Raw genomic sequence first — 128,152 nt, forward strand, 5'->3', positions numbered from 1 at the left:
GATGAACTCACACTTGTTGGGAGCGTCGTCCGTCGGAGTGGTCACGTCCACACCGTCACTGGGGGAGGAGATGACGTCAATATGACGTCAGATGACGACTTCTGATTGATCAGCCATCTTTACACTCATCCAGTGTCAGATCCTTCCATCAGTCAGGCCCCAAAACCACCGCTAAGATGTACCGCTTCATTTAGTGTGACCCCTTCTGGGTGCCTCTCATTGCCTCTCATTCGCACTAGTGCGTTGACCCCTGCTATCTGTACATGTGTATATGCATTGCAGTATGTATGTTGAAGTGTTGGGGCTGGTGCACTGGTGCAGTTGGGGCTGGACAGGGGAAGAGCTGCTGAGTCGCGGGCCGGAGATGCGACACCGCTGGGTCGGATGGCCGCCGTCCGGCGCCGGCGGGGAGAGCCATTGAGCCACCATTTCTCATACATTGCTAGCAGGGATGCGGAGCCGGAGCCGGAGTCGGAGCCGGAGCCGCCGGAGCCGGCATATTTTGCCCGGAGCCGGAGCCGGAGCCGGAGCCGTGAAACAATATAGCCCGGAGCCGGAGCCGGAGCCGGAGCCGCCAAAAAAGGGGGCGACTCCGGCTCCTTTTTATTTTTTGAAGAGGAAGAAAATAATTGACCTAGTTCGGTTTGACAGTACAAGGCAGTAAAACATATCGTACTATTGGTCTCAATATAAGTGCCCAGGCGACCTGTAGATTTGATGCGGTGAATGCCCTCACACCCTCGCCACAATGCGAGTGGGGGTGGCGCTGGCTGGGAGGAGGGGTGCACTCGGCCCGAGTTGTGGCGAGGGTAAGGGTATTTACCGCATCAAAACTACAGGTCGCCTGGGCCCTTATCTTGAGAGTGAGACCAATAGTACGTCATGGGTCATCAAGTGAATGAAAAAGTCGAATATCCCCAGTATCCCACAGTACGCAATCAACTTTCTGTCTGCTCCTCTCCCCCCCCCCCCCCCCCCACGTCTACTGCATCCCCAGAACATGAGGACCGGTCATCAGGTGACGGCCATTGTTTTGAAGCCAGTGCAGTGGACTGCGACTCCCAGCACCGTCTCTTCCCCCCCACCCCTCCACCCCCCAATGCAGCCGAGATGGGTGTCAGCTTACGATGGTTCAGTGAACTCCGATTCGCGGCGACTGCGTTTACAATGCCATCGCTTCCTAGTCCTTTGTTCTGCCAGTTCTCTCCGAGGTGCGTTTGCGCGGCCGGACGCGGTGAGCCGGTCATGGCAAGAGTAGGTAGCGCGTATAACCAATCCAATTTTTCTTCCACTCGTATTTAATTGATTGCATAGGGGATGTAGGTACTGAGTCGGAGCCGGAGCCGCCGGAGCCGGACCATTTTACTCGGAGCCGGAGCCGGAGCCGCCATAACATTTCACCCGGAGCCGGAGCCGGAGCCGGAGCCGATTTTTTCTCCGGAGCCGGAGCCGGAGCCGGAGCCGGAGCCGTTTGAAATTTCCACGGCTCCGCATCCCTGATTGCTAGTTCTCATCCCTTGCTTTTTCTCACCCCTTGCTACTCGTATTTCTAACAACTTGCTAGTTATTAGCCCTTGCATTTCTCACCTATTGCTATTTGTCACCCCTTGCTATTTCTCATCCCTTGTTATTTCTAACAACTATCTATTTCTCACCCCTGCTTTTTCATATCCCTGCATGATCTCACCCTTGTTGACGGTCGCATAGCTCTGCTTGCTGAAGGCTGCAAGTAGAGTTTAGCAGACGGTCGCATTTCTCCTCGAGCCGAGAGAAGCTCTGCTGCAGTCCACCGAAGGCCTCCCAAATGTCTTTATCTGTGGTTTGCCGGGCAGAGCGCTCTTCAATCAGCGCCTGCTCAACTCTGTCCATCTTCTCCTGAATTTGTTGTATCTCCATCTGAAATATTATGACAATGATAGGATGATTTCCTACTCATGATCAGATAGCACCTGACCAAGTTAGCCATGGCTACCAATATATCCATATCTATCTCCATCTGAAACAGGTGGACAATGATCTGACGATCCCCTACTCGTGATCAGATGGGATCTGATTAATACAGTTAGCCATAGGATTACAGTGACCAATGACCATCCCACCTTATCATAAGATTTGAGTTGAGATAGCAGCCAAATTGGGGTCCGTGGCTCACAATTTCGGTTTCATCGGTTTCGACACTCGCAACCTCGAGAAATGCCTTAAATCGAAAATATTTAATTTCAAAGTTCTCAGAGTGGGACTAACTTAGTCCCTATATTTTAACCATTAACGGACTCCGGTGATGTCATCAGCCTTATGCTTTAGAGCCAAAATAAAAGTCTTATATCTCAAAAACGGGTTAATATTTTTCCGTGAAATTTGGTAAATGTTCATCTTCGCTCTTTCTGACTCACGGTAGGTACATTACTTTTATGCCAATTCATTAACTTTTTGGAGGGTGGGAGGTCCCTTTAACCCTCCCAATTATAGGGGAGAAGGGTCGATCGGACCACTATGTGTTTTATTTTTGTGACTAACTCCCGCAAAAAGCGGCCGATCGCTACACGCGCAGTGGAAGGGGGGCGGATTTCGCCAACCCCTCAGCTGTTTTTGCCAATAACTCACGCCGTAATCATTCTATTCACGTTAAATTTTTAGTACCTGACTAAAACTGAATTGCGGATCATTCCGTGCAAGCAATAAGTAAGTCAATCCACAACTTTTATAGTAATAGGAGTATAAAGTCCAACATCCTGCCGGAGCGGCGGCTCAGCGGCGCCAACCTTGATCTCAACGACTTTGAGGCTTGACCTACCTTGACACCAACCATAAGTCATGAAACAAACATTATCTCATATGTTCAAAAAGTTCCTAGTCGCAAAAAGTCTGGAAACGCAAGGATTATGTGCTCTAGCAAGTGCGACAAAACCACGCCGACTCTCAATTTCGGCCTTACGTGGTCGCCAGATACAGGTCATAGGTCAAACTCTGACAACGGTAAGAATGTGTAAAAACTTTCCGTGTACTTTTGTGTAAAAATGTCGGTCAGTGGACATTTTGACTACTTTCGCAATGGCCCTGAGCCAGGGGTCGGCAAATGATGGGAGATGTTCCCTTTTGGGGTAATGGAGCATTCAGCGGGGTAAAGAGGGCTTTCGAGAGAGTCTCAACTTTTTATCGTTAATGGCTCTCCTGATATGACAGCCACTTCACGACTGTTTCGCCCCAGGGCTCAAAGACTAGTCCGGGCCAAACACCCACAGTTAGCATGACTTCTAAGGAGCTGGCGGATGAGTCAATTATCATGCAGCCTCTCACCATTCCGTGCAGTCGTTCAAAAGCAACTGCGGCATGTTGTAACCGTTGTTCGTATTGGTGGTGTTTTCACAGTTGCTACCATAACGGTAGGGGAACGGGAAGGGGAGGGGGGGGAGTCGATTGGACCCTCCGACGCCCGGCCGCTGAGCTAGAGCTTTAAAAAACGTGCATGTTGAGCGCCTCTGAGCGAGCAGCGAGCGCCTCTGAGCTAAAACTCTGCGTGTTTGCCGTGACGTTATGCGTGTTTGCCGTGACGTTATGTGTGTTTGCCGTGACGAAACCGCTGCTACCCAATTTTATGGTCCTCGGTTGTTTGGTGACATTCCAGGTCACATCAATGACCCCAATGTTTTGAAAATCGGGACCCTCAATAGCTTCTTGAAGTGAGATTTTATAGTCTGACATGATCTCAACTCTCAAGAAAGAGCTTAGGTGCTTACATACAACTCAACGGTCATTTGGGTCAAGGTCATGAAATTCTCATGACAAGTAAAAATACAAATTATCCACTCGAAGACAGTTCGTCGCGGTCCACCGCTTTTTACGTGAGTCGCATACCAAAAAAAAAAAAACATCCCTTCCCTATATGTTGGAGGGTTAAATGTCAAACATGTGAAATGTTTTGCGGAGGAGCTGCCATGCATTAGATTTGATGCATTTGAAATGCAGATATACCCACATAGTAACGGAAATCTATAGAATTTCATAATGTAACCTAGGTTGTGTCAACGGAGTCTGGTAGGTATAGGTGGGGGTGGGGGGGGGGGGGGTAATGACCCTGCCTGCGCCCCAAAAAGGGTGGACACGACCCGGGAAGACCTGTTGACCACTTCCCTAGCCTCCCCCCATACCATTACCGACCCCCTTACCGTGTCGTGTGTTTGTTGGCAGAGTCTGTACTCCACACCTCAATCCTCTGGCCGACACTGAAACACTGAGCCCACGGTATTGACGTTTGACTGGGCGCTGCTTGAAGTTCACAGGCATGTGGCATGGGCGCACAGTGGGACCCGTACACTGTGCAGCTGGTAATAATTCAACGACTTATCTGCATATTGAAAAGTAACAGCGATTATAAGGCGAGGCTGATATATAAATTAATGCGCCTATTATTATCGCTCTTAATCCATCACAAGTAAGTAATTGTACAGGGCGTTTCTGAAACAATGCCACTATTTTAATTAACCTTCGCCGGGGGGGGGGGCTTTTGGCCTTACCTGCCAGTCGTTTTGCGCGTGTAAGGAAAACCTTGTCGCCCAGCACCGCGAAATTCGGTGTAGCTTATGATACAGATACATCAAATTGACATTGTGTGAGAAAGTTTTGACCCCATGTCACATAAAGCCAGCTGAGGTCACCAGGTCAAGTGAAGTAACCATACCTCTAAAAACTTTAAAGGTTCTGTCATTCCTACAGTTTACATCCCAGAAGTTTGAAAATCGGGCTTTTGCATGGGAAAATCAGTATATGAACAACTCGGACATCTCGGAAATTTGATATTGGTGACCTAAGATCAGGTTAATTTTGCGACCTTTCCATTGTAAGTCAATGGGAGAAAATTGAAATGCTCTTCTTTTGGCCGAAAACAACCTCAAATATCGTGAGGTAATACAAGTAAACATGACACACTGAACCGGAAAATTGCACCTATGATCCCTGTTATGCCCCTGAGCCTGAGGTCATCTCAGGTCATGAAACGTCTACAGTAGGGTTTTTACCGAAATTTACATAGAAACATGTGAGAGCGCTGAAAACGCCATGAATGTGTTCAGCTCAACAATACGACCTTGACCTGAGGTCAAATTTGCAAGTTGACCTTGTCAGGTCAACTCATAGTTCATTCGACGCGTTTCGACAAGACCAAACGCGATGCCACTAAAATCAGCGTCTTACAAGCTTGTAGTCAAAAGTTATGATACAAAACCCTTTTCCGCAAAAACGTCAAATTTGGACCTAGTTTTTGCCCTCTGGAGGCCAAACCGTTGACCTTAGGTCAAATCTGAGATCATTACTCATAAGGGCCTTTGAATGCGCTATCGAATGCGCTTTTTGCAGCGCCGCTGTAGCTCTATTGGTTGCCGACTTATGCGCCGATTTGTGAAAAGTTGTCAAAATCGGAACAAAAGTTCGTAAAAAAAAAAATTACCTTTGGTGGCATGCGGTGATGTTAGCGATGTTTAATAAAAAAAAAAAAATGACAGACGGTTCTGATAGGTCTTGCTATATATAGCTTTTTACTGCGTCTTTCTAGCGTGCTTACTTTCCGAGATAATCTGGTGTGGCCAAAAAGGCCCCCACCATGGCGAAGTTGGTTGAGAGGCCCACCCGGGCGCGGGTTAAACAGCTCCCGTTTGCTAACGGTACGATACATGTCATTCATATTTTCAAGGGGTAGAGCCACTGGCGTGACAATTTAGAAGGCACAATTAGCTGCAAAACGTACCAGTCTTATACAAAACGACATCCTCATGGATGCGATATAAGTTAGTGTGGTCCACCGTGCGGCCCATGGTATCCAACAACAGTCCACAAAGACTCGCCGTATCGACTAACAGTGACGTCACCATGGCAATTAAACTGCCGAGCCGTGGACGGTGGGTTACCACCGACGGCCCCTGCCACGGGATGACGGGCCAGCTCTGAAACAGGGACCGGCTGGTGATGAACTCCTCCTAGTGTTTGTTTTTGGCCCCCGCCCCGTCTACAGTGCTCTGTTTCATCCAACAACACGTAGGTGTTAGAGGAGAACGTTGATCCACATGTGCACGTGCCAGGTGTATTATGTGACAATTTTCTAAACAGTCGTCGGTGAAGATATAGGGCCTGTTCCAGCGCCTCCAGAAACCTCCAGAAAGCTCTAGAATTATCCAGAGAGCGTTCCAGCGCCTCCAGAAAGCTCCAGAAAGCTCTCACCAAAGCTCCAGAAACCTCCAGTAGCCTCCAGAGAGTTGAGATGTCCACATTTCACTGGAGGCTCTGGTCTACAATTATGGCGCACATGTGACAATTACGAATGTAAACAAAGGGCTTTTGACTGTTGATTTTACAACTTGAATGTAACGAAAATTACATTATTATAATTTTGTGACTCTTTCTTACTAAAATTAAAAACAAATTTTGTTTTTCAAGAGTGAACAATCTTCATTCTTTTGGTATCTGTGACACCAATCTCCAGAAATCTCCAGATTGCGTTCCAGCGCCTCCAGTAAAACTTCTGGTAGAGCCTTCAGTCAAGAATTTCTACTGGAGGCGCTGGAACAGGCTCATATTTTATGTATCTGTATCGATGTATACCTAATTGTATATTGAAAACAACAGTTGACATCGTAGCAAGTCATAGTACATTTATTGATAAACTTACACTCAACGCTCAGACGGTGAAAACGATATGATACAATCAGTTGAGCACTGGTGACGAACGACATCGTAAGTTTGGGTCACTGACCCCACTCATGTAGTGACGTCAGAGTGTTCGACCTATGACGTCACATCCCATCAGGCAGTTACGTCATCACTTCTGGATTATCATATACCAATGCGACAAAAATGTTTGATATCTCGACTATGACAACAAAACGACTTATTCGAAACACACTTCACGTTTCATTTTATCGCATTCGCAACCATTACATCAACCACACATGACTCAGCTATTTCAAATGGCCTTCAGTTATGTATGAGCATTTTCACAGCGGATTCCACGCACACACATATCACAGCCAAGGCTCCAAGATGGCGTCTTCAGAAATATTCGTCGGTAGTCCCAAACCAACGGGTAACGGGACGAGCTTCGTCCGCAGGCCGACAGGTGGCAGCAGCTGCGCCACTGGTTTTACCGTGTGTTGCAGAGATGGCGCTACTGTCACCAGAAGCACCTACGGCTGTAGAGATGGCGCTAGTGGCGTCATGCGCAGTATAGGTGGCGCTTTTATCTTTTGTTGCCGGCGCAGTATAGGAGGCACTGCTATCTCCCGCGGCACTAAAGATGGCGCTTTCTCCCGCCGCCCCACTATAGGTGGCGCTGCTTTCCGTCACCGCCGGCAGTGCACTCAGACAATGTCTAAGTCGTCGGTCGGTTTCCACGGGAAGACGTCGCCGTAGAAGTAGATGGATGGCATAACGAGCGGCCGATGTGACCGGAGACGCGGCTGTGGAGAGAGAGAGAGAGAGAGAGAGAGAGAGAGAGAGAGAGAGAGAGAGAGGGATGATCTGTCCGTAGATCACCACCAGCCCGGCCGGCCTCACAGCCGACAAAACACACCTTTCAGTTCTCAGCTCTATTCCCCCGACTGACCACGCTCACACCCCCCCGGCGCCCCCCAGCGCTGCGTAGACGACCCCGCACAGTTATACATATCACTCCTCCACCGTAAGATAAAGGCAGTCCAAATCAGTAAGCAACAAAGGACTAGACATTCCTGAACTAAAACCGGTGGCTGTTGCAAAAAAAACGATTGACATCACACAGGGGAAAGACCTGCATGAGCACTATACCACTAGTGCCGTGCAGTTTACGTCTCGAGCAGCCGAAGCGGCACCCTTCGCTCGCGGTGTGAGCGTCTCACACTCACTGAGGGTAAGCTGGGGGATCCAACACCACCGCCACCCTCACGATCAGCACTCGCTCGACCAGAGACGCTCTCAGACAGTGAAGTAGAACAATCCGGCAACACCTCCCTTTCCACCGGCAATCGGAACCGGCAACACCTCCCTTTCCACCGGCGAGCCTTCGGCCGACCGAGCTCGCAGGTGATCCAGATGCCGTCTGAACACACGGCCATCCGGCAGCCTCACATCACACTGACTGCCGGAGACAGATGCCACCACGGCCGGTTGCCAGGGCCTCTGATCCACTGCTGACACATAAACCAGATCACCGGGCGCAAACTGTCGCACTGCAACCGAATGGCGGTTGTTGGCCAGCGTTTGGCGTTCCTGATTGGCTCGGACACGGTCGAGCAGGGCGCGGTCCGGCTGCAGCCGCGCCAGGTGAGTGACCAGCGGGCGCCCATGGAGCAGCTCCGCGGGCGTCACTCCCGTTGCTGAATGGGGTGTCGTCCGGTAATGGAACAGAACGCGGCTCAGACGCGTTTGCAGCGACCCATCAGTCCACTTCTGAAGCCCCGTTTTGATCACCTTTACGGCGCTTTCTCCTTGCCCGTTCGACTTGGGGTGGAGAGGCGGGGAGAACACCTGCTGCACTCCATTACGCGCTAGAAAATGACGCAAAGCCTCTCCCGTGAACACCGCCGCGTTATCGCTCACCACCACGCGAGGGACACCGTGCTCCGCAAACGCCATCCGCAACCGCTCAATGGTCGCTTCTGCTGTAGCCGACGGTGTCAGGTACGCTGAGATCCACTTCGAGTGAGCGTCCACGATGACCAGAATCATCATCCCATGGACTGGCCCCGCATAGTCCATGTGCAGGCGGTCCCAGGGCGCATCCGGGTACGGTCACGGACTCTCAGACACTGGAGGTGCCCGCGGCCGGCTCAGCTGACAGGCCTGACAGCTCTCGACCGTCGACTCGATAGCTGCGTCCATGCCTGGCCACCACGCGTGGGCGCGAGCCTTTGCTTTCATGGCCACCACTCCAGGGTGGCCTTCGTGCAGAAGCGAGAGCCACTGCTTCCGAAGGGCCGTGGGCAACACGATTCTATTACCCCACAGGACCACTCCATTTTGAGCACTGAGTTCGAGGCGACGCCGATAGAACGGTTGAAGTTCCTCATCCACTGGCTCCGTCCAACGACCGTTCATCACCGCCTGATATGCGCGCGACAAAACGGGGTCACAGTTCGTGCGTCGACGGATCTGCTCGATGCGGATCATCTGGTCCACCGACTCAAGAAGACAGACAATGTCCCCGGGGTCTAGAACACTAGCAGGGCACACTGCCAGGGGCAGGCGGCTCAGTCCGTCGCTGTGAGCCTGCCGTGCCGAGGGGGCGTACACCAGCTTGTACTGGTACGCTTGCAGCGCGAGTCGCCACCTGGCCACCCTGGGCGATACCATCAGCGGCAGAGGCTTGTCGCTGCTTAGCAGACCCAGGAGAGGTTTGTGGTCCGTCTGCACAGTGAAGTGCCGACCGCACAAGAACTGGTGAAACTTTTTTACTCCAAAGACCACCGCCAGTCCTTCTTTGTCCAGTTGACTGTAGTTGGTTTCTGCTGCTGCCAGGCTCCGCGATGCATACGCCACTGGCCGTTCCATTCCGGAACAGTCCAGTTCGGACAGCACTGCCCCGAGCCCGTAGGGGCTGGCATCCACCGACAGCACGAGCGGCAGGGTCCCGTCATTGTGAGCGAGGCAGGGCGCTTGCACCAGCAGCTGTTTGGTGCGAGCGAACGCCGTGTCCTCCGCCCGACCCCAGCGCCACGGCTGACCCGTCTTCAGGAGGCGGTAGAGCGGCGCCGCCACGGAGGCCAGATTGTTCATGAACTTTGAATAATACATGAGCAGGCCGAGATACGCCTTCAGCTGTTTTACGTTCGCCGGTCGCGGTGCCTCCACGATCGCCGTCACTTTGGCTGCTGTGGGGTGGATGCCGTTACAATCCACCCGGTACCCCAGGTACTCAACTTCCTTGGCCATCCACTGACACTTGCTCGGGTTGAGCCGTAGACCAGCGTCTAGCAGACGCCGCAGCACCGCGTCCACATTGCGCCGGTGCTCCGTATCGTTGCGGCCCGTGATGCACACATCATCGAGGAACACGGCCACGTGCGGCAAGCCGGCCAGCAGCTGCTCCATCATGCGCTGGAACGCCGCTGGAGCTGATGCTATTCCATAGACCAGGCGTGTGGCTGCCATCAGGCCTCGGTGAGTGTTGATAACGGTGTAGCGCTGACTTTGTTCATCCAGGGGCACCAGCAGGTACGCTTCCTTGAGATCCAGGCGCGTGAACTTTTGGCCTCCGGCCAACTTTGTAAGCAGCTCGTCGATTCGAGGGAGCGGATACTGCTCCACCCGTGAGGCTTTGTTAACGGTAAGATCATAGCTACCGCACATACGCACCGAACTCTTCTTTAGCACTGTGACGACCGGCGCTGCCCACTCCGCTGTCTTAACGGGTCGTAGAATTCCCCGTTCGATCTGTTTGTCCAGCTCCGCATTCACCAGCGGTTGCAGCGCAAGAGGGACGGGCCGAGGCTTGTAAAACTTGGGCGAGACCGACGGATCGATATCCAAACTCACAGTCTGCTTGCAGGTGCCACCGTCGTCCTGGAACAGCGCCCTGTACTGCTGCTGCAGATCCCACAGGGGTGCTGCGATACTGAATATGTCGTTCCACGGTAGCCGCAGCTTGGCCAGCCAGTCCCGGCCGAGAAGTGACGGGCCGTCACCCCCAACCACAAGCAAAGTCAGTGTGGTCTGCTGGCCGCCGCACGAGACGTGTGCAGTCAGCTGACCGCGCACCGGCAGTGCATCTCCAGTGTAAGTGGTTAGCGCCACTTGACCCGGCTCCAGAGGGGTGCTCTTCAGCTCTGAGCGCCACACAGATTCGCTGATGATAGTTCGGCTCGCTCCAGTGTCGACTTCGAACACAAGCGGCCTTCCATTGACATCCACCGTCGTCCTGTAGGCAGGAACCCGGTGTGGAGTATTTGTGGCGTTTACTTGATACATGTCGCCATCCGGCTCCGTGTCGTCTGCCAGTACCGTGTGTACCGCTCGGCAGACGTTCCTGAGATGGCCCACTTTGCCACAGCCGTAGCACGTCGCACGCCTATGGGGACACTCCTCGGCCTGGTGACTGCGCCTGCCACAGCGGCTGCACGGTAAACCACCGGCTGAATCACTTGGCAAGCTGCCAGCACTGGCCGCCGTCTCGGCCGGCCGGCGTGTGCGTGTATGAAATGCGCGGGGTCGTCGCCTCAGCCCTCCCGCGGCTGGCCCCGCGGCAGCGGCAGGCGCGACAGCGGAGACTGCGTGCAGCGGGTCCGGGCCGGTCACTGCTGTGCCTGCCAGCGGGGCTGCCGATGAGGCGATATCCTGCAGGTCAGCGGCTGCTGTCTCCATCGCAGTCGCTATCTTGACAGCCAGTTCGAGCGACAGATTGTCACCTTCCTGCAGTAGCCGCTTCAGCATTCCCGGGTTACTTATCCCACACACGAACCGGTCCCGAAGCTGCTCAGTTAGGCGGTCTCCGTAGGCACAGTCTCTGGCAATGCGCCGCAGCTCTGCCAAAAACGCTCCAACTGTTTGTCCGGCTTGCTGCGTGGTACGGTTGAACCGGTACCGTGACACAATTATAGCCGGTCTCGGAGCGAAATGCCGCTGCGCTGCCTCCGCCAACTCTTCGAAAGTTTTCGTGGCTGGCAGATCAGGCGCGAAAATGCTGCGCAGAGTTGAATACACTTTGGGACCACAGACGCTCAGAAACACCGCACGTTTCCTTGTCGCTGACGAGATCGCATTAGCAGTCAAAAACTGCTCAAAACGCTCTAGGTACTCGTTAAAGTCCGATCCGTCGTCGCCGTACTCACCGACGCTCCCGATAAGGGCCGACGCCATGGTGGTTCCACCACCGGTCACAGGCAAGGCGAGAACGGTCTCAGCCTCGTCGCCACTTGATCTGTCCGTAGATCACCACCAGCCCGGCCGGCCTCACAGCCGACAAAACACACCTTTCAGTTCTCAGCTCTATTCCCCCGACTGACCACGCTCACACCCCCCCCCCCCCGGCGCCCCCCAGCGCTGCGTAGACGACCCCGCACAGTTATACATATCAAGGAAGAGAGAGAGAGAGGGGGGAGAGAATCCGCGTTAGATAAGACGCAAATGCAACAAAACACGATTTTGCAAGCTATTTGAATGGAATGTTTGCAACGTACACACTGTTGAAATCACTATCTTTTACATTGAGTTTTGCCTTGGGTAAAGTACAACAAATTGTCGCTACCATGCGTGTCAATCTAACACACACCGGTTCTACTCCCTACATTGATAAAAAGCGGACCCACCACATCTATCGATCACAAACACACTGGTGCTGCCACCTATATCCACCACGACAAGACTAGTGTCCCCACCTATATCAATCCCAAACACACCGGTGCTGTCACCTATATCAATCACGACCAGACTAATGTCCCCCACCTATATCAATCCTAAACACACTGGTGCTGCCACCTACATCAATAACGAGCACACCGGTGCTGCCACCTACCGTCCGTGGCGCCATGCAGCGTCACTCCTTCCAAGATACAGACTGCCTCCTCCATCAGCCTATCCGTTGGTGTCTGATAGAACGCCGCGAGATCCCCTGAAAAAACGGAGATATCGAGACGTCAGATGGCGGCAAGAAGTATCATATGTTGGCAGATACCGTTACGATCACGACTAGTAGCTACTACTGGGGTTAGCTTATTATTCGGTTAGTTTATCCGCATTCAGATTGTTCATGTAGTTCGTTAACCCGCGCCCGGCTGGGGGTCCTGGATTTCCACGCCCTGCTGGGGGGGGTGTTTGAACACCCCCCCTTCTAACTCGGCTCCTGGGCCACGTAGCGATACGCGGAAGGCGGCGTTCGAAAGAGCGTCAAAAATAATGAGGAAATCTTACGGTCAATTTTTTGGTCAGGTCAAAGGTCAGGTCACCAGAGGTCATTGAAGGCAAAATTTCGCCGATTTCCAGGTCGAATGTCGACAATTTCCCAGAAGCCAACGCATAACTCGAGAACCAATAGAGCTACAGCGCCGCGGAAAAGCGCATTCGATAGCCCTATTAACGCCCTTTCTGAGTAATTTTCTCAGATTTGACCTAACGTCAACGGTTTTGGCTGCAGGGGGCAAAAACTGCAAAAATAGCCGATTTTTTCGGAAACAGTTTTTCTGCAATAACTTTTGACCCAAGCCTTGTAAGAGCTTACTTTTACCGGCATCGTGTTCCTCTCGTCAAGACGCATCGAATGAACTATAACTTGACCTTTCAGGTCAACTTGAAAATTTGACCTCAGGTCAAGGTCATGACCTGACCGGAAAGGGTCATGTTGCATATCAGTCGATCCGTATCGTCGAGCTGAACACATCTAATGCATTTTCATCGCTCTAGCATGCCTCTATCAGAAGTTATTTGCGAAAAACTGTTAGATACCATTCGTGACCTAAGATGACCTCAGGGCATAAACAGGGGTCACGGACACCATTTTCATGTTCAGTGTGTTTACACCACTTGTAATTCAGTGTTTGGGAGTGTTTATAATGTCTTTCGTCCAAAAGAGGCGCATTTCAATTTTCTCCCATTGACTTTTAATGGGGAGGTCGCAAAATTGACCTGACCTTAGGTCATCGATATCAAAATTCTGAGATATACATTTTGTACATGCTATTGCTCTTAGCAATCGCTGAAAGTTTCAAAGGGATCGGTCACTCGATGTAGCTATGACAGACATTGAAACTTTTTATGAGGTGAGGTCACTTCAAGTGACCTGGTGACCTGACCTTGAATGACCTTGGTCTGAAATTTTTACAACATGTGTAGAATTGATGTATGATAAGGTGTACCAAAAACGGCGGCGCTCCGCGCCGCCGTTTTTGAGATATTCGCGAAAAACCACAAGGGGGGGGTGTTCAAACACCCCCCCCCAGCAGGGCGCGGGTTAAAAAGCGCTAGCAATCTGTATGAGTTTTGCTGTGCAGGTACCAGTCACTGAAATTTACTCCGTAGCTTTCATATCACTGTCACAAGTTCCCACCTCCAGTACTTCCGTAATACCACAATAAACCGCACCGGCTCAAACTCCCCAATTACCACCTCAAAATCCCCAATTATCGCCTCAAAACCCCCAAACTCCCTCAGCTCACACTTTCTAAACTCTCTCCCACACTCCTCCCCCACTCCCCTCAACTCCCCATACCTGTGAGTCTGACCGCCGCAGCCGCCCCCGTCTCCATGTTCATCGTCCTGTTCCCCGCATCACTTCTCCTCGCCAGCAGCGGCACCACGGCCTTCTCCAGGGGACAGTCGTTGGTCCACCGAGGTCCACGAATAGCCGAGAGGAGCAGCAGGGCGGCGCAGTGTTGTAGAGAGACGTCTTCGGTGTCGGTTTCTGTGGAGAGAGGTGTGTAAAAGAGTGGTTGGAGGCGAGGGGGCGGTGGGTAAGAGATGAGAGCCTTTTAATGGCCCTCTCAGCACTGTTGTTGGCCCTCTAATGACTGATATGGAGTTATGGACCCTCTCAGGCATGATATGGGCCCTCTCAGGTATGGTACGGGGCGGGCCCTCCTAGTCATTGCAACAGTCCTCTCAGTACTGCTGGGGCCCTTCCATAATTGTCATTGACTGACATAACCCTCAGTAATATGTCAGGGTACGGGCCCTCACATAACTTGTGGTGGCCCCTCAGTACTGTTATGGGCCCTGATGTGGGCCCTCTCAGTACTGATATGGGCCCTGTCACGGCTGGTATGGGCCCTTTCAGGCATTTTACAGGCTCTCGCACTCCTTCCAAGGGCCATCTCAGCACCGTTGCGGGCCCTGTCATGACTGGTATGGGCCCTCTCCTTCTCAGGCATAATATGGTACCTCCCAGACCTTGCCTGGGCCCTTTCATATATTGAATGGGCCCTCTCAGACGTGGCATAGGGGAGAGCGGGGCCAGTTGAACCACTTTTTATATGTTGACATGCACAGCGAGCTCTAGTTGTCATATCGAAAAATGCACAATACCATGAAAAAATATGCTCTTTTGGCTTTATTTTAAGATATGTAAAGTTATGTTTCAAACATATTTTGCTGCCAAACGCATGCTTATAAAACAGCTCTACGCCCGTTTCAAATGACCCCGATGCGAGGGTCAATTGAACCAGCCCATGGGGTCAATTGCACCTATCCTCAACAATGGGATGTTTTCCTCTTTAAGGCAACTTTCTTAAGGAGATATTCAGGGGCGGTTCTCCCATATAGGCAAGGTAGGCAGTGCCTACGTCATTTGTCGTCTCCCCTGCGTCTACACCCTCACTAGACTGTGGCTTTTGATTGTTTGATTGCTTTTGTTTAAGATCTTTTTCTCTTCGTTTTTCAAAATGGGTTGAAACGAAAGAGAATTGCCCAAACTTTTCAAAAAACGTCAAACAAAGATCGTATTATAACAACAACTTGACAAAAACCTTTGCCTAATTGTGCCTACCTCGTCCTACTAGATTATCGACTATTGCCATGTTGAGGCTATTGAGCCTTTTGGTAGAAAAAGTTTAGATGGTCGGCACATCGACTAGGTGCTACCTTCTAACTTTCAAACTTGACTTTTTATTAAGTCCATTTATTATAAAATAAAACACATTTTACGTTATCAATTTTTTATCATTAGTTCATGGTACCTAGCGTTGTTATGCCTGTTGTGTTATTCTATTGTTTCTTAAAAAATTATATTGGACAAACTAGACTCCTACTGGGAGACTAGCTTGTCTCTGGCGGCAGACGTGTAAGCTCTAGTTTAGTTAATGGTTGCTGTAGATAACGCTGCTGTCGCTGCTTGACGCATCCCGACTGAGCAATAAGACTGTCTTTTCCCCCTTTTATCTATTCCGTATTCAGCTTTTCTGCCTTACCTACCAAGTGCCTACCTACTTTCAATAGGTCAGCGCCGCCCCTGGAGATATTTTGTCCGGTTTACTTTTCCAAATGCTACATTCAATAGGTCGTTGGAAAGCTAAAAGTGCAAAGTTCCTCATAATAGGTGACATAAAGTACATAGACTATGGTAAAATGGGCGGATGAGGAAAATGAGAAATATCTCAGGCTATAGTGTGCTTTCAAGCAAAAGGCTGGAGAAAAAGGGGTCACAAATTGAGCTCTATTAAACTACTATTTCAGTTTAAAAGCTCATTTCAAAGGTGGACTATTTCCTTTAATGTTTACAGCCCCTGAACAATAACCATTGCAAAATGCAAATGTCACCGGGGTCCATTGAAACGGATTGTGGCCCTGTTTCAACTGACCCTAAGAGAAGCGTTTCAATTGACCCCATCCGCTCCCGCCACCTCGCACGCGCCGTAAAGCACATGTCAAACGAGCTGGAGGGACGGCATCATGCTGAATGAAGGGCCAAATAAGGTGTTATTCCGGAGCCAGGAGTTCTTCTTTCAGCAAACAAAGATATATGAGATATCACAAAATATTCATAAAAACGATTTCTCCCAAACGCCCCTCAAAAACACAAAAACAAGTGTCAAATCAAAATTACCGTCCGTTTGCCGCCCAAACGCCGTTGACAAAGGAAGTGGTCGAGCGCGGATGCGCAGTGGTGTCGGCAACGCCATATGTTGCATACTGTTGAAAATAAAGCCATGTTTCATCTGACCCCGTGTTTCAACTGGCCCCGCTCTCCCCTATGCCCTCTTTGGCCCGGGCCCTTTCTACAGCCTGGGAAGATAGGACAGAGCCACAATCACCCAATATACAAAATAAATGATTTTCTTTCACCTTTTTTTGCTAAATTGGTTTAGTAAATTGCTAAATTGCTAAATTGGTTTGGTATTGGTAAATTGGTTTTGCTAATTTTCCAAAAACATGGGACAAAGCACGTAAGTTTTATCTTGGCGGCGGCACCTTGAGAAGGCCCCCTTTGGCTTGATTCCCCACTCCTGAAGTCATTTCTACAGCTCTGCCCAGAAGTCTTCTTTCTGCACAGCCAGAGAGTATTCCGTCCATACCTGACTTGCTGGCTGAAAGAGGGCCCCAGTGTTCAGAGTTGGGGGGGGCGGCTGCCCCCCCCCCTGTGGCGCCGTCCCTGCCAATGTACATACATACGCTCCATTCTTGAGTACGCTAGTGTGGTATGGGGAAGAGCTGCAGAGTTGCACATGACTCGGATAGAGCGCGTACAGCATAAGTTTTTAATATGGTTATCTGGTAGGTGTGGTGTCCGGGGCGTGTCTTTCGAGTACGATGTTCTGCTCAAATACCATCACATGTCACCCCTCAAGGTACGGCGTCAGCAGCATGATATTATGTTCATCTGCAATGTTCACCGTAATGCTGTTGACTCATCGTATCTGCTGGAGTGTTTCCCGCTGGCCGTGCCGCATCGCCCCCTGCGAAAAAAGGGTTCTCTTCCATGTACCGTACGCACGGGTGAACACAGTGATGAACAGTCCATTCTGTCGTATGCCAAAACTCTGCAATGGCTTCTTGGACAGCAACCGTGAGATAGACGTGTGGACGAGCAGCGCTGCGTCTTTTTGAAGTCTCATGTAATTGCCCATGTTCGTAAGTAAACACTGCTATGATTTGTTTGTATGTATATGCGTATTTATCTTTGTGTCGGCATATGTAATGTATTTTTAACATTCGACTCCATCTGTAATTGGGCCTTCTATGCCCGTTGATGATGCCCTCAATAAACTGAACTAAACTAAGCCCCAGGTCAATATTTCAGGAGGGTTTAGGGGGTATATGAATGTAAAAGTTTGCTAAAACACGTGAAAGGTTTTTGGCTGATAACTTTTGGTCTAGTACCTAAAGGTAGAGCAAAAATAAAGGCAACAGCGAACTCAGCACGTCTATCCGCATTCCGCATTGATTCTTTTTTTTTACCAGTTAAGGGGAACTTAAAAGCTCACTGATAATTAGGTGAACTTAGATTGAGTTCATAAGTTCACACGCTCATCAAAGTGCATCATATTGCATATCATTCGACTCGGCTGATTACAAGGAACATAATAACACCATTTTTGAAGCTCTAGCCTTATTGTGAGTCAATTTATGAGCGAAAAAAAAAACGTAGCTTGACCCCATCTGCCCTCATTTGCCCCGACTCTAGCGTGAAGCTCTAGCCTTGTTGTGAGTCAAGTTATTAGCAAAAAAAAAACGTAGTTTTACCCCATCTGACTTCAGCTGACCCGACTCTAGCGTGGCCGTAGCATAACCTGCGCACCGACGGGGGGGGGGGCGAATATACGCCCCCCTGAGGTTTTTCGCGAATAGCGGGAAAACCGCGGCGCTACGCGCCGCGAAATTTGGTACGACTATTCTCTCATCAATTTTACACATGGTGTGCAAGTTTGAACCTCCTATCTTTTAAGGTCAGGTCACCAGGTGGCAGGTCACTTTGAATGACCCAACCTCAAGTCACTTTTTGCAACTTTGCCACCGTACCAGAGCTATAGTAGATGTCGGAGGCCTTTGAAAGTCACAGGATGTTATAAGGTCATTAGTAGCTACAATTTGTATATCTCGGAATTTTGATTTCGGTGACCTAAGGTCAGGTCAATTTCGCGACCTCCCCATTATAAGTCAATGGGGGAAATATCTACATGTATGTACTCCCTGTTTTTACCACTAAAACGGGTCGGAATGGCCCCATAAACCATACATGACCTCATATACGATCAACCTTCACTACCTTGAGGTCTGTTTTGCTGTTGGACGGCTGCAAGGTCACGTGACGTCATCAAAGGTCACCAGCGTTTTTTTTTTGACAATAACTCCGTACAGGAACAAGATACAGCCGCGCGGATGGTCTCATTGTGTTCAGCTCGTCCAGGCGCATCGAATGATATACATGATGACCTCGAGGTCACGTGACCTGAGGTCAACCTTTGACCTTGACCTTTCGAGGTCAACATATACATTATTCGATGCGAATTGACGAGAGGATCACGATTCTGCCCTTAGTTTGTTCCTATATTGACTATTTCGAAAGTTATTCGAGAAAAACTCTCCATACCTAGCGCCGCCATTTTGACTTTTTTGACCCCTGTGACGTCATCTTTGACCTGACCTGAAAATGACCTCTGTAAAAATTGTAGACCTTGTCCGTGCGTATTCCTTGCCGTTTACCGCTTGTCGCTATCTTGCTTCGTTCTCGAGATCTCAGGGGGGGCGGTCATCCGCCCCCCCCCCCCCCCCGTCGGTACGAAGTTGGCGCAGACCCCCGTCGGTGCGCGGGATAAGAACACCAGGTTAGTCACGCATTGCTATAAATCTTTAAAGTAAAGCACCAATTAAAACGTTGAAATTTATTTTACTAATCTATTTTAATTTAATCTATTTAAAAATGTTGCATTTATCTCATATTTTTTGCAATTTGACCCATTCGGTTAAATTTTCTTAAAATTTGTCATGACCTCTAGATGTCCTCAGGCACAGACTTCTCTATATATGGACTGTGCGCTGATCTGAGGAAATCAGCATTGGAGGCCCAAATTTCTGAAGCCGTAATATGAGCCTATGCGTTGTAACACACCACCTATTCACTTTCACCGTTGTCGGGTTTAATTTCAAGTATTTTTTTCTTGTTCTTGTAATATCTACTGCTCATCTCAAGAATAAGAAAGGCTTTTGGTCAATATGAATGCATGTATTGGCGCATCATTTCCCGTTCAGCGACACCCATCGATGCCTTCATGTCTACATAGTTCATCTCACATTGCACCAGTGGGCTTAAAAAAAAAAACAGTGGTCACCAGTGGCGTTAGTCTACAGGCGGGCGCCAGTGAGGGCCGGGCAGCGGAGCAGCACGTGCTCCGACACGTCCGCTTCCTCCCGGAATAGGGCGCAGAGCGCCGCGTGGCACCGCTTGTCAGGGCACTGCAGGCACACCGTGGAGGGCAGATGGCCGATCCGGTGCAGATACTGGAGCAAACGGCCCCAGTGGCCCGCCATCATCTGGTGCACCGAAACGGCGGCCTCTCGGTCCTCTCCGGGGATGGGGAGCGGCAGGGTACTCCCGAAGATCGTCTTGAAGAAGGATTCGGGCCAGTTGTCGCGCCACTGACGAGTGGCTGCCCGACCGACGTGTCAACGAGCGGGTGTCCGAGGGCAAAGCGTCCTGAAGCAGGGCAGCCGCTTGTTTGGCCAGTTCGTCCGCGCGCGCACGTCCATTACCCTCGATCCCGCAGTGGGTGGGAACCCACTGCAGTGTCACCTCACGGCGCCCGACGATATCCAGCAGCGTCGTCCATATTTCCGCGCCGAGAGTGAAGGTCTGGCCGGCCGTTCCTGCGCTGAGTAGGCTCAGGGCGGCTCTCGAATCAGAGCACGCCACGAGCGGGTGAGGGACGACTCGTCCCGGACCCTCTCCAGTGCCGCCCGCAGGGCGAAGAGCTCTGCGCGGGTGGTAGAGCACAAATCTCCCGCTGCCACCCTGACCTCGACGGTCACCCAAAGGCGGTGAAGATGACGGCGCCGCCTCCTCCTCGCCTGACCTCGGCGTCTGCGGAGCCGTCCGACCAGATCCAGGTGGCCCGGGCTGGGAGCGTCGCCAGGTGTTCCCGAGCGGTCTCTCGTCGAACCTAGTTGAAGGCGTCCCGTCGACCGCCGGGACCGACGTCCAGCTTGGAGACGACCGGGCGCTGGGCTGTGTTCATGGGAGGAGAGGAGCCTCCAAGCGCGATTCCACCTCCATCCCCGCGGCGCCCGCCTCGAGCAACGCTGACCGTCCCTGCAGACGCCAGCCGGTGGTGGATCGAAGGCGCGTGGGTGGATCAGCCTCCGCGGCGACACGCAGCGGGTCGCTCCGCGGCAGGGCGGCTCCGCGGTATGCTCGGCCAGCGTCTTCCTGGTAGACCAGACGGATGGGATGCCTGCCTCGGCCAGTAGTGCGTCCCTGGGGTAGACCGCGGGCAACCGGTCACCACCCGGGCGGCCGCCAGCAGCTCGCGCTCCGCCAGCTGGACATGAGATGGGGACGCTACAGCCAGACCCAGGCCCCTCCGCATATTCGAGGACTCCTCGAACGTAACCGTTCGCGACGGTTCGGAGCTGCGCCTCGCGGAGGCCCCACGTCCGGCCGGTCATCCTCCGCAGCTCCGTGTGAACGGCACGCAGGTCACCGGTGGCACTAGCCTACATCTCTTGAAGGTGACCTTCGACCGACTTATACACTTCAAGGACCACTGCGACTCTCCCCACGTAAGCTGGATTGGTCACAGCTCTGACCTGACTGGCCACAAATCGCGAAGTTGCGAATCGCGATTGGGAGTTGTTCCTTTTCACATTCAATGCTGGTCAAGTGAAGTCTTTGTATCTCATTTCAGCGAGCTTTCTTTTCGGAATTGAGTTAGGCACTAGGTATTTTAGGAAGCATGCTGAATTTGGCGCCGTCAATAACGGCCCGTTTTTCTTCTTGCTGTCAGTCTTACAGAAGTCAATGTTTGTAAAATGTAACTTGCAAAAGCGATTGTCCTGAGTCCTCAGCGTGATTTCTTGCCCCGATTGATGGTTTCTCCTGGTAACATTTCTTTCTTTTTATTTATACGGGAGGCTAAAAAGTTGCCTTTTTGCTAGTAGGTCGTTTGAAGTCTTTTTGTCTGGTTCGATATCTGGAATGACATCTTCGCACCAGACACTTTCCGGTCCGGTCGTGAAAGTGCTGAAGTAGTAAATTATAATTTTTCTTTTCATTATTCTTAATCTTGACCGTTTTTTCTTCCATTATTCTTGAATGCTATGTTGTCTCTTTATCATTTGATTCATTTGATTCTTCATCATTATTGCTCACAGCTATTTTCAAACCAACGTAAATGACTCGGTCAGATGGTATTTATCGCCTTGGATCAGATTGGGATCAGACAAATTAAAATTAACAACCAACATTCAAAAGCGAGAAAACGGGTGCAAAGTACGGCTGCGTTTGTGAAGCAAATACCTCTAACGTGAACAGATGGTTAACTGAGCGAGAAAACATGTCCGCATTTATATTCATTTACTCATTATTTATTCAACATGCAATGAAATATCTTAATCCGCGAAGTAGATAAAAGTATGGGTTACCTTACATTCAAATTTCAAAATATTTCGACGCCTTTTTGATGATAAAAAGATTCATAAAAGTGCACTGATTTTTGGGCCTCCAATGCTGATTTCCTCGGATCAGCGCACAGTCCATATATAGAGAAGTCTGTGCCTCAGGTCAACCGAACTTGAAAAACCATGATGCATGTTATGGCGCTCGGTGAGCTTAGCATGTCCTGCAAGTTGGAATCAGATCGGTGCACAACTCTAGATTTCAATAAGAATAGTGTAATTTTAGTCCCAATTTGACAGTGTATCGGTTTTTGTGACATGGTGACCTGGCCTGAGGTCACTGTTAAACCTGAAATTGTCAGTGAAGATGCCAAAAGGTTGCCCCGGAGAGCGAGCCCTCTTGACACTATTAACGAGAAACCTTACGGGGTTAAACCCAGGCGAGGGTTAAACCAAATCCAACAATTCCCGCCTCTGCGGGGGTACTAACAGAAGGAAACTGGAAAAAGTTTGAATTCTTACTGTGCGAGAAGTTTTCAAGCGAAAACAACAAAAATCGTTTGACCGTGCCTTTATTTTGCTGTGGTCATGCTCGGCCTAGTGGATCTGCGACATTGGACGTTGAGAAATGTTACCTAACTATGTTACCTATGTTGCCTATGTATGTACAGCCCTCAGCAGAATGCGTGGTGGGTATTCTTTTTTCGTTAATACCGATTACCGATAATAACTCAAAGGCTATGTTATCAATCCGTCGCAACTCACTGCAAATAGATGCGCCATGTTCCACTCCTTCGATTGGGTCTATCGCCAAACAAAGTATGCGCATTGTGTGGCAACAAAATGCAAAAGTTTGTTTTGGGGGCAAATATTAACTTTTGGGTTTTGTTTCCAAAATGGATGAGAAATGAGTACGATGATTATGCCAATCTAAGGTGCGGAGTCTCGCGCGTCTTGCTGTTACGATTTCCGAGTGATCGATTGCATAGTATTCGCGTTATTCTCGGTTTTGTCGAAAAAAGAATACCTACCACGCAGTTTGCAGAGGGCTGTACCTATGTTACTTGAGAAAAAAAAATCCCGCTTTTGCTGTCCCACTAGCCCGCCCTACGTCATAGAAAAGGCATGACGTCATCAGGGGACCAGCTGAACCTACCTCCCTGGTATTGGAGCCCCCAGTATCTCCCGGCTACACCAAAACACATACTGTCGGTGTTTGTGACGTCACACATACACCCGGTCCCGGTGTAACGGCGTCTCCAAAGTCGCTGACGGACTACCGCCGACAACACACCGCGGCAGAGACGGACACCGTGATTAACAGCCGTGTATTTCACACTCGGTCGTGACTCGCCACCAAACAGAGTCACTGTGAGTCACGACTCAGCTGAACAACGGGAGTACACACGTGACGTCACGATCACAAAGGCTCTCTCCGACGGCTGGACGGAAATACAGGCCGTGGAATTGTCTCGATTAGTGAACAAGCCGGCCATATAACGCAGAACTATCAACGTAAGCTACATGTGTGCTCTAGATAACCCTGACCGAGGACCTACCATGGTGACACAAAACCCCGCGCTAGAACGTACAAAACCACAAACCTCTGTGCTTGAACATGTCACATAAGCATGCTATCTATGGTATGCCCTTTCCGTGGTGTTTCCTGGTCTCGAATGCAGCGGTAAAATGGCCGTGTTTCAGGCTAGGCAAGAATAAGATGACTCAAAGTGCTGCGCTGCCGACGGGAGACGGTGCTGCCATCTGTTGTCGGAATGTGACACCACCACCGGCACGGCAGCCGGCGAGGCACCGGCCAGATGGGGGTTTAGTCGACGTACATCACGGAGACGTGGCCGTCGGGCGGTTTGCTAAGCTGTCCCTGTACAGCCCCTGAAAGGAGAGCAGGTCTGGTTACACACAACGCCCGATAGTGACGTCATAGACAACCAGTTCAGACTGATGACGTGACGTCACCTTGGGAGTCAGTCACTGCCAATGAGCCATTAGAGTGACGTCATAAACAGCTAATGCAGAATGGTGTGACGTCAATCACATAAACCATGGTACCATGCTGGCTGATTGTGTTCATGATAAACCAATCAGTGCAAATGCATTCAAAGCATATTAAACCGCTTGTCAGTGACGTCACAAAGAACTAGCCCATGCTGATGGTATGACGCCATAGGGAAAGATGCACTGATAATATATTAACCCTCGCCCGTATTGGTGTTTTTCCAGCCGCGAACGTATGAGGGGGGGGGGGTCCGTTGGACCCCCCCCCTTGCCGTTTCGCCCCTGATCGAGCTAGAGCTTCACGGAAAAAACGAGCGTGTTGCCCGTGACGAGAGGAAGCCGATGATACCTAATTTTAAGGTCCTAGGTCATTGGTTGACCTTGCAGGTCAGGTCAATGACCCAAAAGTCGGGAAAATCGGGACCTGTTAGAACGTCGTAAAGCGTGGCTGCTGAGGGGTTTTTCGGGGCGCTGATCACGAATATCATGTTAGTTTTGATCACAGATGATGTCTTTATGCATTTAGTCCAGGTCGGGTCAGGTCAGGTCAGGTCAACCAGTGGGGGTCCTGCCGGGTATTCCTAGTAGGTGTCAACCGCCTCTGACAGCTTCGTAACATGTTACGAAGGTACCAAAACTACTTCGTAAACGTTCATATGGTTGCTAAATTCGAATTCAGCTCCAAAAACTGGCCTAGAAACATGTAAAACTCGAAAAAGTGAACCGAGGTCACCAAAGGTCAATGACCTGACCTGACCTTCAGGTGACCTTGACACCCACCCTAATGCATGGGGGTAACATCATATCACATGTCTGAACGCTTGAAATCACGAAAAGACTGCAAACGCGCGGCTAATGCGGGCCGACATACGCCGAATCGCGATTCCGGCCAAACATGGTCTCGAAAAGTAGGTCACAGGTCAAAGGTCATTGGGGTCAGGGTCATGAAATTTTCAGGGTAGGTGTAAAATTGATTAACGCGAAGGTACTGAAAGTTTCGTCGCGATCGGCCGCTTTTTAGGCAAGTTATTTGCGAAAAACCATGGGGGGGTCCGTTCGACCCCCCCCCCCCCCCCCCTATACGGGCGAGGGTTAATACATAGGCCCCGCCACCAGGGGGGGGGGGTGTGGACGGGGGACGTGTCCCCCATTGTTTTACATTTTTAACATTATGCCTATGGGTGCTGCATGGAAAGAATCTACTTCAAACGGCCTTCGTCCCCCCCCCCCCCCCCTCCAACCATCGGGTCGTGACGGAGCCCTTATATTGATATGTACCGCTAGTAAGTGACGTCATATCTCACGACTGATGTCTGATAAGGCATCGTGTCATGTCTGTGGCATGTGTGACGTCATACCAGTGCTAGTGAAGCTCAGTGCTAGTGACGTTTAGTGATAGTGACGTCTAGTGCTAGTGACATCTATTTCTAGTAGCTTCTAGTGCTGGTGCTAGTGTCCGAGAGGCCGGTGGCGCCGGGTCGGCTGGTGAGGGTGGTCAGTGGCGCCGTCACTCACTGGGGACATAGAGACTGATGGTACGGCACTGGCGTCTGTCAGTGTAGCCCAGGTTTGTCTTCAGCAGGGCAGTCAGGACGGCCTGGCAGTTTACTGCTGAGGAGGTTAGGCACAGGCACTCCAGCTTCCTGCAGGTCACTGCCATCCTGAACAGAACAGAACAGAACAAAACGGGTCAGCCTGCGAGACACAGTGACACACAGTGGCACCAGCGGTCAGCTCCACACTTCATGGCACGACACTGACAATAGCCAAACAAGACCAAAGGAATCATTTGTGGATCGACATCGTACGACCCACACAGGAGAGCGCGGATGTGAATACTGCTAGATGAAATGTCCAGACTGGGATAGTGCGACTCGCAAATGGTCAATGTATGTATGTATGTATGTATGTATGTATGTATGTATGTATGTATGTATGTATGTATGTATGTACGTATGTATGTATGTATGTATGTATGTATGTATGTATGTATGTATGTATGTATGTATGTATGTATGTATGTATGTATGTATGTATGTATGTATTTATGTATCTATGTCTGTCTGTCTGTCTGTCTGTCTGTCTGACTCGGTTTACACACCGACTGACCTGCTGACCGCTGCCACCTCTGACTCGGTCAGGGTAGGGATGTCTGTGAGGGGCCGCGGGTCTGTGAGATGCAGTTCATACAGCCCAGAGCAGCCGTGGAGGGCGGCCAGTGTGGTTTCCGAAGTGGCACCGACCACGCCAAGTTTGACCAACTGCAAGCTGGTGAGGGAAGCCAGAAGACGTGCCAGTGCTCCCGGTGTCACGGACGGTGACCCTGTTGAACACACAGACACACAGAGTACAGTCTATAGACTTACAAACACGGTGGGTCAGGTCAAATAGCAAAAAGTAAAATAGAACACGCAAGGCCAAAGAAAACGGTAAGAGTGACTTTGGTGAATATTGATAAGTAGGTGAACAAAACACGTACATAACAATTTACAGACAACAGATACAAATCGTATGTACGGTCATGTAAATGATTACGGAGCGAGCGAAGCGAGCGGAGTCTCATACTGAATTAAGGGAAAATCCTGAGTATGGGGACGCTTTTCTAAAGCTAATATCTTAGGAACGGGACATCCGATTGACAAGCGGTCTTCTTTACTGAATGTCACTTGGACGTAAAAGTTCTGTGGTGTGATGGCCACCATGCGTTCTTGCCAACCACCGCACGTGGCGCGTGGTAAAGTTGGACATTTTTTCAGAACCCCCAAAATTGCAACCTCAATCACGGCACAACGGTTGGGCCGATTGAATTGAAACTCGGTACACAGTTAGGTCTCCATCAGATAATTCATCTGCATGTGTTAAGGTTGGGGTGCTACAGCACGTGCGCACGTGCAGGGGGCGCTCCCAGATCTCGAGAACGGCTGGGCCGATTGCGCTCAAATTTGGTACACGGTTGGGGACCAGTTAGTAGGGTGCCGTGCAAAAGTCAGTTTGGACCCCGCTTGCACGTGCGCACGTGCAGTGTGCCGCTTCCAGATCTCGAGAACGGCTAGGCCGATTGCGCTGAAATTTGGCACATCGCTAAAGACCGGTTAGTAGGGTGCAGTGCACAAGTTAGTTGGAGGTACCCCCTCGCAATTTCGCACGTGCAAGGCCCATCCTCTCGCTCGCTCCGTTGGTCGCCCAAAAGGCGTTTTACTGGTAGATTGAAGAGGAGGTAATAGCACATACATAAAGCAGGAGACGATGGCTCCGGCATATTTATGTTGCCATAGGCATTATCGTTCAACAAGACCTGACATACAGTGGCTCTGGTATACAAATTATGAAGTTGAGGTTTACATATGACATATAACAGGCAAAGCTGAGCATCATGCCTTGATGTGGTGTGTCTTCAATGGACTGTGTCTGTCCGTGCTGCCGCTGCTCACCAAGTATGACTAGCTTGGTAACTTGGTAATCGGGTTGTCGGTTCGACAGAACGCTCAGCTGGTCCAGCAGTTTGTCGGTTGCTAGCTGTACACCGACACTCAGATTACAACGATCAAAGCTCACTGGTGACCGAGTCATTCCCGACCCTGTGGAGAGAAACATGAACACAGATGAGTCAGTACATAGTCATACATCCAACAGGAACAGAGTGAGTGTCCAACGCAGCAGCAATCAGTATCCAATACGGTAACAGAGTCAGCATCCAACACTGGTATAAAGTCCGTATCCAACACAGGAGCAGGCAGTACCCAACATGTTCTTACATAATTACTGTTTGGCTTCATAAATAATGTCAGTTGTTTTTTTACTACACATAACAGCATATGCAGTCTGAGCTGTTATCTATAGGTCCTAATAGCAAACAGTAAAATGTTCTAACAGTTCGGGGATTTAAAGCATGGAGACCTGGAACAGGGACATCTTAAGACTTATAGAACCCAAACAGCAAATAAATAGTCAGTATAAAAAGTCAGGAAGACTGTAATTGGCTCCGTGCAGCGGCCCGCAGTCGCGACTTTGTTCCAAGTCCAACACGGATGTCATCAGGTACCGCACGGCACTCTTGACTGCCGCCCTACACCGGAACTCGCATGCGGGTTGCGAGTTTTTGGGTTTTCGGGTTTCCTCAAAATCAAATAATGCAAACTCAGCTGAGTGACCCACACTACCATCGAACAAGGGAGTATGCATGTTTTTAGCTTGCGAGCCACCTTGCATCGCATTCCAAAAGTTGATTTTGAGTCAACTTTCGATTTTCCTCGCTGCGAGGTCTGCGAGTTCTGCGAGGTTTGCAGGGTTTTCGTTGAATTCGAATTTAGGTTCGTTGTGCTGGTTTTGCGCCTATATGTAATTTTCTGAAAGTGTACCGGCTTCACTGCATTCATGAAGTTACCATAAGGGAACGGTCTAATCACTCTATGAATTAGTATTATGCCCGCAAACTCAAAACCCGCAAACTCGCAACCCGCATGCGAGGTCCGGTGTGGGGCGGCCATTACCAGTGATGTCCAGTCTCTTCAGCGACTTGGGTAGCAGCCACAGCCACTTGCCGGTGCTGTTCACGGGTAGGCTCAGATTTAGTGTCTTCAGAGCCTTCAGTGGCTCCAGCAGCGCCTCCAGCTGGCAGTCACCGATGCCGGCCGGCAGCGTCAGCTCACGCAGACTGGAGGCGTTGGCACGCGCCAGCCGACGCAGGGCAGAGACTCTCAGCTTGAAGCCGCGCAGGTCGGCTGTCTGCAGGGCGTGGCAACTGTCCGCTGGAATACAGCATCACCGTCAGTGAGCTAGCGATCAAACGGACAGGTCATAGGATACATGGAATACAACAACACTGTGCGTAAAGTAATAATCACATAGACATTGGACAGGTCACGTGATAATTAGTCATCAGATCATGTAAAGTGTGTTCCATAATCCATTACAGGACTTACCGACCAGTCGGATGTCGGTGCCCTTTTCAGTGGTCGGCGCCTTCAGTGATGTCATTTTCGGCTGGTCTTTTGCCCGTATCACGAGCTCCAGATTCGTCAGTGTTAAAGTGTTAAACCCCCGAGCTGACCGGTCGGCGAGCTTCCGCCGACAGTCGTCGAGGATGCCGTCGACGGCGGACCGCCAGCTCCGACAGACTGTCGACACCGACGGAAAATAAATGAAAAAAGAGCATGTGTCACCGTCCAGCATCAGCGTCGGTGGTCATTTTAAAGTTGTTTTGTTGGGTTAGGCCCTTTCGGTCTGACAAGACCATTGCAGAGCTGGATGGATGATAGGAATTAGGGGGAGATATTGGTCTGGGCAGACACCCTCGAGAGGCGCTGGGGCTGAGCCAGTCCGAATGGACGGGCCACCCATACCCCAAGTTACTCACTGCACCCGGCTACGGGTGTGCTCCCCATGGGAGCAACGGTGCCGCGTCAAGGGAGCAGCCCGCTTGGGAGTTGTCTGTCCACCCCGGAGCGAGGGTTGCGGCGTGGGGGAAAATAATTTTAACATCCTGACCCTGAGTATGGAAACGACGGACGGGTGAGGGCAGCGTACATACATATTTCATCTCTAGACCAGAATATATCGGCTGATGGGACTCCTGAAACCATTGGATCTACGAGTACTGGGTACTGGGTATAAATCCCACGTAACTACATTTCCATAGGCTGAGGAAGAAGAGTCACGTCTGCTCGAATCGCCTTGTGAAACACAAGATCGGTATTTAGAGGCTTACCTCGTCTGGCGCGGAACATCTCCAAGCAGTCCATCTTTCTCAGCACCATCTTTAGGAGTTCAGTGTCCAGGACATTTATGTTTGTCTCACTGGGATCGGTTTTATTCAGGTCCCCGCCCGCCGGCGCCGTCTGGGTCGTGACGTCATCAGACTTGATGACGTCACTCTTGCTGTGAGCGTCGTCCGGCGGAGTGGTCACGTCCTCACCGTCACTGGAGGAAGAGAGAGTAGTAAAGTAATCTTGGAAGAGATGACGTCAACGTGACGTCAGATGACGACTTCTGATTGATCAGCTATCTCTACACACATCCAGCGTCAGATCCTTCCATCAGTCAGACCCCAAGACCACCACTGAGGCGAAGCACTTCACTTGCAGTAGTGACCCCTTCCTCCTCGTATGATTTTTACTTCCTCCCACACCAGTGCTATTTCTTACCCCTCCTGACGGGTGCATGTCTGCTCTTGCTGAAGGTTGTTTGTCTCTTGTTGGAGGTTGCTTGTCTCCTCTTGCTGAAGGCTTCTTGTCTCTTTTTGCTGAAGGTTGCTTGTCTCTTCTTGCTGGTGACCGTTTGCATCCTGTTCTTGAATGTTGCAGGTAGCCTTTATCAGAGGGTCGCATTTCTCCTCGGGTGGGCAGACCTTCTGCTCCAGCCTACCGATGGCCTTCCAAATGTCTTCCTCTATGGTTTGTCGGGCAGAGCGCTCTTCAATCAGCGCCTGCTCCAGTCGGTTCACCTTCCCTTGAAGTTGTTGTATATCCATCTCTGAAACAGGTGGACAATGATCTGATGATCTCCTTATTTATTGACCAAAAGGGACTGGACTAGCTTACTAACTTGCATAACTATAAACGTTGGGATCAGCAGAGCCTGAGGAATGCAAATGTTAGCAATAACAAAAGCAAGCATTCTATTCAATTTTCAAAACCATGATAACAGTATTTTGACCAGCTCCTTGGAGGCAGCCTGTGCCGCAATGCCACCGCCGGCGGCTGTAAACCCAGCCAGCTCGATACCACGCCCTTATCAACTCGGCCCTCCCAGCATTAGACGCCCTGATCGCACCTGCTAAGCTACTCCGCTAGCCCCGGCCAAATTACCCCGCAGTGCCTTATTTTGAAAATTGTGTCTATAATGTCGTTACGGCAATACGGAACTAGATGAGATTGCTCTTGAAAACGCTGAACACCCCCAAAAATGGCGCCACGATGTTGGAATTTGTTTACAGCCCAAATTCTACTTGCTGTACAATTTTTCAAACGGAAGTAAAAATTACCATTTTCTAATGAAATTCACGTTTTATTGGCTTTAAATAGAATTACGAGGAGCGTTTTGGGGGAGTGCTTTGATTTTTTTCCACTAGTTCTACCAATGACAAATGAATAGAGGATAACGTCAACGTCATTTCATTCACTTTTGTCAGATTTCGTGCAGTTGGGGGCGGCAATTTTACGCGCTAGCCAAATTACCCCGTCCTCCCCTATCCGATTGACATCTCTATCTACCACTGTCTCAAGCACACGAAATCGTAATTTCATGCTTTCCTTGCAAAGTCCGATGCTTCACTTTTGCGTTGTTCACTTGCGTGGGTCATCAAAAATTTTCTTAACTCCAGATCAAATTATCCCACGCCCGACGCCGTGCTGGGGGGGGGGGGTGTTTTACGCCACCCTCAGGTTTTTCGAGAGTATCTAAAATACGGCGGCGCGCACATATCTTGAACCCAGGTCTTTAGAGGTCAGGTCACCAGATTACGTTAAGTGACCTTACCCTAGAAAATGTTTCATTGCTCGCTATAACTATACCGACCTTACGATCGCTTTGAAACTTTAAGCAATTGATAAGAATAATAGTTTATATGAAGTATTTATCACGGAATTTTGTTATATGTGATCTCAAGTCAGGCCAATTTTGCGACCTCTCCATTTTAAATTAAAAAGGCAGAAAATATTAACCCGCGCCCCGTAGGGCTATCGGTGGACCTTATCACCCGTAGGGGGGGGGGGGGGGCGTATCGCCTCCCCCTAAGATCTCGGAAATTTACCGGCAGATTTTCAAAATTCAAACCGGCGTTCGATATCCCCAACCGGGAACTACCTTGTGACCAAATTTCATTGACCTAGGTCAAACCGATGACGTCACAGGTCAGGTCAAAGGTAGGATTTTCACCGTTCACAGGCATTTCAAGAAATGTGTTGTGAAATCGAGTAAATTGGTAAGTTATTGAAAACCATCGATGGCACATTGTTCGTCAAACACATACTTGACTATCTGAGGTCACTGATAGGTCAGGTCACAGAGGTCAGGTCACTGGGGGGTCACAATATGAAAATGTCGTGTGATACATGTTTTATGGTCCATTTTACATGACAAATGCGATTATGTGGGTCAGGCAGCCTTTGGGGCCAGCTTAGGTCACGTTTTGTTCAAGGTCAGGTCAAGGTCAGGTCAAATCAGGTCAAATTTCAAAGTTGATATTTTGGCATACAATTGGTATCGATTCGATGCAGCTCGTCACGGGGAGTCTAATGGTGGTCTTTGTTTTGCCCTACGTTGTCTTGAATTGCCAAAAATTGAGTTTGAAAATTGTACGTCATCATTTTTTAACAGTTTTTTTTCGCTATAACTTGGCCAAAAAACGAGATATCGATCTGAAATTTAGTATGTAGATAGAAGACGGTGGGTACTATCACATATATTCCGGTTTTTCGAAACTCAAAAAACCTTTTGGATTTTTTGGCTAATATTTGAAAAAAATGTTTTTTTTAATTTTTGAGGGTCAAAACTCAAAAATTTAAAGAATCCGAGATGGCAATTTTGTAGCCCTGTTGATTTTACACCTTTTATTTCTTGATCATAAATTCTGTATCTTCAAAGCTGTAGGCCTGACAGCTCTTCTCGCGAAGGTCTTTTTTCGGTCGAAAATGGCAGAACATGACGTCATTCTGACGTCATTTGTGGCCAACCTATCATAGCCTCAGGACAAATGTTTTGTCACAATGTGTAAAATTGATGCCCGGAGGGGTCTTGACAGTTTGGTGGCAATATCACCAGCCGTTTAGGAGATATCGACGGAAAAGGACAGGGGGGTCCGTTTCGGCCCTCCTACGGGGCGCGGGTTAATGCGGACGTTTTGGACGAATGTCTTTCTAAACACTAAAAAATTAGATAACCCGCATCCTAGTCGGGGCTATTTTATGGCCCCCTTTGTCGCAATATCTCTAAAGCTACTGCGCCGATCGTCGCGAAACTCTTTTTTAGTACCTTCTTGTACATCCCTATAAACATTTTGTGTCCAAAAATTGTTACAGAGCCTCTGATAGGTTGGTCACAAATGACGTCAGAGTGACGTCATATTCAGTCATTTTGGACCCAAAAAAAAAGTTTTTTGTAGGAAAAGCTATCATGCCTACAGTTTTGAAGAATAACCCTCGCCCCGCTGGAGGGGGGCAATTTGGCCCCCCCCCCCCGTGGTTTTCCTAAATAGCAAGAAAACGGCGGCGCGCAGAGCCGCCAAATTTTCAGTACCTTATGCGCTTGATAGGGGCGCTGTAGCCCTATTCGTTCCCGAGTTATGCATATAAAAGTTGAAATATGCCGCAATTATCTATTGATGACCTCTGGTGACGTGAACTTTGAGCTGACAAAAGTAAAAGATGAAGAAAAGATGAAATAAAAGGCGAGCTAGACGAGAGGGGGAGGGTGCGGGGGGTTCACTGTTCAGACAACTCGCCCGGCCCAGCGCGGTTGGCGCCGAGCACCGACCGAGCGAATGATATCAAATTACTTACGTATCATTACTACATTATCATTATATCAGCGGCACTTCGAGCCGAACGCCATGCCCGCTCCCTGGGGTCACTCATCGGTCCCGAACTGCAGTGACCTTACTCACTACGTCCGATGTCACTAATCGCGGACCGGGGGACGCGGATCACGGACGGGGGGCCGGGGACCGGGGGACGCGGATCGTGGACCGGGGAACCAGCAGCGAGCTGGTCAAGACATACTTCCGTCGGCACGGGCGACACATTGATTTGTCCGGGGTAAGCCCTCTCAAATAATCTGATCAGAGAGCCTATTACAGAGGTCCCTTTTTCACTTTCTGATCAAGATGCATGCAATATATGCAGCCGTATCATATGTGTAGGAGATTTGTGAAGTACATATGACAGCATAATAATAAATAAATTACTTAAGCTTTGAAGGTATTGACACCTGTATGTCCATCCTTGCGTGACAGGTTATACTTATGGTGAAAATTGCGCTCTGATGCTAGAGCGTCACCGATGCCACACGCGGGCGCCATGTCGTGCGGCGCTATCAGACATAGCCCTGATCACTCAGTCGTAGTCCGGTTATCGGACCACCGCAGATAGCCGTCCTGTCAGCCGCTATCAGGCGGTCTGCGGCCGAATCCGCGGCCAGGGGTTGACGAAGCACGCTCTCAGGGCGGGCTCACCATTCTCTGAAAGCTGCGTAGGGACATCAGGGATCGACGCGGGCCCTCAGAGATCGATATGAGACTTCAGTGGCGGGTAGGGCTCTCAGAAACCTCAGGTGTGCGATTCCCAGTGACCACTGACCGGCTAAGGTCCGCAGGAGCCGCCGAGGGCTTGTAGAAACCAACGACAGATGAAGGGATCCGAATTTTGTTGAGATGCTCAGTCAACAGCCATTAGGTCGCAAAGGTTGGAGATAACAGCAGAAGATGACAGAATCCTTAACCGTCCAGGCGGTGGGGGTCGTTGTTTGCCCCCCCCCCCCCTCCTTGAGTTTTTTTCGATAAATCTCCAGAACCGCTGCGCCGATCGTCACCAAACTGTCAGTACCCTCCCGTGAATAGCTTTTACACATTGTGACTAAAATTGTGTTCCAAAGGCTATGATAGGTTGGCCGCTAATGACGTCGGAGTGACGTCATTTCTGCCATGTACAACCCAAAAACAGGTTTCCCGGGAAGAGCTGTCAGGCCTATAGCCTTGATGACACAGAAAAATGTTTCACACACAAAATGTGTAGAATTACCAGCGCTACTAAAGTGCTATCTTGAAATTTCGAACAATTTGGAATTTGACCCCCAAAAACAAAACAAAAAATGATATAATAGCCAAAAAATCCCAAAAGCTTTTCGATTTTCGAAAAACCGGAATATATGTAACAGCCTGTATCGGCTTCTATTCACATACCAAATTTGAGATCGATACGTCTTTTTTGGCAAAGTTATAGAAAACAACTGTTCAAAATTAATGACGTCAAATTTTCAAACTCAATTCTTAGGAATTCTAGACCACGTAGCGCAAAACAAAGGCCACCATTAGACTCGCCGTGACAAGCTGCATCGAATCAATACCCATTTTATGCAAAACTAATAACTTTGAAATTTGGCCTATTTCGACCTGACATTTGTATTTGTATTTGTATTTGTATTTGTATATTTAAAATCGCCAACAGACAATAAGTCCACTTAAAAGGCGAAGTCAAAGGGACAGTAAAACAGCACCCACCCACACACACAACACACACACACACCAGGCGCGGATACAAGGGGGGGCCATGGGGGCCATGGCCCCCCTTGGCCGATTTTTTTTTTTCAAAAATAAAATAAAAAGTTAAAAAGTTAAAAAGCTGAAGAGGGGGCCTCCTGAAAATAAAGTGGCCGAAATCCGATGAGTTTTTTTTAACCTACCCACTTAGTTATTTCTTAGAAGACTAGCTGAGAAGACTTCTTTGTTAGAAGATTGGTAAAGCTTTTCATAACTTGGAGGTCTCTTATACTCACAGAGATGACCACTTTTACAGGGCCTCCTAACCTGCACAGAGGGCCTCCAAGCCTGCACAGATGTTGAGATGTTGCCTGAACAGCTAGATAAGCTCAATAGACGCAGTTTTTTTTGGGGGGGCCCAACAAGTGGGAAGATGGGGCCTCCAACAGGTGGGATTATGGGGGGGGGCCTCCTGGTTTCTAATGGCCCCTCCCTTGGAGATTTTCTGGATCCGCCCCTGACACACACCTACACACACACACACACACACACACACACACACACACTGAAGATAAAAACACGTAGAGTTATAAACACAGGAGATGTAAATAAATAAGTAAATAATAGCCTAAAAAGCCTAGTGAACAAGAAACACTAAAAGCACAGCGGATGCGATCACGCCGCTTCCAGCCCTTTCACATAGTTTAAAACGTGTCCTCTAAAAGTGTAAAAACTATCGCTAAAAACATCAGCGGGACTTCTAGTTAAAAACACGTTCATGGCCTTCGGTAGTCGGCGCAGAAAACCATCCCCGACGGTCCGTACGCGCCAGGGAAGCTCGGCGAAGAGCCGCTGTGAGCGGGTTGATCGCGGCGGCACATGGAGCGGAAATCTACCAAGGAGGTTAGAAGAACGGATTTTACCGGCCAGGATATTCCTCAGGAAGAGCAGGTCGTGTTGGTTTCTACGGACAGACAGTGATGTAATACCAAAATGATGCAGAAGAGAAGGATAGGACAGAGAGGAACATGGCGAGGATGTGTGGCTATTCAACCACAACAAGAACTTGTGCTGCACACGATCAACCCGCTCTGTGTGGGATTTGGCCGCTCCCTTTGACCTTGACCTTTGCCTTGACCTTAACCTTGACTTTCCTTTGACATTGACCTAACCTCCACCAGAAAGTGACCTAAACCGTACCTGATGGTCTTATAACCAGCACCATTGAGCTGGAAATGAAAAATTGGCCATAAAACATGCATCGCAAAACCCTAGTAAAGTTGGGTTCATGTGCTAAGACCCGTGAACGGTGAAACATTTTATCTTTGATCTGACATGTGACGTCATCTGGAGGGAGGCTCTGGAGAGCCCCCCCCCCCCCCCCTCCTCAGTCACTCGCGTTATGGAAAATACCCCAGTCATGCGCCGGTTAATTGTGGGCTGGCGCTGGCTCAGCGGCGGACTTATCCTGGATCCCACCCTCCTTCCAGCATGAGCGTTGGCTGGATGGCCCGCCTCACGTCCCTGTAATCCTCACTCCCTACTCCAGAGTAATTCCCCCATCCTCAGACCCGGGCTGAATAATAAGATTGAATGGGATTGAATGGGCGCTCACTTCGACAATTGTTGATGTCACTAGCTTGGTAATTGGTATACGGCGTATGCTTACCAATACAGCGGAGGAGAGAGGACAGTTTCCTTTGATTAGCTTTGAAGCGAGCAAAGTGGGTTGGACGCAAGTCGCTCATGTGTAGAATCACTTTTAATTTCGGCGGTTAGGATACAGTCCACTAGGGGAGACCCGGGAGGTATGGGCCCCATGGAGGTATGGGCCATCGCAGTTTTGAGGAAGTGTTGCGTGTTTTTACACATTTGACCGCGTAAACTGGTAGCAGCCATTCCGTTATACAACCCACGTGATTTTCAAAATTTTCCTCAGTCTTTTTTGGCAATGAGCGGTGATAAAGCGTTTTTGCCAAGGTTTTTGCCCTCTTCGAGTAAAATACTGTACATACAGAAAATTCGTGATAAATATGAACCAGGCTCGTTTTATGATGTCAGACCAATGCTAACATTAAGTTTAAAGCATGCAAATTAAGGCTGGATAGACAATTTGAAGCTTTCTTGCAAGATTATGAGCTGAGATGCTACGCAAATTCTGGCGTCCTAACCGGGAGGTTCGGGCCACCCACCCCCGTTGATCCTAAATCAATAAAAATATGTTTTTATGAGTGTCAACTTCAATAAGTTTTATTTTTGTCGCGCAAGGTTGAAAATTTGGCTTCAAATTTCATTCGAACAGAAAAATATTATATATTTTATTTCATGGTGCATGATTGAGTTTACCAAAATACATATGTGCCCAAGTGACCTCCATGAAGTAAGCTGTTGGCCGCTTATGCGGTTCCTGGGCTCTATAAGAGAGATCAAGGTAAATACCAGCTACGAGTATTGTTCTCCTTGTCGAGAAAAGGATATGAAACATGGCACCGGCCCATACCTCCCGGGCCATGGCCCATACCTCCCGGTGTATTTTGATGGATCGAAAAACCGCATGATTTATCTAAAGTTATCTCGAGACAAAATAGTTGATCCCAGATGCCTAATATTCGGCACACTTCGCAGGCGAAAGGCAATTTCACGTGCACAGAGTGAAAAACCGGGTGTAGCCACTGACCACTGGAAGAAAATTGCCTTTTCACAAAACCGGCCCATACCTCCCGGGTCTCCCCTACTAAATAGTTTAGCCAGAAAACGCAACAAAATGACCCCCCCCCCCCCCCACAGCGCGGAAGGTGGCCGGGAGGCCCACCGCCTGCCGGGTTAAGGCCTGACTACACTATGCGTTTTCTGCGGGCGCTTTTTTTGCGGGTTTGCGGGTTTTGTGTCATATCGTTCTAGAAAAATAAACGATTTTACGCTTTTGTGATGGTTTTTCGCCGGCACAGGGGGGGGGGGCGGGTTGATGCAACTATAAAAAAGACTCGCTAATGCCTTCCCATGTTAAGAAGAGCATTTTTGACGGACTCGTACGAGTTTTTGAATGCGAGTTAGATGTCATAAAGGGTCTCAAATGAAAGATTGGACCGTCTTCTTATTAGGATCCAGGGTTTTTAGTGGCTGACGTGCCCTTGACAGCTTTCAGGACCCCTCCTAAGAGGACACTGCAGTGTCCGCTTGTAATGTTATGGCAATGGGGAAAATGATATTTTAGATGGGTCTGGGGATTTTCGCATGGAAGTGAGAAGAACGAACAAACAATTGATATCGTGAACTGAGGTGACCTCTGTGACCTGACATGACCAATCGTGACCTAAGGCGACCTCTGTGACCTTGCACGACCCATCGTGACCTGACCCGACCTATCGTAACTTAAGGGTTGGTCATGACAGTGACCTGTCATGACCAATGATGACCTGAAGTGACCTGACCTGACCTACCGTGACCTGAGGAGGTCCTAGTGACCTGCCCTGACCCTTTGTGACCTAACATGACCCAGCGTGACCTAATTTGACCTTTTCAGCTTCTAGACGTCCAATCGACTCGAGAAAAACACCAATCGTTTTAAATTTTATATAGGTTTTCCGCGAAAGCCTCACGTAAAAAGCGACCGATCGCAACGAAGCTTTCAGTACCCTCGAGTTAATCAATTTTACACCTACTCTAGAAATTCCATAACCCTGACCCAAATGACCTTTGACCTGTGACCTCTTTTCCGAGACCATGTTTGGCCGGAATCGCGATTCGGCGCATGTCGGCTCGCATCAGCCGCGCGTTTGCAAGCTTTTCGTGGTTTCAAACGTTCAGACATGTGATTTGATGTTGCTCTCATACATTAGGAAGGGTGTCAAGGTCACCTGAAGGTCAGGTCAGGTCATTGACCTTTGGTGACCTCGGTTCACTTTTTCGAGTTTTACACGTTTCTAGGCTAGTTTTTGGAGCTGCATTCGAATTTAGCAATCATTTGAACATTTACCAAGTAGTTTTGGCGCCTTCGTAACATGTTACGAAGCTGTCAGAGGCGGTTGACACGTATTACGAATACCCGTCACGACCCCTACCAGTTGACCTGAACTGACCTGACCCGACCTGGTCTAAATGCTTAAAGGCATCATCTCTGATCAAAACTAACACGATATTCGTGATCAGCACCCCGGAAAACCCGTCAGCCACACTTACGACTTTCTAACAGGTCCCGATTTTCCCGATTTTCGGGTCATTGACCTGACCTGGAAGGTCACCCGATGACCTAGGACCTTAAAATTAATTGGGTATCATCGGCTTCCTCTCGTGACGGGCAACACGCTCGTTTTTTCCGGCAACCTTTAGCTCGATCAGGGGCCAAACGCGAGGGGGTCTTACCAATCCCCCCCCCCCCCCTGTGCCGTCGAAGGACGCAAAATGGCCTGTGTCGGAGAGGATTAAATTTTACTTAACCCGCGCACCGACAGGTGCGCGGGTTGGCGCGGTCTGCGCCAACTTAAAACCGACGGGGGGCGGTTGACCGCCCCCCCCCCCTGAGATCTCGAGAACGAAGCAAGATAGCGACAGGCGGTAAACGGCGTGGAGTACGCACGGACAAGATCTACAATTTTTACTAAGGTCATTTTCAGGTCAGGTCAAAGATAACGTCACAGGGGTAAAAAAAATCCAAAATGGCGGCACTAGAAATGAAGAGTTTTTTTTTTCTCGAATAACTTTCAAAGTAGCCAAGCTAGGAACAAATTATTGGCACCATCGTGATCCTCTCGTCAATCCGAATCGAATCATATGTGTATTGACCTCGAAAGGAAAAGGTCAAAGTTTGACCTCAGGTCACGTAACCTCAATATCAACATGTATATTATTCGATGCGTCTTGACGAGCTGAACACAACGAGACCATCCGCGTGGCTGTATCTCGTTCCTGTAAGGAATTATTAGCAAAAAACCTTTGGTGACCATTGATGACGTCACATGACCTTACAGTTGCCCAAGAGCAAAAAAGACCTGAAGGTAGTCAAGGTATATCGTGTATGAAGTCATTCATGGTATAATTGGGCCATTCCGACGCTTTTTAGAGGAAAAACAGGGGATTGATTTTTCCCCCATTGACTTATGATGGGGAGGCCATGAAATTGACCTGACCTTAGGCCATCGATATCAAAATTCCGAGATAAACAAATTGTAGCTATCAATGAGCTCATTACATTCTGCGACTTTCAATGGCCACCGTCATCTACTGTAGCTCTAGCACGGTGACAAAGTTGCAAACAAGTGACTTGAGGTTGGGTCATTCAAAGTGACCTGGTGACCTGACCTTGAAAGGTAGGAGGTTGAAATTTGCACACCATGTGTAAAATTGATAAGGGGAAAAGTCATGCCAAATTTCGAACGAAAAACCTCAGGGGGCGGTCAATCGCCCCCCTCCCCCGTTGGTGCGCGGGTCAAAACCGTGGCTACACCCCTGCAGTATGGTAATGTCAAATATCGATATAAAAGTGACGTCACAACTCTCTGACGAGTATAAAGGTGTGCCTAAACCCTTAATCCGACCCCGTTACCGTATCGACTGCTGCTGGCGGAGTCTTCACTCCACACCCCAGCCCTCTGCCCTGCACTGCAACACTGAGATCACTGAGATAGGGCCTTCCACTGAGCGCTGCATGAAGGTCAGAGTTGAGACATGGGACGTGTCTCACGGGCGCACAGTGGACCCGGTACACTGTGCAGCGGGAAATAATTTAACGATTTGATGTGGTATATTGAGACGAAAGGGTAAAGTACCTATGTGCTGCACTATAGTCTGGCAAACTTAAGAAAGAATGGATTTAAAGTGCTGCGGCCGTTGATGCATGTGCATTTATATTGTGAGAGCATAGTTTCTGTCACAACTTTTCACACAAAGTTCTCCGAACCATATATTTTAAGTGATCAAAACATGTGCAAAGTGATTCAGGCGCTTTAGCTCCGATCTTTCTTAGGTTTGCCAGACTACAGGTAAATGACATTCTGTCTTCACTGTTGTTAGCGTTTCAAAGGCCACAAAGCAATACTAAGCGTGGTGTGCACCGGATCCGTAATGACGCCGTAACCGTTACGGACGTAATGTGAGCTAGATATTTCTCAAGATTCCCCAAGCATTGTGACTTTTGTAGACGAAATCGAAATGTGGCAACCAGTCGCCGTAAACTGGCAGCACTTCCACCGTACTCGTTACGGGAGCGTAACAGAAGTTGGGAAAATTGAACTTCTCGGCCCGACCGGCCGCCGTAATGACTTAAGTTGACATGTATCTCCAAAACAGTTTACTATTTAATGAGCGGTCTTCTTTGGAAAGGGGCTGCATCCTTTCTACCCTGAATTGTGCTATTGATAACACTCATGAGTGCCTGTTACAGCACGTGCGACGTGCGACGCGAGAGGTTCCAAAAGAGCTCGTCATACCATAACTCGGGAACGGCTGAATCGATACGGTTCAATATTTGTTGTTTTGGCTGGGTGCACACAGCACATCCCGTGACCTTAGGACAATTTTGAATTGTCTCAGCGCGTGCGCACGTGGACACCCCTTTTTCACATCTCGGGATTGGCTGTGCCAATCGCGCCCATATTGGGTATGGTGAATGACATCGTGTTTATATGCAAATTGCACAGGTTGGCAAAAGCATTTATCTGCACGTGCGCACGTGCGTGCCCCTTTTTCATATCGGGGATCGGCTGGGCCGATCGCGCTCATATTTGGTATGCTGAATGACGCCATGTACATATGAAGATTGAACACGTCGGCAAAGGCATTGGTCTGCACGTGCGCACGTGCGTATTCCTTTTTGGCATCTTGGGATCGGCTGGGCCGATAGCGCTCATATTAAGTATGCTGAGTGACACCAAGTTTACATGCAGATTGCACAGGTCAGCAAAAGCATTGATCTGCACGTGCGCACGTGCACACCCCTTTTCATATCTGGGGATCGGCTGGGCCGAAAGTGCTTACATCAAGTAAGCTGAATGATACCATGCTTATATGTAGAATTCCCAAGTCGACAAAGGTATTGATCTGCACGTGCGCACGTGCACACCCCTTTTCATATCTGGGGATCGGCTGGGCCGAAAGTGCTTATATCAAGCATGCTGAATGATACCATGCTTATATGTAGAATTCACAAGTCGACAAAGGTAGGTATTGATCTGCACGTGCGCACTCCTTTTTCATATCTCGGGATCGGCTGGGCCGATAGCGCTCACATTAAAGATTAAAGAAAGATAGCATTTCCTTCATAGGCCTAATCATGTACCTAGGTATATTACAGGTCAAGTTCGAAGTCCACAAAATTAATTCCAATGCATAGATTCTCGTGCCGAAAGAAATATCAGATATTGCACACGTCTTTTATACCCCGCGCCGGGCCGGCGGGAGGGTGTTTGAACACCCCCCCCCCCCTGCGATTTTTCGCAGATATCTCAAAAACGGCCGCGCAGAGCGCCGCCGTTTTTGGCACACCCGTTTGTGCATTTTTGTCGCACATGTTGTGAAAATTTCAGACCCAGGTCGCCTTAGGTCAGGTCACCAGGTCACGCCAAGTGACCTCACCTCAGAAAAAAATAAGAATGCATAGCTACACCGATTGATCGATTTCCTTGAAACTTTCAGCGATTTATTATAGCAACATTATCTATAAAATATATATCTCGGAATTTTGATATCGGTGACCTAAGGTCAGGTCAATTTTGCGGCCTCTCCATTATAAGGGGCGTTCCACGACAAATCGACGAATAAAAAATTAAATTTGCACCCTCATATTTTATTTTTCGTTGAAAACTGGTGTAAGGGGTTATGATGGGCGGGGAAGCCAGCTGTGGCAAGGATTTTTTTCTTCGAACAACAGTTTCCGAGATATAGCCTCGGGCAATTCCAGCCGGTCGCGCTGCAGCCCTATGTTTGGCGGCCTATAACTCAGAAACTATTGGTTTTCTACGATAAAAACTTATATGGTTCAACTCCCAATCAGCCAACAAACATTTTGGCTATCTCGGATTTTCAATTTTTGAAAATTTTGATCACGTGACCTTTTGACCTATTTTTCGAAGAGTGACCTTGATATTTTCCCCACTGAAAGTTGCAATTTTGTCTGATGACGATTAACGCCTTATCAATTGTCATGCATATGCGAAAATAAAAAAGTGGATATCGCCCTGCGTTGACCTCAGGTCAGGTCATTTTTATGACCTGTCCATTATTACGAGCGGGAGTGACAGCGAGATCTCGAGAATAAAGCAAGATAGTGACAAGCGGTAAACGGTGCAGGGTACAAATGGATAAGGTCTATAATTTTTACTGAGGTCATTTTCAGGTCAGGTCAAAGATGACGTCACCGGAGCAAGAAGGAAGTCAAAATTGCGGCACTACATATATATGAAGTTTTTCTAGAATAGCTTTCAAGGTATTCCAGCTAGGAATAAACTAATAGCACCATCGTGATCCTCTCGTCGATCTGCATCGAAACATGTGTATGTTGACCTCGAAAGGTCGAAAGGTCAAAAGTTGACCTTAGGTCACGTGACCTACCGCTTGTCGCTATCTTGCTTTATTCTCGAGATCTCGCTGTCGCTCCCGCTCGTAATAATGGACAGGTCATAAAAATGACCTGACCTGAGGTCAACGCAGGGCGATATCCACTTTTTTATTTTCGCATATGAATGACAATTGATAAGGCTTTAATCGTCATCAGACAAATTGCAACTTTCAGTGGGGAAAATATCAAGGTCACTCTTCGAAAAATAGGTCAAAAGGTCACGTGATCAAAATTTTCAAAAATTGAAAATCCGAGATAGCCAAAATGTTTGTTGATTGATTGTGAGTTGAACCATATAAAGTTTTTATTGTAGAAAACCAATAGTTTTTGAGTTATAGGCCGCCAAACATAGGGCTGCAGCGCGACATCCAGGAATTGCCCGAGGCTATATCTCGGAAACCGTTGTTCGAAGAAAAAAATCCTTGCCACAGCTTGCTTCCCCGCCCATCACAACCCATTAGACCAATTTTAAGCAAAAAATAAAATATGAGGGTGCAGGGCACTTGTCGATTTGTCGTGGAACCCATAAGTCAATGGGAGAAAATTGAAAAGCGTCTGTTTTGCACGAACGCTATTCTAGACACTCTCAAACATCGAGATGTAGGTAAAATTGACACACTGAACCGGAAAATCGCAACTGTGACCCCTCGCTATGTCCCCGAGGTCATCTCAGGTCACGAACAGAATAACAGTTTTTCGCTCATAACTTCTGATAGAGGCATGCTAGAACGCTGAGAACGCCTTAGATGTGTTCGGCTCGACGTTGCGGATCGACTGATATGCAGCATGACCTTTTCCGGTCAGGTCATGACCTTGACCTGAGGTCATATTTTAAAGTTGACCTTTCAAGGTCAAATTATATTTCATTCGACGCGTCTCGACGAGAGGAACACGAGCTGGCAAAAGTAATGTCATGGCTCTTTTGAGTCAAAAGTTATTGCCGAAAAAACACTTTTCGTAGAAACGGCTATTTTTGGAGTTTTTGCCCTCTGGAGGCTAAACCGTTGACCTGAGGTCAAATCTGAGGGCATTATTCAGAAAGGTCTGTAAAAGGGCTGTCGAATGCGTTTTTCCGCGGCGCTGTAGCTCTATCGGTTCCCGAGATAGCCGTCGGCAGTTTCCAAAATGTTGAAATAGTCAACATTTTACCTTTGGTGACCTCTGGTGACCTGATCTTTGACCTGACCCAAAAAATGACCGAAGTGTTTTCGTCCTTATTTTGGACGTTATTTCGATGGCCGCTTACCGCGTGTCGCTACGTAGCCTAGGAGCCGAGTTAGAAAGGGGGCGGTGTTCAGACACCCCCCCCCCGGCCCGGCGCGGGATACAGTTCTGAGTCAACTTCGCTGCCCATATTGCCCTGCTAGACTTGATGCTTGGACGGACATCGCATGGACGCTTCGCAAGCCAATTGAGCAAACTGTACGATGCGTACGGCCCTCCAGGCATTAAGTGGTTGGTTGCCAACATCACAATAATCGATCTGCACTGATGAATACGTCTAATGGCTGTTGAAAACCATTGCCGAAATGTGTGCACGAATACTCCACTCACTTCTAATGAGTCATTATACATGAGTGTTTCTGTCACTTAAAGTTATTACACCAAAAGCACATAGGCTAACCAACCACTCTTTTGCTGGAGGGCCGTAGGTCATGAGTGTAGAAAATGAACTTCAGCGTTGACCAGCATAGGCATGTTTTCTTGCTTATGCCAAAAAAAAGGTAAAAGATTCTCTGTATAGTGTCATGCCCACAGTTGTAGTTAATTAACCCGCGCCCTGGTGGGGGGGGGGCTATTTTTTGCCCCCTCCCCCTGCAGACTTTTCGATATATCTCCAGAACCGCTGCGCCGATCGTCACCAAACTTTCAGTACCCTCCCGTACATCAATTTTACACATTGTGACCAAAATTTTTCCAAAGGCTATGATATGTTGGCCGGAAATGACGTCAGAGTGACGTCATGTTCTGCCGTTTTCGACCCAAAAAAGGGTTTCGCGGGAAGAGCTGTCAGGCCTATAGCTTTGCAAATACAGAAAAACAATAAGACATAAAAGCTGTAGAATTGACAGGGCTACAAAACTGCTATCTCGGATTTTTAAAAATTTTGGATTTTGACCCCAAAAAAATCAAAAAATAGATTTTTTTTTTAAATATAATAGACGAAAAATCCAAAAAGTTTTTTGAATTTCGCAAAAACCGGAACAAATGTGATAGTCCTTACCGTCATCTATCCACATACTAAATTTAAGATTGATACCTCTTTTTTTTGCCAGGTTATAGCGAAAAAACTGTTCAAAATTGATGACATCAAATATTCAAACTCAATTTTTAGCAATTCTAAACTCCGTAGCGCAAAACAAAGACCACCATTAGACTCCCCGTGACGAGCTGCATCGAATCAATACCCATTTTATGCAAAACTATCAACTTTAAAATTTGACCTTTTTTGACCTGACCTTGACCTGACCTTCACCAGAAAGTGACCTAAGCCGTACCTGATAGTCTTATAACCAACACCATTGAGTTGGAAATGAAAAATTGGCCATAAAACATGCATCGCACAACCTTAGTACCTAAAGTTAGGTTCATGTGACCTGACCTGTGACCCTTGGTGACCTGACCTGTGACCTGACCTGGTAATGTCAGTGACCTCTTATAGCAACATATGTGCTAGACAACTGACGCCTTACCGCTGATTTTCGACAAAATGCGTTTTACTCGGTGATAACGCTTTTCCTAGAAGCCCCGTGAACGGTGAAACATTTTATCTTTGACCTGACCTGTGACGTCATCGGTGACCCTGTGGTCAATGAAATTTGGTTTGTCTGAGCAAATTTTACAGGGCTATCGAACGCCGTTTGAATTTTCCGGATCCGTCCAGTAGTTTCGGAGATACGGGGGGAAAAAATGCCCCCCCCCCCCACCGCGCGGAAGGTGGCTGGTAGGCCCACCGCTTGCCGGGTTAATGTGAAATTCTGGGTACCTGTCCAGAAATGAATTGCGGATCTTCTCATGCAAGAAATAAGAAAATCCGTTCGCAACTTTTCTAGTAATAGCGGTGTAAAGTCAAACATCCTGTCGCCGCGGCGGCGCGGCGGCGCGGCGGCCGGCGCTGGCCGTTACGCGCCGCCTGAATTGTAGACTGTGCCGGGGCGGGACGGTTCCGTCTTTACATCGCGCTCCTTACCGCTGATTATATTCGATTCGCGTCAAATTTTGTGAAAAGACTGAGAAATGTACAGGCAATCATATGGTCATAGAATTTTGAAAATCGGCCGGTAACAACTTGAGGTATGACTCGAGTGTGTAAACACAAAATTGTGATTGCCGCGTTTCCCGCGTCGGCCGATCCCGCTTCAGCCGGCGACATCTTACCTTTAGCAGGCTTCTAACTGCCATATTTATTGTTGGATTAACTAGAAATTCACCATTCATACTTAAAAATGTATGTTCTTTCGTATAGTGAAAGAAAAAAGAAAATCAGACGGTAACTTTCTGAGTTATCGGCGTGTAAACGCAAAAGAGTCGCTCATATGGCAGATTTGACCACATTTGACCTCATTTGACCTTGAAGATAGTGACCTAGGGTCATGAAATTCACACACAACAGAGTTCCCCAGGATGCGTGTTAAAGGGAGCCAGTGCGCGTGTTAAAGGGACCCTCCCGGCTCCCACCTTCAAAAAGTGAAAGGGACCCTCCCACCTTAACATTAGATTTGAGTTGAGATAGTCAAAATGGGGTCCCTGGCTCACAATTACCGGTTTCGGCACTCACAACATCGAGAAATGCCTTAAATCGGAAATATTGAATTTCAAAATTGCAGCATTTTGATTCAGAGGGGCTAATGCATTTGAATACCCCTCTGAATGTGTGACGTCAGTGCAGACTGCAGATATCTTACGATTTTTAAATGTTTGACTAAAACGTTTTGTAGCACGCGGTGGTATATGCTGCTTTGCGCGCAACAAGTGCCGCACTTTTAGCTGCCAAACTATTGCTTCCAAATAAAGTCGCTAGGAACAGCGGAGATCCCAAAAAGTAAACAAAAGTAAAAGTCTAATATCTTGAAAACCGGTGAATATTTTTCGGTGAAATGTGGTATATATTCGTTTTCGCTCTTTCTGAACCGAGCGACATCACTGTCATGCCAATTCATAAACTTTTTTGAAGGTGGGAGGGTCCCTTTAATGAATTGGCATGAATGTGATGTCGCTCGGTTCAGAAAGAGCGAAAACGAATATCTACCAAATTTAACCGAAAAATGTTCACCGGTTTTCAAGATATTATAGGTACTTTTACTTTTGTTTACTTTTTGGGATCTCCCCTGTTTCTAGCGACTTTATTTGGAAGCAATGATTTGGCAGCCTTGAAGTGCGGCAGACGTTGCGCGCAAAGCAGCGTATACCACCCGTGTTGACGATGTTTTTTAGTCTAAGATTTAAAATGGTTAGATCTCCGCTGACGTCACAAATTCTAAGGGGGCATTCCGATACATTAGCCCCTTAAAATCCAAAAACTGCAGGTTTTAAATTCCATATCTCCGAATTAAAGCATTTTTCGATGTTGTAAGTGCCCAAACCGGTATTTGCAGGCCATGGCCACCAATGGGCATCTCAACTCAAAACTAATGTAAAGGTGGGATGGTCGCTTTAAGAAACAGCTCTTGGCTTTAGCCCATTTTTCGTTGTTTATAGGCAAAATAGTTTTGGCGTACTTGATTCGAAGGACCGCGCTCAACGATGCTCAACGATGGCAATTTCCGGTGCAAACCGAATCCGTAATAAATACAGCGTTACGTCGCCAAAAAATCGAACTACGCATGCGCGTTGCATTGTTCCCTCCACTTTCAAAATATTTTTTAATCGCCGCCGTGTTCATTACGGAACGTAACGGTCATTACGGATCCGGTGTGAACCACGCATTACACGATATGAACAAAGCAATATGCCTTGCATCATGCATAGGTCCCATAACACGAGCAAGTCTACATTTTTACACACACGTCCATCTCTTTCTAAGTTCGATACTTACCGCACTTACTTACAACTGTGGTCGGCAGAAAATCGCTAGCGACCGGTTGCTACTGGTCCTGGGACGGAATTATTTCTTTATTATTGCAGAGATTATCTTATCTTACTGCTGTAGTTGTACCTAGTTAGATTACAGGACAGGCTCCTATCAGGAGTCCAAACACAACCATCCCGGCTTTTGTTGTCCCACCTAACCGCCCTACGTCACAGAGTAGGTATGACGTCATCAGGGGACCAGCTGAACCTACCTCCCTGGTGTTGAAACTCCCCAGTACCTCTCGGTTCCACCAAAACACATACTGTCGGTGTTTATGACGTCACACATACACCCGGGCCCGGTGTAACGGCGTCTCCAAAGTCGCTGACGGACTACCGCCGACAACACACCGCGGCAGAGACGGACACCGTGATTAACAGCCGTGTATTTCACACTCGGTCGTGACTCCCCACCAAACAGAGTCACTGTGAGTCACGACTCAGCTGAACAACGGGAGTACACACGTGACCTCACGATCACAAAGGTTCTCCGATGGTTGGACGGAAATCCAGGCCGCGGAACTGTCCCGATTAGTGAACAAGCTGGCTATATAACGCAGAATTATCAACGTAAGCTACAAGTGTGCTCTGGATAACCCGTACCGGGGACCTACAATAGCGACACAAAACCCCGTGCTAGAAGGTACAAAATCCACAGGCTAAGGTGATCGTTGACTTGCTCCGGCAGTTAGCATTTCACGGGTTTGTTTGAGAGCTCTTCCTACACCCACCTACCCACCTACTTTGATCCAGTTTTTCCCTACTGTCCCACTCTTTGAACCCTCACTGCTCACACCCGCATTCCGTTTGCCCCATCATGGGGAAGCGGCGCCGTCAGCGCCCGCTTTCTGACTCCTATACCGACTCCGACTCTGACTCCCCTCCAATCTCTACGCCTGCTCCTGACCTCACTCCCGCCTCCATGGATACCGACTCCCGCCCAATCGTCACCCCTCCCTCCTCTGCCCGCCCCTCGACTGATCTACCCGGTACCGACCCTCGCTCGTCCACTGACCACGCCTCTGACCTTCGCTCGACCTCTGACCCCGCCCGGCACTCTGACCCTCGCTCGTCTACCGACCTCGCCCGGAGCCATGACCCTCGCCCGTCCACCGACCACTCCCGGAGCTCTGACCCGCGCACGAACTTAGACAACGCACCTGCCTGTGATTCGGTTGATCGCGCTCCGCTCGAGCCTTACTTGCCTCTCCACGGTTCTTTTCTGGTTATCAAGCCCTGCGACGACGACGTTTCTTTCCGGAAGATGAACGTTTTTTGGCCTAGGAAGCAGATCGCTGCTATCACTGGTTCCATGGATCTAGCTATCGAGGCTCCGGCAAACGGCACTCTGATCGTAAAAACAAACTCCCGAAAAGAAACCAAACCGCTTCTGAAGACCACGACTTTCTGCGGCAAGAAGGTGACAGTCTCGCTCCACCAAAGCCGAAACTCTTCCAAGGGCACGATTTTTGCTCCGGAACTCCGTCATATGTCTGAGGATGAGATTCTGTCTGAGCTGAGGGGTGATGGTGTAACACACATCCGCCGCCTGACCACCTTCCGCGATGGGCAACGGCGAGACACTAGTCTGCTAGTTCTCACCTTTGACACGACGACTCTGCCTGAAAAGATCACGATCGGCTGGGTTAGGAAGGATGTCCGAGTGTTCATTCCCAACCCCCTCCGCTGCTTTAAGTGTCAGCGTTTCAGTCATGGTAGTTCTACTTGCCGCCAGTCCGCCAGATGCCAGAAGTGTGGAGAAGCCCCACACGAGGGCTCAGCATGCTCCACTCCAGTCAAATGCCTTAGCTGTGACAGCACAGATCACTCTGTTTCGTCCTCACAGTGCCCTGTCTGGCAGAAGGAAAAACGCATCTGTGAAGTAAAAGCCAAAACCGCCTGTTCCTATCCCGACGCACGACGCCGGGTAGAAGCAGAGAACGCCACTCCGATTCCGGGCAAATCCTACACGGAGAAAAATAATTACTCCCCCCGGGAATCACGATCCCCTATTTGGGAATCAACTGACACCCATGGTGTAATCCGATTCTGAAAAACAGTGTCCATACACCGTTTTTTAGTGTAAATTGATCTCGGTCAGAATCACATACCCAAGGGTCATTTGACACCCAAAATTTTGACTCCCATTTTAGGTGTCGTGTCAAAAGATCCTGCACGGTGTCAGTGTAAAATAACACATCTAAGCGTTTTTGACGCTATCATGAGGAGTTTTTATATCCTATAGGTGTCATTTCACACAGTTGGGCGTTTTTGCAATCCGTAACTCCCTTATTAGGTGTAATTTGATCCTCAGTGGTGTCATAATATTCCGTTCAAATGACTTATTGAGTGTAATTTGACCCTTGGTAGTGTCATAATATTCCGGTGTCATTTGAGCCCCATTGGGTTCAAATGACACCGGAATATTATGGCACCACTGAGGGTCAAATTACACCTAATAAGCGAGTCACGGATTACGAAAACGCTCAACTGAGTGAAATGACACCCATAGGGTTCAAAAACTCCACATGATAGTATAAAAAAACACTAAATTATTACAGAAATTGTTTTGACGTCACTGGTGGTATACCACCATCTCTTGACTCTGCAGTGTTGGTTCCTATAGGAACCAACACTGCAGAGTCAAGAGATTTTCGGTGAATCAGACTCCGAATCCAGCTCCGGCTTCCAATATCGACTCCGACTCCGACTACGGCCAGAACTGTCGTTTCCAGCCGACTCCGACTACGGCCAGAACTGTCGACTCCAACGAACTCCGACTCTGATTCCGTAACCCTGCCCCTGGTGTAGGTTCAGTGATTTGAATCAATGCCCCGAGTGACGTCATGTGTGAGCTAGCCATGGCTGGTCCGCTACGAAGATGAAATAGGCAATAGCCCAATCAGTAGGCTGCACTGTCAATTTGCGGACGAAGATTTGCGGAAAAAATGCGAGACGAAGAAATGCGGGGACGAAGAAATGTGCGGACGAAGAAATGCGAGACGAAAAAATACGGAGACGAAGAAATGCGAGACGAAGAAATGCGAGACGAAGACATGCAAGACGAAGACATGCAAGACGGAGACATGCGAGGCGAAGAAATGCGAGACGAAGAAATGCGAGACGAAGAAATGCGAGACGAAGAAGTGCGAGACGAAAAAATGCGAGACAAAGATATGCGCGGACGAAGAAATGCGGAGACGACGAAATGCTCGGACGAAGAAATGCGAGACGAAGAAATGCAAGACGAAGAAATGCAAGACGAAGAAAGGCGGAGACGAAGAAATGCTCGGACGAAGAAATGCGAGACGAAGAAATGCGAGACGAAGAAATGCAAGACGAAGAAAGGCAGAGACGAAGAAATGCGCGGACGAAGTTTTGCGGACGAAGAATTGCGCGACGAAGAAATGCCATGCAAAGATTTGTCCGGATACGCTGCGGTATCAATTGATTTTCGGTGACCCAGACTCCGACTCCAGCTCCGGCTTCCAAAGTCGACTCCGACTCTGACTCCGGCCACAACTGTCAACTCCACCCGACTCTGACTCTGACCATGGGCGTAGGAACGGCTGGAACATTGTGGGTGCATGGGTGCAGAAATCCAGCCATGGCCGGTGAAGCGGGGGGGGGGGGCGACACCCGAGCGAAGGCTCGTTACGAGCTTTGAGGGTGTACCATGTCGGAAAGGTACCAACCGATAAGTGCATTTGGAAGCATTGACCCTCTCATGTGTAGGGGGGTCGGATGAACCCCCCCCCCATGGTTGTTCGCAAATAACTCGCGCAAAAAGCGGCCGATCGCGACGAAACTTTTAGTACCCTCGAGTTGATCAGTTTTACACCTACTCTAAAAATTTCATGACCCTGACCCAAAAGACCCTTGACCTGTGACCTGATTCTCGAGACCATGTTCGGCCGGAATAGCGATTTGGCGTATGTTAGCTCACATTATCCGCGCGTTTCCAGTCTTTTTGTGATTGTAGACGTTCAAACATGTGAAATGATGCTCTTCCCATGCATCACGGTGGGTGTGAAGATAACCTGAAGGTCAGGTCAGGTCATTGACCTTTGATGACCTCGGTTCACTTTTTCGAGTTTTACATGTTTCTAGGGTAGTTTATAGAGCTGATTTCGAATTTAGCATCCATTTGAACGTTTACGAAGTAGTTTTAGTGCTTTCGTGACATGCTACGACGCCGTCAGTGGTAGTTGACACCTTATACCTACTATGGATAGCCGGTAGGACGCCTAATGGTTGACCTGACCTGACCTGACCCGATCCGGCCTAAATGCATGAAGAAATCATCTGTGATCAAAACTAACATCAGATATTTGTGATCAGCACCCCGAAAAACCCGATAACAGCTTCACTTTACGCAGTTCTAGCAGGTCCCGATTTTCCCGACTTTTGGAATATTGACGTGACCTGGATGGTCAACCAATGAAGTAGGACCTTAAAATTGGGTATCATCGGCTTCCTCTCGTCACGGGAAACACCCTCGTTTTTTCCGCGAAGCTCTAGCTTGATCAGGGGCCGAACGGCAGGGGGTCCGACCGACCCCCCTCCCCCTCCCCCTACACATTAGAAGCTGGAAAACGCTGCACACATTCGAGGGCTTATATTGTCAATATTGACTACCGCAAAAAGTAAAAGCGGCCAACTTAGCCATTTTCGAAGATATCGGGCTAAAATTTTTGACAGTGGGTCATCGGTTCGGTATGTGTTCAATCACATGCTCCATTTCCCTTTTTTCAGCACAAATGTAAGTTTTGAAGACCATCACTGATCACAGTAGCAAATGCTTCGAAAGATGGATAGTAGGCAACATATCCTGAATTTGCCGTGCTGCATGGGAAGTAGTGTTGATGAAAAGGGGGTTTTTGGTTCAGATTATTGTGGGTGCAGAGTACATTGTCTGCACCCACTGGATAAATATTGTGGGTGCAGCTGCACCCTTGCACCCATGGTTCCTACGCTTATGACTCTGACTCTGTAACCCTGGTGCGAACCACAGCTTAGGTCCAATGGCTTGAGTCAATGCCCGGCCAATCAGCAAGCTGCATTGTCGTGTGACGTCATTTGTGTTCTAGCCATGCCGGTCCGCCACGAAGATGAAATAGCTCAACCTTGCAGGAAAACCGTTAGGAAAGCCGTTGACTTCAGTTGCCGGAAGTGTGCCCACGTGGGTGCGTGTGGTGTGAGCGGGGAGAGGAACTTATTTGAATTAACGCGCTTGTAATGTCGCCAAACGTTGTTTAAAGTGTAGATTTACTTCAAGTGATAGTGCTTTAACGATAAACTTCAGATTTTATTTGTAGTTTGCTCAAAATGCGTATTTAAATAACGAGGCGCTGCACTCGGCGAAATTTTGAAGTAGGACAAGATGGCAACGCACCATGGAGACGGAGGTAAGTTTTTATGTCATTAAGCTGCAGAATAACTCTACCTAAGTAGCGATAATCACCGGTTGATGGAACATTGTTGAAATGTGAGTAATTCCTTACGGTGAATGAAGTCACGGACCCATGAGCCTTACGATAAGTTTTCATTAGATTTTGCCATACATTTCGTGCCCAAATGTTTTGGAATTTATTGTTGCATATAAAATAAAGAATGACATGCATGTATTGTTAATTTGCGTCACGTGGTTAACAACTGCAATTATGACTCTGTTGGACAGTGTATTTTGATCCCATAAGGTGTATGATTCCGAGAATCATTTGACAATATCTGGTATAAAGACTGATTGAAAAGAAGACGTCATCGTCAATAGATAAAATTGTAGCTGCAAGGGCGAAGACACATGTAAGCTACATTTAATGTCTCGTTGCAGTCTGGCTTATCGTTCCTATAAGCTTCAGAAGGAGAACATACCCATGGGTATGTTGGTTATGTACCATACTATTGGTCTCAAGATAAGGGCCCAGGCGACCTGTTTTTCTGAGCTGATGTATGACGCTAACAGGAACAGGCTCTGTATTGGTATAGAAAAACCATCCCAAGAGTCATTTGACACGGTTGAGGTGACACCTACGAGGGGTGTTTTTTGAAGCGTACCAAAAACGCGCAGTTTCCAGGAGTCCGATTACACCCGGAATCAGACACCCCCGAGGTAATCTGACTCTGGTTGGGAGTGTATTTTATACCACATGTCGTCAAATGATTCCCGGAATCATACACCGTGTGGGATCAAAATACACCCTCAAAATCCGATTACTCCCTGAAGTGACACCTAAAAGGGGTGTTTTTTGAAGCGTACCAAAAACGCGCAGTTTCCAGGAGTCAGAATACACCCGGAATCAGACACTTCCTAGAGTATTATGACTCTGATTTGAGGTGTATTTTTATTCCATAAGGCGTATGATTCCGGGAATCATTTGACGCCGTACGGTATAAAAATACACCCTCAACCAGTCTCATAATACCCTAGAAAGTGTCTGATTCCGGGTGTAATCGGACTCCAGAAAACTGCGCGTTTTTGGTACGCTTCAAAAAACACCCCTTTTAGGTGTCATTATTTTTTTCAGTGTATGCAAAAGCCGCCAGCACTCAAACTGTCTCATGCAGTACTCAGACCGAGCCGATCGCCGCGCTCCCTCCCCTGCGCTTCTCAAGCCTCTCGCTCCCAAACCGGCCGCATCCACAAGCACGACCCAAACCACTGAGGCTATCGAGATCGATGAGCCAGTGCCCTCGCCTGACTCTCAGCCAGCTGTCTCTCCCGAGATCGCCCAGAAAACGAAACCGACCCCAGGAACAAGCCGTACTACTGACTGGACCAGAGTACAGGGGCGCAGCGATGCCCATCCCCAGGCCTCTTCTCCTCGCACAGGGGATCGCCAACCACGTCCGCCGATTCGCGTCTCGATGGGTAGGAACCGCGCGTCGAGCTGGGCCTCGCCCAGCCGTGGAAACTCCTCTCGTCGACAACCATGAATACGCACACCATGCTACAATGGAACTGTCGAGGCCTGCTTTCTAAGTGGGCCGAACTAAAAAACTTTTTCTCTGTCTTAACACCGGTACTCATTGCTCTCCAGGAAACTTGGTTTTTACCAACTGATCAGTACAATTTCAATTTATCAAACTACACTTTATATAGGCACGATGAGCTTTACGGACGGCGCCGCCACGGTGGTGTGGCGCTGTACGTACAGAATGATTATACACATAGCGAACTCGATATACACACAGATCTACAAGCCGTTGCATGTACCATGTACATCAACGGAAGAGACATAGATGTATGTAGTATTTATATTCCTCCGGATTTCGATAATTCCGAACTTCTTCGACAGCTCAACCATCTCGTTCAGCAATTCCGACAACCATTTCTTCTTATGGGTGATTTTAATGCCCACAGCCCAGCTTGGTGGGATGAACAGTTGTTAGACGGTAGAGGCAAAATAATCGAAGACTTTATTGACGTCCATAGGCTAGTTACCCTTAATCTTAACCAGCCGACACATTTTAATTTATCTCACAACACAGAGTCAGCCATTGACTTATCACTCTGTTCTCCGTGTCTCGCCCCTTGGTTTCTTTGGAGCGTTGATAGTGACATCCATGACAGTGATCATTACCCGATTTCTCTTACATTTAGTTTTTCAGTTACCGGAATACCATCATTTGTTCCCCGTTGGAACCTTAACAAAGCCGACTGGGTGAAGTTCACCCAACTTTGTGAGGCTCAAATGCAGGATCGTTCTGCAAATCCAGAAGACGGAATATCTCACATTACAGAAACAATTATTTCAGCAGCCAAACAGAGCATTCCAATGACAAAAGTTTGTAAAAAAGGCAAAGCAGTACCATGGTGGTCACCGGTTGTGCAGCAGGCCATCGCTAAGCGAAAGCGAGCCTTTCGTACATATTTAAGACTCCGAACGGACCAGGCCTTAATCTCACGAAATCAGGAGCGCGCAAACGCCAAGCGTATTATCAAGATCGCTAAGCGTGAGTCATGGCAACATTTTCTTTCTTCATTCACTTGTAGTACACCACTCAGTAAGATATGGAACTTGATCCGTAGAATGACTGGGAAGCAGACAAGTGCAACTTTCCCAGTTCTCCGTCTTCCAACGGGTCGTGTAGTTAGTGAACCAAAGGAAGTTGTCAATTCATTAGCATCACAAATTTCACACACTAGCTCCGACGCAAGATACTCTCCAGATTTTGTGGTTGCAGCACGTCGACGTTTTCAGGTTGATCATGCATCTTTTCATTCTAACAATGACGAAAGGGGCATTCCACGATAGATCGACCAAGGCCTAACACCCGACCATTTTTGATTTTGATGAAATCTTGTCTACAGGGTTCTCTTATGCCCTGAAGTCAATGGTGACAACGCCAGACCCCTACGGTCAGCGGTTTAGGAGATATAGCCCCGGGCATTTTGACGAGGTCACTCTGCAGAGTGATTTTTGAAGTGCTATATCTCCTAAAGGAATGAAGGAAATGCATTAAACCTTTGCATCGTTGTGATCGTGGTGAAATGGGCAATTAATTGGCCATCTCGGATTTTCAAAAAAATGATTTTGATTTTTAGCTGTGACGTCATCAATTTTTAAACTTTCTGGCTACCCCCCTAGTACATTAAAATTTGCCATTATTTTTGCTCAGAAATAAAGTTCCGTCAATTTCCTTTCGACTGGGAAAAAACAAAAATGGTAATCTTTCTACAAATATTTTATTTTATTTTTTGAAAATCGCACTACAAACTCTGATTTACAGAATCGGGTTATTAAGCAATATAAGACACATCTGCGAGGACCAGTTACTTCCAAAAAGAGGTTATCTGGGTTTCGGCATATAACCCGCGCCCTGCTGGGGGGGGGGGGGTGTTTGAACACCCCCGCCTTGTGGTTTTTCGCGAATATCTCAAAAACGGCGGCGCTCCGCGCCGCCGTTTTTGGTACACCTTATCATACATCAATTCTACACATGTAGTGAAAATTTCAGACCAAGGTCATTCAAGGTCAGGTCACCAGGTCACTCGAAGTGACCTCACCTCATAAAAAGTTTCAATGTCTGTCATAGCTACACCGAGTGACCGATCGCTTTGAAACTTTCAGAGATTGCTAAGAGCAATAACATGTACAAAATGTATATCTCAGAATTTTGATATCGATGACCTAAGGTCAGGTCAATTTTGCGACCTCCCCATTATAAGTCAATGGTAGAAAATTGAAATGCGCCTCTTTTGGACGAAAGACATTATAAACACTCCCAAACGCTGAATTACAAGTGGTTTAGACACACGGAACATGAAAATGGTGTCCGTGACCCCTGTTTATGCCCTGAGGTCATCTTAGGTCACGAATGGTATCTAACAGTTTTTCGCAAATAACTTTTGATAGAGGCATGCTAGAGCGATGAAAACGCCTTAGATGTGTTCAGCTCGACGATACGGATCGACTGATATGCAACATGACCCTTTCCGGTCAGGTCATGACCTTGACCTGAGGTCAAATTTTCAAGTTGACCTTTCAAGGTCAAGTTATAGTTCATTCGATGCGTCTTGACGAGAGGAACACGATGCCGGTAAAAGTAAGCTCGTACAAGGCTTGGGTCAAAAGTTATTGCAGAAAAACTGTTTCCGAAAAAATCGGCTATTTTTGCAGTTTTTGCCCCCTGCAGGCAAAACCGTTGACGTTAGGTCAAATCTGAGAAAATTACTCAGAAAGGGCGCTAATAGGGCTATCGAATGCGCTTTTCCGCGGCGCTGTAGCTCTATTGGTTCCCGAGTTATGCGTTGGCTTCTTGGATATTGTCTACATTCGACCTGGAAATCGGCGAAATTTTGCCTTCAATGACCTCTGGTGACCTGACCTTTGACCTGACCAAAAAATTGACCGAAGTGATTTCCTCATTATTTTTGACGCTCTTTCGAACGCTGCCTTCCGCGTATCGCTACGTGGCCCAGGAGCCGAGTTAGAAGGGGGGGGGTGTTCAAACACCCCCCCCCCCCCAGCAGGGCGTGGAAATCCAGGACCCCCAGCCGGGCGCGGGATAATATTCTTCTCTTTAACTTCACTTTTGATAACAAAAAAAAGAACTTTAATATTACTTGCACAGGAGTCAATATAATGGCAAAATTATACATACTTTTGAGCTGCCACATTTACCTTGTTTATCAACGTAGCTCAAATGACCAACCGACAGTCGATTTGCAAAGCATATTTACGAACCGACTAATTATAAACGAACAAAATAATTGGTAGTTTCAGGAAGGCAAAAGGTGGTGTAATGTGACTAGGTATTTCATCAGCGAATCATCATTTTCAACGCTGGATGCAATAAAAGCCATAAACAACGGAGTGCACTTCTATAACAGTTGCAATAACAGACGGCAAAGCACCAAGACAGGAACGAGATCACGGCCACACAAACACACTTTTTACTTGGAACGCACTCCGTTGTTTATGGCAGCTCAAAAGTATGTATAATTTTGCCATTATATTGACTCCTGTGCAAGTAATATTAAAGTTCTTTTTTTTTGTTATCAAAAGTGAAGTTAAAGAGAAGAATATTATATGCCGAAACCCAGATAACCTCTTTTTGGAAGTAACTGGTCCTCGCAGATGTGTCTTATATTGCTTAATAACCCGATTCTGTAAATCAGAGTTTGTAGTGCGATTTTCAAAAAATAAAATAAAATATTTGTAGAAAGATTACCATTTTTGTTTTTCCCAGTCGAAAGGAAATTGACGGAACTTTATTTCTGAGCAAAAATAATGGCAAATTTTAATGTACTAGGGGGGTAGCCAGAAAGTTTAAAAATTGATGACGTCACAGCTAAAAATCAAAATCATTTTTTTGAAAATCCGAGATGGCCAATTAATTGCCCATTTCACCACGATCACAACGATGCAAAGGTTTAATGCATTTCCTTCATTCCTTTAGGAGATATAGCACTTCAAAAATCACTCTGCAGAGTGACCTCGTCAAAATGCCCGGGGCTATATCTCCTAAACCGCTGACCGTAGGGGTCTGGCGTTGTCACCATTGACTTCAGGGCATAAGAGAACCCTGTAGACAAGATTTCATCAAAATAAAAAATGGTCGGGTGTAAATCTGATAAAATTTTGGTCGATCTATCGTGGAATGCCCCGAAAGTTATAATGTTCCTTTCACTCTCCAAGAACTCAACAATGCCATAAGTGCCTCCGGGAACACCTCAGTCGGCCCGGACAAATTACATTACGCCTTCTTTCGCAATCTTTCAGAGCGTTCGAGACTTTTGGTTCTCAAAACGTTCAATTCACTTTTTGCCAATCATTTATTTCCTGAAGAATGGAAGACAAGTACAGTAGCAGCGTTATTAAAACCAGGGAAAGCGACACACAATCCTACCAGTTACCGACCTATAGCCATGACAAGCTGCTTAGGAAAACTTTTGGAGCGCATTGTTTCTAAGCGTCTCTCGTTCATTCTCGAGCAGCAGGACATGCTTTCAAGATTTCAATGTGGCTTCCGAAACAATCATAGTACAGTAGATCAATTAATTCGACTTGAAAGCGATATTCGACTAGGTTACAAAAAGAAACAACACACTACAGCAATATTCCTAGACATTAAAAGTGCATACGATATGGTCTACAAGCCAGCCTTGATTTGGAAACTCAAGAAACTTGGAATTAAAGGAAATCTGGGCTATTACGTACTCAATTTCCTCAATGGTTCCAGACGTTTTCGAGTTAGGCGTCGTTCGATTTTTTCCGACTTCTTTGAAACTGAAAACGGTCTTCCGCAGGGCAGCTGTCTTTCTCCTCTGCTTTTTAACATTATGATTGATGACTTATTCCATGATATTCCTTCTGGAGTTAAGTTTTCTTTATTTGCGGATGATAGTGCCATATGGTGCACTACACCCGATTATGACGTAGGCATTCAAAGATTACAAGCTGCACTCGAAAATCTTGAAAGATGGTCTGATAGATACGGATTAGAACTTTCTCCAGAGAAATCTGCATTGATGATCTTTTCGAAGCATGTTTCTCTTCGACCTTCACGCCTTCCAACTTTGAAAAACAAAGATATTCCACTGGTACCTCACTTTAATTTCTTAGGAGTCGTCCTTGACCCACGGTTGAATATGCACAAACACATAAAACACATACGAACAAAGTGCCAAAGAAGACTTAATTTATTCCGGTGTCTGCTTAGTACACCAGCTGGCGCAGATCGACTTACTTTATTGCGTCTTTACAAAGCACTTGTTCTTCCAGTGATAGAATATGGTTGTGCGATGTACGCTGGCGGTAGCCATGCAGCTCTGCAAAAGCTAGAGGTTGTGCAAAATAATTTTCTTAGGCTGGCATTAGGCGCCCTTAAAACCTCTCCAATACATTCTCTTCAAGTAGAAGCAAACATACTTCCCTTACACATTAGACGAATCGACCTTACCTTACGATATTATGCGAAGATTCAACAGTTTCCGGAGCATGCAGCATTCGCAGCTTTAGATGTGCTCCCTCGACTACATTTTAATTATCTCGGACGATGCGAAAAACGAACAGGCCTTACGATAGCATCTAGAGTTCGAAAATATGAAGAAGAATTGGGTTACAACATGCCTGCTGTTCTTCCACTAGCTCGTCTTGGGTTCGCACCATGGTTATTCCATCATCTCGCTATTTCTTTGCTTTTCACAACATCCAAAAAGTCTCTCTCGCCTGAAGAGGTCCAACAAACGTTTTTGAAATATCAGACAGAAAATACAACATATCGTTTCATATACACAGATGGGTCGAAAGCTAACGACCTCACCGGTATAAGCATTTTCTCTCCAGATTTCATTAGGATGCGGAAGAGGCTCATCAATAACACGTCAATATATTTTGCTGAATTATATGCAATCTTAGTCGCAACTCCAGCTGATCAAACAATATCGTGTCCAGAGAGCTTGCATTTGTTCCGACTCGAAGTCCGCTATTCAAAGCCTTCAGAATTTGAACACCTCACAACATACACACATAAGTATAGCCCAAATTCACCAGCACCTTTCGGAGATAGGTACCAAAGTACAGTTTTTATGGATACCTGGTCATGCTGGCATAATGGGAAACACCATGGCTGATCACTATGCCAAGAAAGCCTTGGAACTTCCACACATTTCTCAAGCACACTTCGATATTGATTCTATTCGCACTTCCATCAAATCTCGCTGCAATCATCTTTGGCAACTCAATTGGAATACCAACGGACCAGGCTCACATCTTTATCGAATCAAACCAAAGATCGGATGCTGGTCATCTTCTACTAGACATTCCAGAAAAGAAGAAAAGGCGCTAGCTAGACTTCGCATCGGCCATACTTACCATACTCACTCATTCATTTTTGACCGTCGGCCTCGGCCCACCTGTCCCCGTTGCAGAGTGCCACTTAGTATTGAGCATATCCTCTTGCACTGCCACAAATATGATAATGAAAGAAACGTTCTGCATCAATATTGCAGGCAGAATGCACTGCAACTTACGGTACCGGTTTTATTAGGAAATGATTATGAAGACCTCCTACATCTCTTATTTTCATACTTACCGCAACAAATCTCATAAATCGTTTATAACATTCACATACTACAACACAACACACTAGACTTCACAATATATTAACCATGCTACGTATATAAGTATATCATTGATCAACACAAACGGTGCGCAATGGTCCGCAAGGTCCGAAGCACCTATTCAACAAAAGAGAAGAAAAGAAAGTGCCAATGACTCGACACCCGCGGGGACAATATCCGGTGCTGTTACTGTAGACTGTGGGTACAGTGCATATTTACGAGTAATAGGGCAGGCAAGTCTGCTTACCCTCTAGCTAGAATCTGGACATGGCGAGGTAATACACATATACCACCCGCAGAGCAACGCTTAATTCCCCAGCTTCGGGTGAAATTGTTTTCAGTGCGAGGCGCCGGCCAGATGGGGTTTAGTCGAAGTACCGCACGTCGACGTTACTGCCGTCGGGCGGTTTGCTAAGCCGTCCAAGTACAGCCCCTGAAAGGAGACCATGTCTGGTTACACACAACGCCGGATAGTGACGTCATAGACAGTCAGTTCAGACTGATGACTTGACGTCACCTTGAGAGACGGTCACTGCCAATGAGCCGTTAGTAACGTCATAAACAGCTAATGCATAATGGTGTGACGTCAATCACATAAACCATGGTACCATGCTGGCTGATTAGGTAAATGATAAACAAATCAGTACAAATACATTTAAAGTATATTGAACCGCTCGTCAGCGACGTCACAAAGAGCTAGCCCATGCTGATGGTGTGACGTCACTTTTAGAGATGCACTGACAATATACCTACTGATATGTCTCCCGACTGATGTCTGATAAGGCATCGTGCCATATGTGACATGTGTGACATCATACTAGCGCTGGTGACGTCTAGTAATAGTGACGTCTAATGCCAGTAATGTCTAGTGATAATGACGTATAGTGCTAGTGAAGTCCAGTGCTAGTGAAGTCCAGTGCTAGTGAAGTCCAGTGCTAGTAACGTTTAGTGCTAGTAATATCTCGTGCTGGTGCGTGTCCGAGAGGCCGGTGGCGCCGTGTCGTCTGGTGTGGGTGGTCAAAGACGCCGTCACTTACTGGGGACATCGAGATAGATGGTACGGCCCAGGCCTGTCTTCAGCAGGGCGGTCAGGACGGCCTGGCAGTTTACTGCTGAGGAGGTTAGGTACAGGCTGCACAGTTTGCTGCAGGTCCCTGCCATCCTGTAACAGAACAGAACAGAACAGGTCAGCCTGCGAGACACAGTGACACACAGTGGCACCAGCGGTCAGCTCAACACTTCATGGCACGTTGACACTGCCAGTAGCCAAATGCGACCATAGGAATCATTTGTGGATCCACATCGTACGACCCACACAGGGGAACGGAGATATGAATACCGCTAGATGAAATGTCCAGACTGGGGTAGTGCGACTCGCAAATAGTGATCTGTCTGTCTGTCTGTCTGCCTGTCTGCCTGTCTGCCTGTCTACCTGCTGCCTGCCTGCCTGCCTGCCTGCCTGCCTGTCTGCCTGTCTGCCTGCCTGTCTGCCTGCCTGTCTGCCTGCCTGTCTGCCTGCCTGTCTGCCTGTCTGTCTGTCTGCCTGTCTGTCTGTCTGTCTGTCTGTCTGTCTGCCTGTCTGTCTGTCTGTCTGTCTGTCTGTCTGTCTGTCATGTCTCTGCCATCGCTCTCTGTGAGGCCGCCGAGCTCTGCACCGACCTCCGACTGGACGAGGTCCGCCGGGCGGACGACCGAGACGAGGAGGCGCAGCTGCTCCTACAGACAGTAACGGACGGTTTTCCGTCACAGAAGACCGATCTGCCGCCGCTCCTGCGACCCTACTGGCCCGTCCACAGCCGACTTGCTGTTGATGACGGGCTGGTGAGTGCGGCTGCCGGCTGGTTATTCCCCGGCGGATGCGAGCCGCAGTGCTGGCCGAGCTGCACGCCAGCCACCAGGGAAAAGAAAAAACAAAGAGCCGCGCTCGTCAGATCGTATTCTGGCCGGGCCTCAACAACGACATTGACAATGTCACGAGGAGCTGCCAGGCGTGCCAGCGCGAGCTGCCCTCCCAGCCGCAGGAGACATACAGACCGCGTGAGGCACCGAGCCGGCCGTTCCAGCACCCCTGCACGGACTTTTTCGAGCACGCCGGCCGCCACTACCTGCTCGCCGTCGACCCGCTGTCGGGGTGGCAGTTCGTGCGCCCCCTCGGCTCGACCGCCACAGCTGCCCAGCTGATTCGCGAGATGCGGGGCATATTCTGCATCTGCGGCGTGCCCGAGGTGCTGTGGTCGGACGGCGGGCTGCAGTACACCTCGCGCGCCTTCGCTACATTTCTTCGAGAGTGGGGAGTGCAGCACCGCACCTCGTCGCCGCACTACCCGCAGTCGAACGGGCGCGCGGAGGCCGGTACGCGGCCAAACTGATTCGCCGCGTCTGGAACCAGCGGACCGCCTCAGTGGACCAAGACGCCTGGGTGCGCGGTACCCTCCAGTACCGAAACACACCGGGACCGGACGGCCGGTCACCAGCCCAGATCGTGTTCGGTCACCCGGTGCGCGACATGATTCCGGCCCATCGGCGCTCGTTCGCGCCCTGTTGGCAGCGCGCCGCCGACGAGGCCGACGCCGTCGCCGCCGAACTACGAGAAGACGCACGAGAGCGCTACGACCGGCGCGCCACCGACCTGGGCGACCTGCGAGTCGGCAGTCAGGTGGCCGTCCAGGACCCGGCCAGCAAACGATGGGACCGGCACGGCGTCATCGCAGCGGTGGGCCCGCACCGCCGCTACTACGTGCGCCTGCCGAGCGGCCGCGTGTTCACGCGAAACCGACGGTTCCTGCGCCGGCGCTACGGCCACGCGGCGCCGGACAGCCCGCCTCCGTCGCGCGCCGCGGGCTCACAGGGCGGCGAACCGCCCGCCGCGCCGCCGCCGCCGCCGCCGCCGGCCCCGTCTCCGGCGCCCCCGCGCCGCTCGGAGCGCAGCCGGCGCCGACCCTCTCGGCTCATTGAGACGTGTCGGCTCACTCGCACCGGCAGAGGGGTGGGGGAGTGAGGAGAGAAGGAGAGAGCCGTGATTCGCGCGTGTGTGCGCACCGAGCTGAACCGCGACCAAGTGAGTCGTGGTCGGCGTGCGTGTTGTGTTGCGTGTTTTTAAAAGAGCCCTCAGTGTCTGGCTTTATTTGTATGTGCCCACACTGCCCAGATGTTCGGCCACCGTGAGAGCGTTTCTCGTCATTGAATCGGATTGTTTGTTTGTTTGTTTTGTTGGGTTAGGCCCTTTCGGTCGACAAGACCATTGCAGAGCCGGAAGGATGATAGGAATTAGGGGGAGACATTGGTCTGGGCAGGCACCCTAGTGAGTCGCCGAGGCTGAACCCGTCCAGAGGACAGGCCACCCAGCCCCAAGGCACTCACTGCACCCGGCTACGGGGTGCGCTCCCTCAGGAGCAGCGGTGCCGCTCCAAGGGAGCAGCCCGCATGAGATAAAGTTGCCTGTCCAGCCCGGACAAGGGTGTAACTTTGTATACTTTCGAGGTCCCATGTGGGACCCCAATGCGAACATTTGGGACCCCAATTGTCATTTAGGGACCCCAATAGTGGAGGCCCCCAAGACGCACCAGCCACTACAAATGGAGGTGCGATGTTCATATAGAAGGTTCTCTGTATAAATAGGAGGCCCCTTAGATAAATAGGAGGCCCTGTTGGACATATGGGAGGCCCCCTGGTTAAATATGAGGCCCCCTGAACAAGTAGGAGGCCCCCTGAACAAGTAGGAGGCCCCCCGGAAAACAGGAGGCCCCCTGGAGAAATAGGAGGCTCTCTGGACAAGCAGGAGGCCTCCTGGACAAATAAGAGGCCCCTAGACAAATCGGAGGCCCTCTGTACAAATAAGAAGCTCTCTGAACAAATAGGAGGCCCCATGGACAAGTCAGAGGCCCTCTGTACAAATAGGAGGCCCCCTGCAAAAATAGGAGGCCCCCTGGACAAATAGGAGACCCTAGACCTAGACAAACAGGAGGCCCCTTTCACAAAAGGAGCCCTGGACAAATAGAAGGCCCCTTTCACAAAAGGAGGCCCCCTGGACAATTAGGAGGCCCCCTGGACAAATAGGAGGCCCCCTGGACGAATAGAAGGCCCCTGGATAAATAGGAGGCCCCCTGAACAAGAAGGAGGCCCCCTGGATAAAGAGGAGGCCCCCTAAAAACAGGAGCCCTCTGGATAATAGGAGGCCGCTTGGAGAATAGGAGGCTTCTTTAACCAAAAGGAGGCCCCCTGGACAAATAGGAGGCCCCCTGAACAAGTAGGAGGCCCGTTGGACAAATAAGAGACCTCTTAGACAAATAGGAGGCCCCCTAGAAAAATAGCAGGCCCCTTGAACAAATAGGAGGCCCCCTGGACAAATAGGAGGCCCCCTGTACAAATAGGGGACCTCTTGAACAAAAAGGAGGTCCCATGGACAAGTAGGAGCTAGAGGCCCTCTGTACGAATAAGAGGAGCCCTGGACAAATAGAAGGCTCCCTAAACAAAAAGGAGGCCCTTCAAAAAAGGAGGCCCCTGGACAAGTAGGAGACCCCTGCACAAATATGAGACCCCTGTTCGAATAAAAGACCCCTGGATAAATAGGAGGCCCCTGGACAAATAGGAGGCCCCTGAACACGTAGGAGGCCCCCTGGATAAAGAGAAAGCCCCTGGAAAATAGAAGCCCCTGGATAAATGGGGACCTTCTGGAGAAACAGGAGACCTCCTGGACAAATAGGAGGCCCCCTAGACGAATAGGAGGCCCCCTGGACAAATAGAAGGCTCGCTAAACAAAAAGGAGGCTCAAAAAAGGAGGCCCCTGGACAAGTAGGAGACCCCTGCACAAATATGAGACCCCTGGTCGAATAAAAGACCTCTGGATAAATAGGAGGCCCCCTAGACAAATAGGAGGCCCTCTGTAACAGTAGGAGGTTCTCTGTACGTACAAATAGGAGAACGGCGCTCGACATGTAGAAGCTCAGCTGTATGTACAAAAAGGAGGCTCTCTGTGCAAGTAGTCGAAGTAGGAGGCTCTCTGTACTGTACCTACAAATAAAAGGCTCCCTGGGCAACTTAGATGCTACACAAATCTGAGGTCACCTATATAAAGCGGGACTCTGTTGGAGTACCTGTTTGAATAAATTATTGTCCTGATATTCAAATTATTTAATCCTCGCCCGCACATGGGGGGGGGGCAGTGGTTGTCACTCCCCCCCCCTCCCCAAGGTAGTTTTTCTGCTCTGCGCTCAACATTTTGATTGCTAGAAGCCGGATGTTTCGTATAGCTGCTTCTCTATCCTTTCTTAGCGTCCACTGAAAATTTCAAGTTTCTATGGTTTTTTGGTTTCGGAGATACTGATATGACCTTATTCTTCAGGTGATGTCATAGCCCAAATGACAAATACCCAATACCTATCTTGCGTTGGCTATGGGTCTTGTGAGCTTTTGACACTTTGATTTCGGCCTTTTTGCCAGTCTTACCTCCCACCTATCATGGAACATGTTGTTCGATGATGTAGAGATGCCAGGGTCAGGGTCAAGGTCAACCTAGGTCGTCTAAAATATTGCGTTTTAGGCAAGTTGAATTTACTTTCGTGAAGTTTCATTGACTGTATTTTTGGTAAAACCTTCTCAGTTCATGATCTCATGTAATATGGACACATTCACAATCGGTGCAAACATCAGTATACACACAGACACGCACAGACATACAAACACATATCATTGACCTTGACCTAACTTGACCTGAAATGACCACAGCCAGCAAAAACCTAGTCGGATAGTGTGACAAAGAGGTTCTAGCTGGCTTGGCACCACAATACGGCAGCGTCATCGGTATATGATGAGCAGCACACGTGATATTCCAACGGGCAACGGTGAGCCCAAACAGCAACATTCTTTAGTTTGACCTGACCTGGAAGGTCAATGACTGACCTGATGAGATAAAATTTGGTATCATTGGATTCGTCTCTTCCCAAAGAATCTGTTGCTCTTGACCGCGAAGCTTAAAATCTTGTAAGAAAAAATTGTGGTGATGTAGAATAAAATACCTACACAAGCAGCGGACCAACCCATCATATACCGATGACGCTGCCGTATTAGTGCCAAGCCAGCTAGAACAGCTCTTTGTCACACTATCCGACTAATTTGCTGGCTGTGGTCATTTCATGTCAAGTTAGGTCAAGGTCAATGATATGTGTTTGTATGTCTGTGTATGTCTGTGTATGTACTGATGTGTGCACAGATTGGTTTGTGTTTCCCTATTACATGATATCATGAACTGAGAAGCTTTTACTAAACATGCAGTCAAAGAAACTTCACGAAAAGTAAATTCAGCTTGTCTAAAACGCAATAGTTTTAGATGACCTAGGTTGACCTTGACCCTGACCCTGACATCTGTACATCGCAAAACAACATGTTCAATGATAGGTGGGAGGTAAGACTGGCAAAAAAAGCCGAAATCAGGGTGTCAAAAGCTCACAAGGCCCATAGCCAACGCAAGATATTGGGTATTCGTTATTTAGGGCATGACATGACCTGAAGAACAAGGTCATATCTCCAAACCCAAAAGCCACAGAAGCTTGAAATTTTCAATAGACGCTGAGAAAAGATAGAAAAGCAGTTATACAAAAAAATCAGGTTTCTACCTTTAAAAATGTTCAGTGTAGAGCAGAAAAACTAAATTGGGGGTGGCAACCATCCCCCCAGGTGCGGGCGAGGGTTAACCCTCACACTTTCTGGGGTCGACTAGATTCGTTGTGCAATGCTGTGCCGTTAAATTTTTTTTTTCTATAATAACGGCATTTTGTTTTATTGTCGAAATTGAAAAAGCCAGAAATTTTCGTCGATTTCGGACGCCGCGGGGGATATTTACATACAATGTCACCCTGCTGGCCTGGATCCACCAGTAGGGTCAGGTGACCTACCATTTCTTTATTAAAACCCTCGCCGGCACAGGCCATTTTGCGTCCTTCGACGGCACAAGGGGGGGGGGGGTTGGTACGACCCCCCCCCCCTCGCGTTTGGCCCCTGATCGAGCTAGAGCTTCGCGGAAAAAACGAGCGTGTTGCCCGTCACGAGACGAAGCCGATGATACCCAATTTTAAGGTCCTAAGTCATCGGGTGACCTTCCAGGTCAGGTCAATGACCCGAAAACCGGGAAAATCGGGACCTGTTAGAAAGTCGTAAAGTGTGACTGACGGGTTTTCCGGGGTGCTGATCACGAATATCGTGTTAGTTTTGAGCACACATGATGTCTTTAAGCATTTAGACCACGTCGGGTCAGGTCAGTTCAGGTCAACTGGTAGGGGTCGTGACGGGTATTCGTAATACGTGTCAGCCGCCTCCGACAGCTTCGTAACATGTTACGAAGGCACCAAAACTACTTCGTAAATGTTCAAATGATTGCTAAATTCGAATGCAGCTCCAAAAACTAGCCTAGAAACGTTTAAAACTCGAAAAGTGAACCGAGGTCACCAAAGGTCAATGACCTGACCTGACCTTCAGGTGAACTTGACAGCCACCCTAATGTATGGGAGCGACATCAAATCACATGTTTGAACGTTTGAAACCACAAAAAGCTTGCAAACGCGCGGCTAATGTTAGCCGACATACGCCGAATCGCGATTCCGGCCAAACATGGTCTCGGAAAAGAGGTCGCAGGTTAAAGGTCATTGGGGTCAGGGTCATGAAATTTTCAGGGTAGGTGTAAAATTGATCAATGCGAGGGTACTGAAAGTTTCGTCGCGATCAGCCGCTTTTTACGCGAGTTATTCGCGAAAAACCTTAAGGGGGGGTTGCATCAACCTCCCCCCCCCCTGTGCCGGCGAGGGTTAATATTAAAAAAAAAAAATAGATCATGGCATCCGAGCTGTGACGAAAAATAAGTGACCTAAATCCGATGAGAAAACTGGATTTGGGGGTACCCTAAGTTTGGCTTCTGAGCCTCTGGTCCCCCAGTGAAAATTTCTTAGAGGAGGCCCTGGCGTGGTTCGTAAATTACCACTTCCGCAATTGGAGGCCCCTAATTGCTTGGAGGCCCCCACTAAATGGAGGCCCCCTTGGACGTTTGGGACCCCAATGGTGATGTCAAAGTTTCACCCATGCTGGTGCCGTCCGGTTTTGGACGGACGGATCTGCGGAGGGCGGAGTCTTCAGGCGCAGGGCGGGAGCCGTGCTGGTCTGGCTGGACGAAGAGGCCGAGGAACTGCGGGCCCCGGCCAGTGACGTACCCAAGGGGGGGCCACGGGGGCCATGGCCCCTCCTGAGCGCCGAAGGCGCTCAGGGGGCCCCTCAGGCCCCGGTATATTTTTTCAAACACTGGATCAAAGTTTCATTTGTGTGCCCCTGTTTACCCGAGGGGCCCCTGATGACCCGATGGCCCCTGCAGTCATCCGAGGGCCCCCGGTTTCCTGGGCCCCTGGTCGCCTAGGGGGCCCCTGGTAGCCGGGGCCTGGTCGCATGGGGCCCCTGATTGCCTGGGGTCCCTAGCCTAGGGGGCCCTGGTAGCCGGGGGGCCTGGTCGCATGGGGGCCTGGTCGCATGGGGGCCTCTGGTCGCATGGGGCCCATGATCGCCTGGGGCCCCTAGTCGCCAAGGGGGCCCCTGGTAGCGGGGGCCTGGTCGCATGGGGGCCCCTGGTTGCCTGGGGGCCCCTGGTCGCCTGGGCGGGCTGGGGGGCCCGGGTGACCTAAGGGCCCCTTCGGAAGCAGGTGGCCCCCTCCTGGGCGAAATCCTGGGTACGTGCCTGGCCCCGGCCGGAGAGCTGTGCTATAGCAACCGCGCGGAGATGGAGGCGCTGTTGACCGGTCCGGAGACCCTACTCGGAAGAGACAGAGACCAGGACCTGCGGTCCGTACCTATCTGCTAACTGTGCGGTGGAGCTGGTGTAGTGCAGCATCTTTGGATGGATAGCTGCATTTCACGATTGAATAGTTGTTACTTTTCAGTGCGGGTAGCGTGACGAACAATGTGGTAGCTGTTGGCCACTTCTGCGGCCGCTGCTATTCCATACTCGAAGGCAGGCGCGCTGTTTGGCTGGGCCCGCCAGAATGTTCCCATTAGGTGTCGAGGACAAAGCGAGTATATTCATGTTCTTTTAATGCACAGAGGTCCGTTATATATTTGCGTGAAGTTTTATTTTTAGTTGACGATTGCGTAGGGCAGATTCATCTTCTCTCTTTCATTTTTTTTTTTTGGCCACTTTTGCGTTCATCTTTGTTATAAGTGTCCTGGTCCGTGTCCTGGTCCGGCTTGATGGTCATCTTTATTCGTATTGTATTTTATATTACGAACATGCCGGTGATCAATGCAATACACTTTTTGTTAATAATGCTGCCTTAGCCCTGATCCTTTTTGGTATGTCTTGATTGTACGACTACGATAGTGATCTTTCCTAACCAGAATATGCAGGTAACCAATTTAAATGCTGCCAAAATTTTGTCATTACGTGATATATCTAAAGAAAATCAAGCTCCTGAACGACGTAACCGGAAACTCAATAGGACATGGAATTTTGTGAAGCAAAACTACAGAAGTAAGGCTGGCTACGCCAGGGGCGTCGCCGACGGGGGGGTCGGGGGGGTCGTGACCCCCCCACTCTTGAAAACTGGGGGTGTCGACCCCCCCACTTTTTGCGATGCTGAGTATGCTTTTTTAGCTTTTATGTCAGTGAAGCAGGCGTCAGCAACACCAACAAATACATCAGATTCAAAATCGCTTCAAGAGTTCCCTAAAGTCAATTAGCCAATTACCTAAAGGTCAATTAGCTGTGGGCGGGGAACACCAGCACAACAATGTTTGTAAGTAGCCCCCATCCTTGTACCTTTTTACCCCTCAAAGGATTGGACGCGCCAAAACTGCCCCGAGCGTTCGTCTGATCGTTTTTAAAAAATGGTCGCAGTCGATTCGTCGGATCAGTACCTAACTACAAAACTACAAGCTAGCCTCAGCCCCATGGCTACCGTCACAACTAGCTGTACAGTGCACATGTAGGGGAAAGGGAGTCAGATGGAACCGTCTCGGGCTTTCGCAAAGAAGTCGCGCAAAAAGGAGCCGATTGCAACAAAACTTCCGGTGCGCTCGAGTTAATCACCTACTTAAAATAAATCGATATCCCTGATTCAAATAAAGATGACCTTAGTTCACTTTTAAGCGATAGTAGAAATCGTAGTAATAGAATGCTTGTAGCAGTAATCATTTGTATATACGTATTTCGGACCGGTTTCAGTGCATTCCAGCATCATCATCAGCGATAAAATCACATAAAACAAACACTTATCGTTTCACTTACATCGTTAGCAATTCGAATTCGCATTAACATCATAGTTCGTGACACATTTTTCAAATCTTCCTTGAAAAGCGATACACGACAAAAGTACATCACATGCATAACACTTTGGTGTACTCCATACAAGAATGAGCGCCCACTGTTTGTACTAAGTAACTACATAGAGGGGTACTGCTGAGAACTTATTATTCAGAGCAGGTTTGTTCTCATGAATGTGCAAAGATTCCAGCAGCCGTAGGTCAACATCTATACTACTTCTGGCAATGATAGTAAAATCAGCGATGGTTACAGGTGAATCACAGGTCTGTTTGTGATCGCGTATAGAAGACTGTCTGGGAGTTAAAGCCATTTCTCCAGTTCGGTCAGAAACCCCAAGGTGTTGCGCTACTCTGGTTTTAAGTCGGACATGGGTGGAACCGATGTACGCCTCCCCACACGAGGAGCAACAATATTTATAGACAACACCAGAGCGGCAGGCCTTGGGGACTCTATCCTTGAAATGGAAAAATGAGCCGACAGTTAATGTGTTACGGAGAACAATTCTGGGGTCAAGATACGGATAATAGTTAGACAGTAGATCAACCATTTCTTTTTGCATACCCAGGGACTGTTCACCAAAGTAGGGAAGTACAAAATATCTTTTGAGTTTTGGCACGTTGAAGAGGGGTAGCGTGTTAGAGTATTTCTGGTTTAAGAAATTCTTGATGCACAAGTTGACAAGGTAGGCGGGAAACCCATTGTGAATTCGAATTGCTAACGATGTAAGTGAAACGATAAGTGTTTGTTTTATGTGATTTTATCGCTGATGATGATGCTGGAATGCACTGAAACCGGTCCGAAATACGTATATACAAATAGTTCACTTTTTCATAACGTGCTTTTAATCGATAGGGTAGTTTTTGGAGCTGATTTTGAACTTAGCGCCCATCTGAACATTTAAGAAGTAGTTGTGTTGCTTATTCATATAACATGCTAGGAAGCAATCGGTGGTGGTCATCCACTACTAGGTACTGGTCGATCTGACCTGACCTGATCTACCCCAAATGCATGGAGTCATCATCTTCGTTCAAAACTAAGATAACATTCGTAATCAGAACCTCGAAAAACCATCACAACTTACATTCGTTAAGTTCTAGCAGGTCCCGAGTTTCTCTACTTATTGGCGATGACCTGAGTCCTGAGATGACCCGAAAACTTGTAAATGGGTATCATCGGCTTTCTCTCGTCACGGGCAGCATGCTCTTTTTTCCGCAAACCTGTAGATCGATCAGGGGTCGAAAGCATGCCTCAGCGTTAGTTTAGTATACGTTATACCTTAGCGACTGGGAAACCACCAATAGAAGGGCTACAGTGAAGCAGAAAACTATTCGATAGCTCTTTTAACGCTCTTTCGCTAGCTTCGCGTTAGATTTCATCTCAGGTCTATGTTTGGCCCATAAGAATGCAAACAGCTAACTGGACAGATTCTGCCGAAACATCTGCTTTGCAATAACTTTCGATTCCGTGAATTTGTATGGTATGTACATTGTACATATGTTGTCTTGTCATCACCGTCTTGATCTCTTTGAGACGCGTCACATGAGTTAAAATTTAACCATTCAGAATTAGCGTTAAAACGACCTCAGGTCAACGTTATGTCCTGATCGAAAAAGGACCTCCTGCTGCATATAAATGGATCCGTGTTGTTGAGCTGAACAGTGAACACCTTCCAGGTGCTGTCTGTCATCGCTCTACCGCGTCTTCGTCAAAAGTTGTAGAAAAAAAAATGCTGGTGGCCATCGATGGACATTTCCACTAATGACCTTTCGAGTCATCACTCGCCATAAGTTGCACCCTGTCCCTGGCAATGATGAGCTGATTTGTCATGGCTCCAAAGATATTTTGCGTTTCTGACGAACTTTTTCAAAGCAGGAGGCATTCGTGCTTTTTCTAATTTCTCATTATTTTCTAATGATGAGGTCACGTATTTGACCCATGCCTTCAGATCATAGATGTAAATCCTCAGTTAGAATCATGAATTGCTGACACGTATAACTCCATACATTAGGTACCTATACAGTGTACCAAATTTCGAAGTTATGGGAGAAAAGCTACAAGAATGGCGAGAGGGGAAAGTTTTTATAGAGGTATACCGTATAACTGAACTTGACATGGCGACCTGACCTTAAGTGACCAGTGATAATTTTTACGCAAGTGATGTAGGTAGGTGTACCTACCTAATAGGTTATACCAAATTTGGCGGCGCTGCGCGCCGATTTGTTACACACGCACACACACACATACGCACGTACAAAACTGGGAAGTGTGGCAAAAAAAAAACACCCCTACCCATCGGGTGAAGACTAGAAACCCGACCCCCCCCCACTCAAAAATCCGTGGCGACGCCCCTGGGCTACGCCATAATCAAGTGAGATATGTCTAGCCTTTCTTCAGCCGCCAAGGCTTCGACAGACTATCCCCGGGTTCGGTGTCTCTCGGACTACGAAGATTCTACGTTGTCCGGCCAATCCCGTTTAAGGTCAGCGGGGCCTTGGCTGTGGTTATGTATGGAACGGGATTGGCCGTCCGAGAGACTCCGAACCTGGGGTATGTTGCAGCACAGCCATGTCGCCCGGTGTCGTCGCAAGCTGCCCCACTCGACGAGAAAAATAAACCGTCCCGTGTCCCGTCCTAGGCTATGACTAGGCTTGGCTAGGTGGCAGCACAATCGCGCCGGCAGGGGGCAGTGCCACAACCAGCCGACTGATATTTCCGTGTGTCGTCAGAACCGGTGCCTCCCTGCGGCCGTCCGACTGACCTGCTGACCGCTGCCACCTCTGACTCGGTCAAGGCAGGGATGTCCGTGAGGGGCCGCGGGTCTGTGAGCTCCAGGCTAAACAACTCAGAGCAGCCGTGGAGGGCGGCCAGCGTGGTTTCCAAAGTGGCACCGACCACGCAGAGTTTGATGTACAGCCCTCTGCAGACTGCGTGGTAGGTATTCTTTTTTCGACAAAACCGAGAATATCGCGAATACTATGCTATCGGTCACCCGGAAATCGTAACAGCAAGATGCGCGAGACTCCGCAGCTTAGATTGGCATTATCACCGTATGCATTTTCCATCCAGTTTGGCAACAAAACCCAAAAGTTTATATTTGCCCCCAAAACGAACTTTTACAATTTGTTGCCACACAAGGCGTATGCTTTGTTTATTGATAGGCCCTATCGAAGGAGTGGAGCATGGCGCATCTATTTGCAGTGAGTTTCGACCGACTGATAACATGACTTTTGAATTATTATCAGTTTTGTCGGAAAAAGAATGCCTACCACGCAGTCTGCTGAGGGCTGTACACCAAGCTGGTGAAGGAAGCCAGAAGACGTGCCAGTGCTCCCGGTGTCACGGACGGTGACTCTGTTGAACACACAGACACACAGAAATAAGGACACGGTGGCTGCGGTCCAAATACCGCAACCTAAAAGGTGAAACAGCACCGGTATCAGAACTCAGAAGGTGAAACAAAGCACGCACGAAAATGAAAAAAGGTAATAGTGACTTTGGTAAAATATGAAAAGTAGGTGTTTAACCCTCGCCCGCACATGCCATTTTTCCATCCTAGAACGCACATGGGGGGGGGGTTGCCACCCCCCGCGCCATTTCGTTCCTGTTGGAGATAGAGCTTAGCGGTAAAGACCAAAAAGATTCTTTGGGAAGAGATGAATCCAATGATACCCAGTTTCACCCTCTCAGGTCAGTCATTGACCTTCCAGGTCAGATCAAACTAAAAAATGTTGCTGTTTTGGGTCGACCCAAAACAGCAATTCGCTTGGGCTGAACTGTGGCAAACGTCGGGCAGCTTGCGCTTAGCTTGGGTTTGCCCACTTTGATCAAAACCAATGTATTTTTTACTAGGGCTGAGCTGGGGCATGCCGCAGCTATGCCCACGTGCGGATAGCAGTAGCTCAGCCCGACATCTGCCCGCGCATCCAAAACAGGCTTAACTTGGGCGGAGCGCGGGCTGATCAAGCTGGCTGTGTCCTTCGGCTAACTGGAGTAAAGCCGGAGCGTAGCCATACTTGTTCAGCTGTTCGCGCATGCGCAGTTCTGCGCCAATCATGTGCAGCGTTTGTGACAGTCTGCGCGCTGTGCGACGAAACGACACAGCGGTATTGGGGCATTTGGTGGTTGATGGTTGGGCGCGTGTGACAGCGCGAAGCAGGACATATTTTAACAAATTTTTACTGCGTCCCAAAGTTGAGCAGAGGGCACGTGCTACGACTAAGGGCACAGGGCAAGGAACAGAGCAGGACACTTAGGAGGGCAGAAAGTAGGGCACGGCAGGTTACAGGGCATGGCGCAGGACATTTCAGAGGGAAGGGTACAGGTCAGGGCACACAGCAGGGCACAGGTCAGGGAACCGGACAGGGCACAGGGCAGGGACGCAGTGGGTCAAATCAGCAGGGGCTACGTCCCAAGGCGAGGGGGCTGCGTCCCAGAATGGGACGCAGTAAGTGCCTTAAAATATGCCCTGGCGCGAAGAAGGGCCAGTGCTCACTGCTCTTATCAAGTGGACTAGCATGGAGTTTTACGGTAGGTAAGTGTATTGAATGGTGCGCTTGATCGTATGTAAACGTCATGATTTTGACTGAGTTTCACGCCATCAACATGAAGCTGAATAGCTGTTCAGCCTGGCGACTTATACCCTCGCTCAGAAAAGCCGCATTCCGTGCCGTTATATCTTTGTGAAATACCAGCACTTCTGAACCAGGAAAATGAAATACAAAACACAAATATTTATCTACTTATCACCGAGCACGCTTATTCTCTGTCCGCGTTGAAAATCGAATGAACATTTTATACGGATCAATGAGAAGTGCTTTTACAGTATTAATGCAACAATAAGTTATTTTTCAAGCAAACATGTTATGTAAATTACACCAATTAATCTCTTTTTCAGGTAGGTACCTACCATTAGAGCAAATGGTTCCGAAAAATTGAATAGTTATACAAACCAGGACCGGGTGGACGCCGCAGTCGCCCTCGCCAAGTGGTTTAGCGGAAACTGCCTGCTTATAATTAAGTAGGTATACCTACATATACGGAAACTGCGCCGAAAGGTGGCCGACCATCTACTGCAGATGTGTGTGTGTGGAGGAGCCAGACGCCTCCAAAGCTCCCATTCACCAGAGTGAAGTTCCTTATAAACGATTGTTTGCTAATTGCTTTATGACTTATGAGCGATTACATGCTGTCCTTACTTTATGCTTTCGGTTGGGTGTTCAACTAAGTATTATGAACGGGGAGGGAGGCTAGCGGGTCTTGTGATTGTTTTATAGTTTTGATGGCGCTTTTTCATGACTCATGCCATATTATTGCTGCAGTTTGCAGTCCACTGTTTCATGTATTTTTGTTTCATTTGACGTGTCTGTAGTCGTTTGAAATATACATTCAATCAAAGTCAACCACTACTTTCCTTTCGCAATGCTCGATGACCGGCTAACAGCGCATATGAGTGACCGTAACAATTTTGAATGTGCATTGTAACCGCACAACCTGCGGAAAGTGCATTGGCTGCTCCTTGCTACTTGATCCAGTGTGAAGCAAAAGCAAGATGAAGTCAAGTCGAGACTTGGGAAAACAGGAGCCGTCATCCGAGCCGAACCCGAGCAAAGCCACAGCAGTTTGCAATGTATAAACCCCATTCACATCTATGGCTTAACCCTCGCCCTGGCAGGGGGGGGGGTCGATGCAACCCCCCCTAAGGTTTTTCGAAGATAGCGTAAAAACAGCGGCGCGCAGCGCCGCCAAATTTGGCACAGCCTATGGGGCAACCTTTTTACATATGACCTCAAAATTTCAGGTCCGGGTGACCTTGGGTCAGGTCACCAGGTCAGAAAAACCGGTACAAGGTCATGGTCAAATTTCAATTTTCTTTTTGCACCTGTCAAACTCACAGTTTTAGACTGATTTCCTTCAAACTTTCAGGATGTGCTAAGTTCACCGAGTTGTATAACATATAGTCCGGTGTTTTTGAGGTCACTGACCTGAGGTCAGTTAGAGGTCATTACGTCGTAACGTTAAGCTTATGGGAAAATACTAAATTCGGAAAATACTGGAGATATCCGCTTCGTTCTATCACTTTTGTGCTTTGAAACCACGGTACTTAACAGCGGGTCACTTGGTGCTTATTTGTTTGGTGTACTTATCCATGGGTCAGGTCAAATGAGGTCAACTGAGGTCAAATGACGTTTTTGCCAATAACTTGGCACATAATGACGCTAGAGCTTAAAAAATGGTACCATTGTGTTCCTGGTGATCTGCCGAATCGAATGATATGCGATATGATGCAATTTGGTTGACATGAGCTTAATTCATTAATTTAAGTTTACTTAAAATTTAAGAAAAAGTTTAAGTACACTTAAGCAAGCTAAAAAGTATATCATTCGACGCGCCCTGACGTGCTGAGTTCACTGGTGCTTTTCTTTTTTCTCTATCTTATTTAGATCAAAAGTTATAAGCGAAAAACTTTTGACCTGTTTTTAGCGAAATTTTTACATTTATACCCCCCAAAAACCCCCTAAATATTGACCTAGAGCAACCAAATTTGCACAGGGGCGAGAACTCCAGGGGCCCCACCTACCTACCAAATTTGGTGTTTCTAGGTGCCATAGGAGCCAATCGCGAGGGGGGTCGCATCGACCCCCCCCCCCTGCCAGGCCGTGTAATGAAAAATGCCCTGCCAGGGCGAGGGTTAAGTCGGGATAGACAGGGCACACAGAGTGGGCTTGCCGGAGTTCAGCCCGCTCGGGCCCAGAATAATCTCCATTATATAAATGGATTCACTGCTCGGGCTTAAATCGGGCTAACGCCAATCGTCGCTCAACTAGGGCTAAACTACGGCTGTCCGGAGCTCGCAGAGCGGGCATACCTCCGGCAGAGCATGGGCTTTAGTCGGCGTTTTTGTGTCATACGCCGACTTTAGCCCAAGCCCTAGCCGACTTAAGCCCGACTTAAAATCTCGGGCAATCCGCACTTAAGCCTGCTTGGGCCCGGAGCAAAATTGCTGGCTGGGTCACCGTTGGATATCAAGTGCGCTGCTTATCATATACCGATGACGATGCCGTTTTCTGGTGCCAAGCCAGCTAGAACCTCTTTGTTACTCTACCCGACCAGGTTTTTGCTGCTGAGGTCATTTCAGGTCAAGTTAGGTCAAGGTCAATTATATGTGTTTGTATGTCTGTGTGTGTCTGTGTGTATGCTGATGTGTGCACCGATTGTTTATGTGTCCATATTACATGAAATCATGATCTGAGAAGCTTTTACCAAAATGCAGTCAAAAAACTTCACAAAAGTAATTTCCGCTTGCCTAAAACGCAATTATCTTAGATGACCTAGGTTGACCTTGACCTTGACCTTGACATCTGTACATCGTCGAACAACATGTTCCATGATAGGTTGGAGGCAAGACTGGCAAAAAAGGCCGAAATCAAGGTGTCAAAAGCTCACAAGGCCCATAGCCAACGCAAGATGTTGAGAATTGCCATTTGGGTCATGACATGACCTGAAAAACAAGGTCATATCTCCGAAACCAAAAACCACAGAAACTTGAAATTTTCAGTGAACATCAAGAAAGGATAGAGGAGCAGCTATACGAAACATCAGCCTTCTAGCTCTAAAAATGTTGAGTGCAGAGCAGAAAGACTATCTGGGGGTGGCAACCCCCCCCCCCCCATGTGCGGGCGCTGAAGTGTATCTGTATTCGGCGACCACTGACACCATACCAATACACCACAGCCCGGCGGCCGCTGCGCTCCCGACCCGACTGACGACCCCAAGGTCAGGCCGCCGCCGCGACCCGGCGGTCGGCCGCCCCGCCCGGGTCAGCCTACCCGGCAGGCGTGGCGCTAGCGGAGGGCGGCGGGTAGCCGGATACCGCCGGATCCATGTCACACGCATTTGATTTACATCAAGTCACCACACTCCTCCCCCACAGGATTAGACTGCCCCGCCCGGAATCGCACTGGGCAACGCCTCTCCCGCGCTGAACGACGCGGCACCGGCGCAGAAGCGGTCGCAGCCTCCAACCGCGACGGCGGAGACGGCGACGACGTCGAGGGATGTCGTCCGACGTCCGCGCACTTCTCAGAGGGGAGGGCGCCGGTCTCTGACGCCTCCGCACCGCCCACAGTCGCGTCTCTGGATTCTCCGGCGACGGCGTGAGCGGCGCTGTCCAGAGCAGAGGAGTCCGGAGGCTCATCTGACACCATCGTCCGCCGGTACTCGTGGTTCGGCACCGACACGTCTGGAAGGGGAACGGGTCTGAGTCTCACATGATCAAAATGTCTGCGGAAGGTCCTCCCATCCTCCAGCAAAATCCAACATGAACAGCCATCGACCTGTCGGACTGTTCCGGGCAGCCACCTCGGGCCGGACGTAGCGGGAGGAAGAACATACATGTACACTTTGTCTCCCACCTGGAATATGCGAGGCTGTGCTCTCACGTCATACTGAGCCTTCTGCTTCCTCTGGTACGCCTCCATCACGCTCCGTCTGGCGTCTTCACGCAGCAGGTCCAGCTGAGTCCGCATTGGCCGGCCGAGGAGCATCTCAGCGGGAGACTGCTGCGTCACGCTATGGGGCATACTGCGGTAGCGGAACAAAAACCTCGACAGACGAGTACTCAGGCTACCTGTAGACTGACGTTGTAGGCCCTGCTTCAGCGTCTGCACAGCTCTCTCCACAAGACCGTTTGAATGAGGCGAGTACGGTGGAGAGGTGACATGTCTGACTCCATTTCGCTTACAAAACGTTTTAAACTCCGGACACACAAAGTATCTGGCATTGTCTGTGACCACAGTCTCCGGAACTCCGTGACATGCAAATGTTTCCCTCAACTTTTCAATGGTAACCTCAGCCGAGGATGTTCTGGTCATGTGCACATCCATCCACTTACTGTGAGCATCGATGATGACAAGAAGCATCACCCCGTTGACAGGTCCGCAATAGTCGACATGGAGCCGTTGCCAGGGAGAGCGGGGCCACTCCCATGGATGCAGAGGCGTTGGAGGCGCCGCATTCCTCCAGCGTTGGCAGCTACGGCATCCTACAGCCATCCTCTCTACGTCCTGGTCAAAGCCCGGCCACCAGAAGTGCATCCTGCCAAAACTTTTCATGCGGGCCACACCAAAATGACCCTCATGCAGCTGACACAACATAGCGTGACGACCCTGTGGCGGTATGATTACTCTACTGCCCCACAAAACGCAACCATTTTCGATGCTCAACTCAGCTTGCCTGTTGATGTACGGCTTCAGGTCTGATGTGTTGTCCGCAGCATCTGCCGTCCAGCCGTTTCTGGTGAGCTCCAGGACGCGTGACAGCACTGGATCCGCCTGTGTCCAGATCTGGATCTGCTTCTGCGAGACAGGACCAGAATTAACAAACTCCATCAGCTGCACAGTTTCTGCAGGAGTCGGGACATCCTGTGGCTTGTCAGGCAGCGGTAGGCGGCTCAACGCATCGCAGTGTATCTGCTCCCTGGCTGGGGAATAAGTCATCCGATAGTTATATGCAGACAGAAGCATAGCCCAGCGCTGCACGCGAGGAGAGGCCATCACTGGAAGAGGCTTACTTTCTCCCAGAAGCCCCAACAATGGCTTGTGGTCAGTTTTGATCAAGAATTGCCTGCCACACAGATAATAATGAAACTTCTTGACGCCAGAGACAATAGCCAAACCCTCTTTGTCAGTTTGGGCATAGCGCTTCTCGGTGTCTGTCAGCGTTCTGGAGTAGAACGCCACTGGCCGCTCCTTTCCCTCCGGATCAATCTGGGACAGAACGCAGCCCAGGCCATAAGGGCTGGCGTCACATGCTAGAAGCGTTTCCCTGTTTGCATAGAAGTGAGCCAAACATGGTGGATCGATAATAAGATTTTTAGCCGCCTCAAAAGCTGCATTTTCTTTAGGGCCCCACATCCATTTTTCACCCTTTCGCAGCAGTCGGTACAGGGGTGACAAAACTGATGACACTCCCTTCATGAACTTACTGTAATAGTTCAACAGCCCCAGCCAGGCTCGTAGCTGAGACACGTCCGCTGGAGCTGGTGCCTCGAGTATGGCCCTCTGCTTCTCTGAAGTCGGATGCACTCCACTTCCGCTGATCCGGTACCCCAGGTAGGTAACGTCTGGTACCCTGAGGCTGCATTTCTTCTTGTTCAGGCGTAAACCAGCGCTGCTCATCCGAGAGAGCACCTCACGAAGCGCTCGGTCATGTTCAGCTACCTCACGTCCGCCCACCAGGACGTCATCGAGGAATACAGTCACATGAGGAATACCCGCCAACAGTGACGTCATAATCCTCTGAAAAATCGCCGGGGCTGAGTGAATGCCGTAAGCTAGGCGGACGAAGCTATACAAGCCTTTTGATGTATTTATTGTGGCCAGTTTTTGAGACTCTGGCGACAGTTCAACTTGATTGTAGGCCTGTCGTAAATCCAGCTTGCTAAACACTGCACAACCAGACAGCTTAGGTAGCAGTTCATCTACCTTAGGCAATGGGTATTGCTCCAAAGCTGTTGCTCTGTTCACAGTGAGCCTGAAGTCTCCACACAGGCGGAGTTCCCCATTATGTTTGGGCACGACAACAATGGGAGCAGCCCACTCGCTGTGACTTACTGGTCTGATGATGCCAGCCTCTTCTAGCCGCTTGAGCTCGTCTTCGACTCTCTGCTGCCGAGCCAGGGGAACTGGGCGGGCCTTGAAGAACCGAGGCTTCACGGAACTGTCTTGGTGGAGGGAAACTGGACCACCGGTGTACCGTCCAAGTCCTTCCTGAAAAACAGCGGGAAACTCGTCCTCCACCTTCCGCACAAGCGACATTGCAGACAGCGTGTACACGGAACACTTACCGAACAGCTTGTTCCAGTTCAGCCGTATCTTCTCAAGCCAGTTGCGGCCAAACAGGCTGGGGCCCTTTCCATGGACCACCATGAGCGGTAGTCGAACCGCAGGTGCACCATCAACAGCGACGTCAACCTCGGCGACACCTCGGATCTTGATCTCCTCGCCGGTGTAGGTACGGAACCGTTGCGGACAGTCCTGCAATGGAAGGTCACTGGCAGGCCACATACTTTCATAGAGCTCCTCACTCTAGCGCCTGTGTCGAGCTCCATCTGGAGGAGTCTGGAGGGACCCACCTTCACGTGGTGGACTCCGTGGGGCTCGTCCCCGCCCCCGCCGTGGAGAGCGGCGGGGGAAGCCAATCGGGTCCCAGCCCGCCCTCTCGGGGCCGGGCGCCGGCGGCCGACGCTCCACCGCGCCGTCGTCCCTACACCATCTGCACGTCGACCCGCACACTTGGTGCACGCTCAGCGGGCCGGTGCCGCGCGAGGGCATGCCGCCTGGAGGCTGTCCGCAGCGGCGCCGGCCTGCGCTGAATGAGTGAGTCGGCGCCCCCCGCCGCTAGTGCCGACGGCGGGGGTGCGGCGGCGTCCGCCGGAAGGAGCTCCCGGGGTCGAAGCAGGAGAGCCAAGAACCGCCGATACCGCGCCAACCTCAAGACTCGAAGCCGCCTGCAGATCGCCTGCTGGAACGCCGAGGGACTACGTCGCAAGTTGACAGAGCTCCAAGGCTGGCTATCGGAGTCGAAAATCGACGTCATCGCGGTTCAAGAGGCACAGTTCAGCGCCTCATCTCTCACCGAGATCCCGGGGTTCCAGACGGCGGCCGTCCGCCGAAGGGCACGGGGGCGGAGGAACTCAGGCCCGGCCAAGGGGGGCGACGTAGCGATCTACGTCCGCAAGGGTCTCAACTTTGACAAGCTGGAGACCGCCCCCCTGGCCATGGCGGACACGACTACCGAGTGGTGCGGCATCCGCTTATACCTTAGCAACTCCGCCCTGAAGAGCAGCAGTCCTGCGCCAACCCTGGACATCCACAACTTCTACCGGCCGCCAATCCGACCTGGCGAAGAAGATCAGAGGTCCGACTACTTCGACCCGTCGGCCCTCCCCACCAACCCAGACTCCCTACTGTTGGGGGACTGGAATGCCCACCACCCGGCCTGGGATCGGCACTGCATGGAGGAGGACGAGACGGGGCGTCGTCTGGCGGACTGGATGACACAAACCGGTGTCACCACCCTCAACGACGGCTCCCACACCAGGACCAGCTACAGGGGACAACCCAGCACTCCAGACGCCGTCTTCTGCCACCGTGACCTGGCCCGCCGCTGCACGTGGGCGGTGGGCACGGACATCGGCAGCGACCACCTGCCGATGGTCACCACCGTCACTATGAGCGGACACCGCCCAAGACGGATACGCAAGACGCGCTGGGCCTTTCACAAGGCAAACTGGACTGGCTACGAGGACGACTGCGAGTCAACTCTCGCGGGGCTCCCGGAGGACGTCACGGCAGAGCGACTCAACGAGCTCTTCACTGCCGCGCTGCTGAAGTGCAGCGTGCTGCATGTCCCCCGCGGGGCCAGATCCGACCCCAAGCCCTGGGCCATGGACCCTGAACTGGAGGAGGCTGTGCGCGACCGCCGTAGCGCGAGGGCAGCACTGGACGCCGCCCCCGGATCGACAGATGCCAGAGACCACTGGGTGGAGGCGAAACGCCGCGCAGCGAAGATCGAGGAGGAGGCGAAGGCGCGCTCTTTCAGGAACTTCGCGACCGAGGAGCTGAACCGGCCTGCCAACATCGGCAGAGTTCACAAGATTCTCCGGAAGATGGAGGGGGCGGAACAAGCTCCGCCCGGCCAAGCGCTCGGGGACCACGGACGTCGCGCCGTGGAGGACCGGACCAAGGCCGCGGCGTTCGCCAAACAGTACGCCAGTGTCAGCCGACAGGTCCGGAATAAGCTCCAAGACCGCAAGACGAAGTCCGAGCTGACAAGGCTCCGCGCCGAGCCCTGCGTCTGCTCCGATGCCCGTACCGAGGCCTGTTCCTTGTTTACGCCTCAGGAACTGGACACGCAGCTACGCAACATGAAGTGTGGGAAGGCGCCGGGCCCAGACGACATCTGCGCCGAGCACCTGCGCCACCTGGGCCCGGGTGCCAAGACCACTCTCCTCCGACTGCTGAACCTGTCCTGGTCCACAGGCCAGGTACCGTCTGCGTGGCGCGGGGCGACCATCATCCCAGTTCCCAAAGCTGGGAAGGACCCAAAGATGATCGCCAGCCATAGGCCGATTGCGCTCACTAGCCACCTGGCGAAGCTGGCCGAGCGCCTAATCGCCGCCCGCCTCAACCATCTGGTAGAGCGCGATGGGCTCGTGCCGCCCGAACAGGTCGGCTTCCGACGAGGCAGATCGGCTGAAGAGAACCTGGCAAGACTGGTGCAGCGGGTCCAAGATGGCTGGAACAAGCCGAAACCGAGAGGACGACCGGAAGAGGGCAAGACCGCGGAAAAGTTTGTACTCCTCGCCTTCGACTTCTCACGGGCGTATGATGTCATCGATCACAAGATGCTCCGCCTCAAGCTCCTCCGCCTGGGGGTGCCCAAGTGCATGTCCGCATGGATATGGGCGTTCCTCCGGGACAGGAGAGCTGCGGTCGAGGTCAACGGCGCCCGAGGAGGCGAGCGCCCGTTCCGGGCCGGACTCCCGCAAGGCAGTGTTCTGGCCCCAACGCTTTACACGCTGTGGTCGGCTGACCTGATCACGGCGCTCAAGACCGTGCCAGGCACAGACATCTTCATGTATGCCGACGACACGGCGACGCTCAGCAGCGGCGCCTCCATCGAAGAGGCCGGCCGCCGAGCCCAGCGAGCTGCGGACATCATCGCCAGCTGGGCATCAAGATGGAAGATGCGGGTCGCCGGCGAGAAAACACAGGCCCTCGTCCTATCCCAATGGGCCCGCGACGCGTCGAGCTTGAGCATCAAGGTGTCTGGCGCCGTGGTGACTGCCGGCCCCTCCCTCAGACTCCTGGGCGTGACCTTTGACCGCCTCCTTCACTTCGGCGCCCACTGTGCCGAGCTGCGCAAGAAGGTCCGCCCCCGTGTCGCCCAGCTGCGACGCATGACCGGGAGGAGCTGGGGACTGGGCGAACGCCAATTGAGGTCGGTGGCCAACGGGTACATCAGGGGGGCCTTAGAGTACGCGGCGGGGGCGTGGATGCCTGCGGCCTCCGCTTCACACCTGGAGCTGGTCGACAGGGAGCTGCGGGCGGCGGCCCGGGTGATAACCGGCTGCCCCGCCTCAACACCCGCCTTCGCCCTGCTGTCGGAGGCGGGCATGCCCGCCGCATGCACGCGCCGCTCGGTGGTGGCAGCCAGGCTACTGGGCCTGGCGATGTCCCTGCCAGAGGGCGACCCTCTCCGAGCCCTGGCGGAGTCGACCCCGCCGCGCCGCCTCAAGACGACGACCGGATGGAGGGACCGCGGTCGCGAGGCCCTAGCACGGGTCTGCCGCGGCGGCGCGCCGCTGACCTTTGAAGCGCGGCTAGCAACCGCCGGGCCGCCGTGGCGCGATGTCCCCGGTGTGACCATCGTCCTGGAGGTGGGTCCCGGGGGACGCCGCGACGGCCACCCGGACACAAGACGAGAGGCAGCGGAGAGCCGTCTGGCGGAGCTTCCGGCCGAGGCGACCTGGATATGGTCAGACGGCTCCGCCGCGGATGGGGTGCTGAATGGAGGAGGAGGAGCCACCATCATTTCCCCGAACGGCGACATCAGGGAGGTGCGTGTCGCGGCAGGCGCCCTCTGCTCCAGCACCCGCGCGGAGCTATTCGCCCTGAGAGCGGCGCTGGAGGAGCTCCTGAACATGGATGGCCGTGACACCTCCCTTCCGACTGTCGTCTGTACCGACTCGATGGCGGCGCTGGCCCTCCTGCGGAGCGGCCCGGCGGCCCAGAGGACTCCGCTGGCCGCAGATATATGGAGGCTGCTGGCCGCTCTCACCGAGGGGGGCCAGCCAGTAACCATGCAGTGGGTCCCTGCACACTGCGGGCTCCCCGGTAATGAGCGAGCGGACGCCCTCGCCCGCGAGGCCAGCGCCCTACCCCAACATGACACTCCGATCGACGGTGGCACGATATGCAAGGCCGTTGCACGAGACGCTGCGCGCGCCTGGCAGCGGAGCTGGCCGGACGGCTGGTACCGGGCGATATGGGCCGACCGCCGTCCCGGCCCCGTCCTGGAGGCCGACCGTGCCGTCGCGGTTGATATTCACCAGCTCCGAGCAGGACACTGGAGCGGCTCGGCGCAGTACCTGCACCGCATCGGCCGCCGTCCCGAGGCCGACTGCCCGCAGTGCAATGACATGGGCTGCCCTGCTGCACGATGCCGCGTCTGCCGCGAGGAGGCGGACACTCCGCGACACGTCCTGCTCCGATGCCCGGCGCTGGCGGGACGCCGCCTGCGGCGCCTGGGTAATATTCACCTGGAAGCGTCTATGGCAAGGGACGACGGCGCGGTGGCGGCCTTGGCCGCCGGCTACCGCGCCCAATTGAGCCTCATCGGCTACGCCCCCTAGGGGGCTGGAGGGAACAACGACGACGACGAGCTCCATCTGGACTGGTTTGCCACTCAACTCAGCTGTAATGACAATAGGGGGCCGTTTGCTTGCACTATTACAGCTGAACAAATCATAAACATCTTCGACAACCCGACCAACTTGTTCAGCTGCCGGCTCAGCTGCCTCTACCTCAAAGTCTTCTTCTACAACGTGAACCGTTCCTGCTCTGTGAGCCGCTCGCGTGTGTCCAAGCCTAGAACACTCGAAACAGCGTCTTAGTTTGAACGGGCAGTTACGGTCAAGATGCTGCCCACTTAAGCATCTCCAGCACCGGTATTTGGCATCATTTCCGGACGCAACGGATGCGCTGGACTTACTTGGTTTGCGAGAATCGCCTGCACTCCTCTGACCAGTCACCTGACGAACTCCGGCTCCCCAGCGCCTGGTGCTCCTGTCTCGGTCGGCTCCCGCTTCTGCCGCCGCTCGAGGAGCTCTGTCGACTCGGTGCACGTCCGCTGTGGAGACCTGGATGCTGCCACCTTCTCTGTCCCTGAAACCACTTCTCAGTTCCTGAACATCATGGCCAGCAGCCTCCAAAGCCACAGCGATCTCGGTAGCTCGTTCCAGTGTGAGATTACTTTCAGACAATAGACGCGTCTGAATAGCGTCCGAGTTGACTCCGCAAATTAACCGATCTCGAATCATGGCGGACAAGAAAGAACCAAAATTACAATGTTCAGACAGCTTCCTCAGTTTTGCAATGTAATCTTGCACAGACTGACCCTCAGCCCGACAAAAAGTAAAAAATCTGAATCTGGCCACTGTTTCTGAAGGCCTTGGCTCAAAATGGCGTTGCAAGTGAGTCAACAGTTCCTTGAGCGGCATCTCACCTGGCTTCTGAGGGGCCACAAGGGATCTTAGCTTCCCGTAAGTTTCCCCGCCGACAACACTCAAGAAAATTGCTCTCTGCTTAGCAGGGTCACTTACTTCATTTGCGATGAAAAATTGATCCAGCCTCTCGCAGTACTCATCCCAGGACTCCGCTCGTCCCGCTTCATACGGTCCGATGCTGCCGAACGACGCCATCTCATCCTCGTCGCCAATGAAGTGTATCTGTATTCGGCGACCACTGACACCATACCAATACACCACAGCCCGGCGGCCGCTGCGCTCCCGACCCGACTGACGACCCCAAGGTCAGGCCGCCGCCGCGACCCGGCGGTCGGCCGCCCCGCCCGGGTCAGCCTACCCGGCAGGCGTGGCGCTAGCGGAGGGCGGCGGGTAGCCGGATACCGCCGGATCCATGTCACACGCATTTGATTTACATCAAGTCACCACACTCCTCCCCCACAGGATTAGACTGCCCCGCCCGGAATCGCACTGGGCAACGCCTCTCCCGCGCTGAACGACGCGGCACCGGCGCAGAAGCGGTCGCAGCCTCCAACCGCGACGGCGGAGACGGCGACGACGTCGAGGGATGTCGTCCGACGTCCGCGCACTTCTCAGAGGGGAGGGCGCCGGTCTCTGACGCCTCCGCACCGCCCACAGTCGCGTCTCTGGATTCTCCGGCGACGGCGTGAGCGGCGCTGTCCAGAGCAGAGGAGTCCGGAGGCTCATCTGACACCATCGTCCGCCGGTACTCGTGGTTCGGCACCGACACGTACAGAAAATATAGATACATGTCATGTGTTAAGGTATAATACGGTCATGTACGAGTATATGCTAGAGTGAAAAGAAAGTTACGAGCACACCACGCATACATACAGGGTGTAACGAAATTATCCGGACATCTTTCTTCGCGCTGTAATTAAGAAGCAAGACATTCTGATATTTTCCCTTTTGAATTATTATATAGCCACCTTTCATAAGAGCGCAGGTACACATTTTTTGAGCATTCCAGCCACTGGATTTTCCAGCACAGTGGGTTTCATATAGATTAGCGCCTTACTAACCTGTGCCCGCAGTTGGGCGGCGCTGGTGGCGGGTGTCCCCTCATTCATCTCCTGATGGACAATAGTCCATAATATATCGATGGAATTGCATGGGAACTATTTCCAAGCCATAGCCCTTTAGCCCAGAAGAACAAAAAGGTCCTCTCGGCATCACTTCTCATTCTGCTAGGGACTTGAAGGTGGTGCGCCGCCCCGTATGAAGACTGCGCGGCTTGAATCAGGCATCGGTACACGTTCAGAAACCGAGCCATCCTGTACCGTCTGGTTGAGTGGCTCCAACCAATCGCTAGCCAGGATGTTGCGCCGGTAATACTCGTCACTGATAGTGGTTTTCTGTGTCGTCATGAACAGCTTGAATATTACACAGCAGCTGAACATGCTCCAGGTCTGGATTTTGGCCGGATGTTTGACGCCGGCGACGGCCGGCACATTCGAGCTGCTGGCAGCCCACACATGGCCGATTTGACGGTTCAACGGGTATCGCAGCTCGAACAGCTTCCCATCCGACCAGGTCACCTCATTCGTGTCTTCCTTCGACCAGTGGACACGCCCTGGCCTGAAGCCAAAGGTGGTGGACTGGTTGTTTTTCCGTCAATTTCATTGTCTTCTCCAGTTTGAAGGGCAGTAAAACCAAGCTAAAGGGCGGGTAACGGTGAGTCATGATGTGGGACCTCTTATTATCTGCCTTGGTAAGAATTCGAGTCAGTATGCGGATTAATTGGTGCCGTTTCCTTGTCGCTATCTTGACAACTCTCCTCACCACTTGGCAAAGGGCGCCTTTTGCGATCGAGGCCAGGCTGAGTCTGCCACCAAGTCCCAGCTTATTACGCCTCAGGCAGATGTGCTACTGGCTGCTGCTGATGTCCAGCTGCTGACAGACCAGCTTCTGGCTCATGCCACCATGCCACCAACACGTAGCCTTACTACGAAACGAGAGACTGTACTCCTTTCTCTCCACTGCCTTAAACGAAAACTATCAAATGAACCCGTCGGCGACTCGACTCTGACTCAGAGCAAGAGTCATTTCGCAAAGTCAGGTCACTGCTGAGTTGAGAGCAGATACCAGAGGTATGCATTCATCCAATTTTCCAGCTTCTGACATTAAAAGAGAAACTGTGCGAGCAGATATGGCGAAAAAATAGATGTCCGGATAATTTCGTTACACCCTGTAAAGCAAGTAACGGTGATTCTGGCGCATTTATGCTAGTACACACAGAGAAAAATTTACCCCTCTACGGGTAATTTTACACTTATGGGTACCGGTATCCCGATTTCTCCGGATATTAAAACTCGGACAGAAATAAATATACACCATTTATTTTGGGTCCCTGTACACCTATGGTTCTTTTTACACACATTGTAGCAAATGTACCTGATATGGGTTTACAGTACCATGCAGATTCGGGTACCATTACTCAGAAGAGAGGGTACATATACCTAACAAACCAGAATCGGTGGTGTAGGGCTACTCTACCAGCATGTTTTTCTACTACTTGTTATTGAAAAACAGGTACCTGTAACATGCATCAACTCGTAAGGGTGTATAAGTACTTAAATGTGGTTTTCTGATTCCTTATTTTTTACAGGTAGATTTACCTTTTGTGAGTAATTTTAACAGGGGGCGTGGCCTAGGTCGCGCATGCGCAGAAGGGCGTTCCTCTCCACCAATCATCGTTCCGCGTTTTGTGTTTGGCGCGCACGCTTTCAGTATGAGCCAGTTTGAACCGCCGTTGCCGGCGTGGTGGGTGTGTGTAGAGGCTGGGAGCCGCACGGCGAGTGCTGTTCGCGTTTCACGCGGTTTATTGTGGAAGTGAGACTTTCTTTCCCGGGCGAGTGTGGTGGTGGATCGTGTTGTGCAAGGGCACCAGCGTCAGGACAACCTGAACCGGCCGACAAATATGGGGATCGACGACCGAACAAGCTAACTGCCAGGGCCGTCGGATATCGCGCATTGCGCCATAAAAGTGGAGTGTCGTACACGGTGTTACAGGTACGAATGGGAGTATAGACCTTGCATTACGGGACGGGGCAATGCTCACCGGTCGGTTGACCGCCAGCTGACGACAGCCGTAGGCGGGAAGGGACTGCGTCCACATCGTGCGAAAAATCTGATTATTTGTTTGTCATGACATGTTTCCTAATTAAATCGATGATCTTCATCCGGTTCTGTCCATCTCGTTGGAACCCAATAAACAAGCGAACTCCGTTTTACATATCATTGTTTTGTTCTATTTATAGCAAACTGCGACAAGTGTAGCACAAATAAAGCATGTGTTAAAGTACCTTATAACTTTGGGATAAGTTTAAGGCTTTAAAGGTAACAATACCAAAGAATCACTGGTACGTATACGTGTGAGCAGGTTATGTGACACAAACAAATTCGGTACGTATGCGTGTGAGAAGGTCATGTGACACAAATAAATTCGGTATTTTGACGCAAAAGGGTTGAGCTACCTGTTTTCTCGGCGTAGGATAACCCGTAAATGTAGTACCGATTTGGTACTCCAAAAATACCCGGATTTTGTGGCTAGTAATACCCTAGAACCACTGGTATTTGTACGTAATAATAGTTCATGTGAAACAATGAAGGGTATTGATACTCGTTTTCTGGAGGTAGGATAACCCGTAAAACTAGTACCGATTTGGTACTCGTGAAAAACCCGGATTTTTTAGGTAAAGATAGCTAAGAATAGCTGGTATGTATACAATAAAGTAGGTCATGTGATACAATCAGTTTAGGTAGTCTAACACTGACTGAGTAGATATAAACGTTTTCTCGGCGTTAAAGGACCCGTAAATATAGTACCGATTTGGTACTCGTGAAATACCCATATTTTTAGGGTAAATATTTCTCTGAGTGTAGTTACGGAGCGAGCGAAGCGAGCGTAGTCTTTCCTTAGATTAACGGAAATTTCTTAGTATGAGCGGCCGGCCGGCCGGCCGTGGTCACGATTCTGCGACGCTTATATCTCAGCAACCACTTGACCGATTTACACGCGGTAATTTTTGTAGGGTAGCTTCATTCCTTGTATGTATGTATGTATGTATGCATTGACACCAAAAGCCTTCCACATATGGCGCGGCGAGTACGGCTTACGGCTTGTATGTACCAACTACCAAGTATTGGACTTCTACCAAGTAGTTATTGGACTATTCCTGATGCATGTGGGTGACCCCTTATGCACGTGCCACGTGCAAAAAGAAGAGGTGTCCGTTTTGTAATTGTTGCAATATCTCGGTAACTACTTGGCCGATTGCGCTGAAAGTTGGCATGTAGGTAGGCACCCACTTGGCACTGCATATCCATGTGCCACAGTTGGGGTGCTGCTGCGCGTGCGCACGTGCAGGGGTCGTTTCCAGATCTCGAGAACGGCTCGACCGATTGCGCTCAAATTCGGTACACAGTTAGGGACCGGTTAGTAGGGTGCCGTGCATAAGTCAGTTGGGACCCATTTTGCACGTGCGCACGTGCAGGGTGCCGCTCCCAGATCTCGAGAACGGCTGGGCCGATTGTGCCCAAATTTGGCACGTCGCTAGAGACCGGTTAGTAGGGTGCCGACTGCCGTGCACAAGTCAGTTGGAGGTACGGGGACCCGCAGTTGCTACTGTACAGCGACCCTAAGTAAATTGTCCTAGCACCCTCACAGGGAACAACGATAAGCTGTCAAAGGGCACGCACAGAAAACCTCAGCTACTTTGTACAGGGACCGGCAGTCGATATCAATGTTATCGGTTGTTACTGGACAGGACAGACGGCTAGAGTTGGGGTTCGTGTACAGAAGCAACTGCGGGTCCCCGTACCCCCTCGCAATTTCGCACGTGCAAGGCCCACCCTCTCGCTCGTTCCGTTAGTCGCCCCAAAAGGCGTTATACTGGTGTTATCTTTCATTAAGTCTTGGCATACAGTGACTTAAGTATAGAAGTTCATTAAAGTGAAATTTACATAAGACATATTATAGCATACAGAATTGAGCACTATGCTCCCACATGGCACCAATGTCTTCAATGGACTGTCTGTCCGTGCTGCCGCTGCTCACCGAGTATGACCAGATCGGTAACTTGGTAATCGGGTTGTCGGCTCGACAGAACGCTCAGCTGGTCCAGGAGTTTGTCGGTTGCTAGCTGTACACCGACACTCAGTCTACTACCATTGTAATAATCATAGTAGCTCACTGGTGACCGAGTCATTCCCGACCCTGTGGAGAGAAACATGAACACAGATGAGTCAGTACATACATCCAACAGGAACAGAGTGAGTGTCCAACGCAGCAGCAATCAGTATCCAATACGGTAACAGAGTCGGCATCCAACACTGGTATAAAGTCCGTATCCAACACAGGAGCAGGCAGTACCCAACATGTTCTTACATAATTACTGTTTGGCTTCATAAATAATGTCAGTTGTTTTTTACTACACATTACAGCATATGCAGTCTGAGCTGTTATCTATAGGTCCTAATAGCAAACAGTAAAATGTTCTAACAGTTCGGGGATTTAAAGCATGGAGACCTGGAACAGGGACATCTTAACCCTATTCCTGGCGGGCTCCGCCGGGACAAGAAACTGGCGGGGGGGGGCCGATTCGGCCCCCCCCCTGAGATCTCGAGAACGAAGCAAGATAGCGACAAGCGGTAAACGGCATCGGATACGCACGGCCAAGATCTACAATTTTTACAAAGGTCATTTTCAGGTCAGGTCAAAGATGACGTCACAGGGGTCGAAAAAGTCAAAATGGCGGCACTAGATATGGAGAGAGTTTTTCTCGAATACCTTTCGAATTAGTCAAGATAGGAACAAACTAAGGGCACCATCGTGATCCTCTCGTCAATCCGCATCGAATGATATATATGTTGACCTCGAAAGGTCAAGGTCAAAGGTTGACCTCAGGTCACGTGACCTCGAGGTCATCATGTATATCATTCGATGCGTCTTGACGAGCTGAACACAATGAGACCATCCACGCGTCTGTATCTTGTTCCTGTACGGAGTTATTGGCCAAAAACCTTTGGTGACCTTTGATGACGTCACATGACCTCACAGCTGCCCAACAGCAAAACAGACCTCAAGGTAGTGAAGGTTGATCGTATATGAAGTCATGTATGGTATATGGGGCCATTCCGACCCGTTTTAGTGGTAAAAACAGGGAGTTGATTTTTCCCCCATTGACTTATAATGGGGAGGTCGCGAAATTGACCTGACCTTAGGTCACCGATATCAAAATTCCGAGATATACAAATTGCACATACTGGTACCCTAACTAAACCCTGAAGAGAAGAAATTGATCGGTCAAAAACTCTAGCTCTGGCGTGATTGCAAACTTTTCTGAGGTAGCGTCACCAAACCGCCTCTGGTGACCTGACCTGAGGTCAGATCAACTCAAAATTTTCAGACATGTTGCGTAGAAGCCTTTTAGGAAAAGTCAGAAAATTTGAGCTTCCTAGCTCAACGCGTTTGGGAGATATAACCAAAAAACCTCAGGGGGGGCTCCTGAGGCCCCCCCCCCCCGCCAGGAATAGGGTTAAGACTTATAGAACCCAACCAGCAAATAAATAATCAGTATAAAAACTTAGGAAGACTGTAAATGGCTCAGTGCAGCGGCCCGCATGGTCGCGGCTTTGTTCCAGCACGATGTAATCTAGTACCGTACGGTACTCTTACCAGTGATGTCCAGTCTCTTCAGCGACTTGGGTAGCAGCCACAGCCACTTGCCGGTGCTGTCCACGGGTGGGCTCAGATTTAGTGTCTTCAGAGCTTCCAGCGGCTCCAGCAGCGCCTCCAGCTGGCAGTCACCGATGCCGGCTGGAAGTGTCAGCTCACGCAGACTGGAGGCGTTGGCACGCGCCAGATGGCGCAGGGCAGAGACTCTCAGCTTGAAGCCGCGCAGGTCGGCTGTCTCCAGGGCGTGGCAACTGTCCGCTGGAATACAGCATCACCGTCAGTGAGCTAGCGATCAAACGGACAGGTCATAGGATACATGGAATACAACAACACTGTGTGTAAAGTAATAATCACATGGACATTGGACAGGTCACGTGATAATTAGTCATCAGATCATGTAAAGTGTGTTCCATTACAGGACTCACCGACCAGTCGGATGTCGGTGTTCGTCTCAGCGATCGGCGCCTTCAGCGAGGTCATATCCGGCTGGTCCTTTACCCTTACCACCAGCTGCAGACTTGTCATTGTTGGAGCGTTAAACCCCCGAGCTGACCGGTCGGCGAGCTTTTGCCGACAGTCGTCGAGGATGCCGTCGACGGCGGACCGCCAGCTCCGACAGACTGTCGGCACCGACGGAAAATAAATGAGAAAAGGTGACACCGTGACAGGTCACCGTCCAACATCAGTGTTGGTCGGTGGTCACTTTATAAAGAGTTTTTATCTCTAGACCAGAGCATATAGCCTGATGGGACTTGTCCAGCCGTCGGATCCAAGAGTATACATCAGCGTGACTACATTTCAATTGGCTGAGGAAGAAGAGACACGTCAGTTGGTATCGTCTTGTAAAACACGAGCTCGGCGGTCGCCGTGTCGGGTCGGGAGGCTTACCCCGTCTGGCGCGGAGCATCTCCCTGCAGTCCATCTTACTCAGCACCACCTTCAGCGCGTCCAGATTAATGTTTATTTCACTGAAATCGCTTTTGTTCAGGTCCCCGCCCGCCGGCGCCGCCTGGGTCATGACGTCATCAGACTTGATGACGTCACACTTGCTGGGAGCGTCGTCCGGCGGAGTGGTGACGTCCTCACCGTCACTGGGGGATGAGATGACGTCAATATGACGTCAGATGATGGCTTCTGACGAAACCCTACATCCCTCCCACCCATAGGTATGTAGGTACATACGGCTCTCGCGAGCTTAACCCTATTCCTGGCGGGCTCCGCCGGGACAAGAAACTGGCGGGGGGGGCCGATTCGGCCCCCCCCCTGAGATCTCGAGAACGAAGCAAGATAGCGACAAGCGGTAAACGGCATCGGATACGCACGGCCAAGATCTACAATTTTTACTAAGGTCATTTTCAGGTCAGGTCAAAGATGACGTCACAGGGGTCGAAAAAGTCAAAATGGCGGCACTAGATTTGGAGAGAGTTTTTCTCGAATAACTTTCGAATTAGTCAAGATAGGAACAAACTAAGGGCATCATCGTGATCCTCTCGTCAATCCACATCGAATGATATATATGTTGACCTCGAAAGGTCAAGGTCAAAGGTTGACCTCAGGTCACGTGACCTCGAGGTCATCATGTATATCATTCGATGCGTCTTGACGAGCTGAACACAATGAGACCATCCACGCGTCTGTATCTTGTTCCTGTACGGAGTTATTGGCCAAAAACCTTTGGTGACCTTTGATGACGTCACATGACCTCACAGCTGCCCAACAGCAAAACAGACCTCAAGGTAGTGAAGGTTGATCGTATATGAAGTCATGTATGTTATATGGGGCCATTCCGACCCGTTTTAGTGGTAAAAACAGGGAGTTGATTTTTCCCCCATTGACTTATAATGGGGAGGTCGCGAAATTTACCTGACCTTAGGTCACCGATATCAAAATTCCGAGATATACAAATTGCACATACTGGTACCCTAACTAAACCCTGAAGAGAAGAAATTGATCGGTCAAAAACTCTAGCTCTGGCGTGATTGCAAACTTTTCTGAGGTAGCGTCACCAAACCGCCTCTGGTGACCTGACCTGAGGTCAGATCAACTCAAAATTTTCAGACATGTTGCGTAGAAGCCTTTTAGGAAAATTCATAAAATTTGAGCTTCCTAGCTCAACGCGTTTGGGAGATATAACCAAAAAACCTCAGGGGGGGCTCCTGAGGCCCCCCCGCCAGGAATAGGGTTAAGCGGTAGGTATTGCACTTTTACATTTCCGGTTATATCTCAGAAACTAATCGATCTACAATGAAGCCATTTTACACGCTCATAGCCGGCTTGTGAACCAACAAGTCGATGGCATCTTCAACACTTAAAAGCTTAACCCTATTCCTGGCGGGGGGGCCTCAGGAGCCCCCCCCCCCCCCTGAGGTTTTTTGGTTATTTCTCCCAAACGCGTTGAGCTAGGAAGCTCAAATTTTCGGACTTTTCCTAAAAGGCTTCTACGCAACATGTCTGATAATTTTGAGTTGATCTGACCTCAGGTCAGGTCACCAGAGGCGGTTTGGTGACCCTACCTCAGAAAAGTTTGCAATCACGCCAGAGCTAGAGTTTTTGACCGATCAATTTCTTCTCTTCAGGCTTTAGTAAGGGTACCAGTATGTGCAATTTGTATATCTCGGAATTTTGATATCGGTGACCTAAGGTCAGGTCAGTTTCGCGACCTCCCCATTATAAGTCAATGGGGGAAAATCAACTCCCTGTTTTTACCACTAAAACGGGTCGGAATGGCCCCATATACCATACATGACTTCATATACGATAAACCCTCACTACCCTGAGGTCTGTTTTGCTGTTGGGCAGCTGTGAGGTCATGTGACGTCATCAAAGGTCACCAAAGGTTTTTGGCCAATAACTCCGTACAGGAACAAGATACAGACGCGTGGATGGTCTCATTGTGTTCAGCTCGTCAAGACGCATCGAATGATATACATGATGACCTCGAGGTCACGTGATCTGAGGTCAACCTTTGACCTTGACCTTTCGAGGTCAACATATATATTTTTCGATGCGGATTGACGAGAGGATCACGATGATGCCCTTAGTTTGTTCCTATCTTGACTAATTCGAAAGTTATTCGAGAAAAACTCTCTCCATATCTAGCGCCGCCATTTTGACTTTTTCGACCCCTGTGACGTCATCTTTGACCTGACCTGAAAATGACCTTTGTAAAAATTGTAGATCTTGACCGTGTGTATCCGATGCCGTTTACCGTTTGTCGCTGCGATGTGTAGTTTTTGAGATCTGAAGGGGGGCCGAATCGGCGCCCCCCGCCAGTTTCTTGTCCCGGCGGAGCCCGCCAGGAATAGGGTTAAGACGACGAAGATATGGCCTGAAGTATACTAAATTTTATAGGTGCAAAACCTACCGCTAAAACCCGCGAGACCTGTACATCCATATAGGCCAGCCCTACAAATCTCCAGAGTCAGAAACTACTTCTTTCAGTCAGGTCCCATGACCGCCAATGCCAGCCACTATGATAAACTGCTTCACGCAGTGTGACCCCTTCTGCCTCTCATGAGTCTCACCGCCTCCCACTCTCACTCCAGCTGCATTTACCCCCCCCCCCCCCTGCAGTCTCTGGGGGGGAATCTCTCACCCCTTGCTATTTCTCACCCGTACTATTTCTTACCCATCCGGACGGATGCATGTCTCCTCTTGTTGAAGTTCGCATGTCTCGTCTTGCTGAACGCTGCATGTCTTCTCTTGCTGAACGCTGCTTGTCTTCTCTTCCTGAAGGCTGCTTGTCTCTTCTTGCTGCAGGCTGTTTGCTGCTCCTTGTTGAAGGCTGCAAGTAGCCTTTAGCAGACGGTCGCATTTCTCCTCGAGCCGAGAGAAGTTCTGCTGCAGTCCACCGATGGCCTTCCAAATGTCTTCCTCTATGGTTTGTCGGGCAGAGCGCTCTTCAATCAGCGCCTGCTCCAGTCGGTACACCTTCCCTTGAAGTTGTTGTATCTCCATCTCTGAAACAGGTGGACAATGATCTGATGATCTGCTGCTCATGATCAGATAGGATCTGGCCAAGTTAGCCAGGTTTAAACCACGTCCGTATTGGCGTTTCGCCAGCCACTAACGTACACTGTAAACCAAATTGACAAGTCTTGTGTAATATAACCAATCATCTCTTGGTATGTTTACCAACTGATACTTTTTAAACAAGCCGTTGTCTGGTGCATTGCTTGTCAGGTGACAACTACGAGTCAATAGTTACTATGCACACCAACTTCTCAGTATCCAGACCAACTCTACATTTGTTTCAACGTTTGTTTCTTAACCAGTTTTGGAAACTTGTTGCCGCATGGTTATTTAACCGGCGCCTAGCTTGTACTAGTCAGCTGGTCAGCATACACATGGTCAGCTGCGCCTATGACGTCAGACTTGGCGGACCAATCAGCGGTCGCCGCCAGCCGTTAGCGGGCCCCGGCGCGGCGGTTTCGAACCAGCAGTTGTCGCGCGGCCGCCGTGCAGCCTGGAGCAGCGACGAGGGCTGTTCCAGCATTTGTGCAGTAAAAAGTGAAATCTGTGAACTGTGGTGTTCGTGCTGTGAGTGAGGCCCCCTCTGGCCTGCGGGACGCACTAATCGTGCCTATACCCGCGTTCGAGACGCCTCCCTTCCCCTGCGCGAGTAATGTAAGTGGGCCAGACCTGTGCATGTACATGTGAGCAGATGTTTTGCGGTCGGTGTTTTTTATATACGAATATAAATACATTTTTTTGCCTTTAATTCAACTCTTTGTGCTTTTAACTTAACTGATGGACATATATGAACTGTAAAAGCTAATCTGGTTGGCGATCATGATTTATTCGAATTATCTGCGTGATCGTGCAACTGCCATGATTGTTATGGTCAGTGTTCAGGAAATATTCGTCATACGGGCATGTTATACTTCTGGCTTGATGCGGTGCACAAAACCATGTTCTTCCACATACGCAGCAGTTCTTGCTTCAAAGACTTATATGCTGACGGTGCACGATAGGTATACCCACTGGGTATACCTACCTCATGCATTTACCACATCCATTCGAAAATATGCACTCGGAATTGTCTCCAGTCAATAGTATTAATTACGTGACCGTAATAAATAGTAATGATCCCAGAAACTTCCGAATGGATGTGGTGTATGCATTCATTGATTATATAACCCATCAGTATTTCGTTTCTTGTCAGCGCAAGCCTTTGAGCAATAACTGATGCCAGTCCTGGTATTGTGCACCACTTCCAGGCAAAAAATAACCTGTTCGTATAGAAAATATTTCCTGAATCAGTATCGTCGCAATTGAAAACGAACGCGAATCGTAAGTTCTTAAGGTTATCAACGCAAACAAAGCGATTGTTGACAAGCTCGAACAGAGCGTTAGTACACTTACTTGTTGACAATTTGTAAGCTAGCAATGCCCAGTCAAAGGCTAGTTCATCAACAAACCAGGGGTTGGTGAACCGACAAGGAAACGAATATGCCTATCCAGAAGTTGGTAGGTTCACAAGGCCCAGACTAGTACTCAACAAGGTGACGCCTATGCGAATTGGAACCAAACTTGTAGACAAACTGTTAGTTTGTTGGCCAACAAGCCTGGGGTTGGTGAATCGACAAGGTATCGACAAGGTGACGCCTATGCGAATTGGAACCAAACTTGTAGACAAACTGTTAGTTTGTTGGCCAACAAGCCTGGGGTTGGTGAATCGACAAGGTATCGACAAGGTGACGCCTATGCGAATTGGAACCAAACTTGTAACAAGGAGCCAACTTGTAGATTTGGTTTACAGTGCTGATCAAGCTAGAGCTTCACAAAAAAACGAACTTGCTGTCCGTGAAGAGAGAAAGCCGATGTTAAGATCCTAGGTCATCGGTTGACCTTTAAAGTCAGGTCAATGACCCAATGGTCGTAAAAATCAACTTGTGATATAGGTACTACGTCTTTGGTTGACCTTTCAGGTCGGGTTTGATGACCCGACAGTCGTGAAAATCGAGGCATGCTAGATAATTATGGTGAGGTCTTACGAGTTTTCAGGGCCCTGACTTTGAGTTTCATACAAGATTTCATCAGCGAAGATGTTCTTATGCGTTTCGGGTGGGTTAGGTCAGGTCAGGTCAGGTCAGGTCAGGTCAACTAGTAAGCGTCCCAACGGCTATTCATGGTAGGTATATACCTACATATGGTAGGTGTCAGCCAGCACTAACAGCTTCGTTACATGTTTTGTAGGCCGACCAAAACAACTTCATAATGATTGAATGAATACATGAATTCAAAATCAGCTCCAAAAACTAGCCCTCACCCGTATTGGTGTTTTTCCAGCCGCGAACGTACAGCCCACCGCTAGGCGCTAAAGTAATGTGTGGTTTTGCCAATCTCAACGGATGGTTTTGACTGACGATTTTTAACTGTGGAGTGATCGAAAAGAAAACTTCAAAAGATAAACTTGTAGCTGCAAGGGTGACGATTCATGTAAGCTACATCTATAGTTCCATTGTAGTCTGGGTAATCGTTCCTAAGCATCAGAAGCAGAACACACCCATGACTGAAACCGCACATTACTTCTGCTGTGGACTGTACCTATATAAGGGGGGGGGGCTCAAACGGACCCCCTTGCTGTTTCGCCCCTGATCGAGCTAGAGCTTCGCGGAAAAAACGAGCGTGTTGCCCGTGACGAGAGGAAGCCGATGATACCCAATTTTAACCCGCGCCGGGCCGGTGCTCTGAGATTCCGCGCCGGGCCGCGGGGGGGTGTTTGAACACCCCCCCTTCTAACTCGGCTCCTGGGCCACGTAGCGACACGCGGTAAGCGGCAATCGAAAGAACGTCAAAAATAAGGACGAAAACACTTCGGTTATTTTTTGGGTCAGGTCAAAGGTCAGGTCACCAGAGGTCACCAAAGGTAAAATGTTGACTATTTCAACATTTTGTAAACTGCCAACGACTATCTCGGCAACCGATAGAGCTACAGCGCCGCAAAAAAGCGCATTCGATAGCCCTTTTACAGACCTTTCTGAGTAATGTTCTCAGATTTGACCTCAGGTCAACGGTTTAGCCTCCAGAGGGCAAAAACTCCAAAAATAGCCGTTTTTACGAAAAACGTTTTTTCGACAATAACTTTTGACTCAAAAGAGCTATAACATTACTTTTGCCAGCATCGTGTTCCTCTCGTCGAGACGCGTCAAATGAACTATAATTTGACCTTGAAAGGTCAACTTGAAAATTTGACCTCAGGTCAAGGTCATGACCTGACCGGAAAAGGTCATGTTGCATATCAGTCGATCCGCAACGTCGAGCCGAACACATCTAAGGCGTTTTCAGCGCTCTAGCACGCCTCTATCAGAAGTTATCATCGAAAAACTGTTAGATTCTGTTCGTGACCTGAGATGACCTCGGGGACATAACGAGGGGTCACAGTTGCCATTTTCTGGTTCAGTGTGTCTATTTTACCTACATCTCGATGTTTGAGAGTGTCTAGAATAGCGTTTGTGCAAAACAGACGCTTTTCAATTTCCTCCCATTGACTTATAATGGAGAGGCCGCAGAATTGACCTGACCTTAGGTCACCGATATCAAAATTCCGAGATATACATTTTATAGATAGTGTTGCTCTAATCAATCGCTGAAAGTTGCAAGGCAATCGTTCAGTCGGTGTAGCTATGACGAGCATTCTTATTTTTTCTGAGGTGAGGTCACTTGGCGTGACCTGGTGACCTGACCTAAGGTGACATGGGTCTGAAATTTTCACAACATGTGCGGAAAAGATGCACGAACAGGTGTGCCAAAAACGGCGGCGCTCCGCGCCGCCGTTTTTGAGATATCTGCGAAAAACCTCAAGGGGGGGTGTTCAAACACCCCCCCCCCCGGCCCGGCGCGGGTTAAGGTCCTAGATCATCGGGTGACCTTCCAGGTCAGGTCAATGACCCAAAAGTCGGGAAAATCGGGACCTGTTAGAAAGTCGTAAAGCGTGGCTACTACGGGGTTTTGGGGGATGCTGGTCACGAATACCATGTTAGTTTTGATCACAGATGATGTCTTCATGCATTTAGGCCAGGTCGGGTCAGGTCAGGTCAGGTCAACCAGTAAGGGTATTCGTAGTAGGTGGCAACCGCCTCTGACAGCTTCGTAACTTGTTCGTAACATGTTACGAAGGTACCAAAACTACTTCGTAAATGTTCATATGGTTGCTAAATTCGAATTCAGCTCAAAAAACTGGTCTAGAAACATGTTAAACTCGAAAAAGTGAACCGAGGTCATCAAAGGTCAATGACCTGACCTGACCTTCCGGTGACCTTGACACAGTGGCGCAGCCAGGGGGGGTCAGAGGGTCAGCTGACCCCCCCGAAATTTCTGTCAGGGGCCCGCTCGAGAGAGAGTGAGAGAGAGAGAGAGAGAGAGAGAGAGAGAGAGAGAGAGAGAGAGAGAGAGAGAGGAGAGAGAGAGGTCCTAATCTAATCGGACGAGCCCGCTTCGAGAAATGCCCACTGCGACACCTCGGGTGAGGGGTCGGCCTGGGGCCCCAGGTGGACAGGGCCCGGGCCCCCAGGAGAACGGGCCCGGCCCCCTAGGTGGATGGGACCCGGGCCCCCTGTAGATGGGTCCGGGCCCCCGGGTGGATAGGGCCCGGGCCCCCCGGCGGATGGGGCCCCGGTGGATGGATCCGAGACACCGGGAGAACGGGCCCCGGGTGGACGGGGCCCGGACCCCCGGGTCCCGCGAGAACGGGTCCAGGCCCCTCGGGTGGATGGGGCCCGAGGCTCCGGGAGAGCGGGCCCGGGCCCCCTGGGTGGAGGGGGCCCGGGCCCCCGGCTGGATGGGGCCCGGGCCCCCGGGAGAACGGCCCTGAGCCCCGGGTGGACGGGGCCGGACCCCCGGTTGGATGGGGCCCGGGCCCCGGGAGAACGGGCCCGGGCCCCCTGGGTGGATAGGGCACGGGCCCCTGGGTGGATAGGGCACAGGCCCCCGGGTGGATGGGGCCCGGGCCCCGGGAGAACGGGCCCGGGCCCCTTAGGTGGATGGGGCACGGCCCCCCGGGTAGATGGGGCCAGGGCCCCCCGATGGATGGGTCCGGGCCCCCGGGAGTACGGACCCCAGGCCCCGGGTGGACGGGGCGCGGGCCCCCGGCTGGATGGGGCCCGGGCCCCCTGGTGGGCGGGCCCCGGAGCCCCGGGTGGACGAGGCCCGGAGCCCAGGTGAACGTGGCCCGGGCCCCCGTATGGATAGGGCTTGGTCCCCCATGTGGATAGGGCCCGAGCCCCCGGGTGAATGGGGCCCGCTAGGGTGACCCGCTTGCTTCGCAACGCGAATAAGGGGTATTTTCGATCGGTGGGCGTTTGGTTGGTCTTGTGTCTGTGGGTTATGTATCCATTACGGTCGATTGCCTTTTGACGGCTAAGCATTTTGGTTTTGGGAAAAAATATCCATCGCATCGAGGTGCTCGTGTCTGATAATAACCATGCGTTCTACTATAGAACATGCCAAGTGTATTTCATGACATAGGTTGGCGTAGGTTATTGAAGAGTGAAAGCCATCGATGAATTACTATGTAGAGGTTTGAAACATTTATATTCTTAAGAATATTGTTGCTCGTCATGCAAAAGCGATGATTGGACCTTGGTCACAATTGAATGCTCGTCCAATCTATGCCCATTTCAATTGTCAAACATAGGGGAGAGCGGGGTCAAATGTAACACGGGGCAATTGTAACAGTGTTAATAATTCATAAACTTACCAATAGAATGAGCTGATGTTAAGACCGAAAATGCGTAATTCTATACTGCCTTTCCCAACGGAGTTTGAAGTGAAAGTGTCGGGTATGTCGATGGCTGTGCACAGTAATGTGTTTTTGAGTGCATTTTATAAATTTTCATACCGTTATATTTGATTAGCTCATTCCCGCCATTAAAAAGATATCGACTTCAGACTTTGTGTAAGCGTTGGCAGGCTTGTTGTCCATAAATTGAAAGCATTAAATGCTGTACATGCAACATCTTTATGCGCCAGTTTCGTCTAAAATATGTCAAGGCGCGACGGGGACAATTGTAACATTTTTGCAGGGGTCAAATGTAACAGGTTATAGGTCAGTGGCCATTATGTCAAAGTCGTCAAATTTTCAAGGGAGATGAAACATTGCTAGAATTAGGTGAGCTGTAAGTTTTGTCGCAATCGGCAGCTTTTTACGCGATTTATTTGCAAAAAACCGAGGGAGAGGAGGTCCATCCAACCCCTGTATAAGTGCGAGGTTTTAAGCCTTTTTTCCTGAGAAGAACCGCCTCTACCAAGTCTGGGAAGATGAACAAGTGTTTAATACTTTTGTTAAATCAAAGTTTTGGGAAAAATTGTGTTGCTGTAGCCTGTAAATTAGCATGTTACAAATGTCCCCGGGTGGTGTTACTTTTGACCCCCTATCTGGGGTGAATTGTAACAGATGAATTGACTTTTTCGGACAACAATTTTGACCCAAAAAATAAGTTATTTCGGAAATGTTTTAACAGCATTTTAAAGACAAAACATCATAGTTTCTGAAAATAAAAGAAAGAGTTTTTTAACTGCAAACGTGTTTGCATCAGATGATAAAATGCAAAAAATGTTACAATTAACCCCGTTCTCCCCTACCAGGTTATGTAGCAAAACCCCTGTAATTAAGTAAGTCATAAGCAAATGCTATTTTCTCCAGCAATTTGTTCCACCTTGTTTTTGATCAATTAGCTTTTCACAATTTTCCCATGAGAGGCGGTAGGTACATTTCTCTTGCCAACAAGCGTTGTTTGAACCCGCTCCGTCTGACAGTCACCCAAAAATAGCATTAAGTCCAAAATCCGTCCAAAACGTCAATTTTTCAAGCATAAGTGCCCTCACGGGTGCACGTGGCGCGTGCCATCATTGCACCGCACACCATTCGATAGCCCGTTCGATTCTCATGCACGATACTGTGTTCCTCGTGCCGATCGGACCCACGGTTACCGAGATACTGCACGGGGACCGGACCCGTGTCGGGCAAGTTGAGCCATTGTCGCCCATTTTTGCAAGCCGATTTATGCATGTAAAGTCTATGACGCGAATTTGCACTTTTTGAGCACGCGCCATGTGCTCACCACCGGCCCGATCGAGCTGTGACTCTTCACAGGCACGTTACCCATCCTTGTTCTATAAGTTGCGCGAATTTCAGCGCACTATGGAAGTTACGTCGCGATCAGCCGCTTTTTTACGCGAGTTCTTCGCGAAAAAAAAAAACCTTAGGGGGTTGCATCAACCCCTCCCCCCTGTGCCGGCGAGGGTTAAAACTTCTTACGAGCGAATTCACGTAATGAAGAAGAATAAAAGCACAATCTACTACAGCAGCCAATAGATGACTTAGGACAGGCACATGGGACTACTTTTAAATCTTGTGCGACAGAAGCAGGCAACAGTTCCGATTGCATATAATATGCTATGCATATTGCGGAATTGGGGCTCATATCGGACTCGAAAGATACGAAGTCATACGTCATAGTAACATATTTCTGTCGTGGTCAATTTGCGTAAAAAGTGAAGACCGGGTGATTACCGAGCTACTGTTCTATGCAAATTTTCTGATTCAAACTCGCTCAGGGTTATCGTGCAGGTAAAGGGGGCCCGCCCAGCAGAATGCGTATGAAATATGGAGAGATTCTGAAAAATGGGTGGGGGCCCGCACACTAGGGGGCCCGCTTTGGAAGCGATGACCCCCCCGAAACGAAATCCTGGCTGCGCCACTGCCTTGACACCCACCCTAATGAATGGGAGCAGCATCATATCCCATGTTTGAACGCTTAAAACCACGAAAAGACTGCAAACGCGCGGCTAATGCGAGCCGACATACGCCGAGTCATGAGTTTTTTTTTTCACGAAGCTCTAGCTCGATCAGGGGCGAAACGGCAATACGTTCGCGGCTGGAAAAACACCAATACGGGCGAGGGTTAAGCCTGAAACAGACTCTTAGAGCAGTCAGGAAAGCGCATGCGAGAGCCTATTCAAATATATGAAAGCACGCTCGCATTAATCGCATGCACCTCCTGCATTCGATTGATGCGGGCAAAATTATAATGTATTTGAATAGGTTATAGCATGCTCGATTTCCTGAATGTGAAAAGAGTCTGTTTCAGCTTTTAATATGGGTCACAACCCTGAAGTATGTACCTTCTGTCCAGACCACTTCCCTACCGCTACCACGACCCCTTACCGTGCTATCCTCCGCTGCTGTCCGAGTCTCCAACATTCACAGCCGACCCAGGGACGCACTATAGAGTCCCGACCCGACCCTCAAGTCGCCACTGTAACACTGGAACACACGGTATTGACTTTGACTGGGCGCCGCTTGAAGTTTACAGGCATGTGGCACGATACATGGGCGCACAGTGGGCCCAGTACACTGTGCAGCGGGAAATAGTTCAACGGCTTATCTGCGTATTAAAAATAACAGCGATTTTGGCGATATTGATATATAAATTTGTGCGTCTCTTCTTATTGCTTTTCCATCACAAGTAGCTGCGTGTATGGGCGTTTCGAAAACAATGTCACTATTATAAACAGCTCCCGTTTGTTGACTATATGATAAACATCATTTATATTGAGGTCGACCCAATGGCACAGCATTTTAGCTGGCACGATTAGTCACAAGCCCTTATACCAGTTTTACACAAAACGACACCCCACTGATGCAATATAATGTTCGTGTGGTTCCACTGTGCACCACGGTATCCAACAACAGTCCACAAAGGCTCGCCGTATCGACTACCCGTGACGTCATCATGGCAGTTCAACTGTCTGTCGAACCGAGGACCATGGGTTATTACGTGGTGCCCCTATAGGAGCATTCCACGTCAAGTGGGACAAAAAATGACCATTTTGAACCTCACCTCCTCCGATTTTTGCGAAACTTTCTGAAACTACTCATCTATATGTGAAAAGAATGAGGAACGATTTTCCTTGATAAGCGACAACTATTTGGTATCACCAGGAGCGCGGGAACTACTTTCCGACTGGGGGGGGGGGGGCACACCATAATAGAGATTAACCTAGGGTACCCCCAAATCCAGTTTTCTCACCGGTTTTAGGCCACTTATTTTTCACCCCTCGGCTTTTTCAACAAAAAAAGAAAACATTTGCAAAAAAGTGTGGTATTCCGTATCAAAGCTGTGGGGGCACCGCCCCCACGGCCCCAGAGTTGGGGGGGGGGGGGCAAGCTGCCCCCACTGCCCCCCGGCTCCCGCGCCTATGGGTATCACACTCAGTATCGCAAGAACGGAAAAATCTCGACAATTTTCCTCAACTGGAGAGAATCCTAAGGGCAGGGTCGCAGGGATATTATTCCTTTGTCGTCAGCTGACAACCAAGCCCCGACCGAGATGGCGAACGTCTATGTTGGAAATAAATATTAAACAACGCTTCCTAAAACTGGACATGCCGAACGCGTCCTCTCGGAGTTAATTTTCCGACGAAAAAATATCCGAGGTGCGACACTTTCCGGGTGCCGAACACACGCTTTATGTGTCTGTGTCGATGTACACTGAAACGATCATTTGGCATCGTAGCAAGCAATAGCACGTTTATTCTTCAACCTTACTCTCAAACGGCAGTGGAAACTATACCATACATCAGTTGAGCATTGATGACTAACATAATCATAGGCTTGGGTCACTGACGTCACTCATGTAGTGACGTCATAGTATGTTACCTATGACGTCACAGCCCACCAGGCAGTGCATCATTGCCTCTGGATTAGCATATACCAATGCGACAAAAACGGTTGATATCTGAACTATGACAACAAATCGACTTCTTCCGATCAGATTTCGCATTTCATTCTATCGCAACCATGACATCATCGACAACCGACTCATCTAACTTACATGGCCTTCAGTTATGTATGAACATTTTCACAGTAGATTCCTCACACACAAACACACACCTACATCACAGCCAAAAATCCAAGATGGCGCCATCAGAAATATTCGTCGGTAGTTCCGAACCAACGAGTAACGGGACGAGCTTCGTCCACCGGCCGACAGGTGGCAGCAGCTACGACACCAGTTTTGAGGTTTGTTGCACGAATGGCCCTACTATCACCAGAAGCACCAACCGCTCCACAGATGACGCTAGTAGCGCCAGGTGCAGTATAGGTGGCACTGTTGTCCTTCACTGCCGACGCAGTATAGATGGCACTGCTATCACCCGCGGCACTATAGATGGCGCTTTCTCCCGCCGCTGAACTATAGGTGGCGCTGTTTTCGGTCACCTCCGGCAGTGCACTCAGACACTGTCTAAGTCGTCGATCGGTTTCTTCGGGAAGATGCCGCCGTAGAAGCAGATCAATGGCGTAACGAGCCGCAGATGTGACCGGAGACGCGGCTGTGGGGAGAGAGAGAGAGAGAGAGAGAGAGAGAGAGAGAGAGAGAGAGAGAGACGAGAGAGAGAGAGACGAGAGAGAGAGACGAGAGAGAGACGAGAGAGACGAGAGAGACGAGAGAGAGACGAGAGAGAGACGAGAGAGAGACGAGAGACGAGAGACGAGAGACGAGAGACGAGAGAGAGAGAGAGAGAGAGAGAGAGAGAGAGAGAGAGAGAGAGAGAGAGAGAGAGAGAGAGAGAGAGAGAGAGAGAGAATCGGCGTTAGATAAAATGCAGATATAACAAAACACGATTTTTGCAAGCTAGTTGAATGGAATGTTTTCAACGAAGGAATAGGAATTTCCTACGATTTACGAACAGTGGAAATCACTATCTTTTACAATGAGTTTTGCCTTGTCATTGGCGCTACCGTGCGTGTCGATCTAAACACAACGGTTCTACTGCCTACATTGATAAAAAGCGGACCCACCACATCTATCGATCACAAACACACTGGTGCTGCCACCTATATCAACCACCAGACTTGTGTCCCCACCTATATCAATTCAAAACACACTGGTGCCGCCACCTAGTTACATCAATTACGAGCACACCCGTGCTGCCACCTACCGTCCGTGGCGCCATGCAGCGTCACTCCTTCCAAGATACAGACTGCCTCCTCCATCAGTCTATCGGTTGGTGTCTGATAGAACGCCGCCAGATCCCCTAAAAAAAAAAACGGAGACATCGAGAGACGTCAGATAGCGGTAAGAGTAGATATTTATAGAGATAGCGCTGCATATTTTATTAGATATTTTAGTAGATACCGCTGCGCATATTTTAGTAGATACCGCTGCGATCACGACTAGTAGGTATCATTACCAGGGCTGCGGAGTCGATGGATTTTCGGGTGAATCCGACTCCGACTCCCGACTCCGGCTCCGGCATCGAACGTTTCTCTCCAAATCCTTATCATGATAATAATGTTCAAAGTGGAGATGTTTTTATTTTGCCTGAAACGATCCTATTGCGTTCTCGCTTCTCAGGCCGTACATTGCAAACATGCTTTAAAAATGTCATGCAGAATTAAAAACAGGTTCTGGCGAATCCACCGTCTTCTGTTTCTTTCGCTGAATACGCTCGTCTAAAACAAGAATATGGCCTTATTTGGACAAAATTTGATTTCGAAACGTCAGCGAACGTAGTATCGTCAAGCAGATAGGTGCGGGGCATGACATTCAGCCACGCAGCGTTAGCTCCGATACGGAGTCGAAGTCGGTTTAGTGGCTCCAACTCGGACTCCCACTCCGGGCAAAACTGTCGACTCCGACCGATACAGACTCCGACTCCACCTCCGCAGCCCTGATCATTACTGTTACCGCCAGCACACACATAAAGAGTATACCTACATAATTATACCAAGGAGCGTCTACATTGAGCTTCGCTTAGTATCCATCTGCATTCAGTTTGTATATGTATGCTCGGTAAATAGCGCTAGCAATCGCATCATCTGTATGAGTTTTGCAATGCTACCAGTCACTGAAATTTACTCCGTATCTTTTATATCACTGTCACAAGTACCCACCACCAATACTTCCGTAATAGCACAATAAGCCGCACCACCTCAAACTCCCCAATTACCACCTCACAATCCCCAAACTCCCCCAGCTCACACTCCCTCTAACTCTCCCCCACACTCCCCCTCACCCCTTACTCCCCATACCTGTGAGTCTGACCGCAGCAGCCGCCCCCGTCTCCATGTTCATCGTCCTGTTCCCCGCATCACTTCTCCTCGCCAGCAGCGGCACCACGGCCTTCTCCAGGGGACAGTCGTTGGTCCACTTAGGTCCACGAATAGCCGAGAGGAGCAGCAGGGCGGCGCAGTGTTGTAGAGAGGCGTCTTCGGTGTCGCTTTCTGTGGAGGGAGGTGTGTGGTTAGAGGCGAGGGGGCGGTGGGTAAGAGATGAGAGAGAGAGAGAGAGAGAGAGAGAGAGAGAGAGAGAGAGAGAGAGAGAGAGAGACCTATCGGTGATAGAGTACCAGACTCCCTCATTCACTCTGAATCTCTTTGGGGAGAGAATGAGGGAGCTTGGTACTCTATCATCATCGATATGTCTCTCTCTCTCTCTCTCTCTCTCTCTCTCTCTCTCTCTCTCTCTCTCTCTCTCTCTCTCTCTCTCTCTCTCACTCTCTCTCTCTCTGTCTCTCTGTCTCTCTGTCTCTCTGTCTCTCTCTCTCTCTCTCTCTCTCTCTCTCTCTCTCTCTCTCTCTCTCTCTCTCTCTCTCTCTCTCTCTCTCTCTCTCCCACATTACCTTTTTTCTCTCTACCTCCCCTTCTCTGTCTTTCTCTCCCTGATCCCTCCCACTCCTCTCACACATAACCCCACCTCCCTCCCTCTCTCCCCTCTTTCTTACCTGTCATCTCAATCACCAGCCGATCCGCCAGCATTTCTGCGTCACAGATTCCCAGCTCTCCTGTGTCAACTCTGCCGTAACTAGCTCTGATCAGCGGCTGGAGGGTTCCTATGACCTCTTGTTGGTCTTCAGAAGGGGAGACGAGAGCCACGCAGAGAAGAACACGCTCCAACGGAGAGATCGAGATGTCTGGGGGGAGAGGAGGAGGGTGAGATATTGAAAGGCACCCTCCCATCTTTAAAAAAGTTAATGAATTGGCATAAACATGATGTCTCGATAGATTCACTTTAAAGACATTAACACATGGGTTTGTTGCACGCTCATATATCGAAGCGTTTTTTTTCCAAATACCACATCTGTTCTCCCGTGAATTTCCGACAATTTTGATGAAAACTTTTAAAAAGGAGTAACCGTACAGTTACTCGCTTTTGTTTGTCTTTTTTGGCAGTTTAAGCAATGGCAGCACAAGCTAACGAACACACGTGATTAGGATCGGATGATTGGACACTTTTTAAAAAGGGCGTTTTGTGATTCCCGGAAATTCACGGAAGAACAGTTGTGGGGTTTGGAAAAACGCGTCGATTCCCACACAACATTTTACATAAATGCGTCACATATCAACTTCCATCTACCAAGTGCAATTATAATGCTTTGGTAAGGTTAGGTTGCGTTATGTCATGTTGAGTTGAATAGGGTAACAGTCAATTCTTTTCTTTTCATCTAGGAAAAAAAAAATCCCAAGTAAATACAACTCCACGTGAGTTGTATAATTTGCATCTCCTTACCTTTCCTGCGTCCGAACGCCCGTGGCCAGCTGGACATAACAGCCAGCAGATAGGAGCACAGTTCAGCCGGGTGTCTGAGGGCGACATCTAGGAGCAGCGAGCGACACTCACTAGTAGCGCCCCACAGCCGACAGAGGGCAGCGTGGAGGCGGAGCAGCTGGCGCCGAGCCGGCAGCTGGAACAGGGGAGGGACAGCGAAATAGATCAAACAGACGGTACAATTGCAGTCGAAGGGGTAGCTGGGACAGGAGCGGGACGGAGAAATAATTCAGCAAATCTTAGGGTCTGTTCCAGTCGCACTTCCCAATACCTCTAAACTCCTCCAAGATTGCTTCCTGTTCCAGTGCCAGCTCTAGCCCCATACAAAGCCAAGGAGGGCCCTGCTCCAACCTCCTCTATCTTGCTCTTGGAGGAGTTTAGAGGTGTTAGGAAGTGCGACTGGAACAGACTCCTAGTGAAATCCCAATCCCCACCACCAGGATACCCTCAACAACTAACATCCCTAACACCAAAATGGACTCGCCCACATACCTCCCCCCACCATCAAAATGGACTCGTCCACTCACCTCCCCCACCACCAAAATGGACTCGCCCATCGACCTCTCCCCTACTAACCGGCAGCTCCGGTTGTCTCCTCAGCAGCTGCTCGCGGCAGGCCGTCCTCAACAGCGCCTGCAGTCGTGGCCGGTTCCGTCTCTGAAGCTGTACTGCGCATGCGCAAACACGCGCCACTTCCGGTGCTGGCTCGGCGGTGAGATCAAAGGTGCCTCGCTCGTCCTTCGGTTGGGGCGGTGGAGACTCGGGTATCAGAGCCATTCGGTGGCAGAGGTGACTGTTGGATGGAGAGGAGGGTGGTTATATTAAACCAAGGCGGAGTTGGCTTGACTTGATGGGACGAGACGCAACGCCTAACGACAACAACACAAAAAGACATTTTATTTAGGGAAATTCACTGGTAGGGGCGTACTATCATATTAAAATTTGAGGAGCGATAGGACCTGAGGCCAGTTTTACAACAGAAAAATAGCCGCCTGCCGGAATTTTTTGTCGTAAGACCGCTTCACACACGCGATGGGCATGTACATAAGAGGATAGGGCTATACCGTTCACGCTCCGTATGTGAAGCGGTCTTTAGGCAGAAGACCGCGTCCGGCTTCTTCCGGCAGGTGGCTATTTTTATGTTGGTAAAACTGGTCTCAGGACTAATGATTAGCACCAACGTATAAATAGCACTAAATAAAACAGCTAGAAGCAAGGTGCTTCCCTGCTAACAAAATAAAAAGACCCCCTCTACAAAATCCAACAATAGACTACCGTAAAGTAGGGCTATTTGAGACAGTGGGGCTATTTGAGACAGCATTTAAAACCGCTATAAAATGAAGATCGTTTGATTTTGTGTGATATTTTTGCTCAGGGAGGTGTGGAATCGAGCAGTAAATCGCCTGAGCAAAAAATTAAGCATAATTTTTAAGTGGTTTTTATTTTATAGCAATTTTAAATACTGTCTCAAATAGCCCCACTGTCTCAAATAGCCCCACCTTACGGTACCAGTAAGACGTCCTCTCACCTAACAATGGACTCGTCCGTAGCATTGCTACCGCCCACTCTGACCAGCAGCTGTTTCCAGCCAGCTGTGTTCGGCTGCTCATTCACCAGCTGACCAATCAGAAGCGCCAGATCGGCCTCCGATAGCGGACCAGCAGCTGGCGGTGAACAGGACATGTGCACGTTGGTTAGCGCAGACAATGGAGACGATCACACCTGCGACGAAATACTAAGTTTTTCTCAAATATTTATGACGAAAAATATTACCACTGTTATAACTGGACAGTGCTGCATAGGAACAAACACTAACCACATTTTAATATATTCCAGATAGATATACTCTAATCTAGTGAGATCATTTCACATTGCATGTACGTGAATGAGCATGTCAGGCTACCTAATGGTTCCTTGATATACCTGGTATACTTCATACTTTATCTCAAAGGTACCTGATCGCTTCAAGAGAAAATATTTAGTAAAATGCCAGTACATCGCGCTCACCCTCCCACTTAACTCACCAATCTTTGACAGAATCGCCGAGGCGTCCGTTGAACACGTGGCAGACTCGACGCCCGTCGTTGTAGGCTGCATCACTGACGGCGTATCCGACATCCGTGCCGGCGTCGTTTCCCACGGCACTGCTGGCCGCAGGGATGCAACCGGCAACGGCGTAGGCATCTGAGGCAGCCGAGCGTTAGACTTAGAAGACATCGCTACGGATGGCCACATCGGAGGCAGCGAAGTGTTGGGTGATGGCGACATGCCGGGATGAGGCGACATCTGGGACCACCCAGCGTTTGATGCCGGCGACATGGCAGGGGACGGAGTAGGAGGTTTCTCCAAGAGTTGATAAAAGCTCGGCAGCTGCTGTGTCTCATTCTGCTTCGACGTTTTCCGATGCGTGACTCGAGGTGCGGAAGTTTTGACCCGCGATGATGCGTCGGTAGTTGGCGCAGCCTGGTGAGCCATGCGAGGTCGTTTGGTGGGTGGTCGGTGGTCTTCTACCTCTTCGAGTAGAGCGGGAGTAGGCTGTGCGGGTTTCTGACGCTCGGCACGACCCACTGTGATGTTGCTGAGCTTTGGTGGCACTCCAACCGAGTTTGACGCACCAGGAGCCGCATGTGTCGGGCTTGTCTTCTGCGGTGGATCAGAACACCTTGTGAATTCACTTGACGAAGACATGTCTAACCTTCCGTGCTTCGTAACCATGGAGGAGTCACTCTTCCCTGAAGCCTTCTGCAATTTCTCAAAGGTCGCATCAGTCTTGTGGGATAAGCTCTTCCTCAACGGAGCCCTCCGTCGCTCCCTCGCTTCGGTCAGAAGATCTGAACCAGTCATACTCCTTCCCAAGGGATAAGCTTCAGCTGAACCGTCAGACGAACGCAGCTTTGACTCGCGAGGTCTCGACGCCCAGGCGCCTAGAGCTTCTAGATCCTCAGGCGGTGGACGAGACTGGCGGTATTCATTCTGGACCTCAACACTCGGGGTGATGCGTGGAACAAGACGGGTCGTCGTCTCCGCCGAGCTGATGACCGGGGTTTGAGACGAAGTTTTAGTCGCGAATGCTCCAACACGAGAAGGAAGCGTCGGTGTTGCTGATGACCGGCTGTTAGCTCTGCGGAGTTTGGCCAGAAGCCGCGAGCCGCGACCAACTTCCTTCCTCGGTGGGCCTTCCAGGGACCCAGTCACAGACACAGGGCGGGATGGGCGAACAAAGACGTTTGGCGCCGCAGGACGTTGTGGAAGAGACTCCGACACATCAACGTCTTGATTGATCTGCGGGGTCGCTGTTTCTATGACGTCATCTGAAGGCGGCGACAAGGGACGTTTCTGTTTCTTCCTACCCTTTCGAGCACCACTTGCAGGCTCCACTGTCTCCTTCAATGAGGAGACCGAGTCCGGTAGACTTGTCGTGTCCATCTCAGGTTCATCTTCTTGACTGGCTGCATGTTCCTGTTGTTTGCAGCTCCGCTTAGCTGCTGCATTTTCTTGCGCTGTAGGGTGCATCGTCGGGAGACCAACAGCTCTTTCGGGAGCATAAGCCTCTTTGGTTAGAGCCGAGGTGACAACTCCTTCGCTTGCTCGCTTTTTGCGTTTCCTTGGTTCGCTATCTCCTTCTCGCCCAACTGCTTTCGTCGCAGTCAAGTCACCTGCTCTGGTTTCCCTCCGCACTTTTGTCGGACGACATCTTGTTTCTGTGCCAGTGTCAGGATACGATATTGGACCAGGTTTCACTCTGGTGAACTTCCCAAGTGTTCCTTCGTCGGAGCCTTTCCTCTCCCGTTGAGGAAGACGACCTGGTTTCTGTGCGGGGGCTTGTTTCGGAGATTCTGATCTTCCTTCATCCGTCAGCGAATCTTCTACACCTGCCTTCGCTACCTCCCCACGAACTCTATCACGCGAACCATCATCCACAATTTCTCTCTCAGCATCACCGGTGTGGGCTTCCTCAACACAACGCGCACTTGGCTCGGTCGAGTCCTGGGTCATGTCCATGGAGCCATCTTCGATCATCAGCCTACTGTCATTATCTCCTGAGCTGTCAGAGTCTGACGATACTTCGGCAGCCCACTCGTGATTGTCGTCAACAGCTTCATCAGCTTCTCCACCAACTGTTGGCTGCTGTTCAAGGGTTTCTGCACGCTCATGCTCCATGTCCTCGCTAGCCTGAGCTTGGTCACACACATCGGACCGGGTTGTTTCGCCCTTATATGCATTTACGACCACGTTATCTTTGCTTGAGAGTTGCGCCAAGGCGTTGCTACATCCTTCCTCTCCCGTGGGCAAAGGGTTCTTACTGGTAGCTTGAGACAGATAGGTCTTGCTGACAGACGGTACCAGAGGGTCGCTCTTACCGGCAAATGAAGCTGCTTTGCTAGGCTCCATGCTGAGCCGGCTACCGGGCATTGACACCTGCCTAGCTGTAGGTCTCGCTCGGAGAACTCTGGATGGTCTCAGCAGAGCCTCCACAGGGTGTATGGCCAGTCGGGTCGGAGCGATGGTAACAGATGAAAGGGCAGATGATGTGATAGGGTTAGATGTGTCAGCACGAGGCTCTTCACTAAGAGCAGATGGTCTAACTGCGAGGTTTCTGGCCGGAACTTGCAGATGAGAAGCTTCGCTCGACTCTTTAGAAGGGTGTCTGAGAGAGGGTGGATCACTTGACGCCAATTCCAACTTCTCTGAGGACGCAGACGTTTTCGGTTGGTCTTCGTTAACGGCCTTACCAGCAGGTGACACTTCATGAGAAGAAGCCTGCAGATTTTCACCAAGACTAGACGCCACCTCCACAGCATCACTACACTTCCTGCTCCTCAACTGTCTCATGGGCGACGCCGTTTCCACCAAGTTCGAACGCTCCGAGTTCTTCTGCCCTAGTGGCGACTGTGGGTGCAGCGGCGATACCTTCGTTCCCACTTCCTTGGCATTCTCATCTCCGGAATCGGTTTCGACTGCCCTTCTTTCTCGTCGGAGACCAGGCCTTCCCGCTCGGGGAGATCGAAGCCCGGTTGAGCCGTCCTCTATACCGTCCTGACGAGTAGGCATCCGGCGTCGGACTACTTCCGGGACACTCGGTTCTACTGCCGTCTCTGATGAGGTCTCACTGGTTCTGGATCTGCGGCGTCGGCTCGTAGGGGAGACCTCCGATTCGCTTGCGGTCTCGGTGGCTCTACTTTTGAGTCGACACATTTCTAGAGCCGGTTCTGCCTCATCCACTGACCTACTTGTTCTCGTTCGTCGGAGTTCCGTCGTGGAAGACTCGGTCTCTGCCTTGTCTGGGGTTTCGATGAGTGGTGTTCCACGACGCCTTGTTGCGGGGACGTTTCCTGGAGCTGGCTGCTCTGCGGTCTCTGTGGCCTTCGTTCGTCGACGCTCGGCCGTCAGAGAGTGCTTCCGTTCAGATTCGTGGTCACCACCTGCAGTTTTACCAACACTGGCGCTTCTGAGGTTGTGTCGCAGCTGTCTTGGCGATTGTGACGGTGTTGTGCTGTTTCTCTGTCGTCGAAGACTTCTTGTCCGTGTTGGTGACGATGAGGCTGCATCGTCCTCTGTTGAGCCGATCTCGATTCCTTCCACTGCCATCGCTCTCCGACCGGCCCTGTCACTTGCGTTCCTCGAAGAACAGGGGCGCATTTGAGATGCTGTCTTCTCAGAGAGCATCGAAACTTCTGAGCTCTGGTCAGCGTGATTACGTGAAGATGCACTTCCAGCGGTAGATTCAGCCACTGAAGCATCATTCACTCTACCCTCGCACTGGGTAAGCGCCGCCGCCGACCGGCTTCTGCTATCCCGAGTAAGCGTTCTACTTTGTGCTACCATTCGAGCAAGTTTTAGCTCGTGACTCTGCGCCCAACGCCTCAGTTTCGCCGAAACGAGATGACTATCCACTGATGATAGATAAAACCCATCGAAAGGAGCGTCATCCACCCAATCAGCGACGGAGCGATATTGACGGGTACCTCTGGAGTCATCCACATTCACAAGCGCTATGCCAGCCAGCCGTGGAGAAGCACGTATGTTCACATCTTCGGACTGCCTGAGCAAGCTCCTGGAAGAGTCCTTCCGCCTCTTCCTCAACGATCTTGCTGGAAGGACAGAACCGTCATCTGTATCGTCAGGTTCTACCACCTTTTGTACCAGGCTTGACCGTGTTTTCCTGCGGGAGCTTCGCGTGGCAGGTGGTTGATGTTTCGCCGACTCATCATCAGGACTTCTTCGACTGTTTCTGGTGTTTCTTCGCGAAGCTGCTTGCTCTTCTTCCTCAGACGAGTCACTGCTCAGTGGGCGAATGATTCTCCGACGCTTGACTCGTCGCCGGCCGGGCGCATAGTCTGACTCTGACTCTGCGTCTGACTTGTGCGACTCTGCGGCGACTTCTTGATAGCCCGTATCTCTAACCACGGTGGAGTCTGAGTCATCAACGTCTGCGTTCTCCGGCTGCATCGTCTGTGTACTTGGCGTTTCGTTTTCAGTGGTCTGACTGGTCTTGCGAGCCTCACTGTCAGGATCGGTCACATTGCGACTGGTGGGTTCAGTCTGATCTTCAATAAGTGATGCCGAAGTCGCGTCATCAGCACTCTCCACCAAAGGAAGATCTGGTGGCCCCGTATTGGTGGCGTCCGCCATCTGTTCTTTGTCCAGGTTTCGGGCACCACAGGGAATCAAGGTGGGTGGTGGGAGAGCGTCAGCTCCAGGTATCGGATGCAGACTCTGCTCTCTTGATCCTGGTAATGTCTGGTTAGTCAAAGTGCCATCCTCTTTGTTCGAGCTACAGGGAGCCGAGCGTGGCATTGCGTCTTTTTGAATCGTGCTGGTCTCTTGAGCCGTAATGCGCGCTGTCAGGAGACCAGCATCACCTTGAGACTTATCAAGCTCTTCTGTTGGAACCGAGGTCACACCTGCCTCGATTGCTCGATGTTCGTCATCTTGTACCGCCAAGCGATTTTGTCTCGGAAGTCCGGCCAACGTGCGACTAACGGCTCGTGGATCTTTCTCAGTCACTCCTTTCTCGGAACACGCGCTAGGTGGTTCTTCTCGTCCCACAGACGACGCAGGTGCTGCTTCTGACGCACCATTTCTTACTTCATCCAGCGAGCTTCGTCCAGATGAACCCACACTTTCCCCTCGGCCATCCTGAATCATCCCCAAACAAACTTCAGGCATCTCTTGTTGTTCCTTTTTGGGAAACACAAGTCCGACGCCTTGCCCAGACGCCCTCCAGTTTCCCTCAGCAGCCATGAGATGCCTCCGCCACCAGCTTCTCGGCATCAAACGATCTCGAGGCTCTCGATCTGCGAAGTTGACCGCCGATATCCCAGCTAGCAGCGGAAGACAGCCAGGAAGCTTCGCTGCACGTCTTAGCGAGCCTCTACGCGTGAGACGGACCAGTCGACGACGGTTCGGTGTCTCCGATGGACCTTGAAGCCGACGAAGACGACGTGACCAATCAAAGCGGCAGCCTGAGGCTGAGAAGGGCATGCGTCGGCCTGATGACACTGAAGAAGCTGACGCAGAGGAAGAGGTGATGTTGGAGAGGGCCGCAGAAGCTCTGGTGGGACATGTTGAGGTTGATGCAGTTGTGGAGGCAGGAGTTGGGATGCTCTTGGAGACGGGTACGGAGGTGACGACAGGGCAAACCGACACTGCAGATTCTGAGGGACGCGCACAAGGGCTTGAGGTAGGGGCAGTGACCGCAGAGGTAGAGGCATTCGTGGTTCCTGCAGCGGCAGCAAGGCTTGAGACAGAGACATTCCCAAAATTGCAAACAGCGGAGCTTTCAGAGGTAGGGCCATCTTCAGGTGCATGTGGAGACGGCGTGGTGGAAACAGAAGAGACCGGAGACTTCATACCACTTGAAGCCGACCTCGATGTCTTCCCTGCCATTCTCGGCAGCATCGGGTCGCTTTTGGCAGTGTTCGCCTTGCCAGCAGACGCCGCGATGCAGGCCGTGGTGGCCGCAGTGCTGACTGCGGTAGTAGCAGTTATTGCCGAACAAGTAGAAGGTGCCGAAGAACATGTCAAGATTGAAGGCAATGTAGTGTTCATCTGCGACGAGGTTGATATTGGTTCTGCTACCTGTTCTTCCACCTCAACAATCGCTTGAGACTGGTCCATAACCTCTTCGGCAACATCCTGTCGTTCTTCACGCACTTCCTCCTCTTGCCAAACCACTGGGCCTTCCTTCACCGGATCTTCTGTCGCACCTTCCGAAGGTGTGGTCGTCGTCTCGGTCGACTTCGTCACAACAGTTGTCACTCCTGACGTCTTGTTCTCCTCCTCCGCCGTCCTCACGCCACCATCCTGAGCTGCAGTCACGGAAGAGCCCGAGGAAGCCGAGGCAGTTGCCTGTCTTGACACAGCCACAAGCGACACCGGAGAATTTGCGATGATCATCATAGGAGACCCTGACGAAGGTGGTATGATCAGCGGCGCCTGAACTCCGGACAAGCTGGACGCAGTGGTGTTCGAAACCGCCGACAGGTCGCACGCTGTCGTCGTGTGACTGGAGACATTTGCAGTAGCTACATCCGTGGGCGGCGTAGACGTACTGAGCACCATGTCCGCAACAGAGGTCACCACCGCGGAAGGTCCACTTTCAACACAATGAGACGCACGAACGGCGGAGACCAACGATCCCAAGTTCGCAGCCGCCGAAGCGACAGCTGCCCGCGCACTTGCTGCCGATGTTGAATCTGCAGAAGCTGGTGATGATGAGGATGCCGAAGTGAACGTCAGCTCAACATCTAGCACGATTTCATCAGGAACAGTTGGCGAGGCGGGACGTGGGTCATCCGATCGCCGGCGACCGGCACGCATGCGAGGTTTGGTCTTTTTCCTGACACCACAGGCGGTAACAGGAGCTGCTTTGGATGTGGCAGGCTCAGTAGCTTTCTTTGCTTTCTTTTTAATAGGTCTCGCATCCTTTTCAGGGCACACTGGAAATTCTTTGTCAGCTGGTTTGTCAGCCGGTGGTTTTATCTGAGACTGCTCCACGATCTGTTTAGCGTCCTGCGACAATGAATCATTTTTAGAGACAGAAGGTTCGTGACTTCCTTGTTCTGCCTGTGTCTCACAAACGTTAAGAGTAGCTGTTTCTTTCGTCGCACCATCCGAAGGAACAGACGGTAGCCCAGCGGAAAGATCAGGCACCGACTCTGCGACCACGCTTGAAGTTGGCACCTCAGAACGCACGCCCTGGGGTTGCGTTTCAGTCGCTTTGGACATGTTCGCTTCGTTATTTTCCTTGTCGACCATATCGTTGTTCACAGATTCTGTGGCCGCTACAGATGTTTCAGATCTCGAGGTGGGTATGTTAGAAGTCAGACTTTCCCCTGGAATGCTTCCCACGTCAAGACCGTCTTCTGTAGCAGAAGCCGCTTCACGAAGTTCTTTCGATGGTTCATCGGGCCTCATGGATGGTTCCGTCTGCTCTGTGGTTTCATGTTCATCCATCACATCAGCATCTTTAGCCTCCACCTCATCCCCAACACGAGATGGTTCATCATCCTCACCCGCTGACTTCCCGCTTTCTGTGACAGGTTCTGCATCCACCAAAGCTCCTGCTGACCTTCGCTCCCCCAACGATCTATCCTCACCATCAGCAACTGTCTCCGCTTCAACTCCTGCTCTTTCCTCGATGTCCACCGTCCCCCGTCCCGAACTGTGCTCCTCCACAGCGAGGGTGGCTGTCGAAGGTGCTGTAGTGGCAAGAGGACTCAAAACAGCCACAGGGGGTGGTCGATCTCCAACTGCGGGAATCTCGGACACCTCAAAACCAGCCGAGTCTAAGTGCAGGAGCGGTCGACGAGACACGAGCGGTAGCATATTGGGATCCTCTTCAGCAGCGTCTGCACGGTTATGAGCTTCGCCCAGTTCCGCGATATCGTCTGGCACAGGTTGAGTATCAGCCTCTTCGATCGGTGTGTTGTTGCCTTCGTCATTTCCTTTCAAGCCGCCGATTTCTGAGGCCCTCCTCGCAGACTTGGCGTCTTCGATGTTCGGCGAAGCCGTCTTCTTCGCTTTTTGGACCCTTTCAGGCGATTCTTTTCTCTTCTTTGTCGATACTTCATCCGTGTTCTGATCGTCGTCTTCCGTCACATCTTCATCCAGTCGATGCAGAGGACTTAGCGGCATCATCGCTATATCTCGCCCATCCCCTTCGGTCAAGGGTTCCAGGTCATCCTTCAGCTGCGTCATGTTTCGCAGCATGTCAAGCACGTTCAACTCCCCAGCTGGCATTGACAGACGTCGCTCCCACTCCGGCGCTTGACGCTTCTTTCGTTCCTTCTTCCGACGTTTGTGACCATGGTGGCGACTGGGTGGACCTTCAGCCGACACAGGCTGAGGAACTGAAAAGGCAGAGTCTGACTCGGCGACTGACTCCACACGACTTTCACCAAGGGCTCGGGTGGTCTCAGGAGACACATCCTTCTGAGCTCGAGGCGTCCTTGAAGGTACCTGGGATCCTTCCGTAGCAGAGTGATCACCTTCGTTCCTTTCCGTCGCGAGTGTTGAGCCTGAGTTGATTATCGATGGCATGTCGCATTTCTCTGGAGTGGGAGTCAAACTGGGCATCACAGGCATGTCGAGCTTTCCTGGGGTGTCACAGTTAGAGCCGCTGTCGTCAGTCCTCTCTGAGCTGGTCTCTGAAGAGCGGATCAGTGATTCGCCATCTGGTGTTTCATCTGGTGAGGTGAGTGTAGACGCCGCAATTCTGCTTTTTCGTCGAGGTGCTGTGGAATCAGTAGCCGCTTCCAGACGCTCCGACACATCCGTCGTTCCTCCTGATCCACCAAGCTTGCCTTTCACCTGGCTGTCAGACGACGAGGACATTCCCTTCAATTGCTTGCCATCCTTGCTCGTTTTCGGGATGGCAAACGATGTCTTTTCAGTCTTCTCACGTCTCTTGCCTTCTTCATCTCCCTCTTCTGGATCCAATCGCTGAGGGGAGCTTCTGGTGAACTCCCGTGATTCTTCGGAAGAACCGAAGAGCGGCATTGAGACTCCGGGACCTCCGCAATCGTTGTCATCAATCAGTTGAGAGTCAGCCGCGCTCCAACCTGCCGGAGCTACCGTAACGCTATCGTCAGCATCCGGATAAGATGAGCGCTTCGCTGAATCTTCCGCCGGGTTCTTTGTGTTTTTGTTTGCTTTCGGTGATGGAACTGAGTCAAAATCTTCATCGTCGCTTTCGTCAGACTCTTCAGAAGAACTGTCGGAGGAATCCTCGGATGTTTTCTTTGATGCAGTGGATATACTACTGTCCGGCCGACACGTGGTCTGTGACTTCTGCGGCGAGGTGTCAGAGGTTGCTTTCTCAGGTGAGTCATCTGCTTTTTCTGTCCGTATTCTTACGGTGGGTTTGTGAGCAATACGACTGCCACGTCGCGACGCATCTTCACGAGCATCAGCATCATCAAGAGACGGCGGTAGGGTCTCATCCGGATCATCAACAGTATCATCGTCAGAAATAGACAGATCAGCACAGAGAGTCGCCGAAACACCGCTCGGCTCATGAAAGGATGGTGCGTGATCTGCTGAGCCACTAGTAGAGCCAGCAACGTCACCGGGTTCGTCGTCGTCGTCACCGGGATCACCATCGCCCTCTCCTTCCGCTGTCAACAACGGCATCGGCAGGTTTGGCACATCGATATCATCGACCGTTTCAACATCCACATCGGTATTCGTGGCATCATCTGCATCAATAACATGGGCACCTATGTTAGTTACTTCACCATCAACAGCGGTCGCCTTGGTTGCACTCGAAGCGCCTGAGGTGCTGCTGGATGTTAGAAGGCTGACGTCCAGAAGACCTCCCCCCTCGGGGTCGACTGTGACTAGAACCGGCATACCTTCCAGAGCCTCCAGTTCGACATCCGGTGCTTCTCCTACCTGAGGTGTGGTTTCCTCGCCTTCCGCTCTACCACTCAGAGGCTCATCACCCCCACACTCACTCGTCCGACCGGATCCTCCCTGATCATTACCGGATCCTCCCTGATCATTGCAGGATCCTAATTGATGATCATTATCCGTCTCCTGCATCTCGGCACTTTTACCACGATCGCCTTCGGTCGTTACCGAACCGGATGTCTTCGCTCCTGGCAGTGCAACAGCAGTCACCTCCGCAATAGTACGCTTCATCGGTTGAGAAAACATCGACGCTCGGCGCGATGCATCTAGAATATCCGCGAGACCCCGACCTGTCTGAGGCACATCCACCGGCAGAAGCTCTGTATCGAAATCCAGAAGCAGAGGACTAGAAGACCGTGGGAGACTCCGAGCCGGAGGTTGTTTCTCTTGTTTCTCGTCATTCTCTGGATGTAACGAGGTGGCCAATGTGACTTTCACCCCTGACGCAGTAGCAGCCAAAGCACCCGCTGGCCAAGCTTCGCCAAGACGAGTACCCGACGCTTTCTTTGATGTTGTCAATGAGTCTTCATCATGAGGAGGTTCTGCAGGTGACGCACAGGTGAATGGTAACGGCGACTGTGACCTCAGTGGAGAAGATCCAGACTGCTTTGGAGCTGCATGTTCTGACGTGGTCTGCAACGCCTCCACACGCTGCGTTGGGTCCGCATCACGTGATTCCTGCCCCGATGCGATAGAATCGTCCGAGTCAGAATCGCTTGCAGGATCCGGCTCCCCTGCAGGGCTGGCAGGTTCGCGAAAGGGACTGGATGGCTCTGAGGCCGGGCTGAGGGCCTCCTGATTGCCAGACTTCGCGTCCCCTTTGCCACCCTTGGTGAGTTTGCTTTCAAGGATGCGAAGTCTTCGCTTGGAGCGCCTATACGCTGAGCGCTCCTCACCGGTCAGCGGACCTGAAACAAAGAGAACAAAAAGACAGCGTTAGAGTTATGCTCTTCATTGGTCACTGGGTTTCATGCAGGGGGGGGGGGGAGACGGTCAAAGTTACGCTCATCACGGTTTGCTGAATATGAAACAGGGAGAGAGGGCAGCATTGGCATCACACTCGTCAACGCTCAGTGGACCTGACACAGAGAGGGAAAGAGACAGAGTCAGAGAAAAGTCTGAGAAAGAGAGTCAGAGTGTTTGTGTTGGTTCAGCATATTATCAACGGCTGTATTTGACAGTTGACACACTCTATTTTAGTTTTTTTTTTTACTTTTTAAAGAACTATTAAGTACTCACGGCAACACATCGCAATCTGGCAAAACTCTGTTTCAAGTTTAGTACAAATATAAAATGTAGGTAATCAGATATTGCTTATTAGGACGTTATTGGTTACATTTTCTTTAATATCATTCGAAGTTAGGGCAAACAAGAAAAGATCGGATTGGTTTGAACAGGTCAACACAGAGCAATCACGGGCGCCCCAGCAGTCCAATCGGGCCAAACAATCACGATTGACCATAGAGAGGCATCGCACAGAAATGTCGCTCAATTTCGCCGCCAATTTACTCCGCAAACAGACGCAGATTGGTCGCGGGACAATTTGTGACGTAATGCCGTCCAGAAAGTTGCTGGCGAAGAAAGTAACAAAATGATAAAAACAGAATTCTTGTATTTCAGTCTCATCCCATCGGTTCATGTCTATGATGAGAGCTAACGCCGCATAATTTCTACCGTTCAAATCAGCTAGCCAAGGATAAGGTGCATGGTTCAGGCACGGTTCAGGTAAGCAAAACTGCAGATGAATCTCGCGACATCTCAAGCAGATCCCTCTCACACGCAGAACTCCTTCATTTTGTACTCATTCTCCTCCCCCGTCCTCAACACGTATCTACCATACCCTTGGGCAGCTCTTCTACCAATCCTCTCCCTCTCGCTCTCTCCCGCCTTCCCTCCCTTCCCTTCCTCCCTCCCTCCCTACTCATTATACATTCCATTCTTCACACTACCATCAGTGTATTTCTATCACGCCTGTGAAACACCTTATTTCCTCACTCGCCGTACCAACAATCTCTCATACACCTGAACACATAATTACCAAACCCAAGGATCCCTATCAACCCCTCCAGCACTCTGCGAGCCTCACAGCTGTTGGAATATTTGTCACACATTCATTAAGCCTCCTATACCCCTCTTACCTCAAACTCCCTGTCCTAACCAAATCTCATGTCTACCACATCCTTTAAGCAGCCAACCCCGCTCCCATTCGTTTCACCTTCCCGAACCCACATCCTCCATATCATACCTGCCACACCTCTTAACTTGAACACTCACTCCTACCCTCCCCCTCCCCCACGGCGCCAGGACGACCTTGTCAAACACAAGCCCCCTCGGGCAACACCCAGGTTGAACCGTAACTGACGGGAATTGACCCAGCGTTTTTTTTCGAACTACTCCGCCACCCATGATCAGGTGACCAGGAGTGCCCCCGCCCTCAAACCCAGCGACTAGCAGAACCTTACGTTAACTCCAGGGCCTCGTTTCATAAAGCTCTGCCGTAACTTACACCTTTCCGTAATTTACACCCTTTCAAACTACGGAGCGCAAATAAAGCCGTTTCACAAAGCCACAACTGGAATTGTTTACACCTCCGTAACTAAGCACATTTGCGTAGTTGCCGTAATTTATCAAGCGTCCTACAAATTACAATTTCATGTCAATACTTATTTTTTACGAGAAATTATAAAACAATTATGTTGAATTTAAATCTTAAAAATTATTTATGGAAAAACAAAATTGATATTGACGACCATCCTTTATTAAAACAATACATTGAAAACAGCAGAAAGCCAGCTAAGCAGAAGTGCCTAACTACGAAAGTGGCGCGGCGCGGCGAATAAACAAAATTCCGATAGTGGCCACAAAAAGCGACTGGTACAGAAGATTTGCAGTTTCTTTTTCTCATTTTGGCTGTTCTTTCTACCTCACCGGGCTCAACATTATAAAATATTAAAAATTAGCTTCGAATTTTCACATTAATTCAATTCACGTAA

The 128,152-nt window shown here is 50.0% G+C and overlaps 3 protein-coding genes across 3 annotated transcripts; all 3 read right to left on the bottom strand.

The window, feature by feature from the left end:
* Window positions 1-8,754: 8,754 nt before the first annotated feature.
* Window positions 8,755-10,929, bottom strand: LOC122372886 (uncharacterized protein K02A2.6-like). The gene has a single exon (XM_043350551.1). It carries the CDS (start codon window positions 10,927-10,929, stop codon window positions 8,755-8,757), a length of 2,175 nt encoding a protein of 724 aa, XP_043206486.1.
* A 12,789-nt stretch (window positions 10,930-23,718) lies between these two features.
* LOC122372887 lies at window positions 23,719-99,645 on the bottom strand. Its single transcript, XM_043350552.1, has 9 exons — window positions 99,317-99,645; window positions 96,577-96,779; window positions 96,114-96,308; window positions 95,689-95,946; window positions 94,069-94,227; window positions 75,974-76,033; window positions 75,441-75,594; window positions 63,429-63,553; window positions 23,719-23,886 (listed from the first exon to the last, which is right to left on the bottom strand). The coding sequence occupies exons 1-9, from the start codon at window positions 99,643-99,645 to the stop codon at window positions 23,822-23,824; spliced, it is 1,548 nt and encodes a 515-aa protein (XP_043206487.1). The 3' UTR covers window positions 23,719-23,821.
* A 9,550-nt stretch (window positions 99,646-109,195) lies between these two features.
* On the bottom strand, window positions 109,196-120,125 carry LOC122372884. The gene is made up of 8 exons (XM_043350549.1): window positions 115,268-120,125; window positions 114,772-114,907; window positions 113,820-114,036; window positions 113,205-113,379; window positions 112,420-112,608; window positions 111,728-111,919; window positions 110,635-110,730; window positions 109,196-110,025 (listed from the first exon to the last, which is right to left on the bottom strand). Exons 1-8 carry the CDS (start codon window positions 120,039-120,041, stop codon window positions 109,619-109,621), a joined length of 6,186 nt encoding a protein of 2,061 aa, XP_043206484.1. The 5' UTR covers window positions 120,042-120,125; the 3' UTR covers window positions 109,196-109,618.
* Window positions 120,126-128,152: the final 8,027 nt, after the last annotated feature.

Source organism: Amphibalanus amphitrite, unplaced genomic scaffold, assembly GCF_019059575.1.
Source record: "Amphibalanus amphitrite isolate SeventyFive unplaced genomic scaffold, NRLGWU_Aamphi_draft 001413F_arrow, whole genome shotgun sequence".
In the NCBI taxonomy this organism is placed as follows: domain Eukaryota; kingdom Metazoa; phylum Arthropoda; class Thecostraca; order Balanomorpha; family Balanidae; genus Amphibalanus; species Amphibalanus amphitrite.

What these genes read in the sequence shown, in the direction of transcription:
- LOC122372884 (XM_043350549.1), bottom strand. Translation starts at nt 120,041, where the DNA reads ATGCCACGCTCGGCTCCCTGTAGCTCGAACAAAGAGGATGGCACTTTG. An exon ending in GGAGACAACCGGAGCTGCCG is followed by an intron (nt 113,380 to 113,819) that starts GTTAGTAGGGGA and finishes CCCCTGTTCCAG; the next exon opens with CTGCCGGCTCGGCGCCAGCT. An exon ending in GCTGCATGGCGCCACGGACG is followed by an intron (nt 110,026 to 110,634) that starts GTAGGTGGCAGC and finishes CTCTCCCCACAG; the next exon opens with CCGCGTCTCCGGTCACATCT.
- LOC122372887 (XM_043350552.1), bottom strand. Translation starts at nt 99,645, where the DNA reads ATGGAGATACAACAACTTCAAGGGAAGGTGTACCGACTGGAGCAGGCG. An exon ending in ACATGCATCCGTCCGGATGG is followed by an intron (nt 96,780 to 99,316) that starts GTAAGAAATAGT and finishes CTCATCCCCCAG; the next exon opens with TGACGGTGAGGACGTCACCA. An exon ending in GAAGAGACTGGACATCACTG is followed by an intron (nt 94,228 to 95,688) that starts GTAAGAGTACCG and finishes TTCTCTCCACAG; the next exon opens with GGTCGGGAATGACTCGGTCA.
- LOC122372886 (XM_043350551.1), bottom strand. Translation starts at nt 10,929, where the DNA reads ATGTATCAAGTAAACGCCACAAATACTCCACACCGGGTTCCTGCCTAC.